Here is a 127,783-nt window from a genome sequence, read left to right on the forward strand (position 1 = left end):
AGGGTGTAAAGCCAGTGGCCACGGCCAGCATCATAGCCGCCTGGCCCATGCAGGTTCGCATTGGATTCGGACAGTTGGTAAAGAAACAAAGGAGCCAAAAACTGATGGGCCATCTTCTTTAATCCTAGCTTGCACCCGGCGAGCAAGTAAAAACACACACTGGGCTCCAAAACCCACTCACATTCAGTGCTCACAAAGCTACTGACTTATCCGAGTTTCCTAGAATCAAAGGTTTGTACCTCACCAGCCTTATTCACCTCTGTTCCCCATCTCCTTCCTTCTCCCTGCACAAACTCTGCACAAACTGACTTCTCACTCAACACTCCACCATATTGGCTGCTTCTCCACGTGGCCTTTCTCTGCTCTGCTCTCTAATGATAATCTCAGGAACCAAGAGAGCAAGCTCCCGTTCTGCCCCCATTTTATAGTGTAGATTCAAAACCTTTAATCCAATATACAAAATAGGGAAATCTCTAATACAAAGTCACTTCTCTGAGGCATGATTGGATTGTACCACCTCACATCAAAATGGGTGGGAAAGGCTTAATCCCAAAACCAAGCCCCAGGCTACAGGGATTCTGCCTGCCCACAGCCCGCTCCCAACACACATTAATAGCACCTGGGCAACAGCCTCCACGTGGGCAGCGTCATCTTTAACAAAGTGAGCATAATACATTTTATCTGCCCAACAGAGGGCATGTGCCCTCGGAGCTAGCCGGGCGCCCGTGGCAGGGAGGGCCAGAGGCACAAGGCTGGAGGGGGAGGTGTGGGGTGTCGAACGTGGGGCTCACAACGAGCGCACACAGAGGAAACCAAGTGGGTGTGGGAAGCATCTCGGGGCAACAGGCAGGTCCGCCGGGAAAACACACGGGGAATCCCCAAAACCGCCACACACGGGCAGCCCCGTGACACCCAGAATGCCCACCGGCCCCCCTCGGTGCACACACAACCACGCCTTCCCTTCTTTCCCCCCACACTGTACTTAAAAGCTTCACTCTCTAAAAGCTTTGATGAATGCAGTGACAAAAACAGATAGACAAACAGCAAAAAAAAACAGACAAAGAGCAAAAACAGATAAACAAACGGGCGCCACCTTCCCTTGAGCTCGGAATATCTAAATTCAAACGGAGTTCCCTAAAAGCGGGGTGCCCTCCCAAATCTCCCAACCTCGCGTCCGAGGGGAGACAGCCACTGGCCCCTTCCCAGCCCGTCAGCCAGGGCTCACATGGCAACAAACGGTCACGGCCTTGTTCTACTTACCCAGGGTTGAACAAGAAAGCTCTGGTGTGCAGACCGACGGCGGTCCCTTGATCCCGGATGAGCCCCCAAAATATTAAGCCTTATCCGGAGGGACCCGAAACATTGAAGACACGAACAAAGTTTGTCGGTTACACACCAAAGCTTTATTGTCTAGCTTGGCCAAGTGGCAGCAACTCCAACAGAAATCTGAGGGAGAGCGCCCTGGCCCTTTGTTCTACTTGGTTTTTATAGTTTTGTAAGTGGGAAGTACAGAAGCAAAAATTGTAATTAGGAGCCCTTTACCACTATTGGTTATAGTCATATGTCCTTTAACATGATAGGACCATGTTCAATTTGCAAGCCATACATCCTTTTGGAGAAAACAAAATTTACAAGTCAACAAAATGGCAGAAAGATATCTTTTTACATATTAAAAGGCATTCCCATATTATCTAGTGTTCATCTGCTATCTCTCTGTCCAGAATCACACGTGTTAACTACACACATTTACATAGGAGAGGTAGTTTCCATGGGGACAAATTCCCCCAAATGGCTCATAGTTGTAAGAAAAGGTTTATTTTGGCTTTTCTCTCTCTGCACCTGGCTAGCCATTCACCCCTTTCCCCACAGGTGTGGTGGAATGTCTGGGGATCCATGTTTTCCTCTCCTTTGCATTTTCAATACAATGCCAAGGGTCATCCTGGTTATGCCAATCACATAGTACAGAGACTATTCTCACAATTTCTCTGCACACCTTAACTCAAATTAATAAAATGTTCTCCAAGCCTCTTAAAATATTAATATTAATTCTGTAGTTTTTGGTACCTTACAACACCTGCGGGTGAAGTGGCTCAGTGGCCCACCATTTATTGGCTCCACTGTTTCTTTACTGTCTGTCCCAATTCAATGAGAACCTGCATGTGCATGGCCATGCTGGCAGTGGTCCCTGGCCATACACTCCAAAAGCCATCTTTTCATCCAAGAATATTAATTAAAATTAAGAAAGAAAAAAATACAAAATTAGTTTCTCATAGAGTGGAAAAAAATGAAAGGAAAAAAGAAAAATTGCCTTTTTGGCAAACTTTAGAAAATTTGGAGCTTAAACAGTTTGCCCCAATGTTTTGTGAGCTATATCATTTATGAAATTTGATTTACTAGGTTGAAATTTAAGAATGATCTCTTACATTTAAGAACACTAGATCATACAAAAAGTCAGTTGTCATTCTACCTCAAAAGGCAGTACAGGCCCTGGCCGGTTGGCTCAGTGGTAAAGCGTTGGCCTGGTGTGCGGAAGTCCCGGGTTCGATCCCCAGCCAGGGCACACAGGAGAGACGCCCATCTGCTTCTCCACCCCTCCCCCTCTCCTTCCTCTCTGTCTCTCTCTTCCCCTCCTGCAGCCAAGGCTCCACTGGAGCAAAAGATGGTCCGGGCGCTGAGGATGGCTCCTTGGCCTCTGCCCCAGGCGCTAGAATGGCTCTGGTCATGACAGAGCAACGCCCCAGATGGGCAGAGCATCGCCCCCTGGTGGTCGTGCCGGGTGGATCCCGGTAGGGCGCATGCAGGAGTCTGTCTGATTGCCTCCCTGTCTCCAGCTTCAGAAAAATACAAAAAAAAAAAAAAAAAAGGGCAGTACAGCTTGCTCTTAGGACTGACTACACACTCACTCTGTTTTTCCCTTTGTTTATTCTTTGTTGGTCATTAATAACTTTATAGAACAGACATAAACCTATATGATGTTTACAAGTGTTTTTCAAATTTAAATAATGAAATAATCCCTTTTAAAGGAAGGTAAGCAAGTATCTGCATAGTCCTAGAATAAAATAATTTTTATTACAAGTTTACTTAAATATTCACAAGCACAAATAATCTGTCTATATTGTTTTTCACTACTGTAAGGCCTGTGGCTACCACTGTCATAGCCATGCAGGTTCTCATTGAATTTGGTCAGATGATAAAGAAACAGTGGAGCTGAAAAATGGTGGGCCAATTCCTTTATTAGAGTCTCGTACTAGCTGATGAGCAAACAGGCAGGGAAAATACTTCCCTTTTATTCAGTGCTCCCAAAACCCTGATGCATTCTCCAGTTCCACAACCAGGAGAATCTTCTCCAGTTCCTCCTAGAATCAAAACCCCACGAGTCTCAGGGGAGCTCACAAAGCTCCTCAGTTCTGGTTCCCCATTTGTCACCTTTTTCTCTTCTGCAAAACTGGCTGGGGCAAAAAAAAACACACAAAAAAAACCCCTCCAGCATTAGCAAAACAATGCCCCCCAAGCAAAAATGCAATCCACAATTTGCAATCAACTGCCCTGCTCTGAGGGCAAGCACACACATGGCTCCCCAGCACCATTTTTTAACAATAAAAGTGAGCAAACTCAAAAAATACCAATTTTACAAACTCATTTGCCCAACAACTACAAAACCAAGTTTTTCATATTAAATACAAACAAAAATCTAATACTAGTAAAATTCACTGAATAAATATATTTTAATAAAACAAAAGCAATGATATTGGGTTGAATAGTGCAAAGATGCATTTTGGCATTTTTCTGCTTCTTTGGTTATTGTCCTAATTTTGAACATGCTAGAACATTTGAGTCATTAAGCATAGTTTTTATTGTACCTTTAAACAATGACATTAATTTTAACTAATTTATTGTTCTGTTGGGCTGATCTGCTTAGCAGCACCCTCCAAACTGTGATAGTAACAAAATATTCTAACAATAAAAAGGCGTAATAAAACCTTTTCCATTTGGCCTATTACCTCACTAAATGAACTGTTGCTAGTCCACATAAACAAAGATGGGATCTTTGCCATGAGGTGCTACGTGCTCAGAGGTGGCTCCATTCACCACTTCCCTACCTCCGTATTCATATAGTGTGCCCTATCATCACATGGCCTCCACTTGGCGCGCATACAATTGTAAATGTACATACAAATTTGGGTACTTGGTTATAATAAGGTGGGTATCCAAATGATCTGGAATATGTTCACACTAAATTTTAAAAATTATCGTTGAAATGAAAATACAAAATTTAGAAATTCTTGTAGAGAACTCGAGGCAAGATTGCCTTCTGTGTTACAGTTAGTGATTTTAATCACTCACTCTTCCCAGGGTGTCTGATTGGCATCAAATGCCATGGAAAATGCAAGGATCCAACCAAAAGTAAAAACTTGAACAAATGGACATTGCCTTGGACTCCTAAAAGCTTAAGAAGCCAACTTATTCTGCTATATTAATCTCAGAAGAATATTAAGACAGCTGTAGTCATGCCAACTGTGCCCTTTCCAAGTTTTGTGAGTTGGTCAATGAACCTTATATAAAACCCAATGTAAGTGAATTAATTTTTCAGTGAGCTAGAGTGCCCTCTTGTGGGACTATCCATTAGTTATCCAGGTACAGCAAAACCATCAGATTTTGTGAGTACACATTTCCCAGGGATGCTAAGTTAAACACACTCTTCTACTATGCTTTATTATTATTATTATTTGTATTTTTCCAAAGCTGGAAACGGGGAGGCAGTCAGACAGACTCCCGCATGCGCCTGACCGGGATCCATCCGGCACGCCCACCAGGGGGCGATGCTCTGCCGGTCTTGGGGTGTCGCTCTGTCACAATCAGAGCCATTCCAGCGCCTGAGGCAGAGGCCACAGAGCCATCCTCAGCGCCAGGGCAAACTTTGCTCCAGTGGAGCCTTGGCTGTGGGAGGGGAAGAGAGAGACAGAGAGGAAGGAAAGGGGGAGGGGTGGAGAAGCAGATGGGCGCCTCTCCTGTGTGCCCTGGCCAGGAAACGAACCCGGGACTCCTGCACGCCAGGCCGACGCTCTACCACTGAGCCAACCAGCCAGGGCTATGCTTTATTTTTATTCAGCTCATCTTCATCGGTTTTACAGCCATAAACAAATTGGAAGGGGTGGAAATATGGTAGACAGTAGCCAGTGGTCTAGAAATATATTTTCCACAACAATATTGATTTTCTTTCTTTTTCTTTTTAAATGTGGTGGTCATGGAAGGTGGGAAAAGGGTAGTAATTTTCCAGAATAAGTCAGAAAGAAGGCCCTAAATTCAAGAAATTACTAGATGTCTTTAACTCTATCACAAAGGAAATATTTATTTTGGTTATCAAATGTCTCATTGAGGACCTAAATACAGTCCTGCCTGAGATGATTAAGCACTCAGGGACTTACTCTCACTTGAATACCAATTATCTGGGTTTCATCCAGTGGTGGGATTCAGCCATTTCGCACGGGTTTGGCAGAATAGATAACTAATTTTTTGTTGAGTTCGGTGAACCGGTTGTTAAAACGGCACTTGTAATCAGTGTTCTCTCTAAGATGAGCACCTGGCTAGTCACCCAATGTGGAAATCATAAATTTACATTTCTTATTCCTTTTTAATGTTCATGTGTGCAAACGTGTTTTCTAAGCGCCCATAGTAATGTTCATTCCATCCATACATGAAAAAAACTGCAAGTGAGGATGTCAATCAAGAAACAATATGGAATTATCTTAAATAACAGTTTTATTGTTTTTTTGTCAGGTATTATTTAATTTTTTTATTAATATTGTAAAACTCTTTCTTATAACATAATCTAGATTTGTGTACCTCTTTTATTGTTCGTATTTAAATATTAAATGCATAAAATAATAAACTACCTTTCGGTATATCATTTTTTTACATTTAAAACAGTCATTAGGACAGAGAACCAGTTGTTGAATTATCTGAATTCCACCACTGATCTCATCATAACAGAGTTGAGAGCTCTAGCCTAAGAAGGCTAGAGAATTTTCATCCAAAATGTAGTTGTAATAAAACAGAATGAAGATTAAGACTAGCTTAAATGCACAATATATTTACTACTTTAAGGCACAGATCTTTAAAAAGTTTTTCTTTTGAAGAATTTAAAACATATATAAAATTATATGAGAGGAGTATAATTAATTTCCATTTACCTATCAGACAGCTTCAACAATTACCAACTCTGTACTAATCTATTTCCACCATAATGCTTTCTCCCTCTCCAGACTAAGAAGTAAATTCCAGACATTTTATTCTTTCATTCATAAATACTTCAAGAGGATATATTCAAAAGATAAGACCCCCCTTTAAAAATGTAACTACAACATTATCACATACAAAAATTAACAATGATTCCTTAATATCATAAAAGATTGAGGTAGTGTTCATATTTCCCTCATTCTCTCTCTTTTTTAAGACTTTAATTTTTAGAGCAGTTTTAGGTTTACAATAATATTAAGTTGAAGGTACAGGATTTCCTATATACCTCCTGTCCTCACATATGCATAGCCTATCTATTACCAACATCACTCCCAGAATAGTACTTTAAAAAATAACGATGATGAACTTACATTATAATCACCCAAACTTCTTAGATTACCTGAGGGTTCACTCTTGTGTCGCACAGTCAATGACTTTACACAGATGTATAATAACTAGTTGTGAGATTCAAATAATTTAACAACTAGTTCTCTGCCCTAATATCCGTTTTAAGTATAAAAAATTACATACAAAAAGTAGTTTATTATTTCATGCATTTAATACTTAAATAAGAACAATAAAAGAGGTACACAAAACTAGATTACGTTATAAGAAAGTATTAAAATATTAATGAAAAAGTATTAAGTAATACCTGACCAGAAACAGTAAAACTGTTATTTAAGATATTTCCATATTGCTTCTTGATTGGTGTCCTCACATGCAATTTTTTTCACCTATGGATGGAATGAACATTGCTATGGGTGCTTAGAATATGCTGCTGCACAGATGAACATTAAAAAAGAGTAAGGAATGTAAATTTGCGATTTCCACATTGGGTAGCTACCCAGGCACCCACCTTAGAGAGAACCCTGATTACAAGTGCCATTTTAACAACCAGTTCAATGAACTCAACATAAAATTAGGTATCGGTTCTGCCGAACCAATACAAACTGGCTGAATCTGACCACTGATAATAACATATACCCATCATTACAATATCATATAGAGTATTTTCACTGCTCTAAATATCTTCTGTGCCCTGCCTATTTATCTCCCTCCACCACCAACCCTGGCAACCACTGATCTTTTTATTGTCTCCAAAGTTTTGCCTTTTCCAGAACGTTATATAGTTGGACTCATATAATATTTAGCCTCAGCCTGATCTGTGGTGGTGCAGAGGATAAAGCGTCAACCTGGAATGCTGAGGCCACCAGTTCAAAACTCTGGGCTTGCCTGGTTAAGGCACATACAGGAAACAACTACTATGAGTTGATGCTTCTTGCGTCTCTCCCCTTTCTCTCTCTCTCCCTCTCTCACCCCTCTCTAAAAATCAATAAATAAAATCTAATATATATGTGTATATATTGATATATATGATATATATATTGCCTTCTCAGATCAGTTTCTTTCACTTAGAATATGCACTTAAAATTCCTCCATGCCTTTTCATGGCTTGATAGCTCATCTCTTTTTGGCATTAAATAATATTTCATTGTCTGGATGTATCATAGTTCATTTATTTACTCACCTAGGGAAGGAAATACTGGTTGCTTCCAAGTTTTGGAAATTATGGATAAAGTGGCTATAAAAATTTGTGTGCAAGTTTTTGTGTAAATATATGTTTCCCGTGCCTTTGGGTAAATACCAAAGAATGAAATTGCTGGATTATATGGAAGAAACTGTTTAGTTTTATAAGAAACTGCCAGAGTCTTCTAAAGTGTCTGCACATTTTGTATTCCCACCAGCAGTGTATGAGGGTTCCTGGTGCCCCACATCCTCATCTGTCTTTGGTGTTGTCAGTGTTTCAGATTTTGGCCATTTTAAATATAGGTGTGTAGTGATATTTCTCTCTCTCTCTCTCTCTTTTTTTTTTTGATACCTCATTTTTTAATTTGCATTTTCCAGATGATATATGATGTGGAGCATCTTTTCATATGCATACTTGCCATCATATGTCTTCTTTGGTAAGCTGTCTGTTAAGGCCTTTGGCCCACTCTTAAATCAGATTTATTATTATTATTGAATTATTATTGTTTCTTTTCATTTATGGGTTTTCTTTTTTCCCCTTGATATATGTTTTGTTTAAGAAACGGAATCGTTTCTCTGCAGTTGCTATGAGTAATCTTCTTTTCCAGTCTCAAGACACAACCGTCCCACCAGCGCAGAAACCACAAGTCCTCTCATTGTTACTATTATCATGCAAGTTATTAACTGTGTTATGCCTGCCTGTGTAAAAAAAGTGTGTGTCTATATGTTTTACTTTTTATCCAGTCCCAAAGATTTCTTTACTTTGCATTCTCCCACCTCCCTAATGTGTCGCCAGTGGATTTCACGTGACCTCCTTATGTCTTCCCCTTTGACCCTGATGTCTAAAATCAGCGGTGTAACTGCCATTTTCTGGAGCACTTTCTCAATCCACCGAGATTTTGCTTCCCGGCAATTGTCGATCATTTGGCTCAAATAAATTCATACAAATTCTTAGAAGTTTGGACGTTTCTTATGCTGACACAGTGTTATATAGGAGTTCCTTCATTTCCTGTATTTCCATTAAATGAGTAGTTAGATCTAGAAACTTGATTAGATTTAGGGTCAATATTTTTTGTTTGGCAGTGAGGCAGCCCTCCACCAGGAGGCGCAGATGCTCTCTTTTTGAGAAGTCAGCAGCTATTATTGATCACTGCGTTGATTTATTGATCAACTAATGTTTGCAAAGTAGTGGTATTCTAACTGCCGTCCCTTCTTCTTTTATTGGGTTTTTATGCTTCTTTGAAGAAATTTTCCCTCATCAACTATTTTGTTACTCTAAGATGCAATTTATATAAAGAGGCCAGAAAAATGCTTAATTTTTCTTTTACTTACCAGTTTTCCAAATAAAGAATTGATTCCCTACCACCACTTAAAAGTGACCAATGAGTTTTTTAAAATCACTATGAACTTATGTATGTAAATGTATTTTGATATTTTCCAATCCACTGACATCATTATACTTATTGATGCTTAAATGGTTCCATCATTGACAAGTGGAAGTCTAGTCAGGTTAGCGCCTGATTCCTTTTGACCTGATTCTACTAGTCTTTTAAAAAATTTTCCCTACTTTAGCCCTGGTAAGTGGTGCAGTGAATAGAGCAGCATCCTGGAGGCCCAGGGTCGCTGGTGCTACTCCTGGTCAGGGCTTAACCACTTGGGTGCCTACTGAACCCCTGAGGTCACTCGTTCAAGCCTTTGTCACTACGAGTTGATGCTTCTTTTTCTCCCTTTTGTTAGGTCATCAAAGAATGGACGTACAAGAATGAGTTTTAGCCTGACCAGGCGGTGGCGCACTGGATAGAGCATCGGATTGGGATGCGAAAGACCCAGGTTCGAGACCCCGAGCTCGCCAACTTGAGCGCGGGCTCATCTGGTTTGAGCAAAAGCTCACCAGCTTGAGCCCAAGGTCGCTGGCTTGAGCAAGGGGTTACTCACTCTGCTGAAGGCCCGCGGTCAAGGCACACATGAGAAAGCAATCAATGAACAACTAAGGTGTGTTGCAATGCGCAATGAAAAACTAATGATTAATGCTTCCATCTCTCCATTCCTGTCTGTCTGTCCCTGTCTATCCCTCTCTCTGACTCTCTCTGTCCCTGTAAAAAAAAAAAAGAAAAAAAAAAAGAACGAGTTTTATAAGAAATTTATTTATGCATCTGCGAATAGGGGGGTTGATGCCCTAGTTGTATCAGCCCTGAGGGGCTGGGGATTTAAGCTTTTGTAGGGTTAGTGAGCAAAGCTTAGCCAGAAGGTTAGTTTTGGCATGAAATTTTGGGGTGGGATGAGGGGATATGCTCAAGCAGTAGTTTGGGTGAGAGGAATGCTTACTGAGGAAGTTTTCCCAGTGGGAGGGTGGGTGAGGGGATGTAGGATACCAGTCAGGTTTGCTCAGGTGGGCAGTTACAGAAACTGCCCTGGCACCAGATCACTTCAAGTCTAACCTGGTTTAGTAGAGGTTTTTTGGTAAGGGTTCTGAACCTGAACCTAACCCATTTTTCTCTCCATCTCTCTCAAAAATTAATTAACTAATTAAGAACAAAACTTACTTGTTTTTTTGTTTGTTTGTTTGTTTGTTTGTTTGTTTTTGCTAAGACAAGATGTCCCAGGTTCTTTTTACATTTCCTGACTCAGATCTGGAATTACCTATTTCTCTAAGGCAATGGTTCTCAGGGGACCTCAGGGAGTCCCCGTGATCCTCTCATGGGGTTTGTGCGGCCAAAATTATCTTCATAATAATACTACGTTGCTATTTGTCCTTTTTTGTTTGTTTGTTTGTTTGTTTGTTTTTTTGTTTTTTTTTTTTGGTATTTTTCTGAAGCTGGAAACGGGGAGAGACAGTCAGACAGACTCCCGCATGCGCCCTACCGGGATTCACCCAGCACGCCCACCAGGGGGCGATGCTCTGCTCCTCCGCGGCATCGCTCTGCCACGACCAGAGCCACTCTAGCGCCTGGGGCAGAGGCCAAGGAGCCATCCCCAGCGCCCGGGCCATCTTTGCTCCAATGGAGCCTTGGCTGTGGGAGGGGAAGAGAGAGACAGAGAGGAAGGAGGGGGGGGGGTGGAGAAGCAGATGGGCGCTTCTCCTATGTGCCCTGGCCGGGAATCGAACCCGGGTCCCCCGCACGCCAGGCCGACGCTCTACCGCTGAGCCAACCGGCCAGGGCCTATTTGTCCTTTTAATCTTTCATTTTCTCACAAATTTGTATGAAGTTTCCCAAAGGCTGCATGCAGGTGTGATACTGTGATTGAATGTAGAAGTAATTGTAAGAATTCTGCTGTTATTTATTAAGCCAGAATATAAAGAACCTGACAAAAATGTAAAACAATGGCACTCTCCTCACTAAATAATTGTTAATGAATATTTTCTTATTTCAAAATCTGTTTTAATTTCTAATGTAATTCTAACTCAATAGATATAACTCATATATACAAAAGCTGTTTGGAGTCCTCAGCAAAAATTTTAAGAGTTTAAAAAAGTTTGGGGAGCAGAACATTAGAGAACTGCTGCTCCAAGGAGCCTTAGTTCTTTTTAATGGAAAATAATCTAGGAGCCAGAGATGTCCATGGTTTCTAGGCTGGCCACTGTTTTTAGTTTAGTCAATGAAATAAAATTGTGTATATATATTTAAAAATAAAATACATCATGAATTGGTCGTGATTCTTTCAATTCAAATTCAGGACTACAGATTTTTTACTTAAAGCAATGCGGTTTACATGTGTATCTCCTTTCTCCCATTACAAAAATCCCAGCATAACCATTTATTTTCAGTATCAGATTAACAATACCTCCATTATAATCCCTACCAACAATATGATTACTTTTTTGCAGTTCTCTTTATTTTTGAGGTATATTTCTCTCTAGATGCAGTCAACTGATGGTTTAAAGTTACTTGAAATGGTGTGTGGTCACAAGATTACACCACCAAGCAGATCAGTTAGATCCATATGTTTTTACTTTTGATTTTCAAGGGAGCTTTTTGTAAATCTAACTTTATGATAATATGAAATGTTTACATAGTTGTAGAATCATTTCTATTAAATAAGGTTTATAGAGAGAAGTTTAGCTTCTATCCCTGTCTCTTTATCCCAGTGGTTCTCAAAGTGTGTGCCAGGGCACACTGATGTGCCCTAGATTTCCAGGTGCACCCTATGGTATTCCAGAGAAATATGTGCCTGTTGGAGACCAAAAAACCAACAGGGTTTTTTAGTTTAGTTTTTGGGGGACAGAGGTGTGGGGAATTGGCTGTAAACTGACAGTCTGCCTAACCCCCCACCTTACTTGCCTAGTTAGGTTGCAAAAGGTTGTTAAGCTGTGGTGCTGGATTGTTTACACTACCCCCCATGTTCCCGGAAAAGACTGGAGGCAAGTTTCTTCTATCCTTTGTTTGGTGTCAAGTTATGGAAATACTGCTCTTTTTTGTTAACACATCATTATATTATTTTTAGATAAATACACCCAAATAAAATGGATAGATTTCTCAAAAAGAAGCATGGTATTGAAGAATTCGATTCTGGAAGTGAGCAAAAGTTAAGTGTAAATAAAATAGGACTTGAAGACTGATGGGTAGAATTTAATTTATAGCATTTTCCATCACTTAACACTGAACAGTACAATTGGATTAGAAACCCATTCATGAAAGCTTCAAGTGATTTTGGTTTAACATTAACAGAAGAAGAACTGGTAGCTATATCCACTGATTGTGGACTGATGATTAAACATAAGGAATTGTCTCTTGAAGCCTTTTGGATTTCTATAAAAGAAGAATATGTGGCAATATCTAAAAAAACTTTGAACATTTTACTACAATTTTCAACATCCTATTTATGTGAATTAGAATTTTCTACCCTCAACACAATTAAGAGTAAAAAGAGAGGAATTCTTCAATGTATTGACAAGGAAATGAGAATTTGCCTGTCAAATATATGCCCAAACATTGAAGAAATCGCTAGGACACATCAGGCTCATGTTTCTCATAAACACAAGAATGAAAAACAACACATTTGCTCCAGGACCTGCCAAATTTACTAAATCTTACTAAGAATGTATCTATAGATATAAAAAGAACTTTTTATTTCAGTTTTAAATTTTTTAACCCCTCTTTTTTACAAATTCTAAAAAGCATAACTCAAAAAGTGTAACATAAAAATGTTTTTTAATGTTAGAATAAATTTAATTTTGTTGTATTTATTTCATTTAATTACCATAAAAGCCCGCTTGGACTTTATATATTTTTAATATTTGACTTAATTATTATAACATATGTCTCAGAAATTTGTGTATAGTGCGCCTACAATTATTTGTAGGATTTTAAATGTGCCCCAACTTCAAAAAGTTTGAGAGCCACTGCTTTATCCTATTCCCTTCCTCCCCCATAGGTAACATTTTTTCAAAAAACAAGTTTCCTTTCTATTATTTAAAAACTTTAATCAAACGTATATATATATATATTTATTATTACTAACATTCTCCCCTTTTTGGATAAAAGGAAGCATGTTCTCTCTTCTTAGCTTTTTCCACTTAATATATTTTGGAACTCAATGATAGTTATATAGAGAGCATTTCATTGTGTTGTACCACTATTTACTCAACCAGTTCTCTATTGAGGAATTTTTTGGTAATTTCCAGTATTTTATTATAAACAGTGATTAGTCGTGCATATTTCTTTCATACTCTTACCACCGTATATTTGGGACAGAGTCCTAGAAAGGAGGTTGCTGATTCGAGTGTGAATGCGTCTAATTCTCTTAGTAAAACTACTCTTTTTACTTCTGCAGTGCAGATGAAGAAACATACCGAAACAGTTGCTTAAGGTCATTTTGCCAATAACTGACAAGGCTGGGATTTAACCTTGGGTGTAATGGACGCCACAGACTCTAGGTCCGGGGAACTGGAATTCCAAGGTGAAAGAGGAAAGTAACGAAATTTGCATTTGGACATCACATCCAATGAATCACATACTCGCATCCTCTGACCTCTCACACTTTCTTCCTATCCAAGCCTTTCCCCTTACCCCATAGCTAAAGCGCTCCTCCCACTCGCGCTAGTTATCAGAACCCGCAAAGCGGCGGGCGCAGAGCATTCCGCATGCCCAGCCCCCGCTGGGAGACTGGAGCCGGTGCGGAGTCGGACTAGAGTGGCGTCATCACGGCGCGCCGCTCCCAGGCGTCCTCGCAAGGTCGCTTTGCCCAACGCGAGCGCCTAAGTGACAAGACCGTGGTCTGGGGACGCGCCGTTTCCTTCTGCCTGGGTTTCCAACTAGCGGCGACATGACAGGGTACACGCCAGACGAGAAACTGCGGCTGCAGCAGCTGCGAGACCTGAGAAGGCGATGGCTGAAGGACCAGGAGCTAAGCCCCCGAGAGCCGGTGCTGCCCCCTCAGAGGGTGTGGCCTACGGAGAGATTCTGGAATAAGTTTCTGCAGGACCAGGCCCCCTGGAAGAACCTGGTGAGTGACGGGCCTCCCTCGTCCCTAGACACGCAACCCTCTGCGACCCCCAGCCTCTGCTGGGATGCCTGCTCCTGTAGGCACACCAAGGACTGGCATCGCCCTGCGCCCGTAACTCCCAATAATTCCCGGAGGGAGACTTAGGTTCAGCCGAGACTTAGGGTTAACGGAACGCCGCCCTGTCCCAAGAGTCCTGCACTGGGAGTCAGGAGTCCAGGAGCATGTATGGCTTTGGGAGAGCCCTGCCCTTTGCTGTCTAGTGTGATGAGAAGGAGGCGAATCTTTGCTTCGGTTTTACAGGACTCTGCGCGATTGGTTATCTTTTGACTGTACAAATCTTCCCTCCGACTGATAGCCAAGGAGTCACTAGTTAAAATGATATAGTTTCAGTATTTGAGGACATTTGTTGGTTTTTAAGGTAGAGGTTATAGAGACCAGCTAATACTATATACAACCCAATCTACCAGAAGACACGATGAGTCTCGAGTCTAGCTGATAGTACAGCCCCATTGGTATGTACAATAAATATATTGAGTTATACTCAAGAGCCACCTTTCTAAATTACCACTATGTACTTTTAACACACATTTTCAGTAACAGATGCCATTCCTGGACTTTACACTGCAGAAAATCACTCATTCAGAGTTGTCTTTATTTTCAGGGTCTCTGAACATTTTCTTGAGGTCATTAATTAAATCCCATCAATTATGGGTCATGAACATTGTATCTCAGAATTGCTTTCACTTAGCTATGACATTGACTGATAGTGGAATAATACTAATAAGTAACACTTGGGTGCTTTCTTTGTGTGTGGCACTTTGAGGGTTTTACATGTGTTACTTGACTTCATTTTTTACTCTTGTAAGCTAGAAAACTATTCCTAATTCTCATGTTAAATTAGTGGAAACTAAGGCCTACAAAAATTCAGTGATTTACCCATGGTCATAGAGCTAGGGGTTGAAAGAGTTCACATTGAAATCTCTGCATATCTAATTTCTTGCAGTGCTAAGAAGTCTGGTGCAAATTTTTCTGAGAAAGTGGATTAGATACTTATTTTTGGTGGTAAAATCAAACTCTTAATTCAACCTTCTGTCACCCTTTGTATTCTTGACATTGATTTTGGTGGCCACTGGTTGAAAGTAGATGGAAAGAAGTAAATCAGCTCCCATCATCTAGTGATGTAAAGAAGTAGATAATCATTTGTTGAAATCTATCTTACCTGACTTTGTTAATTTTTTCTTCTACAGTCATATCTATTACAACACTTTGAATCTTTTCCCTGAAAGGATAGGTGTGTTTCAATTAAATTGGCTGCCATGGAAAAGCTCAGGGTTGTTTTTTTTTGTTTGTTTGTTTTTAACTCTTTTGCCTTTCTCTTAAAATAGCAAAAAGGCATCCCAAAGTGAGCTTGGAACACTCCTATCTTAGTATGTAAAACACTTTTTCAGCATCAGTGTGCTCAGGTTGTCTGCCTCACCTAGAATGATGCAAGTGGTGTTGTTGTAGGTATCTGAAATTGATAGATTAGGGAGATGACTTTACCTGAAAAATTCTGTAGGTTTGATTACTCTGGTTAAGTCAATTAATATTATTCTTTCATTATGCATTGTTTTATCTTTAACAAACTTATAATAAAGATATCTTAGAAGTTTTTTTTTTAATCTATAAATGCCTTACCATAGTTTTGCAAAATGCAACTTCCTTGAACTCCAGGTATTCCCTATTAGGCCCTATGTTTAGAAAAAATATTTGAATTGTAAGGTCAGCTAGAGACTATAAGGAAATATGTAGCACTTTGAGATATAAAAATAATAATGACATTGTAATATCATTGATTTTTTTTTCTGCCACAAATGTAAAACATGGGATATCTGTTTATTTTATGTATGATTTTCCCCCCCAGATCTATAAGACATACCGACACAGTATCCTTGTTTTCACTCATGTACTTATACCTGCCTGGATTGTTCATTATTATTTCAAATATCATGTGAATGTAAGTATGTTTTAAGTATGTGTTTTTCAAAATTTATTTTTAATGTTGTAACAAAGTTATTTCCTATATTTGGTATGCCTTACCATACTTTATTTAGTGGAGATGATCTGCCATTTGTTACTGATTTTGAACTACTTTGAATCCTTTTAGGTAAAAGGTTTAATGAAATTTAAGTAATATATGGTTTTTTAAAAAGTTAGTCTTCACAGTAGTTGCTTACAACTTGAAATGCACTTACTCATAGAAACAGTGTTTAAATGATCAGAATGTAGTTGACATAACACTGGTGTAAAATCAAGATCATGAGTAGGAAGGGAGAAAAGAATTTCTGCTTGTCTCTCTCTTTTTAATTTTATTTATTGATTGGTTTTAGAGAGAGAGGAAGGGAGGGAGAGAGAGATAAACATTGATTTGTTGTTACATTTATTTATGTTTTCATTTGATGACTCTTGTTTTGCCCTGACTGGGGGTCAAACCCACAACCTTGGCTTATCAGGATGATGCTCTAACCAACTAAGCTGCCCAGCCGGGGCTCTGGTTCTCCTTTTGAGCACAGATCTAGTATAAGGAAAAATTCAAAATTGTCAAAGGTTATCTTTGTCATCCCATTTCCCTTTTCTTCATTCTGATTTTTTACTTTTTTTTTTTTTTTACAATCCGGGATATTCAAAAGTTTAAACTTTTTCACTGAAAGGTCTTGCATATTGTGGTTGAACTGAGACAGTTGCCATATTTTAAAGGCTAAGGATAGTTTGATGTGGCAGTTGGGACCCAAACAGGGTGAATAAGTAGTGAATTTCAGGAGTAGCATGGAAGAGAGGGCAGTGCTCGCTGCTCAGCATGGCCTGTTGAAACCCAGAGAGAGCAGGAGGGCTTTCTGGTACCCATTGAGGATTGTTAGATCCTGCATGGGTTGCTGCGTTAGTGAGTGGGAGTGGGCGTACTGGTGAGTACACCCTGTTTGGAGAGTAGCAGTGGCAGCAATCCGGTGTAGGATATTGGAAGAAGGGTAGTTTGGGGCAATGATGGTAGTGGCAGCACAGAGTAAGATGTCAGAATCCAAAGGTCTGAGGTGAGGATGTTATTTGTATTAGAGTTATAGTGGTTGTGGCAGGAGGTTGGGTATATACAGGAACATTGGTCAAATAAGTACATATGTTGCCTGACCTGGTGGTGGCACAGGGGATAGAGTGTCAGCCAGGGAAGTTGAGGACCCAGGTTCAAAACCCTGAGTTTGTCAGTGTGATTGTGGGGTTGCTAACTTGAAGCCCAAGGTTGCTGGCTTGAGCAAGGGGTCAAGCTTAGCTAGAGCCCCCCCTCACCCTGTCAAGGCACATATGAGAAAGCAATCAGTGAACAACTAATAACTATGAGTTGATGCTTCTAATCTCTCTCCCTTGCTGTCTGTCCCTCTCTCTTACTAATAAATAAATAAGTACGTATGTTGATAATAATGGGACCCAGGATTCCCATTATTGGAAAAGGGATCTAGACATACGAAAAGGGAGAAACCCTACTGGAATGGAATTGAAAGTGGGTGTGAATTGTGATTTTTTTAACATGTATTGATAGATATGTAAGTAAATATAGATGTAAGTATGGATATTCCTTAGCTCTGTCCACTGACAGCCCCTGGTGCCAGAACTACCCCATGGTAATTAGAACATCCAGTAGCCTGATCTTGTTTTCTAAATAATATTCTTCATAGAAAAGATCCAGAGTTCTTTGGAGAAATGGCCAGTTCCAGGGCAGGGGCAGGGAAAATGCAAGATGAGCTGCTTGTGACAGAATGTAAAGAATTATTCAAAGAATGATGGAGCTATATCAAAAGGACATAGAATCAGTCTGAAAGGACTCCCACTGGGTCAATTTGAGCATCAAAATAAATAATGATAGTATTAGATGTTAGACAACTGAATAACTAAAGTGTAAATCCAGGAGTCCATACTCATATAAATAAGTGAATAATAAATGGGTAAAATAGAAAACTCTGTCTTGATTGATTTTAGAGAGAGAAAGGGAGAGAGGAATAGAGAAAGAGAGAGAAGCATTCATTTGTTGTTCCATTTAGTTGTTCATTCATTGGTTACTATCGGTATGTGCCCTGACCAGGGATTGAACCTACAACCTTGGTGTTTCAGGACAGTGTTCTGAGTGAACTAACCAGTCAGGGCTGAAAAAACTTTTATATAATAGATAGTTAAATAATAAATGGACAAGGAGTAATAGAATTAGAAAAATCGTAATTTGAAAATCATCATAGTAATGTTTTATTCAGCCAAGGAACATGAAAGGATACTAAAATTAATCTCAAAATATCTATCTTTAGCATTTGTTACAAAGGAGAAAAGCATGATTATGTGGTGGAGAACCTGGCAGATAACCACCTTAATCAAGAAATCTAAATTAACATTACTAATAATGGTGGAACCGAACTCAGGTCCATCTGCCTGCTGCAACGAAAGGCAGGCTCGTGAGATAGGTGCTGGTGCGTAAAGAAAGAGGTGTATTGGCCCTGGCCGGTTGGCTCAGCGGTAGAGCGTCGGCCTGGCGTGCGGGGGACCCGGGTTCAATTCCCGGCCAGGGCACATAGGAGAAGCGCCCATTTGCTTCTCCACCACCCCCCCTTCCTCTCTGTCTCTCTCTTCCCCTCCCGCAGCCAAGGCTCCATTGGAGCAAAAGATGGCCCAGGCGCTGGGGATGGCTCTGTGGCCTCTGCTCCAGGCACTAGAGTGGCTCTAGTCAGAGTGGCTCTGGTCGCGGCAGAGCGTCACCCCTGGTGGGCGTGCTGGGTGGATCTCGGTCAGGTGCATGCGGGAGTCTGTCTGACTGTCTCTCCCCGTTTCCAGCTTCAGAAAAATACCAAAAAAAAAAAAAAAAGAAAGAAAGAGGTGTATTCAAGAGCAGGTAGCTTGAGAGGATGGGGGACTCCTGTCCCAAAGCCCATCTTAACATCTCTGCTCATGTTGACAAATTTTATACGGCTGAAAGAGGGGGAGGGAAAACTGGACTTGCAGGATGTATAGGATATTTTCCTGAAGGCCTTGACATGGTTCTTTGTGGTCAGTATCCTTGAGTTGGCCATCTGGTTTTTGTCAGCTGAATTCCTGTAATGGGGCAGTCAGTGTCTGCCGGGGCTTTGTGGTCAAGGCTGTTTCTTGTTCTTAGCTGGGACAGGAACTGAAAACTGCTATATCCCTGGAACATTATGAATACATGATATTAGCAATTGTTAGTTCTCACCATCATTCTTACAGTGACAGGGCTGACAATCTCTTCCTCCATCCGGGCTAGTAATATTGATTACCAAAGCAGTACAAAGCTATGCAGCCAGTTGGTTGCAGTGAGACAAACTGAAATTTTTTGATAGGATGCAATAAAAGAAAACAGCATCAACTTTGCAGTATTCCTGCCAAAAATGCATAATCTGATTCTAATCGTGAGGATACATAAGACTACCTCTGGCCAGAGTTCTTAAAGACATTTTAATGTTTTCACATTGTATTATGTAAGGTTTTTGTTTTTTTAGCAGAGACAGAGAGTCAGAGAGAGGGATAGACAGGGACAGACAGACAGGAACGAAGAGATGAGAAGCATCAATCATTAGTTTTTCATTGCACATTGCGACACCTTAGTGTTCATTGACTGCTTTCTCATATGTGCCTTGACCGTGGGCCTTCAGCAGACTGAGTAACCCCTTGCTCAAGTCAGCAACCTTGGGTCCAAGTTGGTGAGCTTTTGCTCAAACCAGATGAGCCCACGTTCAAGCTGGTGACCTCGGGGTCTTGAACCTGGGTCCTCAGCATCCCAGTCCAATGCTTTATCCACTGCACCACCTCCTGGTCAGGCTGTGTAAGGTGTTTTTAAAGACACTTGAATGTCCTCACATTGTAGTTTAAGTTTCTCTCCTTTTAGCTTCAATTTCTCCAAGTTTTACATCATGCCAGTAATCTAAATTTTTTGGTTTGGTATTTCATGCAGGTGTGTATTCTTAATAAGTACATTTATTTTACAGATATTTGGTAGTTCCTCCTGTGTGTAAGGCACTGTGCTAAACAGGGATACAGCAGTGGAAAATCAGATTGAGTCTCTGCTCTTACAAAATGTTTACTCTGGTCTTGGAGACTGGCAATAATTAGATAAAGAGGTGTATAATGGAGGTGGTAAGTCTGTATTAGAAAAACTAAGGGTAAAAGACTAGAGAATGACAGGGGCTGCTATTTTAATTAGACCTCTCTGAGAAAGTGCTATTTGAAGAGAAACATAAATGACAGGAGGATATGGACCAAGCAGAGAACTAGAAGAGCATTTCAGGTAGAGGAATCATTAAGTATAAGGGCTCTGAGGCTCAAGCAGGCCCAACTGATGGAGCTAATAGCAAAGCAGCTTCATGGCTATAGTACAAGTGAAACCAGAATACTCAGCTTGTGCTGCCTACCGCCTGCAATCCAATAAGCAGAGACCAGTATTGAATCTTTAAAGGTGCTGTATTCAGATGACCAGCCATCTGAGAAGGCAGCAGGGTTTTTTCCCTTACAATAACTTCCTTAAGTCTCCATCTGGCCTTTTTTTTTATGTGGAGGAGAAAAGGGATGGGGTGAAGGGATTGGAATTTGAGGGAGAAAGTGAACTGCTTTCCCTTTCTTCTGGAGCCAGCATCCACGGAGAAAGGTTAATTACTTGTTGGTCTCAGTCCAGTCATGTGTTCTACAGGTAGTACTTTTGATTGATTGCTGTCCTCCTAACATCAGGGCTAGTTTGGTTGATTGTTTGCAGCTCCTAAAACAACTCTTTATAAACCTTAATCGCTAAGCCTGCTGATTAGGATTAAAGCCACAACTTTTGAACTTCAAAGTTCCCCTATCACAAGGAGAGAGGGAGAGGTAGGAGGAGCTCAGAGAGGTAGCCAAGGGCCAGATTGTGCAGGGTCTTAGAGATCTCAGCAAGGAGTTCGGCTTTTTCTCTAATAATTAAGAGCTTAGACTATAGGAGGGCACACAGGTGAAAAATGACACAGGTTTGGACAAGGGTAATAGTACTAGAGGTGGTGAGAAGCAGATTCAGGATATAATGTCAAGGTAGAACCAACAGGTTCTGCTGAGGAGTCAGAGGTTTTGGCCTAATTGGGAGAACAAAAGAGTCATGTAGTGAGATAGGGGGCAAGGAAAGTTAAGTGTTGGACGTGAGTAAACTTGAGGTGCCCATTTGACAGCCAAGTAGAGATCCTGAGTAAATGGTTGTATGAGTCTGGAGTTTGGTGAAAATTTGGGACTAAGTTAAACATTTGGGATATGATCTTTTTAGAAGAAACTCTAAAACCATAATTAACAGCATTACTTTTATTACAGACAAAACCATATGCCGTTGTTGAAAGGAAGCCCAGAATATTCCCAGTAAGTCTTAAAACATCTGATTTTTCCTTTGTTTGTTATTTTTCTTTCTCCTTTCCTTCCCCAAGTGATTGACTAAAATGTTCCTTCTTACTGTCAGTTCAATTGCCTGTTCTGTATATTGTAAAAAAAAAAGGGGGGGGGGTAAACAGTGTCAGGTAGCAGTTACAGTTGAAAATGGGAGGTGGGCACATTTCTTTTCAACCTGTCTATAAAACTTGTATGACTTTTAAGTGAATTGAAGGTAGGTGTTCTGTTTTTTTGTAGAGCAGGGCTCCCCAAACTATGGCCCGCTGGCCACATGCGGCCCCCTGAGGCCATTTATCTGCCCCGCCGCACTTTCGGAAGGGGCACCTCTTTCATTGGTGGTCAGTGAGAGGAGCATAGTTCCCATTGAAATACTGGTCAGTTTGTTGATTTAAATTTACTTGTTCTTTATTTTAAATATTGTATTTGTTCCCGTTTTGTTTTTTACTTTAAAATAAGATATGTGCAGTGTGCATAGGGATTTGTTCATAGTTTTTTTTGTAGTCCGGCCCTCCAACGATCTGAGGAACGGTGAACTAGCCCCCTGTATAAAAAGTTTGGGGACCCCTGGTGTAGAGTTACGGACTTGGGATCTAGCCTGAGCAGGCACCTGAGCGTAGTAATAGCAACTGAATTTCTATTACTATTTCCAAACTATCATTTCTTACGGCAGTTTGACCTTAATGTCTCCATCTGTGAATTTAAAATCTGTGAATGTGTGCTTATATTTTATAATACGAATATATAAGCTATTATCCTAATTTAAAATGAGTCTTTTCAGCAATAGAAGTTTAGTTGGTATTTTTACTGGTTGTTTGTGAGGTTATTTAACAGAAGAATACATGTTATGGTTTTGTCCTATTTCTAATCACAGATTATGAACTACCATCAGTCTCTAAAGTTCTATAATTTTGGGGAAAAAAAACCTGTCGATTCTTGTTTCAAGTGATATAGTCACAATAATCTATTATCTACTGCAATAGGAGGGAATTTTAGGGAGAATCACCAAAATTGGCTAACCTTCCAGCTGGAACTCTGCTTTAGGAAATAGTAGGGGATTTCTTTTATATTTCATTGTGAATTACTGATGTGTATCAGGGCCTAGGTAGTCTCAGTAGGCAATTATTTTACTGGTTTCAACAGTTGAGTAATTTATTTATTCTATTTACATATTTGTTTATTATTTATTTTGCCATTACTATTTAAAGGAAAAGAAGGAGGGCTCTTCTTCTTTTAAGCCTGACTAGGTGGTGGTGCAGTGGGTAGAGCATTGGACTGGGATGAGGATGACCCAGGTTTGAAACCCCGAGGTTGCCAGCTTGAGCGTGGGGTCGCTGCCTTGAGCATGGGATCATAGACATGACCCCGTGGTCGCTGGCTTGAGCATGGGATCATAGACATGACCCCATGGTCGCTGGCTTGAGCCCAAACGTCAGAGTTTGAAGCCCAAAGTCGCTGGCTTGAGCAACGGGTCACTTGCTCTGCTGGAGCCCCCTGGTCAAGGCACATATTAGAAAGCAATCAGTGAACAAGGAATCAATAAACAACTAAGGTGCTGCAATGAAGAATTGATGCTTCTCTCTCCTTCCTGTCTGTCTGTCCCTATCTTCCCTCTGTCCCTCTCTCTGACTCTGTCAAAAAAACCCAGAAAACTAAAATACCACATAATACTAACATATCATATCTACTTCTCTTATTTTTTTTTGCCACTGTAGTTATTCTAGTTTTTATGCCATTGACCCCTTTGAGAAACTTCCCATTTGAGGACCTGAAGAATACTTGTTTGTAAACAGAACAGGAGAAACAATAAGACACATACCCCCAAATCTCCATGCTTAACAAAACAAAGGTTGATTTCTTATTGATATCACAGAGAATATGGAGCAGGCGATCTTCCTCAATCTTACAGTTATGCCATCTAGAATAAGGCTTCCAAGCTCATGTTAGGGGAAGACAGGGCTAGATGTCTTGGGATGATTTTAAGTCCTAAACTTGGAGGTAGCTCATCACTTCTCTTAAATCCTGTTGGTCAGAATTCATTCTGTGTGTGTGTGTCCGAGACAGAGAGAGGGACAGACAGACAGGAAGGGGAAGAGATGAGAAGCATCAATTCTTTGTTGCGGCACCTTAGTTGTTCATTGATTGCTTTCTCACATGTGCCTTGATGAGGTTTGGGGGTTGGGGACACTACAGCAGACCGAGTAACCCCTTGCTCAAGCCAGCGACCTTGGGCTCAAGCTGGTGAGCCTTGCTCAAAGCACGAGCCCACGCTCAAGCCAGCCACCTTGGGGTTTTGAACCTGGGTTCTCCGTGTCCCAGTCCGACGCTTTATCCACTGCACCACCACCTGGTCAGGCGGTCAGAATTCATTCTCATTGTCCCAAATAGCTATGTGCTTTTTCATATTTTGCAGCCTCCCATCACTGAGATCTCTGCCACAGTCCATCCTTCTAGTCTAAATAGCTCTTTGCGCTGACCAGGCGGTGGTACAGCAGGTAGTTAGCCTGGGATGCTGAGGACCCATATTTGAAACCCCGAGGTTGCCAGCTTGAGCACGGGCTCATGAACTTGAGCAGGAGGTTACCAGCTTGAGCCTGGGATGACATGACCCATGATTGCTGGCTTGATCCCAAAGGTTGCTGGCTTGAGCAAGGGGTCATTGGCTAGGCTGGAGCCCCCAGGTCAAGGCAAATATAAGAAGGCAATCAGTGAACAACTAATGTACTGCTATCAGTTGATGTTTTTCATCTCATTCCCTTCCTGTCTGTCTCTCTCTTATTAAAAAATAGTAATAAATAGCACTTTGCTTCCTTCATCCCAAATAACAGTTCCTTCACCAAGGAAAATCCCAAAGTCGCATTCTTTCACTGCAACTAGCCCCAAATCTAGGATTTCCAGATAATGCATAGTAATATCTGTCAGGTTTAGATGTGACTTCTCTTGGAGATCTGAGGATCAATGAATTAAGAAGGCAAGTTAGCTGTATTCCTTGTTCCCCTACCACTACCACACCCATTGTTCAGTGGTAGAATTTTAGACAGCAGAGCAGACACAGTTCTTGGCAATTCTGAAATCGTGGTCAAACATAAAGGATCCTAACTCTCCTTGTGTATAAGAAGCTACTTGAATGGACACTAATTTTGTTTTCTGGAAGTAACACCGTTGTTCTTTGTTCTTCCTGGTCCTGGCTATGTCCTGGGGTTCTTTCTTTTCCATTACCAACCCAGACCACATCTAAAATGGTAAGTGGGAAGCATGCCCTTCTCAGAGTCGTACACAGCCTTTTAAATCTGCCTTCTGCTCAGAGAAGATTGAGGGGCACAGGTTGTCCTAAGCTCAGTCATTCACAGGCTTTTGTGTCTGTGTGTTTGATTATTTTGATCATCTAGTTCCCAAATTGGGTAGGCATAAAAAGAAAAATACTTGGTTAGGAGTCCGTTTGCATCTAGTCAGTCCCACATGCATCTGTGCTTTCTATAGTTATCAAGTTCCCGCCTTTCTTTGTCCTCATGCAACTGCATCTCTCAGCTCAGTGGCAGGTATATGGAGGCCGTCTGAAACAGACTGTGGTTCACAGGCTGTCTTCACTTCAGTGTCTGATCTTTGCCATAGGGGCTTACTGTTTCCAAGCTTCATTGGGCTTGTTTCTCAGAATGTTTTCAGAGTTAACCCTGATTAGGGTGATAGGCACACATTGCAACTGAACAGTTCAGATGCTATAGAAATGTTTACTTGAAACCTATGGGCTATTATTGGTCAATATCACCCCATTAAACTTAATTCCTGAATTAAAATAAAAACATTATTTATATCAGAAGCAATCTGATTTTCTAATCCTGAATAGTCCTGAACTTTTCCTTTTTCCTTTTTTATTTCTCCTTTCAAATCAGCCACACCACGTAGACAGTCTGCTTCCAAGTTATTGCTGCCTTTTATCCCATCTTTTAGCTTCCATTACCTATGTCCTTGTCTCCAGACTGATAAGCCAGTGCTATAGAGTTCAGTTTTTATTAAAGTAGCATTGGTACCACTTCAGAGTATTAATTTCTGTGTTAGGGTAAAGTTAGCTGTGGTAACAAATTATCCTCAAAGTGTATAATGGCTTTATCATAAAAAGTTTATTTCTTCATTGGATAAGAGTCCTGAGCAGTATCTGGTCAGGAAATGGCATGGGTGGGAATGGGGAATAATTCTACTCTACCCATTCATTCATGGACTGTTAGGCCAACAGAAGCTATCTTGAACACAAAGCTGAAACTTTTAAAGCTAAATAATTTGCCTAAAATTATAGTTTGTTGGTGGCGTTTCCAGGGTTCTCACCACTTGATTTGGGCTCCAAAGCTCATGCCTTTTCTACCACCTACACACTGTCTAGGTGTGAAAAGACACCTTAGGCCCTGGCCTTTTACCCCAGTAGATAGAGTGGATCTGAGTACAGAGATGGAGGTGTTAGGGATAGGTGGTTGTGTGTATCTAATTAGATGCAGATATGCTATGGAGATAACGACTTTAGGAGTATGTAGACATCAGAGTGGCACCCCCAGAGTGCCAGCCATTGACCTGGATGTTCAAGGGTTACTAAGGAGTGGATTATCTCAAGGCTTCCTATGGCACTAGGTGCTTTTAGAATCTAATTGAGGGCCCTGGCCAGTGGTTCAGTGGATAGAGCATCTGCCCGGCATCTGGACATCCTGGGTTCAATTCAGAGTCAGGACGCACAGGAGAAGCGACTATCTACTTCTCCCACCCCCCACCCCCAGCCAGTGGCTCCATTGGTTCAAGTGGCAGCCTGGGCACTGAGGATGGCTCTGTTGGTCCGAGTGTTGGCCTCAGGCGCTGAGGATAGCTCAGTTTACTGGAGCATCTACCCCAGACAGGGGTTGCCAGGTAACCCTAGCCGGGGCTCATGCAGGAGCCTATCTCCCCTCCTCTCGTTAAAAAAAAAGAAGACACCTTAACCAGCTACACAGGCAAAGTTTGTATTCTGTCTGTACTGTACTGTCTGGACCAAATGGTAAACTGGTGATTGCCTAACACATTTAATTGCTGGAAATATATAACCTCCTTATATTGAGTTGAAAGTGTTTTCTTGTAACTTCTAGGACTTCTTCTGTATCTCCTGTTTCCTGGGGCCATGCAAATAAACATCATTCCTTTATCACTCTGTGAAGACCACTTTTATGCCCTGTCTAGTCATTCTGTTTGAGTGAAACTTCCCCTATTCTTTCATTTATACCTTAAGATTTTGAATACTGGTTTCTCCTTCTTAGCCTCTGCTTTGTCTAAGTATCTTTTATAGTGTGAATGCCAAAGCTGAACTAGATTTTCAGTGTGAGGTCTGACCAAATGGATATACAACTGCAGACAAGATTTTTCTACTAATACATGTTTGTTTTCCTAGGGTGATACAATTTTGGAGACTGGAGAAGTAATTCCACCAATGAAAGAATTTCCTGATCAACATCATTGAAGATTAATTTTAAATGTCAAAAGCCTATGAGCTCAAGTTTTGTTGCTATATTAACCATATTTACTGAATCTATTTTCTGAAAACGTAACTTTAATAAAGTTTACTCTCGGATATGTGTTATGTTTCTTCTAAGACTATACAATGTAAGACACTGAGTTATTTAACATAAGTAAAAACTGCACATGCAAAAAAAAGTTGATATGAGCAATCTCTTTTTTCTGGCTATTCTTGAAAAACAAGATGTAGAAAAAATAGTCAAACGAGCCTGGCCTGTGGTGACACAGTGGATAAAGCATCTACCTGGAACACTGAGGTCACTGGTTCGAAACCCTGAGGTTGCTGGCTCTGAGTGGAAGATTGTCAGCATGGGCTGCTGGTTTGAGCTAGAGGACACTGGCATGTCCTGGTCAAGGCGCAAATGAGAAACTCAATGTACAACTAAAGTGACAGCAAGTATGAGTGGATGCTTCTCACCTTCCCTTCCTTCCTGTTTCACTCTCTCAAAAAAAAAAAAAAAAAAACTTAATAAAAAACGTCATACCTGACCAGGTGGTAGCACAGTAGATAGAGTGTAGGACTGGGAAGAAGGGTCCAGGTTCAAAACCCCAAGGTCACCGGTTTGAGCACGGAGTCGCTGGCTTGAGCAAGGGATTACTTGTGCTGCTGTAGCCCTCCTGCCCCGTCAAGGTACATACGAGAAAACAGTCAATGAACAACTAAGGTGCTGCAATGAAGAATTGATGCTTCTCATCTCTCCTTCTCTCTGTCACACACAAAAGTCACAGATTTTTTTTTTTATATACATAGTGCTTGATCTAGTAGTCTGGTGTGTAGATGTGCAACAGAATGAAATGTTGCAATAAACAGAATAGAAATTCCAGCCCTGGCTGGTAGTTCAGGTAGTTGGAACTTCGTCAGGATGCACCAGGGTTGTAGGTTCAATTCCTGGTCAGGATGAGTGCCGGAGTCAATCAGTGAATGCATAGATGGGTGAAACAACAAATTGATGTTTCTCTCTCTCAAATCAATAAAAATAAAAAGGGCCTGCTTGATTTAGTTAGAGCCTTGTCCCATATACCAAGATTGCAGGTTTGATTCCCGGTCAGAGCTCATAAAAGAAGCAACCAATGAATGCATAAATAAGTGGAACAACAAATCAATACAGTAGTTTTCTCCCACCCCCAAGTATATATGATACAGACATATAGATAGAAAAAGTAAAAACTTCAACACACTTTTAAAGGTGGTTTTCTGAGGCACTTTCAAAGAACTATTTTAGAAACTCAAGTTTCATTACATCTACTCAGGCTGTCACTTTTAGGTTACTTTGTTATGTGAGAATTTAAAAGTATTTGAAAAGTTAGCACATTAGCGGTTTATTATAAAGGACTACAAAAATACATTTGGGAACTTTGTATTATAGGTTTTACTTAAATTTAGACGTGTCAGATAAGCGAGATAAAGAAGTATTTGCATAGAATAAAATCAAGAAGAATTAAAATTTTCATTCATTCCAAAAGATTTTGTCTGGGTATTTCTTCCTTAGCTGTCGTCCAGCGGCTACTGTTGAGGCATAGATGATATATCCCCAGGAGAGGAATACGATCGCGAGGAGCAACTAAAAAAAAAGTGCAAGAGGAGAATTGAAGCAAAAAAATTCAGAGTACTTCCTCCCTGCCCCCCGCCCCCCTCCACCCCTGTTGCTATGTACGTTGCTATGGTGGAAATTAAAGTGACAAAGGAATAAATGGATTACGGGAGGCGAGTCCACCCAGCAATCCTTACGTAAACGGAAGAGCGTGTATTCCAGGAAGAGGCGGAGTCCAGATGAGGGAGTGAAATGCTTAATTCAGGAATGGGTTCTAGAGTTTCTGGGAGCTAAGGAAATACGGGGTTTCTGCCCGCGGGCCTAGGAAGTCAGCACCGTGGAGCCTCGCCAGACCCGGGACCTACCACTGAATAAATCCAATCCAGGGTGCGGCGACTCACTAGCTTCATGGTAAGGAGGCGACGGTGTTCCGCAGGAACAGGCGGAACCTGCAGGCCTTAGAGTAACCTCCGGGGCGGCGGCTGCCGGCGGCAGGGGCGGCCATCTTACATCCGGGCACGAATGCCCGCCCACTCGCTTCCGGGAGCCGCCGAGTCTCTTCCGCCCCGCGCTGGGGCGGGCTTACGGGATCCCGGGCCTTGCCCGCCTTCCAGGGAAGGGGTTGGACAAACGAGAGTGTTTTAAAACGACTTTTTTTTAAAAAAAAACAAACAAACAAAAAAAAACGATTTCTTTGTCGCTCAGATAGACGTTACCTCGTTAACTGGTACTTTCAGTTGCAATATAGTGTTAATGCAAGATAATGTAACGTCGTGTGCATTTAAAAGTTTATTTGAACAACTAATCTTTAAGTTTTACACCGCCAATCTAATGCTGGAAGAATTAACGTTTCCTATCGCATCTGGTCCCATGTCATGGATAGTCTTTCGTATGTCCGTCTTCGACGTTAACAAGAATACCACCCACTTTTATATAACAGGGACAAATCATTGTGGGAATCTCTGTTAACTGAGCCCTTCTTCAAGAAGAAATAACGTGGCACCAGTTCCTCGACATAATGTACCTGCCAGTCAACAAGTGTTTGTTGAGCGTTTATTCAGTGCTTAGAACGTTAGCGCGCATCAGATACGAAGCTGGAGGCCGGCGGTTGGGCACGCGGCCGCTCTGAGCATGTTTGGGACGCTCACATCCGAGGACAGACGGTGGAATGGGGCGATGGGTCGCTTCAAGCCCAGACGCTCTTCCTCGGAGCATCTCAGATATATAAAAAAGGGATTTGAATCCTGATTTCGGGGCATGGGTAAAGGGGAAGGCAATCTTGAGAGAAGAAAACGTTGTTTTGCGAAGATTTCAAAGCCATGTTCTCCAAGGTAATCCCTGTTGATCCCCAGACTGAAGTAGATCTCTTTCTCTGAAGACTAGGTTACGCCAGGAAAAAAAGACAGACTGTAGGACACTGGTTGGGCTCTGGCTTTCGATTCTATTCGAATCTCGGTATTGTTATTTTCTGGGAGGTAAAGTCACTTCACATCCTTGTAACTCAGTTCCTTTTTTTTTTTTTTTTACAGAGACAGTCAGAGAGAGGGATAGATAGGGACAGACAGACAGGACCGGAGAGAGATGAGAAGCATCAATCATTAGTTTTTCGTTGCGACACCTTAGTTGTTCATTGATTGCTTTCTCATATGTGCCTTGACCGTGGAGCTACAGCAGACCAAGTGACCCCTTGCTTGAGCCAGCGATCTTGGGTCCAAGCTGGTGAGCTTTGCTCAAACCAGATGAGCCCGCGCTCAAGCTGGCGATCTCAGGGTCTCGAACCTGGGTCCTATGCATCCCAGTCCGATGCTCTATCCACTGTGCCACCGCCTGGTCAGGCTTTGCTTTTTTTTTTTTTTTTTTTTTTTTTTGTATTTTTCTGAATTTGGAAACGGTCAGACAGACTCCCCCACGCGCCCGACCGGGATCCACCCGGCACGCCCACCAGAGGGCGATGCTCTGCAGCAATCAGAGCCATTCTAGCGCCTGAGGCAGAGGCCACAGAGCCATCCTCAGCGCCCAGGCCAACTTTGCTCCAATGGAGCCTCGGCTGTGGGAAGGGAAGAGAGAGACAGCCAGGAAGGAGAGGGGTAAAGGTGGAGAAGCAGATGGGCGCCTATCCTGTGTGCCCTGGCCGGGAATCGAACCCGGGACTCCCGCATGCCAGGCCAACGCGGGAGAAGTGGGGGGAAGGGCCGAGCACACTAAGCCCCGCCTCCAGCGCCGGCGCCCTTGTACTGCGCATGCGTTACGCAGGCGGGTGTTTTGTTTTGACGCGCCGGGGGCCACCGGTTAGGTTTTGCTCTTACCGCCGCCTCCACGCTACCATTGGTGATGAGCGTTTTACGTCACAGGGGTCGCAGCAGCCGCCAGGGTCTCTGCTGTCTCGCGAGGAGGGTGAAGCAGCCCCGCATCCTTCGGCTTCTGAGGGCCAGCGGAGAAGTCGCCGGGTACGCCTCCGGGGATCCTGCCGTCACCGACCTGGCTTCCTGGGCCGCCGGGAGCTTGCCCCGAGTGCCCCTGCCCGGCATTCGCCGACACTCTTTGAGGTGAGAGGGATCGGGAACAATGGGACGCGGGGGTCGGAAAGGTTGAGGGAGCTGAGAGGCCCTATGGGCCTCGGCGGGGCACGATGGTCAGAAGGCACCTGCGGCGCACCTGTGGATTTGTGCCAGTGGGCCAGGGAGGCCTGCGTGTCCAAGAAGCGCTCCCGAGGGGGCGCGAGCCTAGCGGTGTACTGGAAGACCCTGGTCTCTAGGCGGGGAAAATCCCAACGCAAAATGTTTGGGTCTGAATCGTGGCATTTCCACTGTCAGAAGTGTGACTTTGGATGGGTTCTTTAATTTTCTGAGCTTGTCTGTAAAATGGGAACAACAGTCTTTTGGTTCGTTGTGATTATGTAATGTACGCGATGCTTGTCCTAGAACCTGGCTCTTGGCAGTTCCAATCCAAGGAAGCACTATCACCATGGCTGTTGGAGCTGTCTGCACTATTGTTATACACTGTGGGTTGGGCTCACTCGCTGGTGATTCCTTCATTCAGTCAGTGTCTCTCTCCTCGTGGGCTGCAGATTCCAGCACTGGAAGGGGTCAGTACTGAGATGAGGCAAACAGTGACTTCAGGGGAAAAGTGAATAGAATTTTTGGAAGAAATTTTCAAGATTACGATAAATTAAGAAAGAGCTACCCAAGGTTTAGTTAATAGTGATGAGGGTTGGGGGGGGGGGGTTGGTTATCTGTTTTTAGTCAGTGACATGCAAAGCTATACAGTCAGGCAAAAGAAACACTTGTTTGGAATGGGTGGCTGTACTGTAGAGGGAATAGTTCTCAAGCAGTTCTTATTGCTGGAATTGGAATTAAATGTTATAGGTCAGTAGATACTGTAAGTTATATATCATCTTTTGGAATTGTTTAAATTGCAGTTCAGAGAGGTAGGGTAATTTTTTTAAGGTCAGAAGAGGTAGAACCCAGGTTATTTTAAATACTTGGGGTGTATTTCTAGTTTATCATTTGGGAACCGTTTGAACTACTTTGCCTAGATATATTAAATACAATAATTATGGTAAATATGAAAATTAGTTGTCACAGACTGTTATCTCTGGGCCTTTATAATGTTTAAGGGTGATGAAAACGACTAAAAGTAAATTTTATTTTCACATAACATAGCGAAACACTATTCAGTTCTTTCTTTTTTCTTTACAGAGACAGTCAGAGAGAGGGATAGACAGGGACAGACAGGAACGGAGAGATGAGAAGCATCAATCATTAGTTTTTCGTTGTGTGTTGCAACACCTTAGTTCATTGATTGCTTTCTCATATGTGCCTTGACCGCGGGTCTTCAGCAGACTGAGTAACCCCGTGCTGGAACCAGCGACCCTGGGTTGAAGCTGGTGAGCTTTTGCTCAAACCAGATGTGCCTGCGCTCAAGCTGGCGACCCTCGGGGGTCTCGAACCTGGGTCCTCTGCATCCCAGTCCGACGCTCTATCCACTGTGCCACCATCTGGTCAGGCACTATTCAGTTCTTTTTTTTTTCTTTTTCTTTTTTTTCAATATTCAGTTCTTAATGCTCACCAAGCACTATCCTAAGTGTTTTTGTGGAATGTATCCCTTCACACAACCACCTTTTCAGGTGTGTACTGTTACTTAAGGTTTTAAGAAATTAAATAACGTCCTTCAGATCACATAGCTGTTAAGTGGTTTTGATTCTCAGCCTTGACTCTGCATTAGAATTAACATCACTTCCTAATGTAATCAGATGGTGGTTTAATTTTATATTCAGTGGTAATTTACGGAATGCCATAGAAAGTGACTTTTATAGGAAAATTTTACAGCATTCCAATTTTGTTTATATCACTGTGCAGTTCTTTTTTGCTTGTTTTTAGATTTTATTTATTTTAGAGGATAGAGAGAGAGAGAAGGGGTGGGGAGTAGGAAGCATCAACTCCCATATGTGCCTTAACCAGCCAAGCCTGGGGTTTCGAACCAGCAACCTCAGTGTTCCAGGTCCGATGCTTTACCCACTGCACCACCACAGATCAGGCTCACTGTGCAGTTTTTAAAATGTCCAGTTTGTGGTCTAAATTGAACTCCAGCCTCCTGATTCTTCACCACTCCCCAGTTCGTTTTCCTTAGATATGTATGCTTGTTAATTACCTGAAATACCCCCAAAATGTGGAACAAAGGGTTCTTCTTATCTTACAGGCTACAGATTTGAAGATTTGGGGAAGATAAGGTTTGGCTTAATCAGTTTATCCTAAAGATGCTAAACTTTATTTCAGATTTTGGAGGCAGTTAAGGAAATGGAAGAACTGATTAATCTTCTTCCCTGGCTTGGGGGGGGGGGGGGAGTGAATTTGAAGTCCTAATTCTAGAGAGCACAAGTGTAGAGAAACCTTACCCTCAGGTCCACCTTTGCTACCTCAACCTAGAACCCCTCCCACAAAATCTTAAACTGTCTCTAGCCATCCCTGTTTTATGCCTTAATTTGTATTTTTTTAGACAGCTTTGTTGAGCTATAATTTACATTTCATCCATAAAGTTTGCCTGTTAGATATATATAATCTAGTAGTTTTTAGTATATTTGCAGAGTGCAACTATGATCAGATTGAACATTTTCATCATCTCAGAAAGGAATTTTGTAATCCTTCTCCTGACCCGCAGCAACCACCAATCTACAGGTATGGGCAAAAGTAGGCTTACAGTTGTGAGTACATGAAAGGCAGAGTTAATTATTGTATTATTTTCCATAAGAACAACTGTTAACCTACCTTTGCCTAACCCTGTACTTTCCATCTACAGATTTGCCTATTCTGGACATTTCATATAAATGGTATCATACAATATGTGGTCTTTATGACTCATTTTGGTTTTTTATTTAGCGTAATTAAAAGGTTCAGCCATGTTGTAGCATCAGTACTTCATATTTGTTGCCAAATATTCCATTATATCAGTGGTTCTCAACCTTTCTAATGCCGTGACCACGCAATAAAGTTCCTCATGTTGCGGTGACCCCAAACCAAAAAATAATTTTGGTGGCTACTTATATGATTAGGAATGTAAATACCTGATATGCATTATGTATTCTCATTGCTTTAGGCGACCCCTGTGTTCGACCCCCGCTGGGGTCGCGACCCACAGGTTGAGAACCGCTGTATTATACGGATATGCTACATTTTATTTATCTTCCCCAGTTGATAGAAATTTTGGGTTATTTTCACTTTTGAGCCTTTATGACAAATGCCGCTATAAATATTCAGTTACAAGTTTTTGTATGGACATATGTTTTCCTTTCTCTTGAATAGATGGGTGGGGAATTACTGGTTCATATGCTGATTATACTTCATTTATATCTTAGCAAATATGTTAATTTTGGTACTATTGAGTCACTGTTTTTGAAGAAGTAAATTCCTTATTTGATGATCTACATTCATTGTCATTGATGTTTTGGTTGAATGCCATTCTTTGTAGCTAAAGTTATTCCTGTGTAGAAATGCACAACAATTTGTTCTGTTACCTACTATGAATGCCATTACTGGATATTCTTTAGACTTGTGCTGTCAGTGTAGTTAACAGGCTTATAAAACCAGGGAAGACTAAGATATCATTAAAAAATATTTTTTAAATGCTTAGTTGAGGTTTTGTTTTATTTGATTCAACTTTACTATCTAATAACTTATTTAATAAATTTCACTGTGGGTTATAATTTTTGTGTGCACTGGGAATGGTTAATAAACAAATTCTTTATTTCAAAGAGAAACATCTATTTGTTGTTCCGCTTATTTAAGCATTCATTGGTTACCTTTTTAAGTGAAGGGGGAGAGCAAGTGAGCAAACTAGGGCAGACAGGAAGGAAGAGAGATGAGAAGCATCAACTCATAGTTGCATCACCTTAATTGTTTATTGATTGCTTTCTCATTTGTGCCTTGAGGGGGGGGGGGCTTCCAGCTGAGTTGTGACTCTTTGCTCAAGCTAGTGACCTTGGCTTCAAGCCAACGACTTCAGGGTTTCAAACCTGGGCCCTCAGCCTCCCAGGTCGACTCTCTGTCCACTGTGGCACCTCCTGGTTAGGCTCAATGGTTGATTTTTGTAAGTGCCCTGATGGGGGATTGAGCCTGTATCCTTGGCATATTGTAATGTTGCTCTAGCCAACTGAACTACCCAGCCAAGGCTTCACTTTTTAAATTCTGATAATCCCTTTATTATAGCAGGGCAAACCCAGAGTTAAATGTGGATTTTTCTAGTTTACAGAGTTAGTTTTAGGTGACACCTTGTCTTCAGTCCAGGTCTCCTGATGGCCTCACTAGTTTCTCCCCACTCTTTACTCCTTACCCTAACATATGCTCACTGTCTCTTTTCCTAAAGGTTTTATAAGATTTTTTTCCTCCATTGATTTTGAGGAGAGATGAATCAACTCGTTCCACTTAGTTCCATTTAGTTGTGCATTCATAGGTTGCTTCTCTTAAGTTCCCTGACCGGGAAATGAACCCAGGAACTTGGCACACTGGGAGGATGCTCTGACTTGCTGAGCTACCTGGCTAAGGCTCCTAAAGGTTTTTATTGTATTTTTCCAGAGTAGAAGAATAAAAAATATTAGAAGTAGGAGGAAATTTATGCAACAGTAAGGTTTCATAGTTTAAATATGTTAACAGAAAAGCAATTGGTGTTCTATACTTAGAATTCTTTTCTATTTAAGGACAGTGATGATTTTTGCATTTCCACTATAGGAAATAGAAGACCAAATTAAGTTATGCATCTGAAGATTTGAGATGCCCTGTGAGCAAGTTTAATTTGAAATCTATGATGAAATACTTATTTCACAATCTCAGATCTTCTTTATTGCGGGGTTTGTTTTTGTAGAGCTGGGTATGCCAATGAGTCTGTTGTTTAGAAAATTAGAGTTCTGTTATTTAACTAACTTGACAGTAGTTGACTAGTGATGGGACTTCCTGTGATAGAGGAAGTAAAGAAAGATGGATAATGGGCCCAGGAAACCATAGAGAAGAAACTAATACTTAATATATATGAAATGATTGGTGTAAAATGCAGCTAAAGAGGGATTTTATAAGATAAGGCTAAAATGTAATGCAAACTAGATTTCATCTCTGGCAAGTTCATTTTATAAGTTATGGGAAACAAACTGATAAATTAAAAGAAAATAAAAATGATTAAGATTCTAGTGATCCTTGTGGGAAAAGATAATAAGGGAAATGGATTGAATGCATAGTTCAGGATACTTAATGGATGACTTTCAATTAAGTAAAAAGGCTAAGAAAAACTTCTTAAGGGGGCTGAAAGGAATCAGTGATAATGTGTAGTAGCAAAAGTAACAATGGTGTAGTAATAATAGCAGCTAACATTTAGTGAGCATTTGCTATGGGCTGTGCACTTCCCTAGAGTTCACATTTAGTATTCATTTAATTTTCACTAAAAATCTTTTTTGTGTGTGAAATAATCTTTCTTTAAAAACCATAGAATTGGTTTAAACAGGTGAACTTGCTGCTATGCAGATTCAATAATTCTTTTTTTCACTCAAATATTGTTGACATACCGTATTATATTAATTTCACATATACACGATAGTGATTTGGCTTTAATATACCTATGATGTGCTCACCATTGGCAGTCTAGTAACAACCTGTCACCATACAAAGTTGTAGGCAGTCCCTGTATTATGAATACTAAGTGTTTATATGCACAGAAAGGTAAAAGTAAATATGTTAAGATAAACATTTAAGTTGCATTCAATGGGCAAATGTACCTGTTTCAATTTACATACAAATTCAACTTAAGAATAAGCCTATAGAACCTATCTCATTTGTAACCTGGGGACTGTCTGTATTACTAAATCTATTTTTAAAAGTATATCTACAACAATTACCACAAATAAATTAGTAGTCTATTGTTTGGGGCATATGTATGAAAGATATAAAAGCATACATAGAAATAACACCACCTGACACCCAGGTCCTAAACCCCAGGGTTGCTGGCTTGAGCATGTGATCATAGACTTGTGGCCTAAGGTTGCTAAATTGAGCAAGGGGTCATTGTTTCAGCTGGTGTGCCCCCCCCCCCCCCATCAGGGCTCATATGAGAAAGCAGTCAGTGAACACTAAAGTGCTGCAACAACTTGATGCTTCTCTCTCTCTCTCTTCCTGTCTGTCCCTGCCTGTTGTCCCGGGCACTGCCACACTCCCACCTCCACCCCCACCTCCACCCCACCCCCGCTTTAAAGAAAAAGAAATAACACTAATTCAGGTTTTGTTTGTTTTGTTTTCTAAAGAGGGATTGGAGGGTAAGATAAAGGACATTTTTTAAAATCTGGAATAACCATGAGATAATGTAAAATCTGAGGGCTGGATACATGGATACTTGGAATATTTTCTTTTGTACTTTTTTTGTATATTTCAAATATTTCTGTATTATTTTTTAAAATAATCATAGAATGTTATGTAATATTTGGGAGCTTACTATGTACCAGGCATCTTTTCTTTTTTTTTTTTTTTAGTTGTTTTTTTTTTTTTTTTTTTTTTTTTTTTTCTGAAGCTGGAAACAGGGAGAGACAGTCAGACAGACTCCCGCATGCGCCCGACCGGATCCACCTGGCACGCCCACCATGGGGCGACGCTCTGCCCACCAGGGGGCGATGCTCTGCCCCTCCGGGGCGTCGCCATGTTGCGACCAGAGCCACTCTAGCGCCTGGGGCAGAGGCCACAGAGCCATCCCCAGCGCCCGGGCCATGTTTGCTCCAATGGAGCCTTGGCTGCGGGAGGGGAAGAGAGAGACAGAGAGGAAAGCGCGGCGGAGGGGTGGAGAAGCAAATGGGCGCTTCTCCTGTGTGCCCTGGCCGGGAATCGAACCCTGGTCCTCCGCACGCTAGGCCGACGCTCTACCTCTGAGCCAACCGGCCAGGGCTCCAGGCATCTTTTCTTAGATCTTTTTACATCTTCACAAACCCTGTGAGGCAGTGATCTACAGATGAAATTAAAGCGTCGAGATGGTAACTTGTGCCCAGTCACACTGCTAGTATGGAACCAGGATTCAGACCCAGGACATTTGTTTTTCTAGCTTATGCTTAAGTACCATGTTACTAGGTGACACTGCCCCTTACTATTACAGAGATAATGGAACTATTTTCACCAAAGTATATTTTAAAGTCATTATTTGCATTTTTTCTTGGTTTAGTTATTTCTCTTTTACCAAGTTACTGATGTAAATTTTTCCCTTTTACAGGTAATGGCATCAGCAGCTAAGGAATTTAAAATGGACAACTTTTCGCCAAAAGCTGGCACTAGCAAATTGCAGCAGACAGTGCCAGCTGATGCATCTCCTGATTCTAAGTGTCCTATTTGCTTGGATAGATTTGATAATGTGTCGTACTTAGACCGCTGTTTACATAAGTTCTGTTTTCGCTGTGTACAGGAGTGGTCCAAAAACAAAGCTGAATGTCCTCTGTGTAAACAACCCTTTGATTCTATTTTCCATTCTGTAAGGGCAGAAGATGATTTCAAGGAGTACACCCTAAGGCCGCCTCCATATCATCGAGACCGAAGTGTTCTTGTTTATTCATCCAATCCTGCCATGAATAGAAGAACAACAACTCCACCAGATAGTGGTGTGCTCTTTGAAGGATTAGGTATTTCAACAAGACCCAGAGATAGTGAAATTCCTCAATTTATGAGACATATTTCAAGGAGGCAAGCTACTACTACAGATGAAAGATCTTTGCGGAAAATTCAAGAACAGGACATTATAAATTTTAGGCGAACTCTCTATCGAGCTGGTGCTCGCGTTAGAAATATTGAAGATGGTGGTCGCTACAGGGATATTTCAGCTGAATTTTTTCGTAGAAATCCAGCTTGTCTTCACAGATTAGTCCCCTGGTTAAAGCGTGAACTTACGGTTCTTTTTGGAGCTCATGGATCTTTAGTGAATATAGTACAGCACATCATCATGAGTAATGTTACTCGCTATGACTTGGAGAGTCAGGCATTTGTGTCCGATTTGAGGCCATTTTTACTTAATCGGACTGAGCATTTTATACACGAATTTATCAGTTTTGCTCGATCTCCTTTTAACATGGCAGCCTTTGATCAACATGCTAATTATGATTGTCCTGCTCCTTCCTATGAAGAAGGTAGCCATTCTGATTCTTCAGTCATAACAATATCTCCAGATGAAGCTGAAACCCAAGAGCTGGATATTAATGTAGCCACTGTTAGTCGGGCACCATGGGATGATGAAACTCCAGGACCATCTTACTCAAGCTCAGAGCAGGTACGTGCTGTCATGTCTTCCCTTTTAAATTCTTCTGATAGTTCTGATGAAGAACTTGTAACAGGAAGAGCCACGCCTCAGATACAAGAAGTACAAACCAATGAGGACCTAAATAATGACAGTGATTCTTCTTCATCTAATTGTGTCATTGTTGGGTTTGTTAAGCCACTAGCTGAGAGGACCCCAGAACTTGTTGAATTGTCCTCGGATTCTGAGGACTTAGGCTCTTATGAGAAAATGGAGACCATAAAGACGCAAGAGCAAGAGCAGTCTTACAGTTCTGGTGATAGTGATGTCAGTAGATGTTCATCTCCACACTCTGTACTTGGAAAGGATGAGCAAATAAATAAAGATCATTGTGATTCTGGTACAGGAATCAAATCAAAGAAGGAAGAGAAACAATCTACATTATTATCCTCTCCCAGACACCTGAGCTCATCAGTCAGAGGAGACAGAGCATATTCCCCATATAACCGCAGACACAGAAGGAGGGGAAGATCGAGAAGTTCAGATTCATGTTCCCAGAGTAGAAGTGGGCATGATCAGAAGAATCGTAGAAAGCATCATGGGAAGAAAAGGATGAAAAGAAAGCGATCCAGAAGCAGGGAGAGTAGTAGACCTAGAAGTAGACGAGATAAAAATAGATCAAGAACTAGAGATAGTAGCTGGTCGAGAAGAAGCCAGACTCTGTCTCTAAGTAGTGAAAGCACAAGCAGATCAAGGTCTCATAGCAGTGATCATGGTAAAAGATCACGGAGCAGAACTAGAGATCATTATTATTTAAAAAATAACTATGGAAGCAAATATAAATGGGAATATACTTACTATAGTAGAAATAAGGATAGGGATGGCTATGAATCATCTTACAGGAGGAGGACTCTGTCTAGAGCTCATTATTCCAGACAATCTTCAAGTCCAGAATTTAGAATTCAGTCTTTTTCTGAAAGAACCAATGCTAGGAAAAAAAATAATCACAGTGAAAGGAAATATTACTACTATGAAAGGCACAGATCAAGGAGCCTATCCAGTAATAGATCAAAGACTGCATCTACAGGGCCTGACCGTGTAAGAAATGAAAAGCCTGGAGGGAAGCGAAAATACAAAACACGGCACTTGGAGGGTACTAACGAAGTGGCTCAACCATCTCGTGAATTTACTACTAAAGTAAAAGAAAGTCATTGTCAAAAATCTTCATCAAAATTGGATGGAAATTACAAAAATGAGAGTGACAGTTTTTCAGATAGCAGATCATCAGACAGAGAGACAAAACACAAGAAGAGGAAAAGGAGGACTCGGAGCCTAAGTGTAGAGATAGTTTATGAAGGGAAAGCTACTGATACAACTAGACATCATAAAAAGAAAAAGAAGAAACATAAGAAGAAGCATAAGAAACACCATGGAGATAGCGCTTCACGTTCCCCTGTTGTGATTACCATTGAGAGTGATAGTGATAAGGATTCTGAAGTAAAGGAGGATACAGAACATGGCAATAGTGGTCCTCAGGACCCTCTACAGAGTGAGTTTTTGGCTCCTTTGGAAACATTTGAAACTGAAGATATAGTTACAATAGAAGATGAAGTTGGTGTTCTGGACAAAGGATGTGATATTACCACACATAACTTAAATAATGCCAACAAAACTGTAGATAATATTCCACTCCATCCAGCTTCTGTTGAACAAACTCTTGATGTTAGAGAAGAGAGCACCTTTGCAGCTGATTTGGAGAACCAGCCCAGTAATGTCTCTATTCAAACTGAGCCAGCAATGCAGTTGTCTCCACGGACATCATTAATGTCAGTGTCGCTTGGTAGAGACTATGACTAATCTTAAAACTGCCAAAGCATCTCACTAAGAATTCTGATGGTAGAAAAAGAAAGAACAGTATCTTCTACTGCAGTTTATTTAAAGGTGGCTTTTGGTGAAAACACTTTTCCTCAAAAATATTTTGTGACTTTCTGTGTGTGTGTTAAAAATTTGTAAAAATTTATTCAAAAACTAAGTTACGCCCTAAGAAATATGCACTTTTAAGTGAAGAAATGTTATTGCTAGCAGTTTATTTAAGACTTGGGATTCTTTTTAAGTAAAAAATATATAATTTTAGAAGTTATTTCATAAAGCCATATGGTATTGACATTTTTAAAGTAGTTAATGAGTATTTTTCAATTTTTTTTTGAGATTCTGAAAATGTTATAAACTAGGGAAATCTGTTTAGATGGTCTTTATTTTTCTTCTTAAAAATTTGTATGATTCAAAACCATTACTTCAGGTTAAATTGAGGCATTTTAATCTGCACAGTTTATCTTCTGCCAAAATAAAAGTTTATTTCCTTTATATACTTGTTTATCTGATTTACCAGTAAAAAAATGTATAATCAACAAAAGAAAAAATAAAACAGTCATGCTTTAAAACAAGAATCCAGAAATTTTCGTATGCAGTATTGATATAATTTTATGTTAAATTATTTTAGTGAAAATAATTAAGGATATACTCATGGCATAAATACTGGATTTCAGGTGAGCTGCATTTCAGTTTTAATGATTAGTTCTTTAATCTAATTACAGAGTATTATTTGCTTCCTATCTTCAGAAAAATGAAGTTATACAGCATTTTGCTTACTAAAAACAAATGAAAAACCATTGCCAGACCTTAGATTGGTAGTTCTTTTACACAGAATGGGTGTTTATGCTTTATTCTGTTGTAGAGATTTAAAAAATTGCTTTACATCTATAGCCTGATGTAGGATTGCCAGTGAACAGCAAAACTTGTATTAAATCTAAATTTAACCTTCAATTTGCTTTGCTACCATATTCATTCATTGTTAACAGAAATGGAATGCCTGCTGTGTATTGATTGGGTTGTGTGTTAGGTATTCAGGGATTTAGTGATAGAACAAAACATATGCTCCCTGCCTTCCTGGGTATGTGTGTGTGTGTGTATATAGATTATATATCTATATATAACATTTCACATATATAACAGGTTTTCTGTAGAGAAAGTGTAATTTACAATAAAAAGCATTCAATGGGGATTAATCTCAGAAGTGATGGTTTAATTGAAATCCAGAAAACAAGTAGATGTCGAGTTGCAGTTAGCAAAGGAAAAGATGTGCCAGGATCCAAAAGCAGAAGGGAAACCTCACATACTCCCAGAAATAAAGGAAGGCAGGGTTGGGCAAAGGACAAAGACTGGGGGCCAAGCTTTGTAGGCCATGTTCAGAGTTTGTTTATCCTAAAGGTAACTGGTTTAAAATGACAAGAATCTAAACTTGATGTTGACAATTTTTAGTACATTCAGAGGTAGACAAATTGTGAGACTAGTCCAGTGGTGGTCAACATGGTCCCTACCGCCCACTAGTGGGCATTCCAGCTTTCATGGTGGGCAGTAGCGGAGCAACCAAAGTATAAATAAAAAGATTTAACTATAGTAAGTTCTATAAAGATTTATTCTGCCAAACTTAGTGAAAATGCGACATAAAGTACTTGCTAAGTAATTATTATTATATGCTTTAACTTGCTGTAACTCTGCTTTATAAATTTTATAAAGTAAAGTTACTTCCCTACTTTATAAATCACCATTACTGTGGAACCGGTGGGCGGTTAGAAAATTTTACTACTAACAGAGATACAAAAGTGGGCGGTAGGTATAAAATGGTTGACTACCCCTGGACTAGTTGATCAAGGAATATACTTTGAAATTATGAAATGACTCTAGTTTTTCTTAAGTATGACAAACTGAATTGTTGTTTTATTCCACATCCTGATTTTACATGTTTTTAGTTAAACATTTACTGAAACACCATCTTAATACATGGTATTATCACACCATCTTCTAGTATTTCTGTGTCTATCCCATCATACATACAGTTTCCCTGATCTCTCACATGCACTACCATGGTAGGTCTGTTGCTGTACACGTACCCCTTTGCTTCTATGCATTCTCTTTATTGACTGATTGATTTTTACAGAAAGAAATATTGATTTCCCCCCCACACTTATTTATGCATTTATTAGTTGATTCTTGTATGTGCCCTGAATGGGGATCAAACTCACAACCTTGGCATGTTGGGACTATACTCTACCCACCTGAGCTACCCGGCCAGTACTATCCATTGTTGATGTAGCACTTAAAAGATGTTTAAAAAAAAATAAATTTAATTTTATTTCCCTTCTGAAAATCCTTTAATAATTTCCTCTTATTAAAATATTTATTACGGCCCTGGCTGGTTGGCTCAGCGGTAGAGCATCGGCCTGGCGTGTGGGGGACCCGGGTTCGATTCCCGGCCAGGGCACATAGGAGAAGCGCCCATTTGCTTCTCCACCCCCCCCCTCCTTCCTCTCTGTCTCTCTCTTCCCCTCCCGCAGCCAAGGCTCCATTGGAGCAAAGATGGCCCGGGCGCTGGGGATGGCTCCTTGGCCTCTGCTCCAGGCGCTAGAGTGGCTCTGGTCACGGCAGAGCGATGCCCCGGAGGGGCAGAGCATCGGCCCTGGTGGGCATGCCGGGTGGATCCCTGTAGGGCGCATGCAGGAGTCTGTCTGTCTCTTTCCGTTTCCAGCTTCAGAAAAATACAATATATATATATATATATATATATATATATTTATTTATTTATTACACGTGATACAATCCAATATATGGCTTACAAATCTGCCTAATCAGTTTCCATGTTTAGCTTTTCTGTCACCTAATTTTTGCTCTGGCCACACTAGCCTGCTTCAGGTTTATGGAGGTGCTGTTCCCTTCTAATTCTCAGCCTTTGTACATGGTCTTTTTCTTCTGGGAACTCAGTTCCTTTCTGGTAAAACTAGGTTTCTGTTAAAGTGTGCTCCTCCCCAATATTCTCTTCATTACGTGGTGTCTTAACCCTAGACTCCTACAGAGTAGGTATCACAAATTCTAATTGACTACTAAATGTCTTATCATCTTAAAAGTTCTTTGGAAATTACGTGTATGTGTACTGCTATATTCCTTTTCTATTTTCTTTCACATGTGGAAGAGCTTAAAGCACTTAGTGAATGAATAAGTAGGTTCTAGAGATTTTTAGAAATAAGCTATGACCTTTCTGCTTCCAACAAGCATCACTGTAAACTTGTAGCTTAATACTATAGTTTTTTAACTTGCTCATATGAATTGAGGGTCGCTAAGACATTTTATTTTATCTCAGTTTCAGTGTTTTTGTGACTTTGTTTTCCTATATAAAGGAAACACAACCAAAATCATTTGCACTTGCTCATTCATTGATCCTCAGGTTCACAACTGGAGAACTTATTACACTTTTACTTCCTAGTCTAAGGTTTGACCTCAGCTCTTGAGGGAGCCAATAATCTAAGGGCTTCTCTAACCCTAATCTGTGGTAATGATGGGCAGTGTGTAGGGAGGGAGGCAAGGATTTAGTCAAAGTAAACTGATGGCCCATACGTAGTAGGAATTTTGCCATCATGGGGAATAGTTGCAGGCTGCTGATGTGAGCTGTGGACACCCTGAGCCAGCCAGTAGTACAACACTGTGCTTGGTAAATTTTTCAGAAGGTGTTTCGGGCTACTGGAAACCACATATTACCTGATTTGGGTTGTCTTCAGCCCCATTGCCCCCCCACATCGGGGGCAGAGGATGGGAAGTACATGGAGATGGGTTATTCCTCACCAGATGTCACCAGGATTCAGAGCATAGATCCATTTGTAACATTCAGCTCATTAGACCTATGTACAATTCACATGCTAGCTGGTTAAATTACTATGATAATGTAGATATCACTGAGGTCAGAATTTATATGGATATGTCCAGTGATTGGCACCTTTAGGAAAATCTACATGGGAAGCTAAATCATAATTGTGTATGTAATATCCTAAGTGGTTCAGAAAAATATACATGGAAAAAAGTAATGATAAAGCATATTGTAGCAAAATGTTAAAAAATTGTTGAGTGAGAGTAATAATGTAAGAATTCTTTGTACTGTCCTTGTAATGTATCTGTAAGCTTGAGATGACTTTTTTTTAATTGATGTGATAGAGAGCAAGCACAACATCAATCTGTTCCAGCTGGCTGTGCACTCATTGGTTGCTTCTTGAATGTACCCCGACAGGAATTGAACCTAAAACCTTGGCATACCAGGATGACGCTTTAATCAGCTGAGGTACCCTACCCTGTAAGCTTGAGATAATTTCAAAAAACAGTGCCTCCTCTGTAGTCCTACTAATTTGCCTGTACATGAGAGTGAGATATCCGTCAGGTATGCTCAACAAAAAGGGAATAAATCAGAAAGGCAAACATGCAGTGACTGTTAAAGCCACTATCTTGTGAGAGCTAGCTGTATGGTGATATTCAGGGTAGGTAATACAGTAATAGGGATGGTTGGAGTAAAATGAACTCAGTTTGAGACTGAGCTGCCTAATACTGCTCTGTCCCAATATGGTAGCTACTAGGCACATGTGGATATTGAGCACCAGAAATGTGGCTAGTGAAACAGGAACTGAATTTTTAAGTTATATTTAATTGCAATTAAGTTCAGCCACATGAAACTTATGGGTACCATGTTGGCCAGTACAGGTACAGAGCATTTCCATCATCACAGAAAATTCTATTGGGCATAATGGTACAGACGAAACTGCAACATTTCCGGTGGGTAGCTGGAAATACGAGTGCATTTTGGAAGAGAGATTGGAAAATGACCTTATATAAAGTGCCTAAAGTTGTAGTCACATGTCATTAAAAAACAAAACATGCCTGACCAGGCGGTGGCGCAGTGGAATGAGTGTTGGACTGGGACATGAGGACCCAGGTTCAAGACCCCAAGATCACCAGCTTGAGTGTGGACTCATCTGGTTTGAGCAACACTCACCAGCTTGAGCCCAAGTCGCTGGCTCAAGCAAGGGCTCATTAAGTCGGCTGTAGCGCCCCCCCCCCCCCCCCCATCAAGGCACATATGAGAAAGCAATCAGTGAACAACTAAGGTGCCACAATAAAGAATTGATGCTTCTCATCTCTCTCCCTTCCTGTCTGTCCCTATCTATCCCTCTCTCTGACTCTCTGTCATTAAAAACAAACAAAACAAACTTTTTTATAACATTCTCCTTTCCTCCATCATAAACTCATTCTAAATTTCTGGAGACCGTAATAGCAAATGTTGATTAAGCTCCCCCCCCCCCCCAAACATAGTGCTAACTTACATTTATTAGTAAAATTATTTGTAGTCTCTTCTTGCTCTCTCTGGGATAGTTTATGTCTTCCCTTCTCCTGTATTTTATTGATGTCTACTTGAATAAGTCTTTTGGAGCACTTTGGTTATTACTAGATATTGTTATAGACCACATTACCAAATTAAGGCTAGTAAATTGGCATTTATTAAATTACTGCCTCAGGACTCTGGAGCAGATAATTTCATCTGAAAGAGAATAAACTCACTCTGCATTATAACATTCATGGGTTATTTGATTGATTTTTGTCCCTTTAAAACTGATGATTAATTTATCTTTTTATTAACTTAAAAAATTTATTGATTTTAGAGAGGAAGGAAGAGAGAGAAACATCAATTTGTTGTTTTACCCATTTATGCATTTAATGGTTGAATCTTTGTTTTTTTAATTTTTGTTTATTGCTTTTAGAGCAAAAAGAAGGGAGAGGGGAGGAACGTGGAACTATCTGTTCCTGTATGTGCCCTGACCAGGGATTGATCCTGCAACCTCTGTGCTTCAGGATGATGCTCTAACCAACTGAGCTATTCAGCCAGGACTCAGTAGTCAATTCTTGTATGTGCCCTGAACAGATATCAACCCTACAACTTTGGCTTATCAGGAAAATGAACCAACTGAGCTATCTGGTAGGACTAACTAGTTCATCTTTATTCTGGAACTTTCCAGAAGGTATATGAATGGTATTGACTTGAGTATTCCTCCCTCTTTACTTGGGAGTTACACTTAATATTATCATGAAAAGAGAATATTTTTATATTAGTAGTTATGTTTATGTATCATTGAACTTAATCTCTGAGAATTGAAACTCCATTTTTTATGTGAGTATCATATTTGTTAAAGATACTGGATTTTCGGAAGAACAAAATTCTGTGAAATATAATTTATACTTATATATATTAATTATTCTGTTGATAATGGAATAATAGGAGAGTCTGCTCTTGCTAAAATTTTTGAGAACTCTGTTATATCCTGCTTATATACCCCGTGGTTAGGAAGAACTTGGGCTTCAAGCAGGGCATTATAACGTGAATAGCAATTAGTATTACATGTGTCCTGTCTTTGATTTTTATACTAACCACTCTGGGCACGGGGTTGTATTATGAACAAGTAAATTTAGAATTTAACATCCTATTGCAGTAAAAACTAAATTTCATTCATGTAAAATAAAGATGTTTCAAGAACTTTATAAACAGATACATGGAAGTTTGAGTTCTTGGCCCTAATATCCAGACCTCTGTAGATACAAGCAACATCATATTATCTCTCTGTAGAATTCATTGTCAGGAACTGGAACACTGTTCGTCGAATATGACACTGAGTCTTGATCTTGCACAAGACTGAAATGGTTTCCGTAGCATGACATGGCATGTCCATAAGTCTCTCTTTAGGGCTGTCCAGGCGGTGGCACAGTGGATAGATCCTTGGCCTGGGATGTTGAAGACCCAGGTTCAAAACCCCGAGTTCACTGGCTTGAGAGGGGCTCACCAGTTTGAGCACAGGATTGCCAGATTGAATGTGGCATCATAAACATGACCCCATGGTCACTGGCTTGAAGACCAAGGTTGCTGGCTTGAACCTAAGATCACTGTCTTGAGCAAGGGGTCACTAGCTTGGCTTGGCCCCCCAGTCAATGCACTCATGAGAAAGTAATCAATGAACAACTAAGGTACTACAACTGAGTTGATGCGTCTCCCTTCCTGTCCCTGTCTATCCCTCCCTCTCTCACTAAAAAGAAAAAAGAAGATTCATTCTGTGGCATCAAGGTGAGACTGTATAAGGTACAATCTAGGCTGGAAGTCCACAGTCGATGCCAGTGGGGTCAGGTGAGTGCCCTCTTCCAAGTGGAAGACTTCTTGTTGGCAGAAGACCAAGGATTTCTAATACAATGTGTCCCGTAAAGTCATGGTGCATTTTTGACCGTCACAGGAAAGCAACAAAAGATGATAGAAATGTGAAATCTGCACCAAATGAAAGGAAAACCCTCAGTTTCTGCAGGATGATGTGGCAGCATGTGCGCATGCGCAGTAGATGACGTAACATAATGTATACAGCAGATCAGCCCACGGCCGTGCCAGTCAAGATGTGGATGGTACAGAGGAAAGTTCAGTGTGTTCTGTGGCTTGCTAAATTCGAATCCGTGACCAAAGTGCAACGTGAATGTCAGCACGTTTATAACGAAGCGCCACCACATAGGAATAACATTACTCGGTGGGATAAGCAGTTGAAGGAAACCGGCAGTTTGGTGGAGAAACCCCATTCTGGTAGGCCATCAGTCAGTGACGAGTCTGGAGGCTATATGGGATAGCTACCTAAGGAGCCCTAAAAAATCTGTGCGTGAGCCCACATCAAACTGCACTGAATAGGTATGAAACTGGGAGAGTTTTCCTTTTATTTGGTGCAGATTTCACGTTTCTATCTTTTGTTGCTTTCCTGTGACCGGTGCAAAATGCACCATGACTTTATGGACACACTGTACAATTTTTAGACCATTATGGATTAGAAAGTACAGTCTTGACCCTACTCTATCAACCACCCTTCTCTACACTTTCCTCATGCCCAGCTATAATTTTATGGATTATGTTTAAATTACTCATTTGTAATACCTTTTAACTCTGTTGCTTCTTTCTTCTCTTCGTTCACCTACTTTAGAAATGAGCTACCTTTTCCTGGTAAGAGTCAGATAATAAATAATTTAGACTATGGACCATGTAGTCTCTGTATAGTCTTCCCCCCGCCCTACAAACTTTTAAAATGTTAAAACACTCCTGGCTGGTTTGTCAGAGCACTGTCCCGATACCCCAAGGTTGTAGGTTCAATCCCTGGTCAGGACACTGAGGCATTCAAGAATGAACCAATGAATGCATAAATAAGTGGAACAACCAAATTGATGTTTCTCTTCCTCTTCCTCTAAAAAAGTCAATAAAAAATGTTAAAAACATTTTTAGCCTGTAGAAAAACAAGCCATGTGCCAGATTTGTCCTGTAAGCAAGAGTTTGCTTAACCTATTACTTAGAAAGACCTCAGTCTGGATGAACCCTCTTAAGTTGTGCCTGTGTGCTAAGTGTTCTTGAGGGAAATCAATAACTATGCAGTCAGTGTCATCGTAAGAACACAGTCATCAGCCTCAATTCATGTTATATCTTAGCACAGTGGTCCCCAACCTTTTTTGGGCCACGGGCCAGTTTAATGTCAGAAAATATTTTCACGGACTGGCCTTTAGGGTGGGACAGATAAATGCACAAAATGAAATTATGCAACCAGCGTAAAAACTGGTATTTTTAAATATAATTGTCGAACTTACGAGACAAGCGTCAAGAGTGAGTCTTAGACAGATGTAACAGAGGGAATCTGGTCATTTTTAAAAAATAAAACATCGTTCAGACTTAAATATAAATAAAACAGAAATAATGTAAGTTATTTATTCTTTTCTGTGGACCGGTACCAAATGGCCCACAGACCGGTACCAGTCTGTGGCCCAGGGGTTGGAGACCACTGTCTTAGCAGACAACTTTCTTTAGTATCGTTGGTCATTGGTATAATTACTGTTTCACCCTTTTCCTCTTCAAACCTCCCACTCTGCAACACACACTTTTCATATTGGCTAGGCAGTTTGGGGCAGCATTAAGCTCAGGCAAACACAAACCCTGTGTGTTTACCAAAAACAATATCTCTAGTACATTATTATTATTTTTCTCTAGTAACATTTTATTTATTTACAGGGACAGAGAGAGGGATAGATAGGGACAGACAGGAACGGAGAGAGATGAGAAGCATCAATCATCAGTTTTTCATTGCGACACCTTAGTTGTTCATTGATTGCTCTCATATGTGCCTTGACCGCGGGCCTTCAGCAGACCGAGTGACCCTTGCTCAAGCCAGTGACCTTGGGTTCAAGCTGGTGAGTTTTTTTTTTAAATTATTTTTATTTATTTATTTTTAGATTTTATTTATTCATTTTTTTAGAGACAGGAGACAGAGAGAGAGGGAGAGACAGAGAAAGAAGGGAGGGAGGAGCAGAAAGCATCAACTCCCATATGTGCCTTGACCAGGGAAGCCCGGAGTTTCGAACCGGTGACCTCAGTGTTCCAGGTCGATGCTTTTACCCACTGCGCCACCGCAGATCAGGATTTTTTTTTTTTTTTTTGTGCTAAAGCCAGATGAGCCCATGCTCAAGCTGGCGACCCTAGGGTCTCAAACCTGGGTCCTCCGCATCCCAGTCCGACACTGTATCCACTGTGCCACCACCTGGTCAGGCTCTAGTAACGTTATTAAAGACACTGCCTGCCCAGCTAGTCTTGACTGGCTTTCTCATGTGTCTTCAGTCAACTGGGTAGGCCTGCTGATTTAGGATGGCCTCAGCTAGAATGACTGGGCTCTCTAGGTAGTTACTCCTGTTCCAGCATGTTAGCCTGAACTTGTTTAAATGGTATTCTCAGAAGTCCAAGAGAGAGAGCAGAAGTGTGCAAAGTCTTTCAAGCCTGGGCTCATTGACACCATCATTTCCTCATTCCATTGCTTCTAGCAAAGTCATAAAGTCAGGCAGATTCAATGAGAGGGAAAAGGCACCCCACTGTTGATGGGAAGAGCTGTAAAGTTCCATTGTAATGTTATAAAGTATCTGTACCTCAATTCCACGGGTTTATGTAGAGACACCAAGTCCAGATGAATTTTGAAGGATTTTATTAAAGGAGGAGATTTATTTAATATACCGGCCGCATATGACTAACAATGGGCAATGCAGACCCAAATCATGCACGCTTTGATCACATACAGGCTGGGGGGAGCATGACATCATGGCACAAGCTTACAACATTTGTTTAGGGAATCCGTAGAAACATTAAAACTTTTAAGGTAACATAATCAAAGACATTTACAAATCTTTCAGTGTCTATCTCCCCTCCTTTGCCTAAAGGTATGTTATGCTCAGGATTCCAGGAATGGAGAAAGAGCCAAAATAAATGTAGGGTGGTATGTAAATCCTGTCTCTTATAGTAAAAGAAAAGAAGTTCCTCAGACAACCTTTACTCTATAGTTAAAACTAAATGATCCATTGTCCTTGCAAGCCAGAAACTTTTACATTCTTCTCCCTCCCCTCCCCAAAGGAGGGACGGAACAGGGAAGCCTGACCTTTCCTCCAAAAATATCAATATTAATTTTGCAGCTTTTTGGTACCTTACTACAGTAAAAGGTATAAATGTTGGGAAAAGTGAAAAATTGTGTTAATTTTTGCAATCAACCTGCCACAAGGTCATCTTTTCAGCACTCAGTGAATGAAGCCCTCTTCCTCAGGCCAGTGATTTTCCACTGGTGTGCTGCAAGAAGTTTTAAAACATGCAATACCTGACTGTTTAGTTGGGGCACTAACCTCTTTTCCTTCAGACTGTCAAATAAAAAAATGACAACTGCCAATACAATAGCCATGTGGTGTGAATGAATCAAAATTATACCTTGCCTGATCAGTGGTGGCACAGTGGATAAGAGCATTGTTGGGCAGATAAAATATATTATGCTCACTTTGTTAAAGATGGCACTGCCCACATGGAAGCCTGTCGCCCAGGTGATATTAATGTGTGTTGGGGTGGGCTCTGGGCAGGCAGGACTTCCTTGTAGTCTGGGGCTTGGTTTTAGGACTAAGCTTTTCCCACACATTTTGATGTGGGGTGGTGCAATCCCATCGTGCCTCAGATAAGTGACTTTGTATTAGAGACTTCCCTATTTTGTATATTGGATTAAAGGTTTTGATTTCTACACTATAAAATGGGGGCAGACCGGAAACTTGCTCTCTCTTGGTTCCTGTGATTAGCATTAGAGGAGAGAGCAGAGAGAGGCCACATGGAGGAGGCCATGGGAAGCAGCCAAGATGGTGGAGTGTTGAGTGAGAAGCCAGTTTGTGCAGAGTTTGTGCAGGGAGAAGGAAGGAGATGGGGAACAGAGGTGAATAAGTCTGGTGAGCTAGAGACCTTTGATTCTAGGAAATTCGGATAAGTCGGTAGCTTTGTGAGTGCTGAATGAGTAGATTTTGGAGCCCAGTGTGTGTTTTTACTTGCCAGGTGCAAGCTAGGATTAAAGATGATGGCCCACCAGTTTTTGGCTCCATTGTTTCTTTACCGACTGTCCGAATCTAATGCGAACCTGCATGGGCCAGGTGGCTGTGATGGTGGCCATGGATACTGGCTTTACAAGCATGGACATGTAATGCTGAGGACCCAGGTTCAAAACCCTGAGGTTGCCAGCTTGAGCATGGGGTCACCAGCTTGAGCCCAAAGGTCACTGGCCAAGGGTTGCTGGCTTTAGCAAAGGGTCACTGGCTCAGCCTGACCTCCCCCCTTCAAGGCATGTATGAGAAGCAATCAATGAACTAAAGTGCCACAACTATGAGTTAATGCTTCTCATCTCTCCCCCCCCCCCCCCAAAACAAAACAAAAACCCAGAAAACAAAAATTTAAAAAACCCAGTATGCTATGTTTTACCAGAAGCAGCCTCATACAGGTCTTGTTTACTTTGTCTTGATGTACCATTTTCTTTTATGCTTGATTTAATCTTATGTTGTTTTATACAGTACCATGCTGTACAGACTTGTGGCCCAGGAGCAATAAACTGGCTATATCTTGTAGCCTAGGTGTATAGCAGGCTCTGCCATCTAGGTTTGTGTAAGTGCACTCAATATTTGCACAGTGATGAAATCGCCTAATGAGGCATTTCCCAGAATGTATCTCTGTTGTTAAGCAGCTTATGACTGTACCAAGAATTATAGTTAAAAGAGGTAAAAGCGCCTGACCAGGCGGTGGTGCAGTTGATAGAGCGTCGGACTGGGATGCAGAGGACCCAGGTTCGAGACCCCGAGGTCGCCAGCTTCAGCGTGGGCTCATCTGGTTTGAGCAAAAATTCACCAGCTTGAACCCAAGGTCGCTGGCTCAAGTAAGGGGTTACTCGGTCTGCTGAAGGCCCACAGTCAAGGCACATATGAGAAAGCAATCAATGAACAACTAAGGTGTCGCAATGCGCAACGAAAAACTAATGATTGATGCTTCTCATCTCTCTGTTCCTGTCTGTCCCTGTCTATCCCTCACTCTGACTCTCTCTCTGTCTCTGTAAAAAAATAAATAAATAAATAAAAATTTAAAACAGAGGTAAAAGCAAAAATATATTTGATTAACCCAAATTGAAGGAATAGAGTAGAGGAACAAGATTGGATGAAACAAACAGCAAAATTGTAGTTTTAATCTCTTGTCAATAATTAAATGTAAATGGATTTACTGCTTCAATTAAAAGGCAGAGATGATCAGAGTTGATAAAAAAAAGAAAGACCCAACTATAAGTTATATACTAGAAATGTGCCCTTTTTAAGTTATTTTTTATTTTAGAGAGAGAGGAAGGGAGAGATAGAGAGAAACATCGTTTCGTTCCTGCATGTACCCTGACCAGGGATTGAACAGGCAACCTCTACTTTAGGACGATGCTCTAACCAACCGAGCTACCCAGTGAGGGCTAGAGATGGAATTTTAATATTAACAGAGAAGTTGAAAGCAATAGGATGGGAAAAGATATACCACGCAAACATTAAGTATAAGAAAGCTATTAAGGCCCTGGCCAAATAGCTTGGTTGGTTGCAGCATCATCCCAAAGCACAGAGGTTGCCGGTTCCATCCCTGGTCAGGGCACATACAGGAGCAGATTGATGTTCCTGTCTCTATCTCTTCCCTCCTCTCTGGCTAAAATCAATCAATCAATAAAAAAAATTTAATTAAAAAAAGAATACTGTTATGGATATAGTAATATCACATGAAGTAGACTTTGACATATTTTACAATGATAAAAGACTATTTATCAAGAAGATACGGCAACCTTAAATGTGTATGCATCTAATAACAGCTACAAAATTATGATGTAAAAATTAGTAGAAAAAAAGGGAAAAGTGGACAAATAACTATTCATAGTGGGAGATTTTAACACCCCCTCTCAGTACTTGACAGAATAAGTAGACACAGAATTAGTAAGGATATATGAGACTTGAACCACACTATAACTCAGCCTGACATTTATGGAACATTACCCAAAAGCTGCAGCATATACATTCTTCTTAAGTGTATCTGGAACATACATCAATGTAGTCCAATGCTGAGCCATAAGAGAAGTTTCAATACATTTCAAAAGATCAGCAGGAGGGAAAAGGGAGATGGGAGGTGGAGGAGGGTAGAGAGCGGCTAGATGGTGATGGAAGGAGTCTTGACTCGGGGTGGTGAACACACAATGCAATGTACAGATGATGTAGTATAGAATTGTACATCTGACACCTGTATGATTTTACCCCAATAATTTCAATAAAATTAAAAAGAAATTCAAAATATCAAAACCTTACAACATATTGAACATCTCAAGATTAAAATCAGAAGCCACTAACCCTAAACTGTTTAGAAAATTCCCAATATTTGAAAAATAAACAGCACATTTCTAAATAACTCATAGGTTAAAGAAGAAATCACAGAAATATTAGAAACTACGTCAAATGGAATGACATTGAAAAGTATCAGAACTGATGGGATGTTAGAACTTAGCTGAGAGAAGGGAAATTTATAGCCTCAAATGCTTAGATTAGAAAAGAAAAATGTATAAAATTGGTAATCTAAACTTATACCTTAACAAACTAGTAAAAAAAATAAAAAGCAAATTAAACCCAAAGGAAGTAGGAGAAAAGAATAATGATTGGAATGGAATGAAATAGAAAAAAAGGATAACAGTTTTAAAAATATATATCAAAGCCAAAGTTTGTTTTTTGAAAAGACAAAAAAAAATTGTTAAATTCCTGGCAACACTGATTTTTTTTTAAATGTAAAGATTATAAGGAATATCAAGAACTTAATACCAATAAATTTAATAATTTAGAGGAAATGGTCAGGTTCCTTAAAAAGCACAACTTACCAAAACTGATTTGAGATAAAATTTTAAACTCAGAATAGCCTTATATCTAGTAAAGAAGTTGAATCATTATAAAGAATCTTCAAGTAAAGAAAACTCCATGGTCAAATGGTTTCATTGGTGGATTCTGTAAAAACATTTAAGAAAGCATTGATACCAATCTTACACAAACTCTCGTCTTATGAGGCCAGCATAACCCTTACATTATAAGAAAGGAAACTTACAGACCTATATCCTTTAGGAATATATAAGTACAAAAATATTAGCAAATTGAATCCAGAAGTATATTAAAAAGTTATACTATATTATGACCAAATGGGATTTATCCCAGGAATTCTAGGTTGTTTTAATATTCAAAAATAATGAAATTCACCTTGTTAACAATATATGAGCAGCAAAACCATTTGAAAAATGCAACACCCATTCATGATAAAAACTGAGCAAACCATGAATAAAAGGATATCAGACTGATAAAGGGAAGGCATCTAAGAAAAACCTACATTTATAGAAAAACTATAAAATACAGACAACATTGTAATTAAAGTGAAACATCAATCTCATTTCTCAGCTGAGATTAGTAATAAGGTAAGGGTGTGAAGTCTCACCACTTGCATTCAACTTTTTATTGGAGGTCATAGGTGGTGGAATAAGGAAACAAAATGCAAAGCATAAAGATTGGAAAAGAAGAAGTAAAAACCATGTATGTATTCACAAATGACATGATTATTTACCTAGCAAAATGTAAGGAATCTATAGAACAGTTACTAGACCCAATAAGTGATTTAGCAATGTTGCATAAAACAAGGGAAAACAAAACAAAACAAAAACACTTGTATTTCTATATACTAGCAACAAACAATTTGAAAATGAAACTCTAGAAACAATTCTGGGCCCTGGCCGGTTGGGTCCATGGATAGAGCATTGGCCCAGCATGTGGACGTCCTGGGTTCGATCCCCAGTCAGGGCACACATGAGAAGCAACCATCTCCTTCTCTTCTCTTCTTTCTCTCCTTCTTCTCTCTCTTCCCCTCTTGCAGCCTGTGGCTCAGTTGGTTTGAGTGTCAGCCCCGGGAGCTGAGGATAGCTTGACTGGTTGTAGTGTTGGCCTCAGGCACTGAGCATAGCTTGGTTGATTCAAGTATTGGCTCCAGACGGGGGTTGCCAGGTGGATTCCAGTTGAGGTGCATGTGGGACTCTGTCTCTATCTTCCTTCCTCTCACATTAAAAAATTAAATTAAAAAAAATCCATTTAGAGTATCATCAAAGAACAAAATAGGTAAGATAAAATTAATAGATATTTATAAGACCTGTCCTCTTAAAACTATAAAATAGTGCTGAGAGAAACTAAAGAAAACAAATAAATAAATTTATGAATTAGAACTCAATATTGCTAAAATGTCTAGTCCCCCTGCTAAGATGTCTAGTACCCCCAAGTTAATCTATAGGCTCAGTGCAGCCCTGACAAAATCTCAGTTACCAGTGTGTGTGGGAAGAGGGCGGGGAGATTGACAAAGTGATTCTTATATCATAGTGAAATGCAAAGATTCTGGAATAGCACTGTAATCTTTACAAAGAAGAATAAAGCAGTATGAGCAGAGATAAATGAAACTGGTTAGATTTAAAAATAGACTTGTGTACATACAATCAATTGATTTTTTGACAACGAGGCTAGGGCTATTCAATGGGAGAAGAAAATTTTTTCAACAAATGAAACACTTTATACTGGAACAATTAAAAGTATGAAAAAATCAAACATTGACCCCTACCTCACACCACAATAAAATTGATTTGAGATTATCATAGTCCTAAATGTAAAAGCTAAAAATACAAACAGTCTAAAAGAAAACAAAGAATACCTTAATGGCCTAGATAAAGTAGATAAAGTAGATAAAGATTTATTAAAGGTCACAAAAAGCAATAGACAAGAGAAAACAACTGATAAATTAGATTGCACCAAAATAAACTTTTTTCTCAAAAACCTTTAAGAAAATGAAACAGTAAGTCACAGACTGGGAGAAGACATTTGGGATACATATATTTGACAGTTGGCTTGTATCCAAAATAAGTAACTTGTAAATCCATGATACAAACAAAAACCACTCAATCAGCCCTGGCTGGATACCTCAGCTGGTTAGAGCATTGGGTCAGAAGCACAGAGGTTGTGGGTTCAATGTCTGGTCTGGGCACATACAGGAAAGATGGGTATTCCTGTCTCTCTCTCATCCTTGCTCTCTAAATACATTTAAAATAAATTAAAAAAAAACCAATCAGGCAAAAGATTGGAGCAAATGAGTCACAAAATTATGTAAGTGGCCATCACCATTTCACATCAACCAAGATAGCAAGCAAAAAGTGACCAATGTGTGTACTTACTGGATGTGTGTCTACTGGTGGAGCTCAATGGGAGTGCAAAATAGTAAGGTTATATTGGAAAACAGGTGGCAGTTTCTGTAAAGTTAAACACACACTTACCCTAGTGCCCACACAGCCTGGTGGAAGTGGTTCCACTGTGTACCTTTCTCAAAATTCAGAATTGTACACAAGCTGTGTCATAGGCCAGAGTGGACAAAGCTTCCACCTGGAATTCTGAGGTAGCTGTTTTTTGCAACCTTGGGCTTGAGAGGTAAAGGCACATGGAACAGTCAATGAATGACTAAAGTGAAGCTGTTAAGAGTTGATACTTCTCGCGCCTGGTCCCTCTCCTCTTTCTGTAAAATCAATAAGTAAAATAAAATAAAATAAAAAAACAATTCTCAAAAAAAAAAAAAAAAAAAAAAAAAAAGAATTGAGACTTTACCACTATACAAGCAAAACAAAAAAATAAGATAAAATAAGAATCAAAAAGCAATTCCCAGAGGTCCACCTACGGTCCCGCGTCCACGAGCGCCCACCGGTGGGAAAAGCAGGGAGCCAGAAAGGAAACTGAAACCCCAGGGGACTGAAGGGTCACAGCCCTTCCTCGCTCGGCTAGTTGCAGTTTCGGTTTTTCCTTTCCAGTTAAGATTTCCCCGGCAGCTCTGCCTCTCTGTGCTGGGATTACTGTCGGCTCCGGCGGGATTTAAACGGAGTGGAGCGCTGGTGAGACAGCACAGCGCCGGGAGCCAGCTCCGGCCATGACGGCGGAGGAGCGGCGGAATCTACATGCCTACCGGGACTATGTCACGAAGATTCTGGATCCTACCTTCATCCTGAGTTACATGGGCCCGTGGTTTAAGGAGGGTGAGTGGTTCCCGGGGACACCCGCCACTTGGGGTTGGAAAGCAGTTCCGGAAGTATTTTCTCTTGGCTTTCCCCACTTCTTTTAATTAATACGGTAGCCTAGTGGGAACCTGGAAACGCGGGACTTGTTGCAAGATCCCGACAGTATTTTAGACTAGAGATTGCAGAGTTTGAGCGTGACGTTGGAGGCCCCCGGTGGGAAACTGAGTCTGGCGAGGTGACATGACTTGCTTAGGGATGCACATTTATTTAGATTTAAAACTGAAGAAACCAGTCGCTATCCATTTCATTTATTTCTGCTAATAGTTACGTTTTACTCTGTGTTCAGTTTTGTACTGACATCAGAGATTGAGAAATAAAACACAGACCCTGCCTTAAAATACTGTCCAGCCCAAGGTTTCGGGGGTGGGACACCGGTGAGGATGGGTGATACAAATGATTACAAAATACTGTCAGAACTACAGGATAGTTGATGCTTCCTAATAGATAATACATGTGGTTATATGGGCAAATTCTCTCCAATGGTAGTCTAATGCCTGACACATATGAGTTGCTTCTTTACTGAATCAATACATAAGTGTATGACAAAATGGCATTCACACGTTTGTTAGTGTTTCACTCATTGCAGGGAATTCTAAAAGAATGTCTTGCACAGGCTTACAGTCTTCAGTGGCAGAAGCTACTCTGTGGTCATTCCAAGTACATTACTCTGCTGTTACTTCCAAGTACGTAGCTGGAAAGTTGAGAGGAGCAAGACTTGGACTGAATGGCTTTAAGCTTCAATTCGGGCGTTTCCATCCAGCTTTTGAAACACCTGGTGATGCATAATGGCCATTTTGTACAGTTGTAGTGAAGTGCTTTGTGCTGGAGGTGAGCATAGGCTGTAGATTAGAATGAGAAGGAAGGTGGTGCCTAGAGGGAATTGAGATGAGAGTGGATCTGGCAAGTGCCTAGATATCTTTCCTGATGTGAGGCAGTTTTTGGAAATTGCATTAAAGCAGACGGGTAAGTTTTCTGCTCGTTGCTCTGCAAAACCAAACCACCGGCTGTCGGGTGAGAAGTGAGAGAACACCACCAACAGTGGACCGCCACTTTCTAGTTGTGCGCAGAGTGAAGTAACAAAATAACATCCTAGTCCTGACCGGGTAGCTCAGTTGATCAGTCCTAGTGTGCAAATGTTGGCTGGTCTAGCCCTAGTCAGGGCACATACAAAAACACATCAATGTTTCTGTCTCTTTCTAAAATCGATCAACAAATTAAAAAATAAATAAGCAAAATAACATCCTAATGACCACAGAGTAGCTTCTGCCACTGAAGACTGTAAGCCTGTGCAAGACATTCTTTTAGAATTCCCTGCAATGAGTGAAACACTAACAAACGTGTGAATGCCATTTTGTCATACACTTATGTGTTGATTCAGTAAAGAAGCAACTCATATGTGTCAGGCATTAGACTACCATTGGAGAGAATTTGCCCATATTACTACATGTATTATCTAATAGGAAGTATCATGTTAGAACTGAGGAATTAGTGGTGAACTTACAAGAAATAGTCCCTGCCCTAATAGAGATTAGAGTGTATAGGTGAAGGCGGGTAACTAAATAAACAATAGATAATCAAGTGGGTAAGTGCTTTGATGGAAAACCGGTAGCACACTGTTGGAACGCATAGGTGGGATCCTTTTTAATATATGTTACTTTTAATTTATAGTTATAATGCTACCACAGTTTAACCAAAAGGTAAGTTTAAAAAAGCAAACTGGGCCCTGGCCCGTTGGCTCAGCGGTAGAGCGTCGGCCTGGCGTGTGGGGAACCCAGGTTCGATTCCCGGCCAGGGCACATAGGAGAAGCGCCCATTTGCTTCTCCACCCCTCCCCCCTCCTTCCTCTCTATCTCTCTCTTCCCCTCCTGCAGCCAAGGCTCCATTGGAGCAAAGATGGCCCGGGTGCTGGGGATGGCTCCTTGGCCTCTGCCCCAGGCGCTAGAGTGGCTCTGGTTGGGGCAGAGCGACGCCCTGGAGGGGCAGAGCATCGCCCCCTGGTGGGCAGAGCTTCGCCCCTGGTGGGCGTGCCAGGTGGATCCCAGTCCGGCGCATGCGAGAGTCTGTCTGACTGTCTCTCCCCGTTTCCAGCTTCAGAAAAATACAAAAAAAAAAAAAAAAAGCAAACTGAAGAATACTGTATATTTTCTTTTTGAATGTTAAAGGTACCATAGAAGTTTTATTTTGAGGCAGTTTTTGTCATTTAATTGGTTTATATCTTTATTGCTCATTTTTTTATACTTTATCATGTACACATGACTCCATAAACGTTTTGCTTTCTCCTCATCTTTTTCTGTTTTCTATTAGATTGTTTCTATATCTCCTTTTTTTTTTTTTCTTGGCTGCTTTGGAATCTCTGGATTCTATTCATTAACCGTAATCTGTGACAAATATATTTTGTCAGTCAGGATTCAGTCAGAGAATGGAAACACTAAGGACTGTTCTGGCTGGATGTACACTCTGACTCATGTTTTGTTTTGTTTTGTTTTTTTACGTTCATTAGATGGCAGTGGAAGCTTATCCATATTCTTATGCCCATACATTCTTATGCGCACACACAAATACAGCAGTATGCCTAATTACATTAGCAATGTTCTGTATCTCTTTTATAATAATTCTTCTCTCTATGTGTTGGATATTGGGAAAGGAGCATTGAAGACATGTTTCTTTTGGAGAGCTTGCATTCCCTGGGGTTATGCAGAGCTTAACTTAGGTTATCCATGAGGTTTCAAGGTAGACTTGAGTGTGGGCTACAGATTTTTTTTCTTTTTTCTTTTTCTTATTAAGTGAGAAGCGAGGAGGTAGAGGACAGACTCCCACATAAGCCCCAACTGGGATCCACCTGGCAAGCCCCTATAGGGCAATGCTCAGCCCACTTGGGGCCACTGCTCTGTTGCTCAGCAAATGAGCTATTTAAGCACCTGAAGTGAGGCCATGGAGCCATTCTCAGCACCCAGGGCCTACTTGCTCAAACCATTCAAGCCATGGCTGTGGGAGAGGCAGAGGCAGAGAGAAAGAGAGAGAGACAGAGAGAGAGATAGAGGAGATGGAAGGGTGGAGAAGCAGATGGTCACGTCTCCTGTGTGCCCTGACTGGGAATCGAACCTGGGACTTCCACACACTGGACTGACGCTCTACTGCTGAGCCATATTTTTTCATATTTTTCAATATCCTTTTGGAGTCAAAGGCTAATCATATATGCAGGAGGGGCATTGGGGGAGCAGTATTCTGAGTATCCATTCCTTCAGTAACATATTCTGGACACATTCATGATCCAGCACTGCAAAAGGCACTTTGATAATGATTATAATACCAAGATAACATAAAGATGGTCACACTGTCACTGGGTGGGACCAGCCCAAGTCTGACTCAGACTGGCCTGTAGTGTGTAGGTTTTTTACTTTATGCAAGAAATATTTCCTAACATGAGTTCAGGTGATTTTAAGAATGTATTTATTAAAGCTGGGGACAGTGATAGTTTAGAGCAGGCGTCCCCAAACTTCCGCCCGCGGCCGCATGCGGCCCCCGCTGCATTTCTGGAAGGGGCACCTCTTTCATTGGTGGTCAGTGAGAGGAGCACTGTACGTGGCGGCCCTCCGATGGTCTGAGGGACAGTGAACTGGCCCCCTGAGTAAAAAGTTTGGGGACCCCTGGTTTGGAAGAATGAAAAATGTTCGTACCTGAGATAAGGTGTGGGCATGCTCCAGACAGCCCCACTGTTGACATCCTTTGTCTTGAGGGCTCTTATCTCTGTTTTTCAGGATGGGAATTTTAGGGTAGTTCTCAGGGGAGAGTTTCAGCAGGATATTTGTTAATTTTCCAGGTGTGTGTTTTTTTAATATGTTGATGTACTAAAATAGGTGTTTAGAGCTGTGATGAACCTTTTTATAAAACCCGCCCACTTTGCACTGGCCGGTTGGCTCAGCGGTAGAGCGTCAGCCTGGCGTGCGGGGGACCAGGGTTCGATTCCTGGCCAGGGCACATAGGAGAAGCGCCCATTTGCTTCTCCACCCCCCCCTCCCTTCCTCTCTGTCTCTCTCTTCCCCTCCCGTAGCCAAGGCTCCATTGGAGCAAAGATGGCCTGGGTGCTGGGGATGGCTCCTTGGCCTCTGCCCCAGGCGCTAGAGTGGCTCTGGTCCCGGCAGAGCGACGCCCCGCCCCGGAGGGGCAGAGCATCGCCCCCTGGTGGGCAGAGCATCGCCCCTGGTGGGCGTGCCGGGTGGATCCCGGTGGGGCGCATGCGGGAGTCTGTTTGACTGTCTCTCCCCCGTTTCCAGCTTCAGAAAAAAACAAAAAAAAAAACAAAAAAAAACCCGCCCACTTTTGCAGTGCTGGTCAACCTGGTCCCTCCCGCCCCCTAGTGGGCGTTCCACGGTCCAGCTTTCATGGTGGGCCAATCGCGGTGCTGTTTGGTTGCTCTGCTACCGCCCACCATGAAAGCTGGAACGCCCACTAGGGTGCGGGAGGGACCAGGTTGACCAGCACTGCAAAAGTGGGCGGGTTTTATTAAAAGGTTCACCATCACGAGTTTAGAGGGACCAGGGTCATTTTCTGGTCAGCTTTGCCTATATCTTTGATTTGTTTGACTGTAATTGGTTTGTTGTGGTTATTATTTATTCCTTTGACTTTATCCATCCTTGGATTTGGCTGGAACCAATTGCACTATTGGCTTTCTGTTATCTAACTCCTTGACCTGGGTGATTCAAGCTATGTTACTTCTGGTTGGGAAGAGAGGTATAAACTATTTACTCTCAAGTGTTCTTGGTCAGGGAATATTAAAATTTTGCAATTTACTAGTGGACCATGAATTGCTTGATTTTTGTCTAACCATTTGCCTCAGTTTCCCTTTTCTCACTTGTCAAAAAAAATTCTTACATCTATCTTCCTCAACAGCATGTCGATGGTCATAGTCTAAGGGAAAAGACAGACCCTCAAACAGTTACTATACACTATGCTGTGTCAGTGCAAATGCACAGGAAAGGTATCAAGAAATGCTACCTTGGGAAGCTGGAGATACACGTGCTATATATGGATGAACATTGAAAACAGTATGCTGGCCTGACCTGTGGTGGCGCAGTGGATAAAGCGTCGACCTGGAAATGCTAAGGTTGCTGGTTCGAAACCCTGGGCTTGCCTGATCAAGGCACATATGGGAGTTGATGCTTCCAGCTCCTCCCCCCTTCTCTCTCTCTGTCTCTCCTCTCTCTCTCTCTCTGTCTCTCCCTCCCTCTCCTCTCTAAAATGAATAAATAAATAAAAAAAAGTTTAAAAATAGAAAACAGTATGCTAAATAGAAGAACTCAGTCACAAAGCCTATGAGTTGTATGATACCTTTATACGAAATGTCCAAAATGGGCAAGTCCTTAGAGACCTAAGTAGATTATCGGTTGCCTGAAGCTAAGGGGAGGATAAATAACTGCTAATGAGTACAAGATTTCTTTGTACAGTAATGCAAATGGACTAAAATTAGACAGTGTTAATAATTTCACAACTCTTAAAAAGCATGGAATTTTACACTTTAGAGTGGTTAATTTTACCTGATCTGTAGTGGTATGGTGGATAAAGTATTGTCTTCGGTGAGGTCACTGATTCAAAATCCCAGGCTTGCCCGGTTAAGGAATATATAAGAAGCAACTACTACAAATTGATGCTTCCCATTCCTCCTCCTCCCCCCTTCCTTCTCTCTCTTCTCACTAAAATCAATAAATAAGTCTTTTTTAAAAAGCGTTAATTTTTGCCTGACCAGGCGGTGGCGCAGTGGATAGAGCGTCGGACTGGGATGCGGAGGACCCAGGTTCGAGACCTCGAAGTCACCAGCTTGAGCATGGGCTCATCTGGTTTGAGCAAAGCTCAACAACTTGAACCCAAGGTTGCTGGCTTGAGCAAGGCGTTACTCGGTCTGCTGAAGGCCCACGGTCAAGGCACATATGAGAAAGCAATCATGAACAACTAAGGTGTCACAATGAAAAACTAATGATTGATGCTTCTCATCTCTCTCTGTTCCTATCTGTCTGTCCTTACTTATCCCTCTCTCTGACTCTCTGTCTCTGTAAAAAAAAAAAAAAAAAAAAAAAAAGGCATTAATTTTATCATATCATTGCCAAAACAGAGAAGGAAGGCATTCCTTCCTTTCATTCAACATACCTTTGCTGAATGTCTGTTATGTGCTACATGTTCTCTTCTAATCTATGAGAATACAATGGTTAACCATCCAGGCATCTGGCTTACTCCCTTGGGCTTTACATTCCACTTATATAGGGAAAAAAGAATGGAAGATTACCAAATGTCAGGTCATATGAAAGCAATGCTTTGGTTACCACCCCAGACACGGAGATAGTGTACAAACTCAGCATGACAACCTGTAGGTTGGTAGATAGCTGCTACCTGGCCTCACCGTGTTTCTCTTTAGCTCCTTTGCTTTCTTTTTTCTGCCACATTGCCTACTGTCTTAGCAAGAGCCTGGAAACAGGACCATGAAAATATCTCTGTTTATTTCTAACTCTGCTTGCTGAGTCCACTGTGATTGTTACTGATGCCACGGAGTGGTCCTGTCCTCACACTCCTAGTCCTGCAGTTGATTCAGACTTTTTAACAAGAGACCATCAAAATGGTGGAGGAAGCCTTTGTTCTTCCATCTAATCCAGTGCTACCAGGGCTTCTCCCTTGTTGTGGGAGATTTTTCATACATCTTTAAGAAACTTCTTTTTAATAATTGTTTTTTCAACAATCTCGATGTGGCTTCTTCTGTATATCCTTGGTTACAGGACTTCTCTTCGACGAGACTTTGGGCAGTCCTCAGTGATGGTGGTTCTGTAGTTGTAATTTTGATGTGGTCATGGGAGGAGGTGAGCACAATGTTTACCTATTCTGCCATCTTGACTGAAAGCCAAGAGACTCCTTTTCTTTAGGGCTGCCCTAGAGTGTTCTCCCAGACTTTTATACCAAACTAGGAGAATTTTAAGAGAGGTTGAGAGGATGGGTTGGTGAAGAACGAGCAGAGAATTTGCTGCCTTCCCATAGTTCCTGCTATTGCTGTTATTTGTTACAGTTTCTATCCATTTTTGAGATGGTTTGACAACCTTTTTCAGGTTTTTCTTCCAATGAGTAGTTCTACAGTTTGATGAGTCATTCTGGCTTCTGTTTGTAGTTGAGGTGCAATATATTCAGGCTGAGAAAAACAACAAAGGTGTGACAGAGGCTGCCTCGCTTTTTCTCAAGTTCCTATTGGAGATCCAGGAGGAAGGCTGGTTCCGTGGCTTTTTGGACGCTCTTTACCATGCAGGTTAGTTCATTCTTTTTACTCACAAATCAGAGTATACTATGTGACTGTTACGAATGCTGTAAAAGTGGAATGCTGTTAAGTTTGAGATATCCACATATAGTTCATGTCTTTTAATCTGAGGCAGTGTAAAGACTTTTCAAACAGATAATATAATTGTCTACCTAAAATACCCAAAAGAATCTACAGAGTATTATAACTGATGGGAGAATTTAGCAAGTGTCTTGGATAAAGATCAGTATACAAAAGTTAGTTGAATCTTCACCCACTGGAAGCAAATAATAAAAAATCTAATCCAAAATGAAATATTAGCCTGACCTGTGGTGGCGCAGAGGATAAAGCGTTGACGTGGAGCTCTGAGGTCGCCAGTTCACAACTCTGGGCTTGCCTGGTCAAGGCACATACAAGAAGCAAGTATGAGTTGATGCTTCCTGCTCCTCCCCCCTGCCCTGCCTTTCTCTCTCTCTCTCTCTCTCTCTTTCTCTCTTCTCACTAAAAAAAAAAAATCAATAAATAAAATCTTTTAAACATTTATTTTAAAAAATTAATAAAATGAAATATCATTTATAATAGTAAAAAAAATATGTATTTAGGAATAAACCTAGCAAAAGTATGTAAAGTCTGAATGGAGAATATGATATAATGTTATTGAAAGATATTAAAGAAGTCCTATCTAAGTAGAGGTATGCACATGGAGAGGATATCATAAAAATGTCATCTCTCCCTACAGTGATCTATATATTCAATACAGTTATAATAATAATCCTACATACATTTTTATAAGTTTGACAAGCTGATCCTAAAATGTATATGGAAGAATTATGACCCAAGATTAGTCAAGAATTCTCTAAAGAAGAATTAAGTAAGCTGAGGTCAGTTTTCACTTGTAGATGTCAAGATTTATTGTAAAACCATAGCATTGAGACATTGTCACTCTGGTCCTAGAATCCACCAGCTGACCAATAAAATACAATAGAAAACCTTCAAGTAGGGTCATATATTTATGGAAACCTGTTATATTATAGATCACTGGGAAAGGAGGGTCACTAGGAAAGGAGAGACTTTGATAAATTGCAATTGGCCATTATAAACAGGATAACCTAAAGATGGTAATGTTGAAAAACAAGCTCTAAATTTCATATCCATCTGGATACATATAAATTTGTATTCCTTACATCATTCCATTTACATATACACATAATATGAATTCAAAAGGAATTAAATACTTAATTTTAAAAGGTAAAAATTTAGCAATGTTAGAAAAGAATATAAAATCATAGTTTTATGACATTGGGTTATAGCAGAATTATGAAACAAGACATTTAAGCATTAACCATAAAAAGAAGATTGATGAATTCCATGATATTAATCTTAAGCACATCTGCTTGTCAAAACACACTAGAAAATGAAAAAACAAGTCACAGACTAGGAGAGCTTATTTGCACAATATGTAATGACCAAAGAATTACTATATAGAATATATTTAAAATGTTTTAAAACCAATTAGAAAAAGAGCCTGACCAGGCGGTGGTGCAGTAGACAGAATGTTGGCCTGGGATGCTGAGGACCCAGGTTCGAAACCATGAGGTCACTTGGTTGAGCACAGGCTCATCCTGCTTGAGCAAGTGTTCACCAGCTAGAGAGTGGGGTTGCCAGCTTGAGCGTGTGGTCACCAGCTTGAGCATGAGGTCATAGACATGACCCCATGGTCGCTGGCTTGAGCCCAAGGTCGTTGGCTTGAGCAAGGGGTCACTTGCTCTGCTGGAGCCCCTGGTCAAGGCACATATGAGAAAGCAATCAATGAACAACTAAAGTGCTGCAACTACGAGTTGATGCTTCTCATCTCTCTCTCTTCCTTCCTACTTGTTTATCCCTGTCTGTCCCTTTCTCTCTCTCTCTCTCAAAAAAAAACAAAACACAAACCAGTTAGAAAAAGAAAGAAAACATTCACAGGGCAGATGTGTGTGGATGGGCAATTTAAAGAATAGGAAGTACAAAAGGTTAAACATGAAAAGATGCTCAGCCCAATTAGCAATTTAAGAATTGTAAATTAGGTACACAGTGAGATAACATTTTATAACTACTAGATAGCAAAACATAAGAAGTCCGATGGTGTTAAGGCTTGAAGAGGACATTTAATAATGAGTAATCTTAAATATTACCCTACAGAGTGAAAAAGGAGGCACACACCCACAAACATAATGGAATATTCTAGTTCTTAAATTGGGTAATGGGTTCACATGTGTTCATTTCGTTGTGCTGTTTACATTCTAATGAAAAGAGTGTGGGCCTTAAAGTCAAACAAGCCTGGTAATTCTGCTTTAGAGAACCTTATAGTGAAGCATTCTTGGATTATTACAGTTGGAAATATTTTTCCACCTCAAATTTCTCATATTACTTAGTTTTCTTTGTTTGGAATAATACAGGGGAAAGAGTTAAGATTTATATTTCTTTTTGTTTCTGTTACTTTGCACTGACAAGATGAAACCAGAAATATTGGTGTTCATGCTGTCGGCACTCAGCCAAATAAGTAGAGACAGGGATTGAATCTTTATGGGCAATTTATTCAGAAGCCTGGAGATCTGAGAGGATGGGGATTTTCTGCCCCTTCTTCCCCCCAAAAAATACACTAACACCTCATCTCAGCCAACCATTTTTATAAGGGGAAGAAAAGGGTGGGTAAGGGGTTTGGAATTTAAGAAAAATTTGTTAGATAAAAGTTACAGTCCAGAGATTTTTCTGGCATTTCTTCATCTATTGACCAATAATTCGTGTGTGTGTGTGTGTGTGTGTGTGTGTGTGTGTGTGTGTGTGTGTGTAAGAGACAGAGACAGAGACAGAGACAGACAGACAGATGGGCAGACAAGAAGGGAGAGAGATAAGAAACATCAACTCTTAGTTGCTTCACTTTAATTGCTCAGTGATTGCATTTCATATGTGACTTGACTGGAGGACTCCAGCCGAGCCAGTGACCCCTTGCTCAAGCCAGTGACCTTGGGCTTAGCCAGCAACCATGGGATCATGTTGATGATCCCACACTTAAGCTAACAACCCTGCACTTAAGCTACTGAGCTTGCACTCAAGCTGGATGAGCCCGGGCTCAAGCCGGCGACCTCATGGTTTCAAACCTGGGACCTCAGCATCCCCGGTTGATGCTCTACTACACTGTGCCACCGTGGGTCAGGCACTGACCCGTAATTCTGTATTCTTTATTTGGAGCACCAGGGCTTAGATACTGCCTTGGTTACTTACAGATCTCCTGGGCCTGGAGCAAAAAGGTGGGTTGTTTGCAGCCCTTATGAAGTCATGTGGGCCCGTTTATATATCCCAACTCCTGGAATAAAACTTTTTATTTGCATTAATCATTAGCCTATTGATTATAACTAAAAGCTACTAAACACAAAACAAAAATCAAACAAATAAAAAACTAAAAGCTACGGTTACTAAAGCTAAAATATTAACTCAAATTGCCCTATCAAAGATACTTAACATGATGTTTGAGTCATTGAAAGATAAAGCAGGTGATTGTAGGTGAAGTCCATGGATGGACTTCCTTCCTGTGGAAGGAAGATTTATACTAAAACCAAATGTAAGACTTCACATTTATCCTCAGAGATGATAAATATTGTTAGCGGACCTCAAATGGTGGGTAACTAAAATGAATATTGAGTTTTCTTTGAAAGATCATTAAAAATTAAGGTGATTTACAGATATTTTTGAGTTCTCTGCCTATACATTCAGACATGATCCCTATGATAGTAATAATCTCAAAGTACTTTTTAGTTGGCCTCATAAAACCCCCAGTTCTTCTTTATTTTTTTAAGGTTATTCTGGACTTTATGAAGCAATTGAAAGTTGGGATTTCCAAAAAATTGAAAAGTTGGAAGAGTATAGATTGCTTTTACGGCGTTTGCAACCAGAATTTAAAACCAGAATTAATCCAAATGATATCCTTCCGGAAATATCTGAATGTTTAATTAATCAGGAATGTGAAGAAATTATACAGGTAATTTAATTAAAATAGAATTCTGAATTTGGGGAAAATAATTTGAACATGGAAAATGTTTTCTGTACTTTTTAATTTTTATTTTTTTAATTTTAGTTATTTTTAAAAAATTTTTTTATTTTTGTTTTTATCAAGAGAGATTGACAGACAGGAAGGGAGAGAGATGAGAAGCATCAACTTGTATTTATGGCACTTTAGTTGTTCATTGATTGCTTTCTCATATGTGCCTTAATGGGGGTAGGGGGACTCCAGCTGAGCCAGTGACCCCTTGCTTAAGCCAGCGACCTTGGGCTTCAAGCCAGTGACTTTTGGGCTCAAGCCAGTGACCATGGGGTCATGTCTAAGATCCCACACTCAAGCCAGCGACCTCTGGTTTCGAACCTGGGTCCTCAGTGTAGCAGGTCAGTGCTCTATCCAATGCGCCACCTCCTGGTTAGGATATTCATTGATTTTTAGAGAGAAGAGAGAGAGAGCAAGGGGGATGGGGAGGAGTGGGAAGCATTGACTTTTAGTCGTTGCTTCCTATATGTGCCTTGACCATGCAAGCACAGGTTTTCAAACTCGCAATCTCAGCATTCCAGGTTGATGCTTTATCCACTGTGCCACCACAGATTAGACATCTATACAGGGTTTTACACTTAATAAAGATCATTGAAATCAATAAAAGTCCTCAAATCTAAGGTATAATTACTTACAGTAGTACTTTTAACTATGGACTAAATAATTTTTGTCATGAGTTTTTTTCAGATTTGCCCTATTTTCAGGTAAATTTATTTTTATTACTTTGTGAATAATGTTTTATGCAAATTTAAATAAAATCAAACAGTTTACAAAATGAAAAGAAAAAGAAAGCCATAGACACTAGTGGGTAAGTATTCAGTCTCTGGACACAAATAAATTTTGTTGGAATTCTGTCTCAATCACTTACTAGTGGTGTGACCTTAGGCAAGTTACTTAGTTTCTCTAAGCCTCTATTTATTCATGTATAAAATGGAAGTAATAGCCCTTGTTGGTTAGCTCAGTTGGTTATACCATTGTCCTGATACACTAAGGTTGTGAGTTTGATCCCCAGTCAGGGCATGTGCAAGAATCAGTCGATAAATGCGTAAGTAAATGGAACAACTAATTTATGTTTCTCTCTTCTTCTTCTTCTTCTCTAAAATCAGTAAATATATTTAAAAATAAAATGGAAATAATAATTGTACCTTATTACTCTATTTTTATAAACATACTAAAATAATGTATGTATAAAGTGCTTACATATGACTGGCACATAATAATAAGTGCTTGATAAATTTTAGTTATTAAGAATAATGGTAAAAGTCATGTAAGTCCTACCACCATGAAAAAAACATTTGTTAATATTTAGTTATATTCTTCCAAGTGTCTCTCTATACCAATACAGCATATTTTGAATGGATTGTTTTTCTAATATTGCTGATGATGATAAGATATAAGATCTCAGAGGAGGTGAAAATGGTTGGCTTGACATGGTGATGTAACACGTGGAGGACAGCCTGACTAGGCGGTGCCACAGTGGATAGAGCATCGGACTGGGACGCAGAGAACCCAGGCTTGAAACCCTGAGGTTGCCGGCTTGAGCATGGGCTCATGTGGGCTCATCGGGCTCATGAGCAAGGCTCACCAGCTTGATCCCAAGGTCACTGGCTTGAGCAAGGGGTCACCCAGTCTGCTGTAGCCCCCGGTCAATGCACATATGAGAAAGCAATCAATGAACAACTAAGGTGCTGCAACCAAGAATTGATGCTTCTCATCTCTCTTCCTTCCTGTCTGTCTGTCCCTATCTATCCATCTCTCTGTCTCTGTCACCAAAAAAAAACAACAACAGAAAACAAACATGTAGAGGACAAGGGTGAAGGAGAAGGGCTCTTAAAAGATTGTGTTAAATGGGGAAAAAATGGTCACAAATAAGGCCTATTGAATCATAGTATAAAATGATTGTTAATCAGGTAGCACTTGAACTGGTATTTCTTTAGTAGAAACTTATAAAAGGAAAATTGAAATAATTGGTTAATCAACTGCCTTTGTCTTGCTTAGGTTTGTTCCAACAAGGGGCTGATGGCAGGTGCAGAGAAAATAGTTGAATGCCTTCTCAGATCAGACAAGGAGAACTGGCCCAAATATCTGAAACTTGCTTTGGAGAAAGAAGAGAGCAAGTTCAGTGAATTGTGGATTATAGAGAAAGGTAAGATATTCAAGGTAGAGCTCTGAAGGGTGGGAGGATGTGGAAACGTGCTCTGCCTTCCTCATAGTTCTACTTAGGGCTTCCTTCATGCCTGCCTCTTTTTCACTCACTGTCAGAGGCATTTTCCTCTGACACCCATGGCTAAATCTCTAATGAGAGACCAGCATGAAACTGAATTCTGGAGGGCAAGTGGCTACTTACCTGCAGAAGTAGTTTGTTTGTATATAACCCATTAAATATGGACCAGGGCAAACCCTTCTCGTCCAGGATTAGCTTATCTGGTTCAAAGGATTTGGGGAAGGCAGAGTCTGAGCTCGCTATCTGGGGTTAGATGATCAGAGAAATAGCTTGAAAATTCTAGAGTTAAAAAGGTTCAAACCAAGATTCACCCCCTTTTTACAGTACATGATAGACTCTGCTAGGTTCTCTGCCTGGAAGTCATCTGGAACTGAACTAGAACAGGACTGGAAAAAAGAATCTATTGTGGTGTATCAGGAACCAAGTGGAACGAAGTAGCCCAGACAGCTTGATGAAGGAAGTAGGCTTTATTAGCTGGCAGAGCAGCGTGACCCCAAAAGAGGCAACAAATCACGAGTTTGATCTCCCCAAAGTTTGATCTCTTACATCTTATATACCTTTTACAGAATACATGTGTTCATGCAGGGGGCTAGTGATTCCTTTGTCTAGAGGTATACGTCATCCTTATGACTCCAGGAGGGGACGAGTTTCAGTGGGGCAAGCAAGGGGGAGGGGTTTCCAGACCACTGGTCTCAGCTATGTACAAGTCCTATCTTTCTTGCTTTGTTTTGCAACTAGCTCTAGGAAACCTTTCAGTGAACTGTAGAAAGTAGTTAATCTATAATTGGCTGACTCATTTGCCCCTGCAGGCTCCTTTCCTTTGCATTCTTTTAGTTTCTTCATTCTAAGCCAAGAGGGGGCCTGCCCCTCCTTCCCCCGTGGTGAAGTGTCTGAACCACCATTTGGCTTCCTGAAGCTAACCTCAGAGCCTTGTTTTAAAGGCTGAGTTTGGTAAACCCTGAGTATCTTGGCCTTCACTTTTCCTAGGCTTCTCTTTAGTGTGCATGTGAATAGCCAGGGATATTGTTCAGATGTAGATTCTGATTCCTTAGGGCCGTGATGGTGAACCTTTTTATAAAAACCACCCACTTTTGCAGTGCTGGTCAACCTGGTCCCTCCCACCCACTAGTGGGGGTTCTAGCTTTCATGGTGGGTAGTAGCAGAGCAATCAAAGGCACCTTGATTGGCCCACCATTAAAGCTGGAACACCCACTAATGGGCAGGAGGGACCAGGTTGACCAGCACTGCAAATGTGGGCGGTTTTTTAAAAAGGTTTGCCATCATGGCAGGGGCTCAAGAGCCTACATTTCTAAAAAGTTCCAGAAATTGCTGGTCTTTGTTCCACACTTTATATAATAAAGTCCTAAATGACTGTTGCGTTCAAACTCCAAATTGAGATAGCAAACTCAAAAGGATTCTTTTAATTGTTGTAAAAGTCGGAGGGAGTGTCTGTGAGAAATTTTAATGGAAGTTTAAAGTTTTAGTATCACAACCTCATTGTAAGGCATTCACCCATCAGGGCTGGAATCAAATTATATAAAAAATGCTAAGATGCTTTTTGGTCTCATAAAGGTGCAAAAGAAGAAATGAAAGATCTTGAGGACGAGGAGATAGAAACTTCTGATGTACAGATTGTCTACAAGGAAGAGCCGGAATGCCAGAATCTTAGTCAGAATGCCTGTCCGTCTTCAGGTATCCAGCATTGTTTGTTCTTTACCATGATGGTGCCCTTCAAGTATTTTGTGTAGGGACACATTTTTCAGTTCCAAACCTCACAGTCTTATGAAAAGGCTTTTAAGGGAAAGTAAAAAAGAAAAGAGAATTTATGTTATAATAGATACACCTTTTTCAATCATTAGGGATGTCATTCTCTCCTTTTCATAGCTATTATCAGCTTCTTCTTCCTCTTTTTTATCTTTTTTGTTTTTTGTCTTCTTTCATCACTGAGCAAGTATAGGCATGTCCACATTGAAAGTACAAATAGCAAACAGCCCTGCCAGAAACTCAATGTCTATGAACTCCTGCTTTCATAGACAGCGTTCAAAAATCAGCTCTGTTGTCGAAAGAAATACTTCTACTATCTGAGAGTCACTTACTCAGCATCCTTTTAAGATCCCAGCTGCAGTGCAAGTTGATGACGTTTGTGCACTGCACTATGCACCTGGCTGGAAGGTTGAGTGAAGATTGAGATCCAGCCTGTGCTGTCTGTCAAACAGGGCATTGAGGGGCTGTGTCCTGCAAAAGGGGCACTTTTTCTAACTCGTACAGGGGCACTGTATGTATGCCTTTGCTGTGGCCCTGTAAGGCCCATCTTATGGTTCTAGAGCCATATTTTCATGAGGAGACCAGAAAGTTGTATAATAAGGCATAGTAAAACACTATTTATCAAAGTGCATCAGGAAAGAAACTATGATTTACAATGAGTAGTGTTAGAAGAAAGATATGATTTGGGGATAACACAAAAAACAAATTTATAAGATTACTTCTGCAACCAAATGATACTTTTTGTTGTTATTGTTTTTTGTTGTTTCCAGAATAAAATCAATGAATGTAAGTTGCTTTAAACTTTTCTGACATATAAAAGTCCTTAGTGAATGAACTCTCTTAACCTTTTAGAAATTCTCCTTTTCTTTAAAATGGATAGCTTGGCCTAACAAATGGTTTTCAAGGTATTTGTGGCTCTTAACATAGCTAGGACAAACAGAGAGAAGGATAGATAGGGACAGACAGACAGGAAGGGAGACATGAGAAGCATCAATCCTTCACTGTAGCACCTTAGTTGTTCATTGATTGCTTTCTCATATGTGCCTTGACTTGGGGACTCCAGCCAAGCCATTGACCCCTTGCTCAAGCCAGCGACCTTGGGTTCAAACCAGTGACCTTAGGCTTCAAGCCAGCGACCATGGGGACATGTCTATGATCTCATGCTCAAGCCAGCAGCCCCGCGCTCAAGCTGGTGAGCCTGTGCTCAAGCTGCTGACCTCGGGGTTTTGAACCTGAGTCCTCTGTGTCCCAGGCCTATGCTCTATCCACTGTGCCTTAGTCAGACGGCTCTTAACATTTTATCTTCTTATCTATTAGTGAGATAAAGCCTCTGATTTTTAAAAAACTTTTGATTCTCTTGAGAGAAAACAGCATGAGAGACTGCAGAATAACAAAGCATGACTTCTCTTGAATAAGAGGTTAGTTTGGGAATTCAATATTTACAGTCTTAGTTTTTCAAAGATCTTGGAGGGATTTGTTACTGTTTTCTTCCATGTAGCATTTCTTTTAACCTTTGCCCATCTGCCTTGCCCTGAATTAAGCCATTCATTTTTAAATTTTATTTTCTTTCCTTCTTGCCATCAGTACTTTGTCATTGAGGGAAGATTCAGTACAGTACTTAAAATCAGTGGAGAAGCTGGAATGGTAACAAGAGACAAGAATTGTAAACTTGTTTACATGAGGCCCTACTTGCTGGAGTCAGAATTCCTGTCTGTATGACAAGGGAGCTACTGCCTTGATTGCTCAGAGCAGGGCCTATTTAGTCATATTGTTCCTTTTGTGTTTCAGAAGTGTCACATACTCACAGCCCAATGAAGCCAAGAGATTACCAATTAGAGCTCGCTTCTCCTGCTATCAAGGGAAAAAATACAATAATATGTGCTCCTACTGGTAAGCTGCTGGCCAGTACTTACATGGGTTGTTTCTCTGTTTGCTTCCCTTTTTCTCCTTTCACTGAATACTGGGATGAAATGGGCAAGTTTTAGTTTTCTCCTTGTTCCATTTGTCTTTTGAGAAAACCATCCTATTAGTAGAGTCTCGGGGTGTGTTAAAGAACACGAGGGGAAGGAAAAAGGCCATCTCTTAGCTTGCTCCAGGCTCTGGCTGAGTAATATTACTTAGGAAGTAGCTTAATATTTTTTAGTCATGGTGTAAATCCTGCTGTTGTTAACCCATCCACATTACCAATTCACTAGTCCACCCAGTGGCTTCAGGAGAGCCAAAAATAATTACCTTTCCACAGAAATTTTTAAAGATGATATTAGTTACATGTTTTCTTTTTCTTTTTACGTTAAAAGGTTGTGGAAAAACCTTTGTTGCACTTCTTATATGTGAACATCATCTTCAGAAGTTTCCACAAGGACAAAAAGGAAAGGTGGTGTTTTTTGCTAATCAACTCCCAGTGTATGAACAACAGAAATCTGTGTTCTTAAAATATTTTGAAAGACGTGGGTAGGTATAACAGTTGTTCCAACTTCTTTTTCTCTAGCTTTATGTGACTTGTATATTTTCTGCTTATTTTGTTTTTGGAAAACCATGATTCAAAATATGTTTAGGAGATTCAGCTTTTATATAATCTAAATGTAATTTCTTCATGGATTCAAGTCTGTTTTGTTAGCTATACCTGAAATCCTAAACTCTTACAGAATAAGTAAATGACTTAAAAGAGAAATTTTACATTCAGATGACACATTTAACTTTTTAATGATTTTATAATTCATGTACTATTATTTTTTAAATACTATTTTCTTTCCTAGCTTGAAAGAATTAATACATACTCTTAGCAATTTTAACTAGCTTGCACTTACTAATCCCTTACTATGTATAAGACTTCGGGCTAAGCATTTGTCTCTTTTTAGACTTAGAACTTAATCCATTAATGTTCTGATCTAGTGTGTCATATTTTTGTGGTTCCTCATTCACACTGTGGTTAATAATAGGTAGTTTCTGTCATTTTCCAGGTACAAAGTTGGAGGCATTTCTGGAGCAACATTTGAGAAAATCTCAGTGGAACAGATTGTTGAGAACAGTGACATCATCATTTTAACTCCACAGATTATTGTAAACAGCCTTAAAAGTGGGACTATTCCATCCCTCTCTATCTTTACTTTGATGATATTTGATGAATGCCACAACACCAATAAACGCCATCCTTACAACGTGATCATGTTTAATTATCTAGATCAGAAACTTGGAGGATCTTCAGACCCACTGCCCCAGGTATCTGCAAAGTCAGATGGATTCCATGAAGGAGCTGTGACCTTTCTAAATCCTATTGACTTGCTTGTATGGCCACAGTGAGGATGTCCTTATTAGGCCCCAAGTCCATACTGTATAACTCATTGATTAATTTTGATTCATTTATTTATTTATCCACTTAACAAACATGAACCTGGTGCCTCCATGCACTGTGCAAGACACTGGGATACAAATATAGAAAGACATAGTTCTTGTTCTCCAACAGCTCACATTTCATGGGGAGTTAAATACCGTATATAAGAAATATGTCAGAGTTTATCCTGGTGGCACACTGTGGAGCAGAAGGAAGAAAGCTCCTGAGTGTGCTGGGAAACTAAGCCAAGCCCTAACGCAAGTCAAATTTGGCAAAAATTGACAAAAGTTTACAAGGTGGTTTTCAGTAAAGGCTACTGTGTGTCCAGAGGCACAGAGGAATGAGAGGACAGGGTGCGCTCAAGAATCTCGAAGCTTCTCAATATCTCTTGAGTGTAGATTGTGAAGCAGTGACGAGCAGTAGGTGAGGCAGGGTGGGAGGGGGGAATTATTGATAGAACAAGGTGCCAGGAAAGACCAGACGTTTGAGATAAGTGGGCAAGCAGATGCATTTGTATGGGAGACCAGATGAAAATCATTTTTGCTATTTTTGGTGTTTTCAGAAGAGTCAAGACAGAGTAGTTCTCAGATACAAGCAGGAAAGGTAGGGAAACTCTCATATACTCTTCTTTTCTCTAGAACATAGGGGAGGTAGATAGATCATTTGCTGAGAATAATGAAGATGGGAATGGGGAAGGCAGCTGAGGGTGCATCGAGAAGATTTGAAATGGAAGAGAGAGAACTAATACACAGAAGAATTAACTGGGCATATTGGGGAGGGGGAATCAAGTGAAGTTGGAAATCATGAATTTATAGTGTACTCATCTCACATTTGTGTAAAAGTCTTTAGCTCTAATTAGCTTTATAGGAGACACAAGTTGGGAGAAATTCAGTATGATGCCCACAGACAAAATTCAGTAGCAATCACATTCCCTACAGCTATTTCTTCTAGAAAAAAAAAAGAGTTGATAGTTAACTAGATTCCTTGTAATGAGTCAGTTATTCCATATTAATTGAGAGGCTATTAGAGGAAGAAACAAATATTTATTAGGTGACCATTAAGCTAAATTCTTTACAAATGTTATCTTACTAAATTCACACAGCTACCATTTTAAGTAGCTGTTGCTACCTAGCTTTGCAGAGTGGAAGATGTTCGTCCAAGGACACACAGCCAGTGCAACATGGCAGAGATTGGAATGGCAGTGTGTCTGATTTCAGGCCTTCTCCTTTTCAGTATGTTATACACATCACGGGGAACACGAGGGTAAAGAAGAGAGAAGCCCCGCCCAGGAATGGCTTCCTCTCTGCACTGCCATGCCGACTGGTGTTCAGTTGATGAGTTGTGACTTCTGCATTTATTCAGTGCTTTGCCTAATGAGGACCTTTCCATTGGCAATGTCATAAAGAATTTCAGGGGGAAAATGTTCTTGCTTTTCATGTGAAGTTAGGGGGAAGCCTACTTTAGCAGGAGAGAGTTACATGAGGGGCTGTGGAAATGCCATGCTTGTCCCAGACATCTAATGGTTTGGAATGCTCTTCACAGGTCATTGGGCTGACTGCCTCTGTTGGCGTTGGGGATGCCAGAGATGTCACCGAAGCTTTGGAACATATCTGCAAGCTCTGTGCTTCTCTCGACACATCAGTGGTATCGACAGTCAAAGACAACTTGAAGGAATTGGAGGAAATTGTTTATAAGCCCCAGAAGTGTAAGTGGGATCCAGTAACAAGCCCTTTGAGACTTTGTTATTTTCTAATATTACTAGTTCAGAGCCATTTGGATGAACAGTCAGTTTTTACCCTTTCTCTCTTTAGTAGCAACTATTTACCCCAAATTTGAGAAATAGTCACTTTTCTGGCCTCTCTCCTCAGCTGAGCTTTCTCCCCACGCAATGGATGAACCTCCGCACTGGCCTGTAGAAAGCAAACAGCCTCATTCTTCAGGCCCATAAAACTCTTATTTTATTTTTAAAAAAGATTTTATTTATTTATTTTAGAGAGAGAGAGAGAAGGAGGGGGGAGCAGGAAGCATCAACTCCCACATGTGCCTTGACCAGGCAAGCCCAGGGTTTCAAACTGATGACCTCAGAGTTCTAGGTCGACGCTTTATCCACTGTGCCATCACAGGTCAGGCGTAAAACTCTTTTGAAAAAAAAATTTTTTTTAATTTTATTGATTGATTTTAGCAAGAGAGGAAGGGAGGGAAAGAGGGAGAGAGAGACGAACATCACTCTGCTCTTGTATGTGCCCTGACTGGGGATTGAACCCAGGACATCCACACACCGGGCCAACGCTCTACCGCTGAGCCAACTGGCCAGTGCAGTCCCACAAAACTCTTAAAGATACTAACAGTGAGAGAGAGGTATGGGAAAATCTGCGCCTGTTAAATGGCCAAAACCAGGCTTAGTCCTTCCTGGTATTCCATGCTGAAGAAGATACTGTGTGGTCATTCATTCTTTCATTACCTATCTGATCATTTTGATTTAAATTATCTGAATTCATCATACCTTACTTCAAAAGATCAGAATATGATTTTTAAATGAGATTGACTTGTAAATGTTCATTGGATACCAATGCTGTACTAAGTCAGCAAGGCGGGGAAGGGCGAGGAGATACATGTGTCTTCATCCTCGCTCTCTGAATAGCATATGACTGTATAAGGCGGAGCGAGCACACTTGAAATAGTCATGGAGGGGCAGTTAAGCTTCTTTCTGGGAGCTGCCTGTACGGGGTTTAGAGAAGGTGCACAATCTGAACTTTATAGTAACAAGTCCACATTTATTTATAATCTGGTCCCCGCTGCCCTCTGAATTCCATCTTCTCCCAACGTCCATAAAACCAGTCCTATTGCATTCCTATGGGCTCCTCAAACGTGTCAGATGCTTCCTCTCTCTAGCTCTTACCCATGCTATGCTTTGTACCTGACTGCGTCTGCTTCGCCCTGGCCTCTTGTCCTGCTTATCCCACAACGCGGCCTCCCTTGGAAGAATTTGGGATTCCTTCTTCTGTGCTCCATGACACTGGCACATACCTGTGTTTCAGCACTGTACTCTGGTTGTTGGGCTGTGTGTCTTTCTCTCCCCCGAGAGCACAGACCTCTCCGGAACATGGAGTGTGTTGTTTTCAACTATCACCAGAGTATGGCACACGGTGGGCAATTAAAACATTTCTGCTGAACAATGCAACACTGAAAGTTAGGAATAGTTGGAAAGGATCAAAGAACAAAGACAGGGTTAAAAAGGGTGGCATTTGCAGAGATAAGATGGATACCAGCATCATCAGAGCAGGAGCTCTGTGTTGAGTAACCTGAAAGCCGGAGAAATTGGGTTAGACCCAGAGCACAGTAGACATGTTAGAAGCAGTGCATTAAGCATGAGGGAGCTGTTGCAAGGTGTTTGAGCATTTGTGTTATCTAGGTGACCTACCTGCCTGTGAGCTTAGGGCCTCAGGTTTTATAGAAGTAACAAAGTTAGAGAGGTTTGGAGATGCCTACTTTAAACTCTGATGGATGCTCCCTGAAAAATACTCACTTTCCTTCGATGCCTCTAGTTTTCAGGAAAGTGGAATCACGGACAACCGACAGATTTAAATGCATCATCTCTCAGCTGATGAGGGAGACGGAGAGTCTGGCAAACAGTGTCTTCGGTGAACTCGGTACCGTAAGTCTCGGTGAGCTAAATCTCATTTTGCATCCTCTCTACTTTGGAATAGTATATTGTTTACTAGTCTTTGCATTTTCCTTAGTTCACACATCAAGACCTTATCCAGGGTTGACTTTTCTTTTTTTTTACTTGAGGGGAGGGACAGACAGGGACAGACTGATAGGAATGGGGAGAGATGAGAAGCATCAATTCTTTGTTGCAGCACCTTAGTTGTTCATTGATTGCTTTCTCACATGTACCTTGACCAGGGGGCTCCACCCGATCCAGTTACCCCTTGCTCAAGCCAGTGACCTTGGGGTCAAGCTAGTGACCATGAGATCATGTCTGTGATCCCACGCTCAAGCTGGTGACCTTGGGGTTTTGAACCTGGGTCCTCAGCTTCCCAGGCTGACACTCTATCCACTGCACCACTGTGCCACTGCCTGGTCAGGTGAGCTTGACTTCCTTGATTATAGGTTCTTCAAGAACCTTCTAAGTCCTCCTTTATTTTCTCTTGCTCTTTTTTTCTTTTTACAATAAATCCAATGTAAAAGCAGGGCATACACACCTGAAAAATATTATATTTAAATCAGTTTATTGCTTCTTTGACCTTCCAAATTAATTTTTTGTCCTTTTTTCCCTACTGTATAAATCAGGGGTAGTCAACCTTTTTATACCTACTGCCCACTTTTGTATCTCTGTTAGTAGTAAAATTTTCTAACCACCCTCCGGTTCCATAGTAATGGTGATTTATATAAAGTAGGGAAGTAACTTTACTTTATAAAATTTATAAAGCAGAGTTACAGCAAGTTAAAGCATGTGATAATAATTACTTACCAAGTACTTTATGTTGGATTTTCGCTAAGTTTGGCAGAATAAATCTTTATAAAACAACTTACTATAGTTAAATCTATCTTTTTATTTATACTTTGGTTGCTCCGCTACCGCCCACCATGCAAGCTGGAACGCCCGCTAGAGGGCGGTAGGGACCAAGTTGACTACCACTGGTATAAATGAAAGCACCGTTCTCCTTGATGGCTCACATTTAAACTTAGAGGTGATCTTTGATTGTTCTTCTTTTGAGACTCTCTCATGAAGCCCCCAAGTTTTGTTCTTCTCCTTTTTATTCCTTCATTCATTCACCAGGGAGTTAATAGGCTTGGTACTGTGCTAGGTGGTAGAACAGCAAAATTAAAGACATAGTTCCTGCCCTTGGGGAACTCACAGCCAAACAGTGGCAATCAGATGTGTGTAGTTTCTCTGAGACAGGGCAGAGTTACACACTGGGTGCTATGGGAGCGCATGGGAACTGGACTGGGCTGCAGGGAAGCCTTCCTGGGACAGATCTTGAAGTCAGCCAAGTTAAGGACTGACTGTTAAGCAGGATCTAAAAGGCTTTAGGCATGAAGGGAAGAGAGAGCTCAGTGAGTTTTAGAAATTGCAAGCATTTCAGCACCATTGTGAGTGGTATAAAGGAGTGAGCCCACAGGGAGAGGCAGGGGGCAGACAGGGAAGGGCCTGGTTGGCCAAGCTGAGTTTAAATTTTCTCCCTAAAAGCAACTGAAGATTTTAAGCCGGTTAGCAATATGATAAGGATACCAGTGAAGGAAGAGGGCCACAGGCTGGGTTGGTGAAGGGAGGAGGCTTGGGCAAAGCACTGCAGACAGGAAGTGTTCAGATTTAATGGCTAGCTGGATTTGGGTATGGGTGAGAGAGCGGAGGGAATGGAAGACTTCCCCCAGGCTCCTCTTGGGCACCTGCCAGTGAGTGAATTGGTTCTAGAACTACGAGCAGTTTTTGCAGATGAGTTGAGAGTTTTGGAGACACTTATTTTGCTTCTCTTTTACGGCTTGATGTAGGACTTATTCTAACAGCTTTCTAGCTGGTTTGAGCACCTTCACTGTCTTTTCCATCCCATCCTTCCCACAGCCCCCTCTGATGGTTGGTCTTCCTCAAGTGCCACTTTTATCATGTCAGTGTCCTGCTTGACTCCCTTTACCTTACAGACAGAGCCCCCTAAGTCCCTCACATGACAGTCTGAGCCCTGCCTGCACAGTCTGGTTCCACTTCTCTTTCCAGTTTTACCTTCCACCCCTTTCCTGGGTGAGTCCTTTGATTTAGCCATTCCTAGAACATGTTCATAAACTTGTTCATTTGTTCAGTGTTGCAAAGTGCTAGGTGGTAGGAATTCAGTGTGGACCCTGAGACACAGCCCCTGACCTCATGGCATTTCCAGTATAACAGTAAAGCCAAAATTAGTAAGTAATAAAAATAAAGTGATAAGGGAAGGGGATGGGTGGGAGGTGGTATGGGCGTGTTTCAGGCAGCGGGAACAGCACGTGGAAGCAGGCAGGTGGAAAGAGTATGGGGACCCACATTAGTCCTGTAAAATGCAGGAAGATGGAGCGGCTGGAGATGCGGGTCAGAAGCAGGCGGGGCTGCATCCCAGAGGATCCAGGGTGGGAGTTTGCCCAGAGGAACCCAATACGGGCGCTGAAGCAGGGGGGAGAGCTGTAGTCTCTCATGTTCAGTTTGGAAAAGCCCCCTAACTGCTGAGTGAGGAAGGATTGGAGGGAATGCAGCAAGAAGCAGGGAGACCAGTTAGGAGGCCGTGATATTATCCGGGAACATTATGATGTGGTCTGACTCGGGGAGGTGGCAGAAGACTGGGGGGGACATGAATTTCTATCTTCAGATTCCCTCCACCTCTGATGTCCTGTCTCCTCCACCTTTTCAGCAGTCCAGATCCTGTCGACTGCTCGTGCTTAGCTTATTCTATTTATTTATTTATTTTCCCCTTTTTATTGAGCTTATTGGAGTGACACTGGTTTACGAGGTCACACAGGTTTCAGGTGCCCGATTCCACAGCACATCCTCTGTACACTGCACTGTGGGTTCACCACTGCAAGTCTCCTTCCGACACTATTGATCCTCCCTGTACTTTCCTCCACCTTCCTCCACCTCCGTATTTTTTAAATAGACTTTATTTTTTAAAGCAGTTTTAAGTTCATAGTAAAATTGAGCAGAATGTATGGAGGTTTCCTCTATACCTCCTGTCCCCAATTAGCTTATTTTCACGCCGACTCACGTTCAGTAAGTACTTGTTGATCCATTTAATTTACTGCTGGCTACCTTGTTCTTATTGGGGCTGGGAGAGAAACATGTCAACGCCATTTGTCTGGGTTGCCTTCTCTGTTCCTTTTATTTAAAAAGAGCATTTGAGTCCAGAAATGTGGCTTTTGCCTGTGAATTTGATTGTACTGAGAAGTCCTGGAGAACCGTTTCCAGAGTAACTCACAAACTGAGCTGCTTGAAACAAGGCTGTGTCTCCCTCGCCCTTTTATCCCCAGCACCCTCCCTGCGCGGAGCCCGGACTGCTGAACGCTGCGACTCTGAGAAGGGCTACTCGGTGTTCAGAGACTGAGCAAGAAAATTGGAAACAAAGGCAGGCTTTGAACCTTAAGTGACATATGGCGCAATGAAAACCTTTTTCTTTTCAGAAACTTTATCTCAAATTCGAAACAGGAATTTTGGAACACAGAAGTATGAACAGTGGATCATGGCAATTCAGAAACAGTGCGCGGTGTTAAAGCTGCCGGACAAAGATAAGGAGAGCAGGATTTGCAAAGCGCTGTTCTTGTACACTTCACACTTGCGGGTACGCTGCTTCCTTCGAAGGGCGTATTTGAGTCGTAGCACCTGCTGGAAGCTGTGCTGCGGCAGCTGAGGGGATATCAGCTTTTTATCCTGTCTACAGCAGCTCACTTAGGAATTTTCCAGAAGGTTCTTATGAAGCAAACTCCAAAAATTATCCCATTCATCATCTTCTTTGTCTGCTTTCTGAAACTTAACTCTAGAGGCAATAGGATGAAAATTGATCTCTCTAAAATCAGTAAAGTGAATAATAACAATAATAATAATAAAGAAACAAAAGGAGATTCTATGCTGCGGCTCCAAGCAGTCCCAGGATTGGAAAAAATTGGGTGATTATGACCATTATTGTGGATACAGGACTGGTGATAACCATCTTTAAAGAGAATGTGGCTGCTGTTGCCCTGCCCTGAAGCATGTTTTCTTTCTTTTTTTTTAAAGATTTTATTTACTGATTATACAGAGAGAGGGGAGGGGGAGAGCGAGAAGTATCAGCTCATAGTTACTTCACTTTAGTTCGTTGCTTGCTTGTTGCTTGTTGTATGTGCCTTAACCCAGCAAACCCAGGGTTTTGAACCAGCCACCTCAGCGTTCTAGGTCGGACCTTTCTCCACTGCACCACCACAGACTGAAACATGTTTTCTTACCTTTGATAAAGCCACATGCACACAAGGAAGATACAATTATTTTATTAAAAATATTTCTTTTTAAATTTATTGATTTTTAGTGAGAGAGGAAGGGAGGGAGAGAGGGAGAGGAACATTGATCTGTTCTTATGTGTCCCGATTGGGGCTTGAACTGGCAGCCTCTGTGCTTTGGGATGATGCTCCAACCAACTGAGCTATCCAGCCGGGGCACAATTGTTTTAAAGTACATTCAATCAGTAGGTATTTATAGAATTTTAATGAATTTAACTGAATATTTGGTGTAGGTGATCAGTGCCATCATTCTGAACCAGTGCAATTGCACTCAGTGATGGCTATAGATGTATAAAGAGAATAAAGTTGAATGTCTGGATTATGAGGCATAATATATGGAACTTGATGTGCTTTTGTTTTTTTGTTTGTTTTTTAATTTTCAACATGCATTTTTCTTGTAATTTTTCTTTCTCTTCCAAGGTAGAACTCTAAAATCCAAGGTAATCCTAATTAATTAATAATTCTAGTTAGTTGAGATTTTTTAAAACATCATTTGATTCCAAGATTTTATTAAGTACCATTAGGGACTGCTCATCTTAAAAAACTAAACTGAAAGAGATTTGAGAAAAGTTGAATTCCATTCAAGTTATAGCTAATTAAACTTAAGTACAGAAGATGTGTTAGACGCTAGAAATATACTGAACTCAGTTTTCATTTTGAACAGAAATATAATGATGCCCTCATTATCAATGAGCACGCACGGACAAAGGATGCTCTGGATTACATGAAGGACTTCTTCAGTAATGTCCGAACAGCAGAATTTGATGAGATTGAGCAAGATCTCACTCAGAGATTTGAAGGTGGGTGTTGTTCCAGAGGAGGAAGCCACAGAGCCTGGTGACTCGAGTGGTAGCATAATTGTATGGTATTATACTTAGTATATGGTGATGCTCAGAGCATTTTCCTGGGCATAAGACCTTATGGATGGCAGAACTATTAAACTTTGGTGAAATCTGGTACTTAGGGAAAGACTCTGTGGCTTATTTTCAATTTTTTTTTTTAAAGAAATTTTTTTAAATTAATTTATTTATTTATTCATTTTAGAGAGGAGAGGGAGAGACAGAGAGAGAGAAGGGGGGGAGGAGCTGGAAGCATCAACTCCCATATGTGCCTTGACCAGGCAAGCCCAGGGCCTCGAACCGGCGAACTCAGCATTTCCAGGTTGACGCTTTATCCACTGCACCACTACACGTCAGGCTTATTTTCAATTTTTAAGAATGAAAAATAGTAGAATTTGCAAAGGATACAGTCCATAGAAATAGTTAGTTGATAGTAACATATTTTGGTTTCATTTTTAGTAATATTTTAGTAATTTTATAAAGGTTTACAAAAAAGACAAAAATGTGTTTTAATGTTTTTAAAAATACTATAACTTATATATATACTTCTGTGTGAGAAAGAAAACCAAAATAACTCAAAATCCCACATCCCTCATATTAAGGAAAATAGAAGAAGATATTAAATGAAAAATAAGTTTTCCTTTTCCCTGTCCCTAATTTTTTTCCCAAAGGTAATTATTATTAATAATAATGGGGACCGTCTATATGTAACTCAGTGATATACTGCTCACATTGAACAGCCATCTCTCTGGGGGGAAAATATATGCATTTATTGGTGTATTTAATGAATGCATTAAACCTGTGGTTATCACATAAAATTCTGGTTAAATATTGAGAGGTTAACTGAACTATTAGCTGAAGGTCAGTATGTTCTAAATATGTAGAATTCATAAGTCATTTATGAAACATTCTCCTTGCCTGACCTGTGGTGGCACAGTGGATAGAGCGACCATCCACTTGGAATGCTGAGGTTGCCAGTTCGAAACCCTGGGCTTTCCCATCCCAGTCAAGGCACCTATGGGAAGCAACTACTATGAGCTGATGCTTCTCACTTCTCCCCCCTCTTTCTCTCTCTCTCTCTAAAATGAACAAAAAAAAAATTTTCTCCTTTTGCAGAAAAGTTGCAAGAACTAGAGAGTATTTCCATGGATCCCAATAACGAGAACCCTAAACTCAAAGACCTGTGCTTCATCTTGCAAGAGGAGTACCATGTAAACCCGGAAACAAGAACCATTCTCTTTGTGAAAACCAGAGCACTTGTAGATGTAAGCCTCCTCCTCCTTGTGGATAACAGATGGACTCAGTGGCATTTTATTGAAAAGATTGTTCTTTCTTTACTTTACTGTTGTAGTCACTCTATATACATTTATATTTTTGAATCAGCTCGTCCACATCTGTGAAAAAGTCTACTGGGATTTCTTTTGGGATTGCATTGAATGTATAAACAAAATTGGAGAGAAATAACATCTTAATAATATTGAGTCTTCCAATCCACTACCGTAATCTCTTCAATTATATAGGGCTTCTGTATTAGTTATCTATTGCTGATAACAAATTGCCCCCAAACTTAGTGACTAGAAACAACAAACAGCTGGTATCTTATAATATCTATGGGCCAGGAAGCCAGAAACAACTTAACTGAGTGTTTCTGGCTCAGGGTCTCTCATGAAGCTGCAGTCAAGCTGTTGACCATGGCTGCAGTCATCTCAAGTCTTGACTTGGGAGGATCGGCCTCCAGCCTCGGCTCCCAGCAGGTCCCAGAACATGCACTTCTAAGCTCATTCATGGAGGCCTCTCCATGAGCCTGTTCACAGCAACTGGCTTCCCCTAGAGTGAGTAAACCAAAGGAGATTGAGAAAGAATGCCCAGTAAGGAAGCACAATTATTGTATAACTTTAACTTGGAAGTGATATCTCATCATGTTTGTCATATTTTACTAATTGGAAGCAAGTCAATAAGTTCAGTTCACACTTGAGGAGAGGGGACACAGGATCTGTACCTTAAGGGCCACCTACCACATCTGTTTTGTTTTCTTTTTAATCAGTGTTTTGTTCTTTTCAGCAGACAGATTCTGCACATACTTTGTTAGACTTATACCTAAGTATTATTTTTTATAGCTATTGTAAATGGCACTTTAATTGTTGCTGGTATACAAAAACACAACTGATCTCTGTATATTGATCGTAGGTCCTAAAATCTTGCTAAACTCACTTTTTCGTTCTACATACCCATTATTCTGAACTTAGCTTTTATCACATAAAAAATATCTTAGAGATGAAACCATATCATGATAGATGACAAAGATCTACACCCTTATGGTTAATTATTACATAGAATTGATTCCAAGAAGCTTTTTATTTCAGGCTCATCAGTCTGAAAGCTGCCTGTATACTAATTAAAGTTTTTTCTTCTTGCATGTATTTCAATATTGAATTAATACAGATAGTATACAAATAGAGTCTAATTGATTGTTGCTTTTCATTTTTAGGCTTTAAAGAAATGGATTGAGGAAAATTCTACACTCAGTTTTCTAAAACCTGGCATATTGACTGGACGTGGCAAAACAGATCATAACATTGGTATTTATATATGGTGTACTGTATATGAGTATATATAATCTATTCAATTCTTTTAATGCTTGTGTCAGTGTTCAACTAAAGCAAAAGCAGTAAAAGATTATGCATATATACATATATATGTGTATTCACATGAATTTATTACAAGGCATTACACTGCTCACAAAAATTAGGGGATATTTCAAAATGACTATGAAGTGATAAAGCATTTGATTTTTCTTTTATTATTAAACAAGAATATCAGAAAAGCAAATGACCAAAGAAAGTTGTTCGATTATGCAAGTGAGATGCAAAACCAGCTTTTATTTCATTGGTGAAAATGCACTATACAAAAGGCTAAAAGTACTGGAGTATCTGTACGTTCCCTGATCTTAAAAGTGCATTTTGAAATATCCCCTAATTTTGCCTGACCAGGTAGTGGTGCAGTAGATAAAGTGTCGGACTGGAATGCGGAGGACCCAGGTTCGAAACCCTGAAGTTGCCAGCTTGAGCACAGGCTCATCTGGTTTAAGCAAGGCTCACCAGCTTGAGCCCAAGTTTGCTGGCTTGAGCAAGGGGTCACTTGGTCTACCGTAGCTCCCCGGTCAAGGCACATATGAGAAGCAATCAATGAACAACTAAGGTGCTACAAGGAGGAATTGATGCTTCTCATCTCTCTTTCTTCCTGTCTGTCCCTGTCTGTCCCTCTCTCTATCTCTCTCTGTCTCTGTCACACACACACAAAAAAGAAAGAAATATCCCCTAATTTTTGTGAGCAGTATAGCATCCACAGTTGTGCTGGCAAAGCAAGTCTGAAGTCTGCAGGTGGGTGGTCAGGAGCAGGCTGGAACTCCATAGGCATGAGCTCCTCTTTTAAAGGACTAACTTGATTAGGTCAGGCCTACCTAGAACTAAACTCCTGTTGATTAACTTAATGTCAACTGATTAGGAACTTTTTTTTTAATTAATTAGAGAGAGAGAAGGGGGAGAGGCGCAGGAAGCATCAATTCATTTGCATGTGCCTTGACCAGGCAAGCCCAGAGTTTCGAACGGCCACCTCAGCCCTCCAGGTCGATGCTTTATCCGCTGCGCCACTACGGGCCAGGCCTAGGAACTTTAATTACATCTGTCGATTCCATTCACAGAGCACCTAAATGAATAACTGGAGACTGCAGTGCAGCCTAGCCAGGTTGACATATCAAAAAGGTGTCACAAAGTCCACACGCCAAAAACTTGTAAACATTGCCTCCTCCCATATGTCCTGCAGACAAAACCAACCCAAGTTTTATTTTTCCATGTTGTTTGGGCATGTCACTCTCCTGCTCACCAGTAGATTAACTGGAAATAGGAATGTTCTGTTTCTATTTTATTATTCTTTAACTAGAGATAATTTTTGTGTGTATTAAATATTTTATAATTTAAAAAATAGTCTACGCAGGCAATCTGGAAATCTAGTGAGGGTGGTCAGAGGATGTGAGGCAGCCTCCACCATCATCCAGGAGCCCTGGTGGCCAGCCCTCACGTGACATTCTCACAGTGCTGCTCCCCATGGCTCAGTGACCAGCAGTGACAGGTCCTCACGGAGTTTCTCTTGTTCAGTGTGTTCATAGTAAGCAGTTCCCACCCTGTCAATCCCTAGTCATCCCTTGTCCTTCCCCCTTACACAGATTTTAAATTTCATACATCTAAAGAGCAAATTCAGATTTTGAAAATTTGGTTTACCAAATGACATCCCAACAACACATTATTCGGTTGAAATTCAAAGTTCTCTGCCATCTGACTCCAACAGAAGCCCAATTTGATTTTCCAGCTTCGTTACTTCTCTACGAATCAGCACTCAGAAAACATTTTTGTTTCCTCGTTTATTCAGCCATCCATTTATTTAGAACTCACTCTGTGCCCATCACGGTGCTGCTGCCAAGCAGCCTGCCCAGCCCTCCACACCCAGCTCCAGCTCTGCCCCACTTCACCTCGTCACGTGGAATGAGCTTCCTTCCTCCTCAGACTGTGAGCTCCTCGCAGATAAAAGTGCACCTTTGACCATTGTGTCCATATTGACAAACCGTAATGCTGAATAAGTGTTTGATGAACAAACAGATGGGGGAGGTCAGAAAATAAAGAAGTATGGTGTCTGTCTTGGGCATGTTCCTTGTTCAGTAGAAGATGATGGTGAAAAGATTTTGTTTTGACTTTCACAAAATACATCTCAAGATTTTGACTGCCAATATACTGGGGGAAAAAACCGGAATATTTATCAGTTCTATTAACTCTGAGGAGGTGATCACTGAAATTCTTTCTCCTCTCAGTATATCAGTGGCTGAAAACTGCACACTATCAGGGCCCTAGACTTAAAAATTCAAGGCCCAGTTCTGCTGTGAGCTAGACTGTGAGTTTACCATATTTCCAAAACCTCAAGGTCTTTACCTATAAAGAGGACTCATTACACTCACCGCATCAACCCAAGAGGGCTTTGTGAGGCTCCAGTAAGTAGATGAAAGTGTTTTGTCAGCTCTAAACTCCTATACATACACAGGCATTATGATTAATTAATATTTTTGCAAAAAAAAAAAAATAGTTTTGAGACAACATGACTAAAGCCACATAGCTAGTAAGTACCACAGCTGGGATTTGAACTCAGGCAGTCTTATGGCGGAGTCCAAGTTGTCACCACCCTAAATGTCCTCTCTAAAGCAATGGTAAGAATAAGCGCTACTGCCTGGGGTTGTTGAGAGATCATGAATATAAAGTATGTACCAAGTACCTGGCATATAATAAGCATTCCATAATTAATAGCTATTTTTTTCCAATGGTAAATTCTCTCTTTGGTGAGTTGTACATGCCTTCTGACACAGGAATGACCCTCCCAGCACAGAAGTGTGTACTAGATGCATTCAGAACCAGTGGAGACAGCAAGATTCTGATTGCCACCTCAGTTGCTGATGAAGGCGTTGACATTGCTCAGTGCAATCTGGTCATTCTGTATGAGTATGTGGGCAATGTCATCAAAATGATCCAAACCAGAGGTGAGAGAAGCTTTGATGCCATTACTAAGTACCTGCCAATGTGTCTAATTTGTGAGTGTGTCTGTCATTCCAGCCTTTCTTCTTTAGCCAGTCATACTTGTGCATGTGACTAATGGTGTCACTGCCCTAAAGGTGGCTTAGGACTGGGTGGCTCCAGTTTTGTCCACTGTTTTCATTCTTGTTCACAGCTGTATTCTTGACCAACACTGACTGACATATTTATGGGAGGATAGTTCTCACAAGCATTGAGGCTTTGGCCATGAACATATGGACCTTTCCTGGTTGTGCTTGTGGTGCTGCTGGGGCCCTGTTTCCCAGAAGAGACACTCCAAGGGGCTCTTCGGTCCCATATGAACTAGAGTGTCTCCTAACTAGTCTCTCTTCCTTTTTTCACTTTCTGTAACAAGAGCTGCCACATTACTTTTCCTGGAAAACAGCTCTGAGCGTGTCACTTCCCTGTGTAGAAGAAACTCCAGTGGTTCCCCAATTTTCTTAATGTTATAAATGTTCAGTATAGTACCCCCTTCTCTTTCCAACCTTGTTTCCTATTCTTTCCCTTTCCTCGTTATTCACTGCAGCCAGCCTGACTTCCTCATTTTCTCCTTGTTGAAGGAATTGCTCATGTACTGCTGCTGATGCTGTGTTACCTCTCGCTCTACCTCCAGGTCACCCGTCCCAAAGTCTAACCAGCTGCCAATCATTTTTCTTGAACATCTGGAACTCTTTATCTATCATTCAGCACTTCTCATTATCCGCCTACATTCTGGTGGGGAATGTAGCTTATTTCTCCACTTCCTAGAAGGCTCCTGAGGGAGGATCTGTTTATCATTCATCTTAGAGCCCTTACAGACTCACCCTGAGGATTCATGTCAGATTGTCTTTCTTAAAGTAGTGTTTCTGGTGACACGGCTGTCTGCTCACACTGCAGCGTGGCAGTGGTCAGGACTGGGTGGCCGATCACACCACAGCGAGGCAGCCAGTCAGCGGCGGGCCCCTGGTCGTCTGCATGTTTAATGAGCAGGTGCACACCTGCCTCTATGTCTGTGCTCTAACAGCTCAGCTTCCCTAGAAAGCAGGACTCTGTGAGCCAGGGTTGAATCTTAGGAATATCCTGTTCCCTTTGCTTACCTGTTCTTAGATTTATCAGAGCTTTAAGTCAGACACTGAGTGAAATATTTGTTTTCTGACAGGCAGAGGAAGAGCAAGAGGTAGCAAGTGCTTCCTTCTGACCAGTAATGCTGATGTAATTGAAAAAGAAAAAATCAACCTATATAAAGAAAAAATGATGAACGACTGCATTTTAAAGCTTCAGACATGGGATGAAGCAATATTTAAAGAAAAGGTAAGCCTTTTCATCTCTGCTCCTCTTTCAGAATCTGACTGTAAGTAACAAATAAGGAATGTGAGCATGGTTGGCACCTTGTATCACATGGCTGAGGGTTGCATTAGAATGATAAGTTTAAGTTTAAAATTTTGTCCCGCAGTGAACATCAAATTCCTTCTGTGTTTTTAAGTCTCAGTGAGATTAAAATATATTCTATAAATGCTAATACCTGAAGTTGTGTTTTTAGATCTAAAAGGGAAATTGAGCTAGAATTGCCCTTAGGTTGACAGTTTATCTTGAGGACAACACCCTAACTCTGCAAGACATCGCTGTTCTGGTCTTTCCTCAGAGCTCTTTCTGACATTGGGAGTCCTCGGAGGAAGGCCTATTGCTCTGACAGGTGTGGGAACACCAGATTGTAGGCATAGCTGAGGATGTATATCTTGGAGTGGCACACCTGTTCAGTTCAGCCTCTTGGTAGTAACCTCCATTTTATTGTAATTTCCTTTAAAACTCAGAAGCATGAAACCAGATTAAGGAAAATAAAGACATCCGTGCGCACGCACGCGCGCACACACACACACACATCTACCTTTTTTCCAGACTCTGCAGAGATTTTCATTACAGAATCTCTGGAAGCATTCAACACGGCAGAGCCAGAAGAGAACTTCAACATTAGACTCAGTGGCTCCAGTTCCAGTTCTGCCAATTTTAAGATGTGTGACTTCAGGTCATTACTCTGTCTTTCAAATCATCAGTTTCCTCATTTGTAAATTTGAGGAAATAATGGTATTAAACTCACAGGGTGGTTTTGGGTAAAATGAGATGTATGCATTGCTTAGCATGGTGCTTGGTATAAAATAAGTGCTCGAAAAATAAGAGTTGCTATTGGACATAGATGTGAGGCATGCTTAACTTCATGAAAATGAGCCTTACAATTCAGTAGACCAACTCCACAGTGTCCACAATTTTAAAAAGTCATAATCTTTATGCTCAAGTACTGAGAAAGAGTGACATAAAGCAAATTAACACTTATTTTAGGACAAAAATACAACTTTGCTCATTTTAATCTTTTTTTTTTTTTTACAGAGACAGAGAGAGAGATAGGGACAGACAGACAGGAATGGAGAGATGAGAAGCATCAATCATTAGTTTTTTGTTGCGCATTGTGACACCTTAGTTGTTCATTGATGGCTTTTTCATATGTGCCTTGACCGTGGGCCTTCAGCAGACCAAGTAACCCCTTGCTCGAGCCAGCGACCTTGGGCTCAAGCTGGTGAGCTTTGCTCAAACCAGATGAGCCCGCACTCAAGCTGGTGACCTCGGGGTCTCGAACCTGGGTCCTCAGCATCCCAGTTCGATGCTCTATCCACTGCACCACTGCCTGGTCAGGCCAACTTTACTTATTTTAAAAAATATTTCTTCCTACAGTTTGGAAACTAAGATTATTTTTTCAATATTTTATTTATTGATTTTAAAGAGAGGAGAGAGAGAAAAAGGGGCAGGAGCAGGAAGCATCAACTCATAGTAGTTCCTTCTGGTATGTGCCTTGACCAGACAAGCCTGGGGTTTCGAATAGGAGACCTCAGCATTCCAGGTTGATGCTTTATCCACTGCGCCACCACAGGTCAGGCTAGAGACCAAGATATTTTAAAACACTTCTTCCATATTTTCAGTGAGAAGAATTGCAGAGAAATTCTTTAGTTCCTCTTAATTTTTCTCCTTAATTTTACTGAGGGATAGGGGTTTTTCACTGAGCCACCTATATAGGACATAGGGATGGTGCCAATAAAAACCATACAGCCGTATTAGCATTAATACCCAAAGACTAATTTTTATCCCCTCCATGGGGTGACTGACTACTTATTAGACTCATGTGTGGCAGAAGCAATAGAGTAAAAGTCTATTGAAGATGGAGGCTGGACCAGGCATAGATATTCTTTTGTAGTCAGCACACTAGGTCAAGGAGTGGAGTGAAGAGAAAACGGATGATGTATTGATATCTGTTACACCAAGCTATAGAAGAGCATTTGGGATTTCCCTAAACCCCATAGATAGAACATGGGCAGGGATGGTCAAGAGTGAGAGGGAACCCAGACAAGTGTAGCTGGGAGCTTGCAGTCTTGGCATTATCCCTGTCCTATCGAAGATGACCAGCTGCTCTGTAGAAAGAGGAAAGCTTTGCTTGCAAAGGGTTAGTAGAAGTATAATAACATAGGGACAACTTTATATTCTTAAAACTGAAAGGAATTATGTTTCTTGCAGTGAGAACCCTTTCTATGTTGCTTTGATAAGGGTTTGGGTGTTGGATCTGAGTACCCTGGTCCCTGAATACTGGCTTTCATGGGAGGAAGAAATTGCAGAAGAGAGGGTAACAGTTTGGTGCTCTCTGAGGCAGTCACCAGGTAGATGGAGAGGGAGACTACGCTTTCTTCCCCAGCCCCACAGCTGCATTGTCCATTGTCTGCATGTGGCCGGCCTTCCTTAGAGTGCTGTGGTCCCCGGGAGTCTCTGGTTCCTGCAGCCATTTTAACATGTAGATTCTAGTCCAGAGGTATCCAAGGACTGATTTTCATGAGGGATGCTTCAGGATTTGGGAGTATTTCTTTCTGGGGAAATGAGGAATAAAGAATATTTTTATGGTTCTAGCTTGAAATCAAAATGAGGAATCCCACTTTTCATTCTCATGGAGTAGAGAATAATATTTGGAGTGAAAAAAAGTTCATTTTGATAAAAGAACTTCCAGAGTGATATGTGCTCATGACTGCACACAATCGGGGTCCCATAGTTTTGCTTTTTTCCACTTTAATGTGCGGAATTAGGCTGTTTCTTAACCACAGGTAGAGGGGAGAGGCAGTGTGCTATAGATTTAACGTGTGACGCTGGTAGAGTCTCTTTACGCAGTTACTGAGTTAGTTTTAAGTATAGCAATAATAGTTTTAATTTACTGGGATTCATTGCCTATAGCAACATTTAAAATATTTGGGATTCATCATATTTGAGTGAAGTTTAGTATTTTTTTTTCAGAGACAGAGAGATAGTCAGAGAGAGGGATAGTAGGGACAGACAGACAGGAACGGAGAGAGATGAGAAGCGTCAATTGTCAGTTTTTCGTTGCAACACCTTAGTTGTTCATTGATTGCTTTCTCATATGTGCCTTGACCACGGGCCTTCAGCAGACCGAGTAACCCCTTGCTCAAACCAGCGACCTTGGGTCCAAGCTGGTGAGCTTTGCTCAAAGCAGATGAGCCCGTGCTCAAGCTGGCAACCTCGGGGTCTGAAACCTGGGTCCTCTGCATCCCAGTCTGATGCTCTATCCACTGTGCTACCACCTGATCGGGCTGAATCTTAGTATATAATGAATATCATTAGATATAAGGGAACTTTTAGAAATTGGATGCCCAAATGGCAGATTTATATTTTTACCCTCTTTTTGTTTTCTTTTTTTTAGGGGAGGGGATAGACAGGTACATACAGACAGGAAGGGAGAGAGATGAGAAGTGTGAACTCATAGTTGTGGTGCCTTAATTGTTCATTGATTGCTTTCTCATCTATGCCTTGACTGGCGGCTCCAGCTGAGCCAGTGATCCCTTGCTCAATCCGGCGACCCTGCACTCAAGCTGGTAAGCCCGTGCTCAAGCCAGATGAGCCCACATTCAAGCTGGTGACCTTGGGGTTTCAAATCTGGGTCCTCAGTGTCCCAGGTTGATGCTCTATCCACTGCGTCACTACCTGGTCAGGCTATGATGTTTTGAGATTTCTTCTTTTATCATTTCATTCTGTTTAGAGAATTTCCACTTGTCATTGTTTTGTCATTCATTGGTGAACAAATTCTCTTAGTTTCCCTCATATCAGATTGTTTTGATTTCCTTTTTATTTTTGAAGGATATATTGCTGGGTATAAGAGTTTAGGTTGACAGTTTTTTCTTTCAGTGTTTGAAAAATATCATCTCACTTCTTTCTGGCCTTTATGGTCTTGGATGAGAAATCTGCTGTCATTCAGACTGCTTTTTCTTCCATAAGTAAGGTGTCTTGCTTTTCTGGCCACTTAAAAAAAATTTTCCCCTATGTTTTTAGTCTTCAGAAGTTCAATTTTAATTTGTCTTGGTGTAGATTTCTCTGGATTTATCCTGTTTGGTATTTATTCAGCTTTTTTAGTCTGAAAGTTTATATTATATTATGTTTAATTTGGGAAGTATTCAGCCATTATTTCTTCAGTACGTTTTAAGCTCTGCTTTCTTCTCTCCTTTCAGGACTCCAGTAACATGAATGTTAGCCTTTTTTTTTTTTTTTTTGTATTTTTTCTGAAGTTGGAAACGGGGATGCAGTCAGACAGACTCCCGCATGCGCCCGACTGGGATCCACCCGGCATGCCCACCAGGGGGCGATGCTCTGCCCATCTGGGGCGTCGCTCTGCCGCAATCAGAGCCATTCTAGCGCCTGAGGCAGAGGCCACAGAGCCATCCTCAGCGCCTGGGCCATCTTTGCTCCAATGGATCCTTGGCTGCGGGAGGGGAAGAGAGAGACAGAGAGGAAGAAATGGGGGAGGGGTGGAGAAGCGGATGGGCGCTTCTCCTATGTGCCCTGGCTGGGAATCGAACCCGGGACTCCTGCACGCCAGGCCGATGCTCTACCACTGAGCCAACCGGCCAGGGCCAATGTTAGCCTTTTTTTTTATAGTCCTAAAGATCTCTAAGGCTATGTTCATTTTTTTCACTCTATATACTTGTTTCGATTGGATAATTTCTATTATTTTGTGTTCCAGGTAACTGATTATTTTGTCCCCATTTTGATGTAAAACCCATTGCTGAGCCTTTTTGTTGTTGTTGTTGTTGTTATAACATTATTCAATTCTAAAATTTTCATTTGGTTCTTTACAACTTCCATTTTTTGCCTGCTTCAGCAGCACATACATTAAAACTTGCATTTATTTGTTGAGCCTTTATAGTTGTTTATCTTTCAAAAGTGTTTATGAATACTCACTGAAACATTTTTATCATAACTGTTTTAAAATCTTTCTCTGATAATTATAACATTTCTGACTTTTTATAGGTGGCATCCATTGATTTTTTTTTTTTTTTCATTCAGTTTAGATCTTTCTGGGTTTCGGTACAAAGAGTGATTTTTTTTTTGAAACCTGGATATTTTCACATTATATTGTGAGACTTAGGATCTATTTTTACCTTTATCTTGGCTGACTTTTCTGATACCATTCTGGCAGAGAAGTGGGGAGATATTGCCTCATCACTGCCAGGTGGAGGTAGAAGTCTAGGTTTCCCACCCACCTTCTGTTGATACCAACTAAGGGGAGGCTGCTTGTTACTGCTGGAGGAAAGTGGAGTTCTGGCTCTTCACCTGGGTCTCTACTGACACCATAAGCAAGGGGCCCTAGGATTAAGCAGGGATGAAAGTCCTGGCTTCCTACTTGGCCTTCTCTGACAGCACCAGATAGGAGTGTTAGGGCACTTAGTTAGAGTCTTGCAAAGTGGAAATCAAGGTTCCCCAGTCAGTCTTTGCTGATATGGGTGGAGGTTGTGTCACAGTTTTCATTTTGTTTTTTTATTTTAAGTAAACCTGAGCTTATACTTAGCCAAGGCCTAAATTTTGAAATAGAAAGAGAGGAAGGAAGAAAGAGAGAAACAGACATTGATTTGTTATTCCACTTATATATGCATTCATTGGTTGATTTTTTTTTAAGTGAGAAAGAGACACAGACAGACAGGGGCAGACAGAGAAGAAGAGAGAGAGATGAGGAGCATCAATTTGTTGTGGCACTTTAGTTCATTGATTGCTTTCTCCTATATGCCTTGACCGGGAGGCTCCAGCTGAGCCAGTGACCCCTTGCCCAAGCCAATGACCATATGTTCATGTCTATGATCCCACACTCAAGCCAGCGACCCCCGTGCTCAAGCTGGTGAGCCTATGCTCAAGTGATGACCTCAGGGTTTCAAACCTGGATCCTCATCATCCCAGGTTGATGCTCTATCCACTGCGCCACTACCTAGTCAGACTCATTGGTTTGTTCTTGTATGTGCCCTGACTGGGCACTGAGTCCATAGCTTTGGCATATTGAGACTCTGACCAGCTGAGCTAACCAACCTGGGCTACATACATTTAATTATACTGTAATTTGACAGTACTCTCTGTGGTTGGAAGAGGATAGAGAAAATAATATTTTAGATAGTGGGGGCTTTTCTACTTGCTGTTGCATTCAATGAGTTTGTGTCCTGGAAGTGGGTGTAATTATATCTGAAACAGTCAGTACATATTATATGTCTATTTGTGAAGGACATTTTAGGTTTTTTCAGCTACTGAAATAGAAAGCATGATTTACACGACTATTTTATGGACATCTTTAGTGCTTTTATGGGCAACTTTGATGAGGATATTAGAAGACTAATTGGACGTCATAATTAATAAACATTGACTAACAAAGAGTTAAAGCCAATAAATTGTCTATGGGATTTTTACAAAGCTGCCAGGTATACGTGACATGTTCATGAAAGTGTATATGAATGCAGAATGAATGATATATATTTATATATATCTTAGTTATACTTAAATTATATTTCTGAAGTGTTTTTCTTTTTCCATGTAGATTCACCAGATACAGATTCATGAAAAATTAATCAGGGATCATCAAGGAAAAGCAGCAGGACCTGTACTTGATAAGAAAATTAAAAAACTGCTCTGCAGGAAGTGCAAAACCTTTGCCTGTTATACAGCTGACATAAGAGTGATGGAGGTAAGCAGCCTTTCCACAAAGAGCAGTAGGTCATCTTTTATCACTAAGTAGAGATCATCTGTTGGTGAGATATTTGTAATAAGATCACTATTATTTCCTTAAAACTTTATTATGTCATGGCCCACGTATTTTACAAAAGCTAAAAAGTTAAAAAGAAACCCTTAATTTCAACAATAAAGAAATCATTTTAAAAATTGCTGCACAGCCACTTAGTTAACTATTACGCAACCATTAAAAATAATGGTTATGCTAAATGCAATGTGGTTTCTTGGATTAGATCTTAGAACAGATAAGAGTTATTACCAGGAAAAGAGGTAAAATCTGTAGTTCGGTTAATAGTAATGTGCTGATATGACTTCTTAGTTTGAACAAATGTGCTATTGTATGTAAGATGTTAGCGTTCAGGAGGGGTGGGGGAAGGGTTCATATGGATTCTTTGGACTACATTTGTAACAAATCTGTAAATCTAAAATTATTCCAAGATAAGGTTCATTAAACAAAACAACTATGAAGTTTATCTAGTATAATGAAAAACTCCTTACAAACTAATGGTAAAGTGGAAAAAATAACCAGGATACAAAATTATAAATCTGCTCTGATTGCGGCTGTGTGAGTAATAGCAGCAATATCACTGTCGCTGTCAACAACAAAAAAGACTACAGGAGACATACTAACATGCATTAATAGTTTGAAGTGAGATTCCATGATTTTTTTCTCTCTTAGTACTATTTTATGTTTTCTAAACTTTCTTTTTGGGATATGGGTCACTTTTATAAACAAAGTATTTCCTTATTTTTAAAACACAGTATCTGCAGGTTAGCCATACATATATATATATTTACATATATGCTTAACTTTTAAGAATAGAAAAATCTCCAGGGGTAGAAATTGGACATAACTCAACAGCTGCCGTTGGAGGTTTGGGTGGACCTTGGGCTGGTTCAGATGATGAGTGATTACTTGAGAGTTCTGTTTGGTCTTCACAAAGCTGAAGTCTCTCATCAGTCCAGCTGTTTGAGCAGGAAGCATATTAGGGAGATACTGGCAAATTCCCAGACTTTTCCGAGTCTTCTTTAGCTATAAAAGATCCTTTCAGCTGGGTGATTTTTCTGTTGAAAGGGCCCTTTTATGGTAAGTTTTCCTCAGGGACTGCTATGTTGGATCTGCGTTTGTTCTGTGTGGTGTGGCTTTTCTCAGGTTTGCTCTAAAGATGGCTGCAGGCAGGGCCTGTGGGCACAGTCCCTGACCCTGTTCAGATCCATATTTATATTTTGTTGTTTTTCCTTGTATTTTTGGATTATGCCTGCCAGGCCACTGGTAAACTCAGCCTTCACAGATCTGCAACAAATACCCCTTTTGTTTCTGAATTAGTAAGAATATCTACTTTAAGAAGTTAAATTGCCTGGAAACTTCTTAGTCCTCCTCTTCATGAGATGTGCCTAACAACTCACTTGCCCCTTTACCCCAGCTGTCACTTCTGCCCTTGGAACTGGGAGTCAGGCTGCATGGATTCTGTATTGGCCTTCAGGTGACTCATATTGCCTTCTTTCCTCATCTGTTAAATAGGGTCCCACCTGATCTTCTTCTCAGATTATTGTGGAGTTTTTGTTTTGTTTTGGGTTTTTTTGTGACAGACACAGAGAGAGGGACAAAGACAGACAGGCAGAAAGGGAGAGAGATGAGAAGCATGAATTTTTTGTTGCAGCTCCTTAGTTGTTCATTGATTGCTTTCTCATATGTGCCTTGACCAGGGGGCTACAGCAGAGCGAGTGACCCCTTGCTCAAGCCATTGACCTTGGGCTCAATCCAGAAACCTTGGGCTTCAAGCCAGCGACCTTGGGCTTATGTCAGTGACCATGGGGTCATGTCTATGATCCCACACTCAAGTCAGCAACCCGCACTCAAGCTGGTGAGCCCGTGCTCAGGTTGGATGAGTCCGCACTCAAGCCGGCGACTTCAGGGTTTCGAAGTTGGGTCCTCTGCGTCCCAGTCCAACACTCTATCCATTGTGCCACTGCCTGGTTAGGCTGTTTTGTTTTATTAAATCACAATTGTGAACTGGTTCTAACATTCTGCTTTGTATGTTCGGTCCCTTCATCTATAGGAATGCCATTACACTGTGGTTGGAGATGCTTTTGAGAAGTGCTTTGTGAAAAAGTTACATCCCAAACCAAAGGACGTGGGGATTTTTCAAAAGAAAGCAAAGATTTTCTGTGCCAGACAGGACTGCCTCCACGACTGGGGAATCCATGTGAAGTATAAGACATTTGAGATTCCAATTATAAAAATTGAAAGTTTTGTGGTGGAGGATATTGCCACTGGAGCTCAGAGACTATATGCAAAATGGAGGGACTTTCCTTTTGAGAAGATACCATTTGATCCTGAAGAAATGTCTCAATGACCTCAGGACGCCAGTCTTCAGCTACAGGGAATGGGTAATGTTGAGGAAAGGAGAAATTGTCCCCAGTGGGTAAATCATGACTTGCTTGTACCAATATGGTGGTATTTACGTAAGGCTTGTACTGGACTGAAATGTTTATCACTTAATTCATGTTCTGGTCATTGTTTTCAGCAGTTTGTACTATATCATATATGTAAAGCACACATGAGCAAATCAGAACACTGAATGCTTCGCAGGTTAATAGAGTGCTAAGTACTGGGAAAAATTTAACAGCCTCAACTTCTCTTTCTGTTCTTCCCTTTGGAACCAACTGCCAGTGTATCCTTAGTAGCCACTCAGTACACATTAAAATGAATGAATGAATGAATGAATGGAATGTTCATTTCATACTTCCCTTTCTTTCCTTAACCTAATATAAGCCAGCTTTCGCCTTTAACAAGCTACTGAAATTGTTTTTGTCAGGGTCACCAGTGACTCTGGTTGCTAAATCCATTGGGCTTTTCTTAGTTCTTCTCTCTGAGCTCTTTGCTGCTTTGGGCCCTGTGGAGTACTCTTTTCTCAGAGCACTTTCTTTTATTTCTTTTTTTTAGCAAGAGAGGGAAGAGGAGAGGGACAGAAAGGGGCGGACAGGAAGGGAGAGAGATAAGAACCATCAACTCATAGTTGTGGCACTTTAGTTGTTCATTGATTTCTTTCTCATATGTGCCTTGACAAGGGACTGGGTGGGGTCTCCAGTGACCCTTTGCTCAAGCTAGCGACCTTTGGGCTCAAGCCAGCAACCTTTGGGCTCAAGCCAGCAACCTTGGGCTTCAAGCCAGCTAGCTACCTTTGGCCTCAAGCCAGCAATCATGGGGTATTGCCTATGACCCCATGCTCAAGCCGGTAAACTTGTGCTCGAGCTGGTAAGCCCACACTCAAACCTGTGATTTAGGGTTTAGAACATTCCAGGTTGGTGCTCTACCCACTACACCACCACTTGGTCAAGCTCAGAACTCTTTATTGGCTTCAATCTCTATCCTAGTCTTTTCTATTATTTCCTCTTTGCCAATCCCTTAAATGTTGATAATTCTAAAGATTCAACATATATACATGTATATGGATGTAATGGTTACATATACTTATATTCTCTAGGTAGCAATGTGTGGTATGTAATCTTAAAATTCTATAGTGCACAACTTCTAGTAATGGGGCATGTAAATTATACAGTACTTCTTGAGAAGTTGACTTATATTTTTTGTTTATTGTACATTTTGCCTTGTTGTTTCATAACCTATACTGTTGTTCCCTTTGAATGGTCATTTCAAGCCATTTCCCAATAATAGGTGTTCTGTTGTTTCTATCCAGATTGAGGTATTTTGTGTTAAATATAAGGTAGGCTTTATAGTAATTTGAGCATCTTCCTAAAACAGATCCAGATCAATGTTTTATAATTCATGTTGGTGGTCCAAAAGTCATCTAATTAACATAACAAGAGATATCTTTGTCTCTCTCATCACCTAGGACAACCTAAGGGTCTTAGGAACTCTGTACCAGAAATGGGGGGTGGGGTGGGGAGATGAAGGCCAAATATATATTATTACAAATCGCAATCTCACAAGTATCTCTTTTAATATGGAATTGCCTTTATTGAATGCTTCTGTTCAAGAATCCCAATAGGAGCCTGACCAGGTGGTAGAACAGTGAATAGAGCATCGACCTGGGACACTGAGGACCTAGGTTTGAAAGCTGAGTTTGCTGGCTTGAGCATGGGCTCACCAGCTTGAGCACAGGGTTACCAGCTTGAGCGTGGGATCATAGACATGACCCCATGGTCACTGGCTTGAGCCCAAAGGTCACTGGCTTGAAGCCCAAGGTTGCTGGCTTGAGACCAAAGGTCACTGACTTGAAGCCCAAGGTTGCTGGCCTGAGCCCAAAGGTCACTAGCTTGAGCAAGGAGTCACTAGAGCCTCTACCCACCCCCGCCTCAAGGCACATATGAGAAATCAATCAATGAACAACTAAGGTGCCACAACTATGAGATGATGCTTATCTCTCGCCTTCCTGTCTGTCCCTGTCTGTCTCTTTCTCACTAAAAAAAACAAAAAAAACAAAAAAAAAAACCCCTCCAATAAGCTACATAGAACATCACCTGGAAATCTATTTGAGAAAAGTTCTTTCAAGGTTCTAAATGGTTCAGTTTAGATGAAGGTGAATAGTCTCTCTCCTCCTTAGCCAACAGAAGCCAAACTTTTCTCGTTTGATTATAGCATGGAGTCAAGCACAGAGCCTGGGACAGAGAAGGTGCTTGATTAATATTCATTGAGTGAAAGAAAGAGGTAAGTAGGTTTTTAAGAAATGAAAACTCTTAACCAGTGATGGGATTCAGCTGGTTTGCATCAGTTCAGCAGAACTGATAACCTAATTTTTTGTTGAGTTCAGTGAACCAGTTGTTAAAATGGCATTTCTTTTTTTAAAATTTTTGTATTAATTGTTATCTATTGTGTTAACATGAATTCAAGTGTCCCACTCAATACAACCCCTGCACCCCCACCTCCTTGACTCCCATAGCCCCCTCTCCCCCCTGGGGTTTGCCATCCTGTTATCTGTATCTATGTGTTAGTATATATTTATTTAATTTCACTAATCCTTTCACCTTCTCTGGTCCCATCCCCTCATCCCCCTTCCCTCTGACAGCTGTCCCTCTGCTCCCTGCAACCCTGCTTCTGCCTCTATTCCGTTCCTCAGTTCACTTTGTTCATTATATTCCACATATAAGTGAGACCATATGATATTTGTCTTTCTCTGCCTGGTTTATTTCACTTAGCATAATAATCTCCAAGTCCATCCTTGCCATCACAAAAGGTAAGATTTCCTTCTTTTTCAAAGCCGTGTAGTATTCCATTGTGTATATGTACCACAGCTTTTTAATCTACTTGTCCACTGACAGACACTTGAGCCGTTTCCAGATCTTGGATATTGTAAACAATGCTGCAATAAACGTGGGAATGCATATCTTTTTTTGAATCAGTGATTTGGTGTTCTTTGGATATATTCCTAACTGTGGGATAGTTGGGTCAAAAGGCAGTTCCATTTTTAATTTTTTGAGGAAACTCCATACACTGGCTGCACAAGTCTGCATTCCCCCCAGCAGTGCAAGAGGGATCCCTTTTCTCCACACCCTCACCACCACTTGTGTGTTGATTTGTTAATGAGCACCATTCTGAAAGGTGTGAAGTGGTAGCTGATTGTGGTTTTAATTTGCATTTCTTTGATGATTAATGACATTGAACATTTTTTCATACGCCTATTGGCTATCTGTATGTTCTCTTTGGAGAAGTGTCTATTCAGTTCTTTTGCCCATTTTTTAATTGGATGGTTTACCTTCCTGGTGTTGAGTTTTACAAGTTCTTTATAAATTTTGGTTATTAACCCCATATCAGACATATTGGCAAATATGTTATCCCATTGTGTGGGTGTCTTTTAATTTTGTTCATGGTGTCTTTTGCTGTGCAAAAGCTTTTTAGTTTGATACAGTCCCATTTGTTTATTTTGTCCTTTATTTCAGTTGCCCATGAAGATAAATCAGCAAAAATATTGCTGTGAGAGATATTGGAGTGTTTACTGTCTATGTTTTCTTCTAAGATGTTTATAGTTTCATGACTTACATTTAAGTCTTTTATCCATATTGAGTTTATTTTTGTGAATGGTGTAAGTTGGTGGTCTAGTTTCATTTTTTTTGCATGTACCTGTCCAATTTTCCCAACACCATTTATTAAAGAGACTGTCTTTACTCCACTGTATGCTCTTACCTCTTTTGTCAAATATCAATTGACCATAAAGGTGTGGGTTTATTTCTGGGTTCTCTGTTCTGTTCCATTGATCTGTATGCCTGGTCTTATGCCAGTATCAAGCTGTTTTGATAGTATAACTTGATATCAGGAAATGTGATACCTCCCACTTTATTCTTCATTTTCAAGATTGCTGAGGCTATTTGTGTTCTTTTTTGGTTCCATATAAATTTTTGGAATATTTGTTCTATATCTTTCAAGTATGTTATTGGCATTTTAATAGGAATTGCATTGAATCTATAGGAATTGCTTTGTGTAATATAGACAGTTTAATGATGTTTATTCTTCCTATCCATGGACATGGTATATGCTTCCACTTGTTTGTATCTTCCTTGATTTCTTTTTTCAATGTCTTACAATTTTCTGAATACAAGTCTTTTATCTCCTTGGTTAAATTTACTCCTAGGTACTTTATTTTTTTTGTTGCAATAGTGAAGTGGATTGTTTCCTTCATTTCTCTTTCAGACTGTTTATTGTTGGTATATAAATATGCCACTGATTTCTGAATATTAATTTTATATTCTGCCACCTTGCCAAATTCATTTATCAGGTCTAGTAGTTTTGTTTTGTTTTTTACAGAGAGAGAGCGAGAGTCAGAGAGAGGGATAGACGGGACAGACAGGAACGCAGAAAGATGAGAAACATCAATCATCAGTTTTTTGTTGTGGCACGTTAGTTGTTCATTGATTGCTTTCTCATATGTGCCTTGACTGTGGGGCTACAGCAGACTGGAGTAACCCCTTACTCAAGCCAGCAACCTTGGGTCCAAGCTGGTGAGCTTTGCTCAAACCAGATGAGCCCATGCTCAAGCTGGTGACCTTGGGGTCTTGAACTTGGGTCCTCCGCATCCCAGTTTGATGTTCTATCCACTGCACCACCACCTGGTCAGGCTCTAGTAGTTTTTTGACTGAGACTTTAGGGTTTTCTATATACAATATCATATCATCTGCAAATAATGATAGTTTTACTCTTCTTTTCCAATTTGTATGCCTTTTATTTCTTCTTCTTGTCGGATTGCTGTGGCTAGGACTTCCAGAACTATATTGAATAAGAACGGTGAAAGGGGGCACCCCTGCCTTGTTCCTGATCTTAAGGGGATTGCTTTTCATTTTTGTCCATTGAGTATGATGTTGGCTGTGGGTCTGTCATAGATGGCCTTTATTATGTTGAAGTATGTTCCCTATATTCCCACTTTGCTACGAGTTTTGATTATAAGTGGGTGCTGGATTTTATCAAATGCTTTTTCTGCATCTATTGATATAATCATGTGATTTTTATCATTCGTTTTGTTTTTGTGATAAATCACATTGATTGATTTGCGAATATTGTACCAGCCTTGCCTCCCTGGAATAAATCCCACTTGATCATGATGTATGATTTTTTAAATGTATTGCTGGATCCGGTTTGCTAATATTTTGTTGAAAATTTTAGCATCTATGTTCATCAGGAATATTGGTCTATAGTTTTCTTTCTTTGTAGTATCTTTACCTGGTTTTGGAATGAAGATGATGCTTACCTCATAAAAGGAGCTTGGAAGTCTTCCCTCTTCTTGAATTTTTTGAAATAGCTTGAGAAGGATAGATGTTAGTTCTTCTTTGAATATTTGGTAAAATTTGCTTGTGAAGCCATCTGGTCCAGGACTTGTGTTTGTTGGGAGTTTTTTGATAACTGTTTCAATTTCATTTATTGTAATCGATCTGTTTAGGTTTTCTGATTCTTCCAGATTGACTCTTGGAAGATTGTATGTTTCTAGGAATTTATCCATTTCACCTACGTTGTCCAATTTTTTGGCATACATATGATCTTCATAGTATTTTCTTAGAATCCTTTGTATTTCTGCAGTGTCAGTTGTTACTTCTCCATTTTCATTTCTAATTTGTTTATTTGAGTCCTGTCTTTTTCTTGATGAGTCTGGTTAAAGGCTTGTCAATCTTGTTTACCTTTCCAAAGAACCAGCGGTTAGTTTCATTGATCTTTTGTATTGTTTTTTTAGCCTCTGTGTCATTTATTTCCACTCTAATATTTATTATTTCCTTTCTTCTACTTCCTCTGGGATTTATTTGTTGTTCTTTTTCTAGTTCTTTTAGATGCAGGGTTAAGTTGTTTATTTGAGATTTTTCTTGCTTCTTAAGGTATGCCTGTAATGCTATGAACTTCCCTCTCAGGACTGCTTTTCCTGTGTCCCATAGATTTTGAGTTGTATGTTCATTTTCATTTGTTTCAAGAAATTTTATTTCTTCCTTGATCTTATTGTTAACTCACTCATTATTTAATAATATGCTATTTAGCCTCCAAGTGTTTGAATGTTTTTCAGTTTTTCTATTGTAGTTGATTTCTAGTTTCATGCCATTGTGATCAGAGAAGATGCTTGATGTGATTTCAATCTTCTTAAATTTATTGAGACTTGTTTTGTGTCCTAATATGTGGTCTATCCTAGAGAATGTACCTTGAGCACTTAAAAAGAATGTATATTCTGCTGCTTTAGGGTGAAATGTTCTGAAGATATCTATTAAATGCAGTTGATCTAGTGTGTCATTTAAGGTGGATGTTTCTTTGTTAATTTTCTGTCTGGAGGATCTATCCATTGATGTTAGTGGGGTATTAAAATCTTCTACTATTAAAAATGGCACTTCTAATCAAGGTTCTCTCTAAGGTGGGCTTCTGAGCAGCCATCCAATGTGGATATCACAAGTTTATATTCCTTACTCTTTTTAACATTCATCAGTGCAGCAGCATAGTCTAAGCACCCACAGAAATGTTCGTTCTACCCACAGGTGAAAAAAAGTGCAAGTGAGGACGCCAATTAAGAAACAGTATGGCCTGACCAGGCAGTGGCGTAATGGATAGAGCATCGGACTGGGATGCAGAAGGACCCAGGTTCAAGACCCCGAGGTTGCCGGCTTGGGCGTGGGCTCATCTGGTTTGAGCAAAGCTCACCAGCTTGGACCCAAGGTCGCTGGCTCTAGCAGGGGGTTACTTGGTCTGCTGAAGGCCTGTGGTCAGGGCACATATGAGAAAGCAATCAATGAACAACTAAGGTGTTGCAATGAAAAACTGATGATTGATGTTTCTCGTCTCTCTCCGTTCCTGTCTGTCTATCCCTCTTTCTGACTCTCTCTCTCTGTCTCTATTTAAAAAAAAAAAGAAAAAAAGAAACAACATGGAAATATCTTAACTAACAGTTTTATTGTTTTTTGTCAGGTATTATTTAATATTTTTTCACTAATATTTTAAAAGTTTTTATAATCTAGTTTTGTATACCTCTTTTATTGCTCTTATTTAAGTATTAAATGCATGAAATAATAAACTATCCTTTAGTATATAGTTTTCTAATACTTAAAATGGTCATAAGGACAGAGAACCAGTTGTTAAATTATTTGAATTCCACCACTGCTCCTGACAGATTTCCCATGCTGGTCATTGGATTTCTGGACCAGGGGCTGTGTATCAGAACTAACTGGAAGTCTTTTTAATCTTTTTATGGGCATGTGCCAGGCTCCCAGTAGAACATACTGGCAAGATGTCCAGTCACATGTATTTTTTTTTAATCTTTTTTATTTCAGAGAGGAAAGGAGAGAGATTCTTTAGATTGAGAGAGAAAGGACAGACAGGGATAGACAGAAAGGGAGAGAGATGAGAAGTATCACCTTGTAGTTGCAGCACCTTAGTTGTTCATTGATTGTTTTCTCATATGTGCCTTGACTGGGTGGTTGCAGCTGAGCCAGTGAGTCCTATCTCAAGCCAGTGATCTTTGGACTCAAACCAGTGACACCATGCTCAAGCTGGTGAGCCTGTTCTCAAGCGGCAACCTCAGGGTTTTGAACTTGGGTCCTAAGCATCCTAGGCTGATGTTCTATCCACTGCGCCACCACCTGGTTAGGCAAGGAGAGAAATTCTTGATTCTTATATGTTTCTTGACTGAGAATCAAGCCTGTAACTTTGGCATATCCAGATAATGCTCTAACCCAGGGGTCGGGAACTTTTTTGGCTGAGAGAGCCATGAATGCCACATACTTTAAAATGTAATTCCTTGAGAACCATACAACAACCCGTGTACGTTAAGCATTATCCAATAAAAATTTGGTGCTGTGCCAGAGGACAGCTGTGATTGGCTCCAGCCACCCGCAACCATGAACATGAGCGGTAGGAAATGAATGGATTGTAATACATGAAAATGTTTTATATTTTTAACTTTATAAAATGGTGAGCCAGATGAAGCCATCAAAAGAGCCACATCTGGCTTGCAACTGAACTACCCACCAGGGCAAAGCAACGGTTTTAAAAGTGAGTCAAATCGTTGCATTGCTAGGTAGACAAGACCATATTCATCATTCTGGGGCAAGTGGATGCTTCAGGGTCTGAGTCAGCAGGTGGGATTGTGAGATGAGAATAAGGATAGTTTTAGTTGATTAGTGATCAGAAGGTAGAGTCATAGGATATAGTCAACAGAGTCAGTCAGAAGACATGGTCAGCAGGGGAGGGGTCACAAGGCCTGAGCCATTGCCTCAATTTCCCTTAGAGTCTATAAAATAGTAAAACAAGTGTTGTGGTGAAAGGGACAATGCAGGGAATACAGTTGGTCAAGGAGACAGAGTTCAAGATTAAAGGGCGTAGTTACTCAAGCAGTGTCAGAGACCAGACTGCAAAAGGACCTGGATATTAAGTCGCAAAATTATGATATTAGAATCCTCAGGTTGTTTGTTATACAATCCATTCTACAACCGCACATCTTGTTATCTCTGTGGTCCCTGCCAGTGCTGACTTTGTGATATTTTCCCCTGAAATGGAAAGCTGCCTTCAAGCAAATACCTGTTTGTACCATAAGGTCAGTGGACTCTGATACTTACCCTTGACATGGATTTTATTTGAATTAAAAAGCAAACAAGGCCCTGGCCAGTTGGCTCAGTGGTAGAGCATCGGCCTGGCGTGCAGGAGTCCTGGGTTTGATTCCCAGCCAGGGCACACAGGAGAAGTGCCCATCTGCTTCTCCACCCCTCCCCCTCTCCTTCCTCTCTGTCTCTCTCTTTCCCTCCCGCAGCCAGGGCTCCATTGGAGCAAAGTTGGCCTGGGTGCTGGGGATGGCTCTATGGCCTCTGCCTCAGGCGCTAGAATGGCTCTGGTTGCAACAGAGCAATGGCCCAGATGGGCAGAGCATCGCCCCCTGGTGGGCATGCCGGGTGGATCCCAGTCAGGCACATGCGGGAGTCTGTCTGACTGCCTCCCCATTTCCAACTTCAGAAAAATACAAAAAAAAAAAAAAAAAAAGGCAAACAAACAAATCACCAGCATTTCCTCAAGTGTGTGCTGTGGAGCACAGGTGCTGTGAGGTGCTCTAAAGAAAGCATTCCAGAAAAGAAAAAAGGCATCTTGTTGTTCAGTAGATTCCACTTATATGCTGCTGCTTCTCCCCTCAAAGGAGTAACTTACAGCACACACTGTCATTGCATGTCATTGCATCACTCCTGTGGTAGTAAGACCCGTTTAACCCAGTGGTTCCCAAATACACTGACCCTAGAACCCGGGACATTGTTTACACCCTGCTGAAGCACAGTAGAGACATGCAGCCCTCTAGACAGAACCAAATGAGAGCATTAATTTCAGGATTATACCAGTAACTCTGTCTTATTACACTATGCAATAAAACTATAAATTTCACCCGACAAATTTGTATTTAATATGTAGGCCTCAGATCTTGGGATGCAAATGATTAAAGTGTTAAAAATATCAGGTGTGGCCCTGGCTAGTTGGCTCAGCAGTAGAGCATCAGCCCAGCGTGTGGAAGTCCCAGGTTCGATTTCTGGCCAGGGCACACAGGAGAAGCACCCATCTGCTTCTCTACTCTTCCCCCTCTCCTTCCTCTCTATCTCTCTCTTTCCCTCCAGCAGCCAAGGCTCCACTGGAGCAGAGTTGACCCAGGCGCTGAGGACAGCTCCATGACCTCTGCCTCAGGCACTAGAATGGCTCTGGCTGCAACAGAGCAACGCCCCAGATGGGCGGAGCATCACCCCTGGTGGGGTGGATCCTGGTCAGGCACATGCGGGAGTCTGTCTGACTGCCTCCCTGCTTCTAACTTTTGAAAAATAAAAAATAAATAAAAATCAGGTGTAATTACATAATTCTTGTTCTCAATAATTTGGCTGAGTAAACAAAAATGACTTGGGTGTTAAGTTCTGTTTGTGGTCATAACGTTTAACAACTTCCTAAGAAGACAGCCAGTGAAACTTTAGTTACTGTTCTTAAGAAGTAACTCTCCCTTGCTCCTACATAGCCCTGCAGAGTACCCACACTATCCTAACATAACCCTGAAAGGGAAACTGTGCCAAAATAATGTTCTGCATTCAAGTGACTAGGAAAGTTCCAATATTTTCAGCCTCAGAGACACTGGCAGACAAATCTCTTAAGATCACAAATTATTACCCGTTATCCCAGAACTGCCAGTGGCCATATCTCCTGGCATATCGAGTGACCCAGCAAATGATGCCATTGGAGGATGAGAGAGGGAATGATACGGAGGTAACCAAAGTTTGAATCACTAGATCCAATCAAGCCTTGGCCATGGCCACCCCTATATGAACCTAATTATTATTATTGTTTCTCTTAAGCCAGTTTAAGTTGTGTATCTAACACCATAACTAAGAAAATCATGACTAATATATTCTCTCCTTAGAGTACTCTCCCCCTATATGAAGGCCATCCCATAGCCAAAGATACATGTTCTCTTTTGTTTCATTTAATACATCTGTTAGTTAACTCACTGTACACACCCAAGAATGCTTGCTTCCTTAGGAGGGACCAGGCAATAGTGGATTTAGAAACCTCTAAGAACCAGAAAGATGGGAACCACACAAAGAGAAAGGAGCATGGGGACCAGCCGATGCCACACACTTGTGATTTGGAGAGTAAGAGGACCAGTGCCTTCCTAAGAAACCAGGTGATAGGGTTTGTTTGTTTAGGCTTGCTGTGGGCAAGGATGTGACCCTGGCCAAGTACAGGAGAGAAGGTGTGTTTAGAGGTAGAGGAGGGGAGTCCCGAAGTGAGGGGACCCCATTCCAGAAGTCATAACCACAGAAACTGTTTCCCCATAACCACTGAATGTGGGCAGCCAGACAGCCCCCCAGATGCTCAGTAATGGAGAGCTAAGTGGGTGGAGGTCTGGTTTCTCAGCCTGTTCTAGTGTTTTTGTTTTGTTTTGTTTTTAGTGAAAGGAAGGGGGATAGGGAGACAGACTCCCACATGCACCCCGACTGGGATCCAACAGGCAATCCCATCGGGGGCTGATGCTCGAATCAACCGAGCTATCCTCAGTGTCCCGGGCTGACACTGGAACCAGTCAAGCCACTGGCTGTGGGAGGGGAGAGGGGAGAGAAGGGAGAGAGGAAGAGGGAGAGAAGCAGATGGTCGTTTCTCTTGTGTGCCCTGACCAGGAATTGAACCCAGGACTTCCATACACTGGGCTGATGCTCTAGCCACTGAGTCAATGGCCAGGGCCATTTTAGTGTTTTTATAAAACGACTGAGGCTAATTTCAGAGTTACAGACTGTTTTTGTATAACAGTGTTCATTATGTGAGTTTTATTCATGAATACAAGTTAGGTCCTCAGACCTTAGAGGCTCAGTAAGCTGTTTTGTCTCTCTTCTGAGAAGAGGTGAAGATAGGACTCAATCCTGGGAGTTCTGATGACCAGGCCACATCCTCTGAGTGCTAAATATGAGATTTAAATTTATTATAAAGAGATTAACTTGTAATTTATAAGGTGCCTTGTTATGGGTTGAATGTTTGTGTCCCTCCCACCCCAAATTCGTATGTTGAAGCCCCACTCTCCAGTGTGCTTCTTTGAGATGGGGCCCTTAAAAAAGTAACTAAGGGTAAGTGAGGTCATAACGGTGGGACCCTGATTCAATAAGATTGATGCCCTTATTAGAGGAGACACCAGAGTGCTATACTGCTCACAAAAATTAGGGGATATTTCAAAATGAATATGAAGTGATTAAAAAAAAGAAGCATTTGATTTTTTTTTATTAAACAAGAACATCAGAAAAGCAAATGACAAGTCAAAGAAAGTTGTTTGATTATACAAATGAGATGCAAAACCAAGTTTATTTCATTGGTGAAAATGCACTATACACAAGGCTGAAAGTACTGGAGCATCTGCACGTTCCCTGACCCCCTAATTTTTGTGAGCAGTGTAGTTCTTTCCCTCTCTGGGTGTATGCACTGAAGAAAGGCCATTTGAGGACACAGGGAAGATGTGGTCATCTGCATGCCAAGGAGAGATCGCTCACCAGAAAGTTGACTTAAGGGAAGAAAGGCTGAGTTAGTTTGAAAAGTAACAAACCACAGCTGTAGCCCCTTATCAGCTCCCTGAAATGAACTCTCAGCACCAGCAAGGAAAATGAGATATGTGAATAGAATAGTCAAGGACAGTCCAAACCTTCCCTCATACCCCCTCCCCTCCCGGAGACTCAAAAGTCGTAGGTCTACACACAAGAGGTCAAAGAAATTAGGCACATTTTAGGCGAAAGCAAAAACTGCAAAGGTATGTAAGACGCAGAAAAACTGACTTTGGAGAGCTCATGTTTTGTTGCCTTTTTTGGGGTCATGCTGCTCCACTGGTTAAAATAAACCCCCTTCCTCCAGCACATGTCTGAGCGTCTTTGTCCTCCTTTGATTCCTGCAACAGGCTGAAACCTTGATCTTGGACTTCTAGCCTCCAGAACTATGAGGAGGGGCGTTTTGATTATTGAGCCACCTGGACTATGATATTTTGTTATGACAGCTGTAGCAGACTAGGACTTATGCCCTGAAACAACTTCAGTGATGAAAATGAGCAGATATGGCCCTGGCCGGTTAGCTCAGTTGGTTAAGAGCATTGTCCCGAAACAGCAAAGTTGTGGGTTCGATCCCCAGTCAGGGAACACACAGGAAGCAACCAAAACATGCACGACTGAGTGGAACACAAATGCTTCCCTTCCCCCTTCCTCTTTCTACCTTCCTCTCTCTGTCTCTCTAAATGTCAATAAGAATTAAGTCCTGCCCAGATAGCTCCATTGCTTGGAGCATAGTCTAGAACAGGGGTCCCCAAACTTTTTACACAGGGGGCCAGTTCACTGTCCCTCAGACCGTTGGAGGGCCGGACTATAAAAAAACTATGAACAAATCCCTATGCACACTGCACATATCTTATTTTAAAGTAAAAAAACAAAACGGGAACAAATACAATATTTAAAATAAAGAACAAGTAAATTTAAATCAACAAACTGACCAGTATTTCAATGGGAGCTATGCTCCTCTCACTGACCACCAATGAAAGAGGTGCCCCTTCCGGAAGTGCGGCGGGGGCTGGATAAATGGCCTCAGGGGGCCGCATGCAGCCTGCGGGCTGTAGTTTGGGGACCCCTGGTCTAGAGTGTGGAGGTTGCCGGTTTGATTCCTGGGTCAGGCTTCAGAAAGCTGCAGTCCAAGGTTCATGCTGCTCTAACTATACCAAAACTATAGCCACACACAGCAGAATTCAATTCCAAAGTCAAAGTGTTCCTTGAAAATAAATTTAATCTTATTCAAGTTATCTTCTTTTTTTCTTTTTTTTAAGTTTTTATTTATTTATTCATTTTTAGAGAGAGAGGAGAGAGAGAAGGGGGGAGGAGCAGGAAGCATCAACTCTCATATGTGCCTTGACCAGGCAAGCCCGGGGTTTTTTGAACCAGTGACCTCAGCATTCCAGGTCGATGCTCCATCCACTGCACCACCACAGGTCAGGCTCAAGTTATCTTCTTGACAAATGAAGACTTTCTGGGGAAAATTTTTGAAGATAGTAGAAGGAAACTTCACATTTCTTTAATTGTCAATTCATCAAATGGCACATAATCAAAAAAATGTATTTTTACCTGTGCACGAGGGGTCTGGATCATTCACTCCGAAGGACGGGGGGCGGGGGGAGGGCTGCAACCACTGCTGTTATTTGAAGTCTGCAAACAGTTCTTATCTACCCACCATGGCAGGTAACACCGGTGTAACAGGCGGAGGGGAAAGGCTCTCAGGGCAAGGTTTCACTGAGCTGAGGATAACAGAGAGGAAGGAAAAAGGGCAGGAGACACCTTATGAGAAGACTGATTTGGGTTCATCTGAACATGAACAGGCTGAGAGTGAAAGTTCAGCACTTCGTGATCAGTAACTTTAAAGACGAGCTCAGTTCTTTCTAGCACTACTGACATCCCCACCATTCTCACTTCCAAAGTCTAGATAAAGATGAAAAGACTAACAAAAATAGAGAACGTAGGCCTGTCTTGTCGTGACGCAGTGGATAAAGCGTCGACCTGGAAATGCTGAGGTTGCCGGTTCAAAACCCTGGGTTTGCCTGGTCAAGGCACATATGGGAGTTGATGCTTCCAGCTCCTCCCCCCGTCTCTCTCTCTTCTCTCTCTCTCTCTCTGTCTCCCTCTCTCTCCTCTCTAAAAAAAATTAATAAATAAAAAAATATAGAGAGAATGTAAAAATGGCTGATTTTGTGCTTGGGGGAATGGCACCAGACTTCCGGTGCTTGAGCAGGTGGGGTGGGGGGTGGGGGGTTGTATCCCTGGAGCTCAGCTGGCTGGTGGTGCTGCACCCCCTCCACTGATACAGCTCCCAGTGCTGCTCTCCTGAGAAACGAGGGCCTGCCTGGCCATCTTGCGGACCACTTAACTGAGGACACCCACTGTGGCAGTGAGCTCCATGTCAGTGTCAAACTCATGTTTGCCTGGAAGGTCTTCCCAGTGTCCAGTTGCAACTACAAAGAAGCAGAGAAGAACCCTGGGGGGAGGGGCCAAGAGTGCTCAGGAGAAGCCTCTGCCCGTCCTGCCCTCACACCTGCCGCTCAAAGTACAGTCGGCGCACTGGTAGCACCAGCATCACCTGGGAGCATGCACGGTCCCTGGCACTGCTCCAGACCTGCTGAGTCAGAAGCTGCATTTGAACAAGATCCCCAGCAGACTTGTCTGCGCAGGAAAGCCCCTCAAGGTATACATGATGGCCGTGAGAGGCACCTGAGAATTAGAAATAGCCTCTACAGGCCGCAGCTATACTGATGTTTGGAATGATATTTTCTAAACTGTCTCAGGAAGCTTTCTGTGGATAGAGGGTCTCAGGTCTGCAGAGGTTTAGTGAAGGTTGTCCCTCAGGTAGCTGGCCCCGCTGCTCACCCTGGGACAAAGACTTCAGCAGCTGCCTCTGCCTGGGTGGCCACATCTCCTTGGGACCTTCATCCTTGCCAGGCCCGGCGAGCTGTGGGTTTTTAACCTTTGAGCTAATCAAAGCCTGGGGCTTGGGTGAGTCTTCTTAGGTACAGGGAGAGCATGTCTGTTCACATTTTTATAATAAAAAGGTATTTTTTAGGTAATAGTCAATCCCTGAGATTTCATGACTGTTCTCTGGGGTGTGATAGGGAGGAACAGGAGAGAGCTGAAAGGTAAGAATGGCGCTGATGAAAACTCGAATAAACAGAAATAGATAATAAATCAATAGGTATCCTCCTGTGTTGGGAAGGCAAGTAAGACCCCTAAGTCTCATGCAGTCCTACTAAGCGGTTTCTCCCCTTTCCAAACCCCACTGATTTCCTTCTAACAAGATTACAAACACAGGGTCCCTCTTAGCTGGACCTGGCATGGAGACGCTTAGACTTACCTTGACCTGGACTTTCATGAGTGGTTTGGGGTTTTCTGGAATGTTGATCGTGTATTGTTCCTGCTCCCACAAGTCCCAGGGTGTCTGCAGTCATCTCACTCGAGGGGCATTATCCCCATTCCAACCCAGTTACTTCGGTGATTGAACTCGTCACTCTCAGCCAAGACAGCTTTGATTCCCTGATGAACAAAGAGGAATTTGGACAATTTTCTTTAGATACACAGAAGCTTAACAAAAAGCTTCTTTAGTCAAAACTCCTCTCACACCTGAATTCTTTCTAAGGACCAATTAATCTTTTATCTAAAATTATTGCCTCTAGTTATAAACAACACAGTAGCTAGTCAGAACTGATTGGCCACACAGGACAGGCACTGTATAAGTACTTCAGTTAATTCCATTATTCCTCCACCAACCCGGGGAAGTAGAAGCTGTTGTTACTGGAAAGGGGACCTGACCCTTCCCTTCTGCCTAGGGCCAGCTGGTAGTGTGTGGGTTCTGGATTTTGTGCAAGAAAAATTTCACATAAGTCCAGGTGATTTTGAGAGTAAGTTTATTAATGCTGAAGACAGTGAAACAAGGAAGGGCCTAGAATAGAAGGAGTAACAGGAGAGAGCCTAGGCTCTCTAGAAACATTATGGGAAAATGCCGTGAACCAGTGCAGCTAGTAATTCCAGGTCCTGAGTGGGAACGGCATGGAATTAGGAAAATAGGCTTAAAGAAATAAAGGATGGGGTCAAGAGGGCTCTGCAAGTGCTGCTGGCAAGAAGAGAGCGCCCTCCACACTCGCTTCTTGCTCTATTTATAGGGCAAAGTGGGCCATTAGCAAATCAGTGAGATCTCTGATCATATTTCCAAGGCAATCTAAGAATTTTACCAGGACCAGAAAACCCCTACCATACACAACATCTTTACACAAAACAAAGGATAGAAGAAACTTGCCTCCAGTCTTTCCGGGGGACGTGGGAGGTAGGATGAGTATAAACAATCCAGCACCACAGCTTAACAGCCTTTTGCAACCTAATCAGAATAACTGAAGCGGGAGGGTGGGCAGACTGTCAGTTTATGGCTAGTTCTCCACACCTCTGTCCCCCAAAAATCTAAACTGCAAAAACCCTGTTGGCTTTTCAGTGTCCAACAGAAAAAAAAATGAGCCTACATTAGAAAGTCAGAGATAAGAGGGCCTTGGAGACAGGTTCAGGGAGTTAGCCCAAGATAAGAAGCTGCTGCTCACCACTCCTCTGGTTGTAAGTCTCGCAGGGACCCTTAGAGGTTAGGAGACACACCTCTGAGAGGGAACAAGAGTGGGAAGGAGAAGGGAAAGGCATGGGTGTGCTCTTGGGAGAAAGAGCATGTGCGTGCTGGGTCCTTTGCTGGAGAGTTTTTGAGGCTGGGGGTGTAAGGGAGGTCTTAGGGAAGGATCTCAAAAAATATTCATCAGCTTTATGTTGATGCACCAAAATGAGACTTATTTCTTTAATTTCTTCTGTTCTTGGGTGAGGCTGGCACAAAGGGCACTAATTGGATTTCTTCTGTCTACCTTCCTGAGTAGGGTGACTTCAGCTACTTACCCTGTTCTTGGGGAAGAGAGTGTAAACCATTTATTCTTAAGTGTCCTTGGTTAGGGAAGATAGGATATTGCAGTTCCTAATGTGTCAGGCAGTTAGACAGACAGGGGCAGAGGAAGGACGACAGGCCAGGCACAGAAGGTCATCAGGGTGGACAGCCCCAGGTGCGTAGCAACAGGCAAAACTGGAAAAACAAGGACCTTGCCCCCAGGGTGACCTTTCCTCCCTTAGCTGGTGATGTGGTTTAGACCTCCTGATTCCACGTAGCTGATCATGGCACATCACTAGTCACGGGGTTTTAGATTCTCTTAAAGGAGGAGCAAACAAGAAAGCCGGAGAATGGTGCTTAAGCATTAACCCCTAGATAACATCTAGGTCTCAGTTGTGTTTCAGCTCCAAGCCCAGAAAAGCAGCAAAACCAGTCAAAGGAGAGCCACAGGCTGACCTCAGGACAGCTGCAATGACTAATGACCTGCCCTGGTGCCATCTAATCAGTGAAGACCATGGCCCTAAAAGACACAGCTGGAGCTCTGAGGGCCTCGCTAGACTTGCAGTCCGGAGCAGTGGGCAGCAGCTGCTCGTCCCGGGCTGCCCCTGAACCTGTCTCCAAGGTCCCCTTTCTCTGACTTGCTTCCTACATAGCCAGTAGATTCCTTCTCTGCCTGCTGCGCTTTGTATCTTGATTTAACTACCGTATTTTTCGCTCCATAAGACGTACTTTTCTCCCCAAAAAAAGTAGAGGGGAAAATGCCCATGCATTTTATGGAGCGAAAATACAATATTAATATTTTATTAAATATTTTAACATACTATTTGCTTCAGATTTTTTTTTCTTATTTCCCTCCTTAAAACTCTAAGTGTGTCTTATGGAGCGAAAAATATGGTATTTCTCTTATAAAAACAAGAATCGAGGTCTCATCACCCTCTTGTAACACTTCTATAAACTGCTTGGCAATTTTACTATCTCAGTTTCCCTTTTCCACTTCTCCTGGCTTACTGGCTTGTTTTACTATTAGTTATTGTACCTTTTAGGCAGGTGGTTAAGGGTATATCTTGTATTTGAACACATGCTGTCTGACCACACACTTAGCTACTTGGTGATTCAATGCCTCTTAGCAAACTGCCCTTGTATCTGGAATCAACACCACAAAACACCATGAAGAGATTTAATTTCTTTCCCTTGAATTCTGCTATCATTGTAGGTGCTCTGGCAGACATGGGAAGATGTAATAAAAAAGCAATTTACATACTACAGAGAAAGTAAATGACTACCTACTGTGTTCCACTTTTGTACTTCTTATTTCAAAGATCAAGTTGCACTGAATATAATCTTGACATTAAACTTCTTGTAAAATACATTTTATTGGTAATCTATAACTGGCAATACACAGCAATGACCAACAGTTCAGGATACTCTATTAACTAAAGCACCCCATTCTCAAATATTCATGGACTGTAATGTAATATTAAGATACCCCTAAAAGGATCAGGTACAATATTAAGACCCCTTGCATCAGGTCACTTAGGGAGCTTGTTACAAATGTGGATTCTTGTGCACTACCCCAGATCTCCACCAGAATCTCACACAGGGAGTGTGGGGTGGGAGGAAGCCGTGATTCTCGTAAGTTATGAGAACCATTGTTGCATATTAGTTAGAATCACTGGGGCAGACTTTTAAAATCCTGACATCTAGGACTTTCCCTTATAAACCAGAATCCCTTTCTCTTTACCATGCCATAGTCGTAGAGCTCCAGGGAAAAGCAACCTGGTCTCATCTCTCCAGGCAGAGGAGAACAGAAGCTCCATATCCACGCATGCTGCAAATGGCTTTTCCAGTCTACCTGAATCATTACCAGCTAGAAGCAGCGGTCATTGGGACTTGGACATGAGCTGCAAAGTATAGAATGGTGACAACAATTCCAGTGCCATGCGGACTTTTCCTGTGTGGACTTTTCCTGGACTCCTGCTCCCTGTGACAGCTCCTAACAGACTGAACTGTGGTTGGGTTGCATTTTTCAGGGATTTGGCATGGTGATGGGGCCAATTTGGACTTGGTGAACATGTTAAGGACACTACTCTTTTATGGATTCTTGCTGTATTGGCCAAGAGTTTGCTTAAAGGCTTTTAATCACTGTAAAAAAAATAGAAGACTGGATAAAGAAGATGGGGCACATATACACCATGGTATACTATTCAGCTAGAAGAAACGATGACATCGGATCACTTACAGCAGAATGGTGGAACCTTGATAACATTATGCAGAGTGAAATAAGTGAATCAGAAAAAAACAAGAACTGCAGGAGTCCATACATTGGTGGGACATAAAAGCGAGACTAAGAGACATGGACAGGAGTGTGGTGGTTATGGGGGTGGGGGAAGGGAAGGGGGAAGAGAGGGAAGGGGAGGGGGAGGGGTACAAAGAAAACTGGATAGAGGGTGACGGAGGATGATCTCTCTTTGGGTGATGGGTATGCAACAGAACTAAATGACAAGATAACCTGGAAATGTTTTCTTTGAATATATGTACCCTGATTTATTGATGTCACCCCATTAAAATAAAAATTTATTTATTAAAAAAATAATAATAATAAAAAAATAAACCAGAATCCCTGTGGATGAAGTCCAGGCACAGGTATTTAAAAAATCCCACAGGTGTTTCCAGATTTAAAAATAAATTTATAGCCTGGCCAGGCTTGAGCCCAAAGATGGCTGGCTTGAGCCCAAGGTCACTGGCTTGAGCAAGGGGTCACTCACTCTGCTGTAGCCCCCCAGTCAAGGCACATATGAGAAAGCAGTCAATGAACAACTAAGGAGCTGAAACAAAAAATTCATGCTTCTCATCTCTCCCTTCCTGCCTGTCTGTCCCTCTCTCTGTCTCTGTCACAATATCAAAATAACAAATTTATAGAAGGAGGGCAGTCTTCAGGATAATAGATACCGAAACTTCTTATGGATTTTTGGATGCACATATTATGTACTTATTTGGGGAGTGGGGAGTGAAAATCTTTGTAAACACATGCTATTCGGACAGTTGGCTCTGTGTAAACGGGTGTGCAGAGATGCCAGTGCCACAGATCACGGTTGTCTGTCCCTCTCTGTGTAAGTACTGCCCAAGACTGCTGAGTGGCCCAGGTTGGTCAGCTACAGAATGAAGGGTATACAGCTCTGGACTCTAGAGCGCCCCCTTGATGTCAGATCTTGCCATTCCCTGCTTGGCTGCTCACTGTGCTCGTTAGTACTGTCAACAGACGGCTCCCTTCCTAAAATCTTTGCCTTCTTCTGTAATTTCTCTGATCTTTCCAGAAATTTCTAAAAAAGGCAGGCCTTTGACGTATTACCAACTAATCAGAGAGAACATCATTTTTTTTCCCTACAGAGCAAAACATTTAATTAAAGAAACAACAACAACCCAATGAGTGTGATATTCAAAGTCATTTTCAGAAGCCTGGATGTCTAGAGGGCTGCTTGCCAGACACCACTTTTTTTGTTTTAACTACTTGGGGATATCAACTTATTTAGTGTTTTCCAAGTGCATTAATTTTCTTGAGGTCTATCTTGGAAGAGAATTGCTGATCAACCTTGCTAGAGTGCAGCGATATTAAACTGTTCAATGATTTCAATCAATCCCTTGACTCTTATCTTTTCTTTTTCTTTCTTTCTCTTTCTTTCTTTCTCTTCCTTCCTCCCTCCCTCCCTCCCTCCCTCCCTTCCTCCCTCCCTCCCTCCCTCTCTCCCTTCCTTCCTTCCCTCCTTCCTTCCTTCTTTCCTTCCTTCCTTCCTTCCTTCCTTCCTTCCTTCCTTCCTTCCTTCCTTCCTTCCTTCCTTCCTTCCTTCCTTCCTTCCTCTCTCTCTCTCTCTCTCTCTCTCTCTCTCTCTCTCTCTCTCTCAGATAGGGACAGACAGACAGGAAGGGAGAGAGATGAGACGCATCAGTTCTTTGTTGTAGCACCTTAGTTGTTCATTGACTGCTTTCTCATATGTGCCTTGACCAGGGGGCTACAGCAGAGCGAGTGATCCCTTGTTCAAGCCAGTGACCTTGGGCTCAAGCCAGTGACCTTTGGGCTCAGGCCAGCGATCATGGGGTCATGTCTATGATCCTACATTCAAGCTAGCAACCCTGCGCTCAAGCTGGTGAGCTCACGCTCAAGCCGATGAGCCTGTGCTCAATCTGGTGACCCTAGGGTTTTGAATCTCAGTCCTCTGTGTCCCAGTGTGACCCTCTATCCACTGCATCACCGCCTGGTCAGGCCCATTGACTCTTTTCTTTAAATTGAAATGTGATTCACATAGTCACCATATTAAAATGTACAATTCAGTGAGTTTTTTTAGTATATTCACGGGAAGTAACTGTGGCTGGGGGGAGGAAGAAACAGAGAGTTATTATTTAAGGGTACAGAGTTTCAGTTTTGCACGATGAAGAGAATTCTGGATATGGAAGATAGGATGGGTGCATAATATGTGAGGAGGAAGAGAGTAAAGGGGGTCAAATGTATGGTGATGGAAGGACCCTAAACTTTGGATAGTTAGCACAAAATGCAATAAACAGAGGATATACTATACAATTGTACACCTGAAAGTTATAAAATGTTTTTGACCAATGTGACCCCCAATAAATTTTAAAAATAAAAATAAAGATTTAAATACTTTTTCAAAGAATGTATACAAATAACCAATAAGCACATTAAGATTTTTTTCAATATCACCATTTATTAGAAAAATGTAAATCAAATCCACAATGAGATACTACTTCTACCTACTAGCATGGATACAATATAAAAATGTAAAATAGGATGTATTAGGATGTGGAGAAATTAGAACCCTCATATGTGGCTGATGGGGAAATAAAGTGATGTAGTCACTGTGGAAAACAATCTGGTATTTCCTCAAAAAGTGATACATATGTTGTATTCATACATTGAAATATTATTCAGCCATAAAGAAGAGTAAAGTAACTGATACATGCTATAACACAAATAAACTTTGAAGGCATAATGCTAAGTGAAAGAAGCCAGACACATAAAAAGTCATTATTTTATGATTCTATTTATATGAAATGTCCAGAATAGACATCATAGAGACAGAATGTGGATCATGGGAATGGGGCAAAAGAGGATTGGAACTAACTGGGACTAAGAAGTCTCAGGTTTCCTTTGGGGACAATGGAGATGTTCTGGAATTAGTAGTAATGGCTGCATAACATAAGGAATATACTGAAAACTACTAAAACATTTCTTTAAAAGTGGTGAATTTTATGTTATTTGAAGTATATCTCAATAAAAATAATGTTATATATATATATTTAAATAACAGAGCATAAGTAAAAAGCTGTTCCTGTACCATTATGATAGTTGATCGAGATAGAAAAGAAAGAATTTTGTGCTGTCAAGAGGATCAGCTTACATATCTATGTGCCAGGGGTTATGTTCCACAGGCAAGGCATCTCCATTTACAGGCATCTGGATGACTGGAAACTAAAGCAGTGTTAGAAAGGATTTCTATGGTGGTGGTGGTGGTGAGGATGATGATACTAACAGCGTAGGTGCCAGACACTGTTCTGACTATTTTCTTCCCAACAACCCTATGACAGGGCTTCTCAGACTTGAACATGCATCAGAATCACCTGGAGGGCGTGTGTAACAGTTGGCTGACCTCCAACCCCAGGTTTCTGGTTCTGTGGGTCTGGGATGGGATTCCTGGATTGGCTTTCCTAACAAGATCCCATACGATGCTGATGCTACTGTCTGGGGACTCACCGTCCTAGGAGATGGGTGCTATTGTGTACCCCACTTTACAGATGAGGACAGTCACAGCTGTGGAGTGACAACAACTAGGGTGGTGCCAGGTTCCTCTCTGAAGTGAAGATGTAAGTGAAACCTGCTGTATACCAGCTGAACTTAGTAAGGAAGCTGAACTTTGGGGACTGCCTCGTCTCTTACCCCCAGCCTTCATCACTCACTTGGAACACTGGACTCCGGATGCCAGAGGGAACCAGCAGAGGTGAAGTGGGAGCGCTGAGGCCACCCTGAGGTAAAGCACCACCGCTCCCCCAGGCCAGGCTCCCGACTTAGAGGCCGGCTTACCTGGTGTCATGCTGAAAGGAGAAGACAGGAGAGCCACACAGAGGCAGCTTCCAGCAGGGGCGGGGCCTGCACATCTTCCCAGCTCAGCTGTTGCAGGGGGGTGCTTGTCTTCTGCTACCTCTGTTTCCTTGATAGATCTTTTCTCGGACACAATAGCTCTGCACCTTACGAGAAGTAAAGGTCACGTCCTAGCTCCAACAACAATGCTTCAGTGACAACTTCAAGTATTAAAAAAAATGAGATTCATTCATTCACCAATTCTAAAGACACACAAAACATTTTTTAAAGAATTTGAGACCACAAAAATGAAATAGAACCATATCATCAAAGATCCCTATTTCTTATAGAAATCACCTCAAAAACCAAATCCAAGGAAATCTCAACATCAAGTTTGTACATTTTGCTAAGCTACTGACTTCACTCGGGTGGTTTATGTTTGTTTTTTCTTGTGTCTTGTGTGCTCCCCCCTCCCCCATCTTGGTTTCATTGTCCTAAAAGCACGTTGCAGCTGTGGTCTTAAGCACTTCTGAACTTTCTCCTCAGCTTCACAGGACCCACTGAGAAACACAGGTTCTGCTTTTGAGAACTAATTCTTCCTGTGTATAACGAATATGATGTTTCTTCAGGACTGCTGCTAACATGGCCAGATGCAACAGAACACACAGTTCTGACCCAAGGAAACTACAACTACTTCTCTTAAAGGATTTATTAGTAGCAGCATCCTGTGCCCAGATGGTGATCTCCCACTCTAGGAGAAGAAGGCCAGAGGATGGTAAAGCACCCTGGTCAGAAGAGATCCTCCAGCCACCAAAAGAGAGTTTCTGGATTGTAGATTTGGGGGTGGGAATAAAAAATGCGGAGAGAAATGCCTCAAGGTCAGCTCTCTTGCTACCTCCCACTCCAAGATGCTTACCAAAATATTATTCACATAAATCTATCATGGTCTACGCTCATTGCTGTAAAATCAAGATTACTGCGGTAATCTTAGGTTTCAAAATGAAAAGACAAAGCCTGAAAACAGTTAAGAAAGGGTCATAAAGATTATTTCTAAAGAAATGCTCAAACTACACCAAGCAAAGGATGGTGGGTACAAGACCAGAGCTTAATTAATTCATGTTGATTGAGTGACTTAGTAAATTGGCTGGCAGTTTAACCCTGCGAGAAAAGCATGGTTGCAGCAGCTCAGGAAAGCAAGTTCTTTCATAGGTGGCTTCATATGAACATCTAGGCTCTTGTCCATAAATTTATAAATAGCAATAAACCACTTTACAAAAGGAAAGTTTTAGCTCTTACATTTGGGTCTTTGATTAATTTTGTGTGAATTACACAGTATAAAGTAAGGTTACAACTTCATTCTTCGGCATGTGGATATCTGATTTTCCTAGCATCATTTGTTGAAAACACCATTCTTTCCCTCTTGAATGGTCCCGGCAATCCCATACAAATTTTATAAATCAATTCATTAAAAATTTTATTTTAAGGTCTTTGAGGAAATAGAAGGTCTTCTCTCTTAAACACAACTAGAAGCTGAAGCTTTTAGGTGGTTACAAAACTATATGTTATATTGTAAGTAACAAGGTTTAAAACATTATTTTAATACACCATGTAATTCAACACAATCCCTCATTCAAGAAGTGTAATTGCCTGACCTGTTGTGGCGCAGTGGATACAGCGTTGACCTGGAACACTGAGGTCACCGGTTCAAAACCCTGGGCTTGCCTGGTCAAGGCATATATGGGAGTTGATGCTTCCTGATCCTCCCCCCTTTCTCTCTCTCTCTCTCTCTTTCTCTCTCTCTCTCTCTCTCATTCTAACTCTCTCTCTTCTCTAAAATGAATAAATAAATAAAAATTAAAAAAAAAGAAGTGTAATTGAGGGTTTTTTTGTTTTGTTTTGTTTTTGTGACAGAGACAGAGAGACAGATAGGGATAGGCAGACAGGAAGGGAGAGAGATGAGGAGTATCAATTCTTCATTGCAGCTCCTTAGTTGTTCATTGATTGCTTTCTCATCTGTGCCTTGATGCGGGGAGGGGCTACAGCAGAGCGAGTGACCCTTTGCTCAAGCCAGCAACCTTGGGCTTCATGTCAGTGACCTTTGGGCTCAAGCCAGCTACCATGGGGTCATGTCTATGATCCCGTGCTCAAGCCAGCAATCCCACACTCAAGCTGGTGAGCCCGCGCTCAAGCTGGCGACCTCAGGGTTTCAAACCTGGGTCCTCCATGTCCCAGTCCTATGCTCTATCCACTGCGCCACTGCCTGATTAGGCTAATACAGGCATTTTAAAGTTGCTTTTGGAGCACAGGGT

The 127,783-nt window shown here is 41.2% G+C and overlaps 4 protein-coding genes and 1 long non-coding RNA gene across 6 annotated transcripts; 3 read left to right on the top strand and 2 right to left on the bottom strand.

Moving 5' to 3' along the window:
- Positions 1-13,893: 13,893 nt before the first annotated feature.
- NDUFB6 (NADH:ubiquinone oxidoreductase subunit B6) lies at positions 13,894-27,202 on the top strand. Its single transcript, XM_066367846.1, has 4 exons — positions 13,894-14,208; positions 16,112-16,204; positions 21,553-21,597; positions 27,023-27,202. Exons 1-4 carry the CDS (start codon positions 14,029-14,031, stop codon positions 27,089-27,091), a joined length of 387 nt encoding a protein of 128 aa, XP_066223943.1. The 5' UTR covers positions 13,894-14,028; the 3' UTR covers positions 27,092-27,202.
- Positions 27,203-28,493: 1,291 nt separating this feature from the next.
- SMIM27 (small integral membrane protein 27) lies at positions 28,494-29,216 on the bottom strand. The gene is given in 3 exon segments (XM_066367849.1): positions 28,494-28,609; positions 28,611-28,709; positions 29,045-29,216. Coding segments are annotated over 3 exon segments (177 nt in total). The 5' UTR covers positions 29,090-29,216; the 3' UTR covers positions 28,494-28,576.
- Positions 28,880-41,780, top strand: TOPORS (TOP1 binding arginine/serine rich protein, E3 ubiquitin ligase). The gene is made up of 3 exons (XM_066367843.1): positions 28,880-29,090; positions 31,031-31,225; positions 38,406-41,780. The coding sequence occupies exons 1-3, from the start codon at positions 29,088-29,090 to the stop codon at positions 41,271-41,273; spliced, it is 3,066 nt and encodes a 1,021-aa protein (XP_066223940.1). The 5' UTR covers positions 28,880-29,087; the 3' UTR covers positions 41,274-41,780.
- Positions 31,088-102,714, top strand: RIGI (RNA sensor RIG-I). 2 transcript variants are annotated; one of them, XM_066367844.1, is made up of 19 exons: positions 31,088-31,225; positions 58,550-58,771; positions 65,958-66,092; positions 69,914-70,095; positions 72,154-72,301; positions 73,952-74,071; positions 75,932-76,033; positions 76,441-76,594; positions 77,104-77,362; positions 79,017-79,179; positions 81,020-81,139; positions 84,612-84,769; positions 86,125-86,260; positions 87,416-87,564; positions 88,788-88,878; positions 91,707-91,877; positions 93,068-93,219; positions 99,800-99,946; positions 102,051-102,714. In XM_066367844.1, exons 2-19 carry the CDS (start codon positions 58,666-58,668, stop codon positions 102,345-102,347), a joined length of 2,790 nt encoding a protein of 929 aa, XP_066223941.1. In that variant the 5' UTR covers positions 31,088-31,225; positions 58,550-58,665; the 3' UTR covers positions 102,348-102,714. The 2 variants fall into 2 exon arrangements, with proteins under 2 accessions (XP_066223941.1, XP_066223942.1); XM_066367845.1 differs by lacking the exons at positions 31,088-31,225; positions 58,550-58,771; positions 69,914-70,095 and having other exon boundaries at positions 65,957-66,092.
- Positions 56,061-58,845, bottom strand: LOC136394553 (uncharacterized). The gene is made up of 3 exons (XR_010749206.1): positions 58,734-58,845; positions 58,025-58,260; positions 56,061-56,767 (listed from the first exon to the last, which is right to left on the bottom strand). It is a non-coding gene; the product is annotated as an uncharacterized lncRNA (long non-coding RNA).
- Positions 102,715-127,783: the final 25,069 nt, after the last annotated feature.

The sequence above is a fragment of the Saccopteryx leptura genome, chromosome 2 (genome assembly GCF_036850995.1).
Source record: "Saccopteryx leptura isolate mSacLep1 chromosome 2, mSacLep1_pri_phased_curated, whole genome shotgun sequence".
Classification (NCBI taxonomy): Eukaryota; Metazoa; Chordata; class Mammalia; order Chiroptera; family Emballonuridae; genus Saccopteryx; species Saccopteryx leptura.

What these genes read in the sequence shown, in the direction of transcription:
- RIGI (XM_066367844.1), top strand. Translation starts at nt 58,666, where the DNA reads ATGACGGCGGAGGAGCGGCGGAATCTACATGCCTACCGGGACTATGTC. An exon ending in CTTCAGACCCACTGCCCCAG is followed by an intron (nt 77,363 to 79,016) that starts GTATCTGCAAAG and finishes TGCTCTTCACAG; the next exon opens with GTCATTGGGCTGACTGCCTC. An exon ending in TGTACACTTCACACTTGCGG is followed by an intron (nt 84,770 to 86,124) that starts GTACGCTGCTTC and finishes CATTTTGAACAG; the next exon opens with AAATATAATGATGCCCTCAT.
- NDUFB6 (XM_066367846.1), top strand. Translation starts at nt 14,029, where the DNA reads ATGACAGGGTACACGCCAGACGAGAAACTGCGGCTGCAGCAGCTGCGA. An exon ending in AGGCCCCCTGGAAGAACCTG is followed by an intron (nt 14,209 to 16,111) that starts GTGAGTGACGGG and finishes TTTCCCCCCCAG; the next exon opens with ATCTATAAGACATACCGACA. An exon ending in ATTTCAAATATCATGTGAAT is followed by an intron (nt 16,205 to 21,552) that starts GTAAGTATGTTT and finishes CTTTTATTACAG; the next exon opens with ACAAAACCATATGCCGTTGT.
- TOPORS (XM_066367843.1), top strand. An exon ending in ATTCGCCGACACTCTTTGAG is followed by an intron (nt 31,226 to 38,405) that starts GTGAGAGGGATC and finishes TCCCTTTTACAG; the next exon opens with GTAATGGCATCAGCAGCTAA.